The sequence below is a fragment of the Lepidochelys kempii genome, chromosome 1 (assembly GCF_965140285.1).
Source record: "Lepidochelys kempii isolate rLepKem1 chromosome 1, rLepKem1.hap1, whole genome shotgun sequence".
Classification (NCBI taxonomy): Eukaryota; Metazoa; Chordata; order Testudines; family Cheloniidae; genus Lepidochelys; species Lepidochelys kempii.
In genome coordinates, this window is record NC_136380.1 from 645895 (window position 1) to 785210 (window position 139316).

General features: G+C 60.0%; 3 protein-coding genes across 3 annotated transcripts; 2 read left to right on the forward strand and 1 right to left on the reverse strand.

Moving 5' to 3' along the window:
• The first annotated feature begins 25988 nt into the window (after nucleotides 1-25988).
• On the forward strand, nucleotides 25989-40300 carry HPX (hemopexin). The gene is made up of 9 exons (XM_078851832.1): nucleotides 25989-26235; nucleotides 31984-32064; nucleotides 32923-33065; nucleotides 33554-33707; nucleotides 33974-34186; nucleotides 35514-35630; nucleotides 36090-36220; nucleotides 37006-37150; nucleotides 40074-40300. Exons 1-9 carry the CDS (start codon nucleotides 25989-25991, stop codon nucleotides 40298-40300), a joined length of 1458 nt encoding a protein of 485 aa, XP_078707958.1.
• A 19959-nt stretch (nucleotides 40301-60259) lies between these two features.
• APBB1 (amyloid beta precursor protein binding family B member 1) lies at nucleotides 60260-97063 on the forward strand. The gene is given in 17 exon segments (XM_078851833.1): nucleotides 60260-60328; nucleotides 62244-62328; nucleotides 68458-69008; nucleotides 78004-78209; nucleotides 78734-78790; nucleotides 81848-81933; nucleotides 82069-82123; nucleotides 82820-82957; nucleotides 83605-83732; nucleotides 91666-91780; nucleotides 93694-93778; nucleotides 94317-94400; nucleotides 94650-94711; nucleotides 94713-94769; nucleotides 96066-96092; nucleotides 96094-96243; nucleotides 96836-97063. Coding segments are annotated over 15 exon segments (2016 nt in total). The 5' UTR covers nucleotides 60260-60328; nucleotides 62244-62328; nucleotides 68458-68470.
• Nucleotides 97064-101257: 4194 nt separating this feature from the next.
• Nucleotides 101258-110254, reverse strand: SMPD1 (sphingomyelin phosphodiesterase 1). The gene is given in 7 exon segments (XM_078851852.1): nucleotides 101258-101622; nucleotides 101625-101711; nucleotides 101791-101936; nucleotides 102849-102925; nucleotides 104468-104639; nucleotides 107827-108596; nucleotides 109966-110254. Coding segments are annotated over 7 exon segments (1764 nt in total). The 5' UTR covers nucleotides 110182-110254; the 3' UTR covers nucleotides 101258-101326.
• Between the last annotated feature and the right edge of the window lie 29062 nt (nucleotides 110255-139316).

A 139316-nucleotide genomic window follows, 5' to 3' on the forward strand; every position in this document is an offset into this window, starting at 1 on the left:
TGGCTAGTGCCCGTCCCCTGGCCTGGAGGGAACCAGTGACGGGTGCTGGCTGCCCCGCTACAGGCTGGACTCTTGGTTCTCGCCCTGGCCTGTCGTACTCCATCCCTGCACCTGGCCCTCCGCCAGCCCTGCCCTGCCCCACCCCTGGCCCTGCCTAATCCTCCCCCCCCCGGCCACACGCAGAGCCATGCCCCCGCCCCCCTGTTCTGCGGTGGAGCCACGAGACAGATGTGGGGTAGAGAGCGGTGGGCATGGCAAGAAGTGACTGGCAGGGCCTCAGGGTGGGGTGCTGCTCAGCCCCTTGCTGCTTGTGCAAGCCTCACGGGGCTTTCCTGCCTTGGGGATCCCTGGGGTCCCCCCGTGTGCAGCCCCCCTAACTGGGGCTGTAGCCTGGCACCACCTACAAGCCGTGTGGGCAGCAGAGGGCACCTGGGAGACAAGCAAACCGCAGGGGCTGAGCTCCCATGCTTGGCCCTTGCTCGGACCCACCAGCTGCTCGGGCCCTGTCCCGGGGCTGGGGCTGGCTCCAGCTCCTGGCAGGGCAGATAACGGTGAGGCTCTGGGGGCCTCGCTCACCGGGTCACAGTGCTGCTTAGCTTTGGGGGGCAAACTGCCCCTTTCACGCCCCCGGGCGCCCATGACAAGGGTACGGGCTGTGTGATGCGGCTGCTGGGCCTACGGGTGGCTGGGGAGAAGGGGCGCCTCTTGCTGGGGCGGGGCAGGGGGTGGGCTCTCAGAGCCGGGCACCAGCCCCGAGGCCTGGGTGGGGGCCAGCGTTAGGGCCACAGCAGCATGATGCCAGGTTCCTGTCTCCCTCATGGGCTGTGCCCCAGGCAGGGGAGCCCCCGCCCCCAGCAAGCCCCCGCCCCAGCCCTCCGCTGCCCCGAAGGGGCTGAGGTGAGCCGGGCGCAGCAGGGGCCCAGCGGATGGGGTGCCCGGTGACAAAGGGCACAGTGTCCACGCAGCACCTGCCCTCCTGGGGGTTGGGTGTAAATCAGCAAGGTCCGCCCCCCCCCCCCCACGCGGCCTTGGTGTGAGCACTGGGGAGGGAACGCCTTAGTGCCCGTGCCCCCCCCCCTCCCCGGGCATCAGTGCTGGGAGCTCGGCCCGGCTCCCCCAGCAAAGCCTCAGGCCTCCCCTCGTCCGCTGGCTGCCTGGGGCGACGTGGAGGCCGCGGCTGAGCCTGGCACTTAGCCAGAGGGTCCCGAGGGAGGCCGGGGCAGGGCTCGCTCCTACGTGCTCGGTGACGCTGTGGCCAAGCGGTGCGGCTCCTCCCCCCGCAGCCGGGGAACGGGGTCACAGCATTTCTAGCGCACGACTGCCCGCGTCTCCCCACCCCCTGAGATGGCACCGTGCCCGCCCCAGCGCTGTGGGACGGTCCCGTGGCCGGTGCTGCTCCCAGGGCTGGGAGGTGCTGCCTGGGGGAGCCCTGGCCTCGGCAGGGGGAGCCAGGCGCAGGAGAGCGCAGTGCTTGGGCCCGAGCGGAGCTAGAGCGAGCAGTGGAGACCGAGCGCTTGGTGCCCTGCACGGGCGTTGGACGTGCGGGTCTCTCACCCAAGCAGCACCTCGGATGCCAGGAGAACCAGGCCAGTTCCTGTGGCCCTGCTGTGCCCTGGTGCCCGGGGGCCGGTGCCTGCCTGAGACTGACTCGGGGACCCCTCTCGCCCGCCTTCTGGGCTCTGGCCACCCTGTCGCCTGTTCCTCTGGGGTGACGCCCTCCTACGACCCCACGTGTGACCACATGTGACCCCCCTGCTGGTTGCACCCCAGGTTCCCCCAGCAATGTGCACGGCCCTTGTGTGTGGGATGTGGGGCCACCCGGGACCCCGGAGCCGCCCGCTGGCTTCAGTTAGCCGTCGCCATGTGTCTGCAAATCTCTGACATCTGCGCCGGGCACGACAGGCAGCCTGGGCTCAGTCTGCTCTGAACCCAGGTGTCAGCAGGATCCCCCCCACCCCCCGCGCCATGGCTGCCGTGCAAACCCCAGCCAGGCTGCACTCTGGGCATGTGGTCTGTGTGCAGCCCGATAGATGTGTTAGCGCGACCCCCCCTTGTCTGTAGCAGCCCCGGCCCAGGATGGTTCAGGGACACGCAGTCGAGACGGATGGGAGCATTTTCCCAGCCAGTGCAGCCAAGTCTGTGCCTACTCGGCTCCCAGGGGTGGGAAATCCATCCTGGGCCACCAGGTGGGCTCTGGCTCGTGGCTTGGCCTTGGCCCGTACAGCTGTGATGGCAGCCAGGAAGGGTTAATGGAGGGCTCGGTAACCTCTCGAGCACGGGTCAGAGCCCCCTGAGAACACCCACCCACCGCAGTGAACTGAGCAGATGCTGAGCTGGCAGCTCGGGCGGGAGGAGACAGGCAAGCACGGCTCTCCGACCAATGTCTGCAGCTGGGCAAAGGCAGGAAGCAGCCCAGGGAATCGGCACAGAACAAACAGGCCCTTGCTGCTGATCCCCAAGGCCTGGGCTGGCACCTGGGGCAGAGGTGGGCCTGGAGGGCCAGGGCCTGCTGCACCTGGACTGGGGCTGACCCACGACATGGGGACATGGAGGATTGTTTGGCCTCTCATGGGAGCCTGGAAAGGCGATGCCTGGAACTGTCCGGGGCTCGTCCAGCCAGCAATGGACCTTCGGCAGTGCACAGCCCTGGCAGCTGGCTCCATACTGCTGTGAAACATTGCTGGCGCTGCCCATGGGTGCTTCCTCCCTAGGTGGCCTTCGTGCAGCCCTTGTTACGTGTTCGTCTGCAACGCCGCAGGGTGCAGGTGGTTGCTGGAAGGCACCCAGCTGGGAGGAAGGCACCTCTCCCATGTGGAGGGAACCCCGGCCATGCCTGGACCTCCGGGTGTGGCGTAGCCGGCGCGGCATTGGCATGGCTGTGGCGTATGGGGGCAGAGTGGCGTATTCTGCAAAACGGTCTCCCCCATCTGCCCAGGATTGATATCAGAGTGACAGACTACTTCAGGCCATCCCGTTTGCCCTTTTAAATATTGGCACAACATTAGCTGTCTTCCATTCTTCTGGAACATCCCCAGACTTACTGAAAACCAACATTAACAGTCCAGTGAGCTCCTCAGCCAGCTCTTTTAAAACTCTTGGACACAAGTTACCTGGATCTTCTGATTTATAAATGTCTAATTTTAGTAGCTGCTGTTTAACATCCTCCAGTGATACTGGTAGAATGGAACAAGTGCCAGCCTCACTGTTTGATAGGATGACAGGATGTTTTTTCCCCAAAATACAGGATACAAATATTTATTGACCACTTTTTCCTTTTCTGCATTATTATTGATCAAATGTATCAGTTCTGTCTCATAATACACCAATACCACTGGTAGGATTCCTTTTCTTAATATTCTTTTTAAAACTTCATGTCCTTAAATTTGCTGACCACAAGTTTCTACTTTTGTCCCTTATCGATTTTCTACAATTCCTGATTCCTGGGTTACAGTTTTGCTATCAACTCTCCCTTTCCTCCATTTGTTAGATGCGGCGTTTGTAGCTGACTTCTCCTCTAAGCCAGGTTAGTTTTAACCACTACGGCCTTCTTTCTCCGGGGTGGGATGGTGGCTTTTGGAGCAGCTAAGGAAGTGCTGTTACAGTCCCCAGTTACTTGTCACAGATTTCTGTTTAATTCTTTCTCCCATTTAATGATCTGGATGATGGGATGAATTGCACCCTCAGCAAGCTTGTGGATGACACTACACTTTCGGGGGTGGGGGTGGGGAGATACGAGTTCTTTTGGCCCAATCCGCCAATTTATCTAGGTCACTCTGGACCCTATCTCTGCCCTCAACAACGACAAGTGCACTTAGGAAGGAAGAATCCCAGGGACTGCTATAGGCTGGGGACCGACTGGCTAAGAGGCAGTTCTGCAGAACAGGACCTGGGGTTTACAGTGGATGAGAAGCTGGATATGTGTCACCACTGCGCCCTTGTTGCCAAGAAGGCTAACGGCATATTGGGCTGCATTAGTAGGGGCATTGCCAGCAGATCGAGGGACGTGATCGTTCCCCTCTATTTGGCACTGGTGAAGCCACACCTGGAGTATTGCGTCCAGTTTTGGGCCCCACACTACGGAAAGGATGTGGACAAATTGGAGAGAGTCCAGCGGAGGGCAATGAAAATGATCAGGGGGCTGGGGCACATGACTTATGAGGAGAGGCTGAGGGAACTGGGATTGTTTAGCCTGCAGAAGAGAAGAATGAGGGGGGATTTGTTAGCTGCTTTCAACTACCTGAAGGGGGGGGGCGTTCCAAAGAGGATGGAACTCAGCTGTTCTCAGTGGTAGCAGAAGACAGAACGAGGAGTCATGGTCTCAAGTTGCAGTGGGGGAGGTCTAGGTTGGATATTAGGAAACACTATTTCACCAGGAGGGTGATCTTAAACACAAAACAGCTTACAAGAAGTGGAAGACTGGACAAAGGATCGGGGAGGAGTATAAAAATATTGCTCGGGCATGTAGGAGTGAAATCAGGAAGGCCAAATCACACCTGGAGTTGCAGCTAGCAAGGGATGTTAAGAGTAACAAGAAGGGTTTCTTCAGGTAAGTTAGCAATGAGAAGAAGGTCAGGGAAAGTGTGGGACACTCACTGAATGAGGGAGGCAACCTAGTGACAGAGGATGTGGGAAAAGCTAATGTACTCAATGCTTTTTTTGCCTCTGTCTTCACGAACAAGGTCAGCTCCCAGACTGCTGCACTGGGCAGCACAGCATGGGGAGGAGGTGACCAGCCCTCTGTGGAGAAAGAAGTGGTTCGGGACTATTTAGAAAAGCTGGACGAGCACGAGTCCATGGGGCCGGATGCGTTGCATCCGAGAGTGCGAAAGGAGTTGGCGGCTGTGATTGCAGAGCCATTGGCCATTATCTTTGAAAACTCATGGCAATCTGGGGAAGTCCCGGGCGACTGGAAAAAGGCTAATGTAGTGCCCATCTTTAAAAAAGGGAAGAAGGAGGATCCTAGGAACTACAGGCCAGTCAGCCTCACCTCAGTCCCTGGAAAAATCATGGAGCAGGTCCTCAAGGAATCAATTCTGAAGCACTTAGATTAGTCAGGCATGATTTGCCCTTGGTGAACCCATGCTGACTCTTCCTGATCACTTTCCTCTCCTCTAATTGCCTTCTATGACAAAATAACTGGCTCTGTGGATGAGGGGAAAGCGGTGGACATGTTGTTCCTTGACTTTAACAAAGCTTTTGACACAGTCTCCCACAGTATTCTTGCCAGCAAGTTAAAGAAGTATGGGCTGGATGAATGGACTATAAGGTGGATAGAAAGTTGGCTAGATTGTCGGGCTCAACGGGTAGTGATCAATGGCTCCATGTCTAGTTGGCAGCCAGTATCAAGTGGAGTGCCCCAAGGGTCGGTCCTGGGGCTGGTTTTGTTCAATATCTTCATAAATGATCTGGAGGATGGTGTGGATTGCACCCTCAGCAAGTTTGCAGATGACACTAAACTGGGAGGAGAGGTAGATACACTGGAGGGTAGGGATAGGATACAGAGGGACCTAGACAAATTAGAGGATTGGACCAAAAGAAATCTGATGAGGTTCAACAAGGACAAGTGCAGAGTCCTGCACTTAGGACGAAAGAATCCCATGCACCTCTACAGACTAGGGACCGAATGGCTCGGCAGCAGTTCTGCAGAAAAGGACCTAGGGGTGACAGTGGACGAGAAGCTGGATATGAGTCAGCAGTGTGCCCTTGTTGCCAAGAAGGCCAATGGCATTTTGGGATGTATAAGTAGGGGCATAGCCAGCAGATTGAGGGACGTGATCGTTCCCCTCTATTCGACACTGGTGAGGCCTCATCTGGAGTACTGTGTCCAGTTTTGGGCCCCACACTACAAGAAGGATGTGTAAAAATTGGAAAGAGTCCAGCAGAGGGCAACAAAAATGATTAGGGGACTGGAACACATGACTTATGAGGAGAGGCTGAGGGAACTGGGATTGTTTAGCCTGCAGAAGAGAAGAATGAGGGGGGATTTGATAGCTGCTTTCAACTACCTGAAAGGGGGTTCCAAAGAGGATGGATCTAGACTGTTCTCAGTGGTAGCAGATGACAGAACGAGGAGTAATGGTCTCAAGTTGCAGTGGGGGAGGTTTAGGTTGGACTTTTTCACTAGGAGGGTGGTGAAACACTGGAACGGGTTCCCTAGGGAGGTGGTGGAATCTCCTTCCTTAGAAGTTTTTAAGGTCAGGCTTGATAAAGCCCTGGCTGGGATGATGTAGTTGGGGATTGGTCCTGCTTTGAGCAGGGGGTGGGACTAGATGACCTCCTGAGGTCCCTTCCAACCCTGATAGTCTGTGATTCTATGAATGCACGTGGCTCCCACCTGGCCATGGCTCCAGCTCATTCCTGATGCACACTTGGTTAGCGGCGCCGCTTAGCCCGCGATTCAGAGAGCTCAAGGTTGGAAAGCAGCATTAGGATCACTTGGCCTGGGCCCCTGTGTCATGCAGGCTGGAGAATGGCTGCCTGGAACCAGTCACTGTATTGTCCGGGCGTTGCACTTTTGTGCAGGCTGGTGCGTACAGCCCCCAGTTTGTGTAACGGCCTCGTTCTACTGTTGACCGCGGTCTGACTGTCCGGCCGTGCTCGCCTGAGTGGCACTGGCAGGTCCCGCAGCTCCGTGGCCGTCAGTCACAAGCTCAGCGGCTGCAGCACGACTGCCCCCTGCTGGCCTTGTGGCCGTGGGCTCCGGGGCTCCCTCTGGCCACCAAGGTTTGGGTTCGCTCAGGGCTGGGCTCTGCTGCTGTGCCCGCCTGACACACGCGTCACTCACTTCAGCCAGTGGGGAACGCCAAAGCCCCCGCCAGGCCTCGTGTTCCCGCCTCCAGCAGCGTTTCGTGACGGAGCTAAGGAATCCGGCTGCCAGCAAACGCGCCACTCGCGTTGGGTCCCGGGCCCGCCAGGTGTGCTCGTCCTGGGTGCCTTCGCGTGGCGCTGACTTGTGGACTCTGTCGCCCCCATGCCCCAGCAAGCTGCAGCCGTACAGGGTGTCACGGAGCGTGGGGGAGTCGGGGCCTGCACCCCACTTCCTGCAGTTCCCCAGGACTCTCCGCCCACCACAGAGGGTTTATTAGCCAACAGGAACATGGTCTAAAGCAGAGCTTGTAGGTGCAGAGACCAGGACCCCTCAGTCAGGTCTGTCTTGATGGGTGGGGAGCCTAGAGCCCCAGCTGGGCCTCCCTTTATTGGCCCAGCAAGCCCCAAACTGAAACCCCTTCACGCTGCCTCACCCTGCCCCCCCCCCAGCTGCTCCTTCAGCCTTTGTCCAGTTTCCTGGTCAAAGGTGTCACCTGGCCCCAGCCCAGCCCCCCCCTCCTCCCTCCCAGGCTCAGGTTACAGGATCAGGTATCGTCCCCCAAGAGGCGTCACCCCCACCATCCAGCACCGATGCAGCCAGTCCCAGTCAAACTCCCACGGGACATCCCCAGGTCAATGCGCCCCACTCCCTGCTCCGTCACACCGTGAAAATTACCTGGGGGGCTGGGAGTGAAGACGCTGGATGGTGCCTGGATTCCCTGGGGCAAATGGGAGGACTAGACCTTACTCCGGCCTGTGGAGAGCGTTGATTTGACCCCAGGTCGTGCCCCCACTCACAGGGGCCTTGGGGGATGGGAGTAGGAAAAGCAAAGAGCCCAGGGGGGTCCTGACCCCCCCCATCCCCGTTGAGCCCTGCACCAGCCAGCTCCGGTGTGCTTCGCCGGTGAGCGTCCGGGGGTCCTGAGGGGAGGCTGCCAGCCGCGGGCGATCAGCGGGACGCATGGGGAACTTACCCAGGTAACTTTCGACCATTTCCCACCTTGTCCTTAAGGGGACAGCTCCACCCACAACGTTCAAACAGCCCGAGTAGCTGCTAAATACAACAGGGTCCAAGAAAAACTCACCAGCGCCCAGCCACCTCCTCACCTGTTGTGACGGTTCTCGGGGTGCCCAGGGGTCGCCCCGTTATCCCCTGCCTCCCGCAGGAAGGAGTGTGTCTTGTGGTAGCTGGCTGCCAGCTCCCTGACACCACCTGCCCTGCAGCCTTCAGTCTGAGCCCTGCTTAGCGAGACCTTAACCACTCGTTACCCTAACATTTTACAAACCACTTCCAACCAAGGGTAACAACGTTCTCGAACCTCTCCTACCCCACCCCTGAATTCATTTACGCCCAGCAACATCAATTATGTAACAGACAGAAACAATCCAAGCACCAGGCAGAGACCAGACAGACAAACCATAGGGAAGTGGGGAGCAGAATGACAAAACAATAAAGAAATGAGGATTTCACAACCCCAACTCTTGAGAAGTGATTTCTTTCCAGACAGACACTATCAAACCAAGTTTTCTTTAACCAGCTTAAGATCCGTTTCTGTACCTGGTGCTAGCGGGGGCCATTAGGACGGGGTCTCCTTCTTCGCCGCCGGATAGTCCATTGTTTCAATGTCATTTAGAGGGATTGTGGGGATGTGAGTTTCTGCGTCTCAGCTCATGGCTGCTGCTCTCTTAACCTGGCTGCAGACGTTCTCCCCGCCGCAGCCCTGAGCACCTGTGCGGCCGTGCAGTTGAGAGGGAACGTAGGGGGCCGCTCTGGGGGCTGGACCTGGCTCCTCTGGGCTGGGTGGCGAGGGGGGCACCTCTCCCAGCCCTGCTTCCTCCTGCCCTGCTCCCGGAGAGGTTCCCCACCGCACCCAGGTTCACCCTGCTCCCCGCGGACCCAGAGCTGGGAGAGGTGCCATCACTCGCTGGGCAGAGCCTGAGGGGCCTGCAGGAGACACACCTGGCGCTCGGGCTGTGCCCGGCTGCCCTCCCTGGGGGATGGTGCCTCTCCTCCAGGGGGTCTGTCAAGCCCCCGCCGTGACTTCACCCTCCCGGGGCCTGCGAGGAGCAGGCCTCTGTCCCTGCTGACGGCGCGGCTGGTGCACAGAGATGTGAGCTGCACAGCTCTGCGGGCGTGGGCGCTGGGCAAGGGCCGGTTCCTGGCACCCGGAGGGGAGGGAGTCTCGTGCAGCTCGTTGCTTTTTGGTTGTGTTCCGGCAGCAGCGGGACCCCCCTCGAGACAGGGCCCGTCCTCCCCAAGGAGCAGAGGGACGTAGCTGGTGGGGGGCAGCAGTGGGGTCTGGCAGCGGGAAGGGGACCCTTCTGGGGGCTAGTCCTGCAGGCAGGAGGTCGGGCAGGGGCTGCTGAGGCTCCTGCTCTGTGGTGCAGAAGGAGCAGGGAAGGGTCCTGAGTGGAGGGTCTGTCTGAAGCCCCTTGGGCCCGGAGGGATGTTACTGACCCACCGTGTGTCTCCCGGAGCAAACAGAAACCAAGGCCAAGCCCTGAGGGGGAGAACGGAGCAGCTAAATGCTCAAGCTTTCTGGAAGTTTGGAGACGATGGAGGGAATTCATTCTGCCCATGAGAAGGTGCTGCGCAGAGGGGTGCCGGTTTCCAATATTCGCTGGTTCTGCTGCACTCAGCAATGTGATGCGTCCCCCCGGGGTACCACCTGGAACTGGGGTACCACTGAGCCCCCCGGCCCACCAGCCTGGACTCCCGCTTACACCGTGCTGCTGTGACAAGCTGCAAAGCCCCCCAGCTGCACTTTCACCAGCATTCACACAGGTAGGACACACCCAGCTGCTGTCACCTGCGGACGGTCAGACGTCACCGGGGTGGTGCTCTGCTCTGTCCAGTGATGATAACAGTCGGCTGCGTGTGTGTTCTCCCTGCGTGCTGCCCCGGCTCTGCAGATCGCTGACACAGCAGACCCCGAGAGGACCCCCAATGACCACAGACTCCAGTAAGGTACGAAGGCAACCGGCCAGGTTTATTGCCAAACGAAGCACAGAAATAGTTTCCGGCAGACTCTACTGGACACACTACGAATATGTGCCCCCCGGCAATGGACACAGCTCAGTCAGTGGCGGTACTCTCCACTGCTCCCTAGGCCAGACAAAGTCAACCCCTCAGAGGTGCGTTCTTGTACACAGGTACAAACAGGTTACACATCACTCCTGACGCATGGAGGTCCAGCCCCTCTGTGTTGGGGTGCTGCCTCTCTCCTGGTACAGGTTGGTTCCAAGAAACAAGTCTATCCATCGTATTGTCCTTCTGACCCTGTCTTTAGGATGGGTCAGCCTGTTCCTCGTTATCTCTGTGGGAAGTGTTCGTAGCGGACCGTTCTGGTGCCATCCTTGTCCATGTTTATCCTATTAGTGCTTGGTCCCCTTTAGGTATGTATATATATGCAACTAGCAGCCTTCTTCTTGGCAGCTTCTGTGAGCCGGGCCTGCCTCTGGCTCCCAGCTGAACTTTGCTTTATGGTAGCAAAGTCTTAACCATTCCTTTACTTTGGGCCTCAGGCCCCATCCCGGGCCTCAGATACCAAGGGTTTATGGTTCAGGGCCTCATCTTACCAGAGGTAGCAGGTACAATCCAGCGAGATACGACTGGCCAGCACGTTTAGAATGACACTTTGTACAAAACCTAGCCTCACTCCATGACAGTGGGGACTATGGGGATGCCAGGTGTCACAGGCGGGTTTAATGGTTTCAGTCCACTCAGGCAGCAGAAATGATGGGGAGTTCGCAGCTGACCCGAGGCTGAACAGCCAAGTTTAGGGAGTTAACTGAGTCCCTGATCAGAGACCAAAGCACGGTGGGAATCGGAATGAAAAGCTCAGATTATTGCGTGACTACAAGGCCATTAGGATTTGCCAAACCCCAGAAGTTGCCCAGCCCAGAGTGACGTTTGTGCAGGGTGGCCCGTGCTCTGACACTGGACATGACAGGCTCCAACAGAGGCCTGAGGCAGAAAGCCACACAGCTCTCAAAGCCTCTAGCCAGAGCCGCGCATGGAGCTGCACACACTGTGACAACCAGCACAAGCCAGCCAATGCCCAGTCTATGGGAACAGATGCAAAGTGGTGGGACCCATTTCAGTTCCTGCAGGAGCTGGCAAACACCGAGTGCACCGCCCGGATTCAGAGGGTGACGACAGCACCAGTGGATTCTTCCCCGGAGCAACGGACACAGCTGCGGCACCAGGCACACGGGCTGCCCGCCGGGAAGCTAATGGGACATTTGTTAATTTGCCAAGGGGTTGCCAGGACCCCAGTTAGAGACGCTGAAAGAAAAGGCCCCCACACCTGCCCCAGCAGCCGAGAGAGGAGAGCGGAGTTTCCTTCGAACAGGGACCCACGGGGGGAAATTGGAGCCTGACTGAGCTGCCCAGGCAGGGCAGGGCATGCAAAGGTGTCCTGTGGAGAGGAGATGCAAAGCGTCATAAAGAGTCTGAGAAACTGAGGATGTTTTTCAGTGAAACAGCCTGCCCTCCCCCGCTGTGGTACTAGGCCAGGAGGAGCAAACCTGCGGCCACGGCTACGCTACAAGCGTTTGCTGATGCACTCGGCCCCCGCGGCGCGTGGGGCTCCTGAGCTGGTGCGTCCCCGGGTCCTCGCCACGTCGGCGCAGCACCTGCTCACCAGGCTGCCTGTGCCATGGGCAGGGCCGTGCACCGGGGCTGGCTGCCCCCGCGTGCCACCACCACCGTCCAGCGCAGGGGCTGCTGGGACGTTCTGGCAATGCAGGGTGGAGCAGAGACGCCGGGTGAGTGGGAGCCAGGGCTCAACTTCCCAGCATGCAGCGTCTGCATCCCATAATGCGATCTGTAGCCTGTGATCTTCATGCCTGTCTGAAGAATCCCGGGTGCCGTGGTGCCCGGTGCGCTCCCTGGCCCTGCCTGCTAGGGACTGTGTTCTGCACTCGTGCGATTGTCACACGGGGTGTGTCACTGAGCCTGGGAGCTGCGTCACACCGAGCGGTAACACGTGGGGTCTCTCTGCAGCATATGCTGGGAGCTCAGAACCGTGATCGTTTTCCAACTTTCAGAATTGTATTCAGTATTAAACCAGTGCAACCCCCCGGAGCAATTTAAAACAAATACATGAAGCGTTCAGGTTCTTCTCCATGAACATATTAACGAGGGAAAGAACAGCCACCTGGACATACAGCAACCGCGGCTGTCACCAGGCGGTGGGCGTCCCCCCGGGGGGAGGAGGAGGGGAAGGGGAAGGGAGGTGGCCCCTGGTGCCATGTGGAATGGTGAGGGGGCCCGGCAGGTGCTGCAGTGCAGTTCTCCACGGGCTGCGGAGGGAGGCCAGCCCAGGAGGTCCACCAGAGTCTGCAGCCGCCGTGCTTGCTGCTGGAGAAGCCCCCACACGTCCTGGAGCCTCCCCTCTGCTTTTCCTGCTGGGACTCCTCGGCCTTTTTCTTCTCCGCGTTTCCCTTCCCCAGGCTGCCTGCAGCGTTTGCTCTCCGGGCCCTGTGCTCCCGGTCCCATGCAGCGCTGGCTGCAGGATCTCACTGGACACGTCATGACCTCCTTGCCCGGCTCAGGTGTTCTGCGGGGCGGGGCCGTCAGCACATCATTCTAACGCAGGGGGTCTCAAACTTCGTTGCCCCGTGACCCCCCTCTGATAGCAAAGTTACTACATGGCCCCGGGGGAGGGGGGGCCCTGAGTCCCGCTGCCCCAGGCGGGCGTGGAGCTCAGGCTTCAGCTTCAGCCCTGGGTCCCAGCAAGTCTAACGTTGGCCCTGATGGGGTCGCGACCCACTTTGGGATCCCGACCCACAGTTTGAAAACCTCTGTTTTAATGGGAAATGAGTCGTTAAGGACTCTGTACTCTGACAGGTTTCCACACCCCTTTTTGGTTTATGTCCTGCCCTCCACGCGCCTATTTTTCAGACTTTATACATAAAAATACAGGAAATAAACACGGCACGAAGTGCGAGAGGCTTGAAGAGCAGCTAAGAAAAGCAAATGCCTCTTAGCCTGCTACAGAAAGAGGCAAAACAAAGGGCCTGTCACTGAGTAGGTGGCAGGGAGAGGAGAAAACCACGTCTCGGCAACTGCCAACAATTTTGGGCTCAGCCAGCCTGGGGCAAACCAGGCCTCTTGGCTGAGCCCCTCAGAAGCTATTCTATGGCGACATCATAGAATGCATTGTCTTGAACCAATCAGAATGTGCCACATGACCATGGAGGTGTGGCCATCGAGCCTTGGTCCATTTAAAAAATACAGCGCCTCACACAAAGGAATGGAAAGAGAGATGCTGCCTGTAATGCAAAGTCTTGGTAGAAATACAGCAGCCTTCCAGGAAATAAAGCGTTAGCTGGTTTTTGAAAGTGTTGCCTGTCTGCTTCTTAAAAGCGTATCACTCGTAAAGCACAAAGAAAGCTTTAGACAAAACACACCCAGGCAGAGTTCAGAGAAATACTGGCTTATGTTACAAGCAAACACTTCATCCCGGAGGGAAGACGGGACTTTTCCCCCACACTCTTCTACGTCCCTAAGGTGTTTTCAAAATCTCAACAATGTAAAGTTTTAACAAACTGTTAAAACACCAGGCAACAGGAACATGCTGTGACATTATGAGTGTCATATAACATCTCATTGAAAGGTGACAGGGCCAGAAAGAGTTAATTAACTCCCAGACTGACCTGACCCAGGGCCAAGCGACGTAAATAAAGAGAGCTTTGACATGCAGCCCACATTGTTAGAGATATGGTCTTGCAATGTCAGCAAACAAGTCTTGTCTATGGCTATAGCTTTGAGTCAAAGATCAAAAATGGAATATTAACATTTAGGAAGACATTTGAGTGGAATAGTGTTATTGTCTACATGTCTCTTTGAAGGTTGTGGTAACCTGTATGTGAACTGTTCAATGGATAAATTATCCTGGGCTAATTGCCAGGATGTTTGGGAGAAGGAAAGTTAAGCCTATTGTCTTCTCAGGCCAAAAGGCTACAGGAAATGTATAAAAACCCTGGGACACGATCCTTCTTCATCTCATATCTGCTTTGGGTTTCAAGAGGGGGAACCCTGAGCCATAAGAATTGAGATCCCGTGTCACTGACTGGAGTCACCCTGAACATGGACATTGGACTATGACCTCTGGACTATTTCTAAAAGAGCTTTTGGCCACTACAAACTCATCTCCGCTCTGTATCTTAAGACCTCAAGAATTGAATTCAAGTCTGTCTGTATAATTGATCTTTTCTTTTTAAATAAATTTTAGCTTAGATAACAAGAATTGACTATAAGTGTGTATTTTGGGTAAGATCTAAGTTCTAATTGGACCTGGGTGTGTGGCTGATCCTTTGGGGTCAGGAGAACCTTTTCTTTTACATGATGAAATAAGATTTTCAGAATTTATTATCCTATGTTTGACAGGCGTGTCTGGATGGAGGCCAGAGGCTGGGCACTTTAAGGGAACTGCATTATTTGGACATCTGAGTAACCAGGGAGGTGATACAGAAGCTGTTTTGGGCTGGCTGGGTAAATCTCAGTAGTGGAATATCCACCAGCGTTTGGGGTTTGTCTGCCCTGGTCTGTTTGCAGATCACCCTGATTGAGTGACCTCAGCTAGCTCCCACGGGCTCCGTCATACATGCAGGTAGATTTCCTTAGTTACAGACTGTACGCAAAGTTAACAGCCATCCTTATTCACTTTTAGTTTTGTACCAGAAATTGAATTACCTCTTTTTACATAAAGCCTTTAGCCTTGGTCTTTAAAAATGGTAAAAAGCCCCTCATTAGCTGTGACAAAGTGGGACTGTTCTTACTATTCTCTCTGAATACTGTGTGTGTGCTTCAGTTTTCCCTATGCATTTCTTAAGTATCTAGGTGGTGGTGTTGGGGACACTGGGGCATGGCCACTAGGTAACTCAAGGGGATGGAAGACCACGAGTGTCGATGAAGCCCCCTCGCACTAGGCCCAGGTGTCCTTGGCCCCCCCTCCTGCCTGGAGGCACTCGCAGCAGCTCTGCGTACTAGGCCCAAGTGTCCTTGGCCCCCCCGCCTGGAGGCACACACAGCAGTTATGCTGAGAATCTGCAACAGTATGTTGCAGAGTCAGACTGCCTGAAACTAAGCAAGGCCAAACAGGGGAGATATGGAAGAACAATGCTGAATAAAGCAGCTTTATGTATAGTTTAACAAATGATACAGAGAATCAGGGAACTAGCTGGGAACTGGATTGGCTGGCTATATGGATACTTGGGGCAGCTTGCTATTGGATAAGTATGCTGGGAAAAAGGATGTATAAAAGCCTGTGTAACTTCCTGCTCTGTTGTGCAGGATTTGAGATTTTATTCTCCCTGTACCTTTTTGCAGCTGCAAATAAACTTTTCTGCTTCTCCACCTCGTTGTGATTATTGGGTGTAGCACACCGGGTAACGAACCAACTCAAGCTGTTGTTCAGCCTCTCGGCACCCAGTGCCGGCAACAGTGGGATAAGGGGGTGTGGTTGTTACAGAGCCCTAGAGGGCCAGTGGGATGGTGTCTGCACAGAGAATGGCTGACACACTATCTCCTGGCCACTGATGGCCTGGGCCCTTCCCCCCTGCAAGGTGCCAATTGAAGAGATTGGAGAGCAAAGGGATCAGGTGGCCTCCTGGCCCAGGAAAGAGACAAAGGCCAGAGGAGCGGCTGGAGAGTTTCAGTTTGGAGCTGGCTGGGGAAAGAGAGGGAGGCTCAGACCCATAGTTTGGCCTCCCTGGCCCCACGATGGACCTGACGGAGGGGTTCTGTTTCCTGTACCTACCAGCTCTGGTTTGGACTATGTTCCTGTCATCTAATAAACCCTCTGTTTTACTGGCTGGCAGAGAGTCCCGTCTGACTGCGGAGTTTGGGGGCAGGAGCCTCTGGCTTCCCCAGGACCCCGCCTGGGCGGACTCGCTGTGGGAAGTGCACGGAGGGGCAGAGGAGGCTGAATGCTCCAAGGTCATAGACTATCAGGGTTGGAAGGGACCTCAGGAGGTCATCTAGTCCAACTCCCTGCTCAAAGCAGGACCGATCCCCAACTAAATCATACCAGTCAGATCCAGGAGGGTCCAAGTTGTGGAAGCTTCTTGCCCTGGGGACAGTCTGCTCAGGGAGAGGAGGCTTCCACAGAGTCCTGCCTGGCTTTGTATGGAGCAGTTCCAGAGCATGGCCAGTGATTTGGTGACATTAACATTATGGCTAACCTTTATAGCAACTTCCCTTAGTCCAGTCACTTCAAGTAATGTGCTTTGGAATCCTTGATTGTGCTGTTCCCAGTTTTCAAACAGCAGCCCCACCCCGCCCCGTATATGCACGATAGTCTTAGCAATAGTTTAGGGGTAACGTTTCAAAAGTCCATTGGTCTCCCTCCCTAAGTGAGGAGGAACTTCTGCAGAGGGCATCGGAGTATGGAGACTATTGCATCCTTGGGTTTGGGTTCTTTTGGTATCTTAGTTCCGGACTCAGTTCTCTTGCAGAATTCAAACACAAACCAAAACACGTTATGGGATAAAAGGGACTCAGGGTTAAAAAGTGGTCGATGGTTTCCCCTATGATTTTAGTGAGTAAAATTGAAAAAATTGTATCCTAAAAAGCCGTGGACTGCCTTCCCCAGCGATCTGCTTTGGGTGAATAGGCAACGCTCCTGTCACGCTGGTCTTGTGTCAAGTGGCCCATTCTCTGCCTTTGCAGGCTACATCTATGAGTAACAAAGGAAACAATGGGACCCAGCGGGCACCGACTGAGCCAAGCAGTGCCCCAGAGCTCCGGGAGTTATTGAGCTCACTGTCTTCACCAAGTACGGCACGCAGCAATACGTCAAAGCCAACCGCGTCGATGGTCGGCCTCCCTGGCGTTCCGGGACACCTGCCCCAGCTTCTTGGCTTTCCTGTGGCTCTGCTTCTGGGCCCTGACGCGCCCCTTCTCCTGCTCCGCCCGAGCAACCAGATCGCAGCTGTTGACGTACAGCTGGATCGGAACGGTGCTTCTCCCCACCGGCCCTGGAGATCCAGCATCTCCCGTGAGCACCAGGCAGGAGTGCGTCTGGAGCGCGTAGCCAGCAGGACACTGCACACACCAGTGGAGAGCTGCTCTCAGGAAAGGGAATTTCCGAAATCCACGCCAGGGGGGTCTGGTCTCTGTGACCCCTGGGCAGTGGAGTTCACAATGGTGGCCAGAGCGGTCAGAGTGGGGGCATTGTGGGGCAGCTGCTGGAGGACTGCTATGGTTGACATGAGTAATGCGGCGTTGACACTCACGCCGTGCCGATCTCAATACATGCCCCCCAACCTGGAGCGAATACTCACCAGCAACCACACGCCACACAACAGAACCACTAACCCAGGAACCTATCCTTGCAACAAAGCCCGTTGCCAACTGTGTCCACATATCTATTCAGGGGACACCATCATAGGGCCTAATCACATCAGCCACACTATCAGAGGCTCGTTCACCTGCACATCCACCAATGTGATCTACGCCATCATGGGCCAGCAATGCCCCTCTGCCATGTACATTGGTCAAACTGGACAGTCTCTACGTAAAAGAATAAATGGACACAAATCAGATGTTAAGAATTATAACATTCATAAACCAGTCGGAGAACGCTTCAATCTCTCTGGTCACGCAATCACAGACATGAAAGTTGCGATATTACAACAGAAAAACTTCAAAAACAGACTCCAACGAGAGACTGCTGAATTGGAATTCATTTGCAAACTGGATACAATTAACTTAGGCTTGAATAAAGACTGGGAGTGGATGGGTCATTACACAGAGTAAAACTATTTCCCCATGTTTATCTCCCCCTGACCACCCCAGACGTTCTTGTCAACTGCTGGAAATGGCCCACCTTGATTAACACTACAAAAGGTCCCCCTGCCTGCTCTCCTGCTGGTAATAGCTCACCGTACCTGATCCCTCTGGTTACAGTGTGTAGGTAACACCCATTGTTTCCTGTTCTCTGTGTATATAAATCTCCCCACTGTATTTTCCACTGCATGCATCTGATGAACTGAGCTGTAGCTCACGAAAGCTCATGCTCTAATAAATTGGTTAGTCTCTAAGGTGCCACAAGTCCTCCTTTTCTTTTTACGGATACAGACTAACACGGCTGCTACTCTGAATACATGGACCATGGCACAACGCCCTCGGAAGGGGGTGTTCCTGCCTGGCTGGAATGGGGCGCTTCTCCCTAGGGAGACGTGTCCACACCTGTGTGGTGTGGAGCAGGCCGGAGCTGTCACAGGTGCCCTCAGCAGGGTGTTATCAGAGGAGTCAGACCCCTGGCTTCCCTCTCACGGTGCTCAGATAGAGAAGTTTCAGAGTAACAGCCGTGTTCGTCTGTATTTGCAAAAAGAAAAGGAGGACTTGTGGCACCTTAGAGACTAACCAATTTATTTGAGCATGAGCTTTCGTGAGCTACAGCTCACTTCATCGGATGCATACCGTGGAAACTGCAGCAGACTTTATATACACACAGAGATCATGAAACAATACCTCCTCCCACCCCACTGTCCTGCTGGTAATAGCTTATCAGGTAGAGAAGGAGACTTTGGACATAATCCAAGGGTATAAAAAGTTTCATGTCTTTATTTCTGCGTGTCTGATGTTGCGTGCAATTGACCGTGAACCGCTCCTGGACATTGCCACAGGGCCAGCAAACACCCAGTGAAGATGTGGGACTCATCTGCAATAGCTTTATGGCACAACAGTGGCTGACCGGCCAGGGATTGCTGCCCCAGGGCTGCAGAAGGGCTCAGGGGCTGCTCATGGGGCAGAGCAGGAGAGCTGAGGCATTTGCGTCCTGTAGCCGTCTGGGACGATAGGACGGGGCGTCTGGACTGGCTAGGACCAGCCCATATCAGTGCAGGACCCGAAGGACAATGAGGACTCCAAGGACTGAACCACTCAACGCCCCCAGCCGGGAAGCTCTGGCCAGCGGAGCATGGGGTCTCCCCAGGGAGGACGACCAAGACAGGCACAAGATTCCCTGCAGAGTGTAAAGGTCTCTGACCGGAGTCGCAGGAGGCTGGAGCTAAGAGGAGGTGGTGAGGCCGCATGGCCGGCCCTGGAGGGAGAACAGGAATCCTTGGGGGTCTGGGTCATCGGGGGGTTCCTCCCCAGGCCTGTCCCAAAGCTGCAGGCACAGCCCTGTCCTGGGAATCCGAGAAGCCGCCCAAAAGGGAGATTATTTTTTTGTTACAAATGTGTGATGACGAAATCCCGTGTGAACGTGAGGAGCCGGGGTGCAGACGTGCCCCTGGAGCATTGGCCACACGTGCAGCGGAGCAGAGTCCAAACGCCAGACGCCGTGCGAGCCAATCTGATACCCCAGCCGGCCTGGTCTCAGCGATGGTGACTGGCCCCGCCACACTGCGCTCACCAGTCCCCGCCCTGGTGACACAGGGACGGGGGAGCTCTCAGACCTCAGCTGGATCCTGGTGAAGGTGTCTGATGTTTTGGGGGCCCCCAGTGCAGTGAGGGGTCCTGTCACTGCTGGTCAGCAACCTGGAGGGCTTCACTCTGCACAGCCTGAACTCAGAGCCCTGATCCCCTGGCTCTCCCCAGCCCTGTCAGTCCCTGCAGGGTGACCCTGAGTCTCCCCAAATCCCCCTCCCCAAGCTCCTAGCTGCCAGACACTTGGCCCGTTCCCCTCTGGCTCGTCCCCCTGAAGGTTGGTTTTACGTCCCCACCCCCTCCTTGCACCCCAGAGACCAGCCTGGGGAGTCAAACACAGAGACGTGACACAGCCAGACAGTCCCTTGGTGGCGAGACGCTCCCAGCAGGACCCTGCAGGCAGGGAGCCCCCCATAGCACCCACCACCGGCCTTGGCCGCCGGGTCAATCCCCTCCCTGTTTCCTCTCCGCCCACGGGATGCGGGACATTCTGGGCAGGATTTCTCAGGGCCGCACCTGTCATGCGTCTCTTCCTGGTCGGCCAATGCCGGGTGCTTGGAGGCCACCGGCAGGGAGAGCCGAGGCTGGGGGGAGCCGGGAGAGCCCTCGCCGCCCTGCCCCCTGTCACTGTGCTGCAGCCCAACGTCTGAGCTCCACTTTGTAGCCCTGGAAATTCATCACCCAGGCTGCAGGCTCAGAACCCAACAAGCCGAGTCATGCCTGGCCCTGCCCTGAGTGCAGGGACGGGACCAGCCAATGCCCCCTGGGCCCCTCCCGGCCTGCGGGTCCAGGACCCTGTGCCATGTACTTATACGAACTGACACTGGGTGCAGCCACTCCATCCAGCCGCTCCGTCGCTGGGATTCAGAGCCCCCGTTCTCCCCTGGGGGGCTCGAGACCCTGCTCGGAACGAAGGACCGGGGGAGGAGCCCAGCGGGGGACGGAAAAAATTGCAAACCAGCCTCCTGAGAATGCTCTGCCCTTGTCTCTGGGTCACCTTGTCTGCAAACACAAATGAACCAGCCTCTGCTGCAGCCCGGCCTCCTGGCTCCAGCCCAGCCTCCCTGAGGCCTCGGCTCCAGCCCGGCCTCCCTGGTCCAGCCCGGCCTCCGCTCCAGCCCAGCCTCCCGGCTCCAGCCTGGCCTCCCTGATCCAGCCCAACCTCTGCTCCAACCCGGCCTCTGCTCCAGCCTGGCCTCTCCGGTGCAAAGGGCGGCCTTGGCCTGTCTCTGCAGGGGCAGCTCGAGCACCACATGGCAAAACTGGAGACTTAAATCTCCCTCCACAAACCCTCCCTGTTCCCTCCTTTCTCGGTCCCCGTGGCCACAAGCCCAGCCTGCCTGTACCTCAGCCCTGGGCTCCAGCTCCTTCCCGCTTGGCTCTGGCGAAGGCTTGTGGATACATCCTGCATCACCTCTCCAGCCCGAGGCAGAGCCACCCACAGAGCTCAGACTCTCCTCCAGGTCTCTTGTGTCTCCATCCCTGCCCCCCCGCTCTCCGGCCTCGCCTCTGGCACGCTGAAGGTTCCCTCAAAAAGACTTTTCCGAAGCAGGGGGTGTAGCACCGATCGTGCGGCTCTGGGACACCTGATCCAGTGTCATCCTGGCTGCCCAGATCCACTCAGTCTGCTGCTGCGAAGATCATCCTCCAAGCCCCTGGCACTGACCAGAGAATCACAGGACCGGAAGGGCCCTCGAGAGGTCAGCTCGTCCAGTGCCACGGACCCCCGGTCGCGCCCACGCTCGGCCCCGTGTGGTCCCTGGGGGGAGCCCCCTTCAGTGCGACAGCCCTTCTCGAGGGGCCACTCTCTCTCAGGGGTCCAGCCCCCCGGCCTCCTGGAACTGCACCTCTCTGAGGGCTGGTCTACACTCGGGGGGAAGGGTGTGTGTGTTTCGATCTAAGATATGCAACTCCAGCAGGAGAGTGGGGTGGGGGGAGGTATTTTTTCATGCTTTGTGTGTATAAAAGATCTTCTACACTTTCCACAGCACAGCATCCGATGAAGTGAGCTGTAGCTCACGAAAGCTCATGCTCAAATAAATTGGTTAGTCTCTAAGGTGCCACAAGTCCTCCTGTTCTTTTTACGAAACCAGTGTTGCTGAAGTTGACGTACTTCAATCTACTCACCGCAGTGTCTTCGCTGCGCGGAGTCGACGGCTGACGGTCCCCCATTGCCTCTCGCTCCGGTGGAGTCCCGGCGTCAACGGGGGAGCGCTCAGGGGTCAATTTATCGCCTCTAGATGCGATAAATCGACCCCCGCTGCCCGTTGCTCCTGTGGGTAGTGTAGACAAGTCCTGAGCCTCAGCACGCCTGTCTGTGCCATGGGCCCCATCAAGGAGTCCCCTCGCTCTGGACCCCCAGGGCCCTCCCCCCCCCGCTGCCCCCAATCTCTAGACTGGAGCGACTCTGGGCCAGCGTAACACAGGAGGGTTTAGTGAGCGTCTGAACCCAGCACAGGAAAGTGCCCGGCCTCAGGCCTGGCCTCCCCCAGCCCAGCCCATTTAGGGCTGTCCCGCATCCAGGGCGGCTCTGCCCGCTCCCTCCCCCCTGCCGAGCCCCCCTATCACCGCCCCCAAGCCCCGCCTCTGCCCTTTGTCTCGGTCGCTGGGGCCCCTCTCCTCCGCCCTTTGTTCCCCCCCGGCGGGACCCGCTGGTCCGGTCACCGGGGTCCTCCCACTGCCCAGACCCGGCTATCGGCCAAGCTGGGGTGGGCCTCTTAGTCACCAGGTGTTGGGGTTCCCCGTCTCCAGGCCATTGTCCGGGGTCCCGGTTGCTAGGCGAGGTCACACCTTGTCCTCTGCAACAACCCCCCTCTCCCACCACCTTGTTAAACGTGCAGGACACAGGGAAACTGAGGCGCACACATGCTCTTCATGTAAATCACCACAAACATCCCCAACTTTGTCACATCCAGTCCCCCGCACTCGTGGCAGGACTAAGTATTATCTAGACCATCCTTGACAGACGTTTGTCCAACCAGCTCTTAAAAATCCCCAATGATGGAGATTCCACCACCTCCCTGGGCAATTTATTCCAGGGCTTAACCACCCTGGCAATTAGGAAGCTTTAGCTAATGTCCAACCTAAACCGCCCTTGCTGCAACGTAAGCCCATTGCCTCTCAGTCTTCTCTTTTCCAGACTAAACAAATCCCATTTTTTCAATCTTCCCTCACAGGTCATGTTTTCTAGACCTTCCATCATTTTTGTTACTCTTCTCTGGACTTTCTCCAATTTGTCCACATCCTTCCTGAAATGTGTCACCCAGAACTGGACACAATACTCCAGTTGAGGCCTAATCAGCGCGGAGTAGAGTGGAAGAATTACTTCCTGTGTCTTGATTACAGCACTCCTGCTAATCCAGCCCAGAATTATGTTTGCTTTTTTTGCAACAGCATTACACTGTTGACTCGTATAGATCCCTTTCTGCAGTTCTCCTTTCTAGGCAGTCATTGCCCATTTTGTATGTGTGCAACCGATTGTCCCTTCCTAAGTGGGGTACTTTGCATTTGTCCTTATTGAATTTCATCCTATTTACTTCAGACCATTTCTCTAGTTTGTCCAGATCATTTTAAATTTTAATCCTGTTCTCCAAAGCACTTGCAACCCTCCCAGCTTGGTATTGTCCACAAACTTTGTAAGTGTACTCTGTATGCCATTATCTAAATCAGTGAAGATATTGAAGAGAACCAGGCCCAGAACTGATCCCTGTGGGACCCCACTCGTTATTCCCTTTCAGCATGACTGTGAAGCACTGATAACTACTCTCTGGGAACCGTTTTCCAACCAGTTTTGTACCCACCTTATAGTAGCTCCATCTAGGTTGCATTTCCCTAGTTTGTTTGTGAGAGTATCAAAAGCCTTACTGGAGTCAGGATATACCACGTCTACCGCTTCCCCTCTATCCACAAGGCTCGTTACCCTGGTGAAGAAAGCTACCGGGTTGGTTTGACACGATTTGTTTTTGACAAATCCATGCTGACTGTTACTTATCACCTTATTATTTTCTAGATGTTTGCAAAATGATTGCTTAATTATTTGCTCCATTATCTTTCTGGGTACAGACGTTAAGCTGACTGGGCTGTCATTCCCTGGGTTGTCCTTATTTTACTTTTTAGAGATGGGCACTAGATTTGCCCTTTCCCAGTCTTCTGAAATCTCTCCCGTCTTCCATGACTTCTCAGAGATAATCGCTAATGGCTGAGATCTCTCCTCAGTCAGCTCCTTGAGTGTTCTTGGATGCATTTCACCAGGCCCCAGTGACTTGAAGACATCTATCTTGTCTAAGTAACTTTTAACTTGTTCTATTCCTATTTTAGCCTCTTCTGACCCTACCTGGTATTCACTGGCATTCACTACATTAGATGTCCAATCACCACCAACCGTCTTGGTGAAAACCAAAACGAAGAAGTCATTTAGCACCTCTGCCATTTCCACAATCCCTGTTATTGTTTCCCCCGCTCACTGAGTAATGAGCCAACCCTGTCCTTGGTCTTCCTCTTTCTTCTAATGTACTTGTAGAAAGTTTTCTTGTTACCCTTTATGTCTCTGGCTAGTTTAATGGAATGGGGCGGGCCCCGTGCCCAGAGGGGGAGAGAGGGGCAGGACCCCATGCCCAGAGCAGGGGAGGGAGGCAGGGTCCCGTGCCCAGGAAAAGGGAGCAGGGCCCTGTACCCAGCATGACAGGAGGGAGGCAGGGCCCCATGGCCAGGGAAGGGGGGGGCCCTAACCCAGGCCCAGGTAAGGGTGGGTATGGCCCAGGCCCAGGGTGGGGGAGGGTGGCAGGGCGCTGACCCCCGGGTGCTGTGCTCACTGACCTGCACTTTGGTCGCTGCCCTGAGCTGAGCAAACAGAGCTGGGGCCAGGGTTACCCCCCTGCGGGGCGTCCCCAGGGAGCTGCTGGGAAACAGGCAGGACAGTGCCAGGAATGTACCCCCTGGCCTAGCCGTCTGCCCCATGCAGCACCCCCGTCCCATCCCTCTGCCCCATGCAGCCCCCCCGGCCCAGTCCCCTCTGCCCCATGCAGCGCCCCCCCTCGCTCTGTCCCTCTGCCCCTTGCAGCCCCCCCGGCTTGGTCCCTCTGCCCCATGAAGCCCTGCCGGCCCGGTTGCCTTTGCCCCATGCGCGCACACACACCCCCTGGCCTGGTCCCCTCTTCCCCATGCAGCACCCCCCCTTGCCCTGTCCCTCTGCCCCATGGAGCCCCCCCCCCCCCCGGCTCGGTCCCTCTGTCCCATGCAACCCACCCCAGCCCGGCCATCTGCCCCATGCAGCCCCCACACCTGTCCCTCTGCCCCATGTAGCCCCCTCGGCCCGGTCCCCTCTGCCCCATGCAGCCCCCATGCAGCGCCCCCCCTCGCCCTGTCCCTCTGCCCCATGCATCTCCCCCTCCCCGCCCCCAGCTCTCCCCAGGCCCCTAGCCAGCACTCAGGGGATTTACCCAGTGGGGACCCAGGGGCAGCCCTGGGTGGGGGGCAGCGGTGGTGTGGACCTGTGCTCAGCCCTGCACCCCATCCCAGCAAGGCCCCGGGGGCCAAGTCCTGGGGCAGACAGTGAACAACCCCCACCCTGCTCGGCTCCAGGGGGGCAGAGTCTCCCCATTCCACCTGGCTGCCTCTGCTGGGTTCTGGGGGTCTCCGGGGCTCTCGGCTCCGGGCTGTGGGGCTGGTCCCCGGGGCAGCAGGGAGCCTGGCGTGTGCAGGGTTAATTGGAGCTGCTCCGGGCTGGGGGGGTGGGGGCTGTGCCATGGGCTCTGGGCCCTGCCTCCCACTCTATATAGGGGCAGGCGACAGCCCAGAGCCCTGAGCCAGATCAGCATGCGGGGTGCCGTGGCCACCCTGTCCCTGGCCTGGGCGCTGGCCCTGGGGCTCGCCCACTCCCTGTGAGTGGCACAGCTGGGGCGTGGGGCATGGGCACAGCTCCTGCCACGTGTGCAGAGGGGGCCGAGGGCGTGTGCGGCCAGAGGGCCCGTGCGAGGGGGGATGGTGTGAGGGGGGCCCATGTACGAGGGGCAGGGCCTGGCTGTGTGTGCAGGTGGGGATGGCACTGGCAGAAGCGTTTGTGTGAGGAAGGGCAGGCGGGGGTGCTGGTGTGAGAGGGACGGGCACTGGTGCGAGAGGGACGGGTGCTGGTGCGAGAGGGACAGATGTGGGAGGGGGACGGGCGCTGGTGCGAGAGGGACGGGTGCTGGTGTGAGAGGGACAGATGTGGGAGGGGGACGGGCACTGGTGCGAGAGGGACGGGTGCTGGTGCGAGAGGGACAGATGTGGGAGGGGGACGGGTGCTGGTGCGAGAGGGACGGGTGCTGGTGCGAGAGGGACAGATGTGGGAGGGGGACGGGCGCTGGTGCGAGAGGGACGGGTGCTGGTGCGAGAGGGACAGATGTGGGAGGGGGACGGGCGCTGGTGCGAGAGGGACGGGTGCTGGTGCGAGAGGGACAGATGTGGGAGGGGGACGGGCGCTGGTGCGAGAGGGACGGGTGCTGGTGCGAGAGGGACAGATGTGGGAGGGGGACGGGCACTGGTGCGAGAGGGACGGGCGCTGGTGCTAGAGGGACGGGTGCTGGTGTGAGAGGGATGGGTGCTGGTGCGAGAGGGATGGGTGCTGGTGAGAAAGGGATGGGTGCTGGTGCGAGAGGGACAGATGTGGGAGGGGGACAGGCGCTGGTGCGAGAGGGACGGGTGCTGGTGCGAGAGGGACAGATGTGGGAGGGGGACGGGTGCTGGTGCGAGAGGGATGGGCCCTGGTGCGAGAGGGACGGGCCCTGGTGCGAGAGGGACGGGTGCTGGTGCGAGAGGGATGGGTGCTGGTGCAAGAGGGACGGGTGCTGGTGTGAGAGGGACAGATGTGGGAGGGGGACGGGCCCTGGTGCGAGAGGGACGGGCCCTGGTGCGAGAGGGACGGGTGCTGGTGCGAGAGGGACAGATGTGGGAGGGGGACGGGCCCTGGTGCGAGAGGGACGGGCGCTGGTGCACGTCAGGAGGGCGCGGGCGTTCGTGCACGCAGCTGCCGAGACCCCGGGTGTGGCTCCTGCAGGCCGGGAGAGGTGGGTGTGTTTCAGGACCTGTCCCGAGCACACCTGCCCAGACCCGGTGCCCAGCGCCCAGGTGCCCCGTCCCCCAGGAGCTCACAGCAGGGCCCAGGCCCCAAGACTAAAGCTACCCCTTGTTGGAGGTCTGGGGTCCCTCTGCCCCCCACACTGCCCCAGCAAGGAGAGGATCCAGCTGGGGAGGAGACCTCAGGGTACCGGGACCCACACTGCCTTCTCTCCACAACAGCCCTGGCAAACCGGGGGAGGCCGGACTGCGGTTCCACCATGGGGCTGGGACCCACCTCAACGACACAGGTGAGACGCAGCCGGGGGGCAGCCTGCGGCCGGGGGGTCGGGATGCAGCGGGGTGTGTGTGTCAGGGATCCCCCAGCCCAGATCCCTCGCCTGCTTTCCGGACAGTCCCTGGCAGGCCCCCTGCAGGCGTCAGCCCCCTCCGGGTCACACTCCCCGTGGTCAGCCCCTCGGCTCCCCCCCTCCTGGGACCGACCCTCGGAGCCCCCAGCTCCCACCTCACGCTGGGAGCTCCCTGGGTGGGACCCCCGTGGGAGACTTGTACCCCAAGGGAGCCAGGCACTCCCCTGCCTCACTCTGCAGTGACTCAGCCAGCGGGTAACAGCAGGGGGGTGCCTGGGGGTCTGGACCCAGCGCAGAGAGTTAGAGCCTGGGCCAGCCGGGTCGGATCAGAGCCCAGAGCCCACCGGCCCCTCTGTAATCCCTGTCCAGGAACATGTGTCCAGCCGCCCCCGCATCACTACCCCCAGTCCCTCCTCCGAGCTTTGTTCCAGTTCCTGGGCAAACCTGGTCACCTGGCCCTTGTCCTCCAGCTGGTCCGCAAGGGGGCGCAAGGGGGGGGGTTGTCAGTTGCTAGGAACCCGAGGCCTGGGCTGGTGTCTGGGCTCAGGTGCCCCTCTGTCACGGAGTCCCCGGGCGATGCTCTGGAACGGCTCCCCATGAAGCCAGGCAGGACTCTGGGGCAGTCTCCTTTCTGGGAGCAGCCTGTCTGCAGGGGACACACAGCTCACCCGGCTTCCACCTTCCTGGGTCTGACCTCGGAGCATTCAGCCTCCTCTGCCCTCCGTGCGCTTCCCACAGCGAGTCCCCCCAGGTGGGGTCCTGGGGAAGCCAGAGGGTCCTGTACCCCAACTCCGCAGTCAGACGTGACTCTCAGCCAGCCAGGAAAACAGAGGGTTTATTAGACGACAGGAACATGGTCTAACACAGAGCTTGTAGGTGCAGAGAACGGGACCCCTCAGCTGGGTCCATTTTGGGGGGCAGTGAGCCAGACAACCACGTCTGCACTTCACTCCACGTCCCAGCCAGCCCCAAACTGACTCTCTCCAGCCCCTCCTCCTCTGGGCTTTGTTCCTTTCTCGGGCCAAGAGGTCACTGGATTCCTTTGTTCTCCAACCCTTTAGCTCTCACCTTGCAGGGGGGAAGGGCCCAGGCCATCAGTTGCCAGGAAACAGGGTGTCGGCCATTCTCTGTGTCCAGACCCCTGCACACACCTGCCCTCTAGGGCTCTGCAATGATCATACACCCTTATCGCACCACCTAGATACTTAAGAACTTCATAGGGGAAACTGAGGCACCCCCACAGTATTCAGAGGAAACATTAAGAACAGTCCCACTTCGTCACATCTCTCCCCCCTCTGAGATCGAACTGAGCGGGGTCACATTAGCCGGTGACCTGGGGAAGTTTGAAGCCACCAACGTTCCCATGGATGCCCCAGCATCTCTCCCATTCCTTGGTAGGAGTTACACCAGGCCCTTCCAGTTTCACGCCCTCCCTTAGGTTGGGGGTTGTCGATAGCACTCGCAGGCCGCATGTGGGAAGGTTTATGCAGCCCCTGCCCTTTGGCCACCCCAAAACCCCAGGGCGTCAAACTGGGATTGGGTCTTCTCCCCAACAAGCTGGCCAAACACAGCCACTTGGTTATAGGACTGTTTAACTTTCTTAACAGCTTTCACTTCATCTGAGACCTTCTCAAAGCTCTCCACACTGGGTCTTTCAACAGGACAGTCAGTGGATCCATTCACAACAGAAAATTTCTGGCTGTTAAGAACTGAAACTTTCTTGATTAAATCACTTTCACACCCTTCAGTGGCAGTAAACTGCTTGCAAAGACTCCATGAGGATTCCTTTCCCGAGGGCTTTTCTATGCAACAATTCACCCCTCCCAGAAATTCTGCTCTTACCCTCTTTACCTAGGGCTTGCTCCAGAGGAACACTTTCCTGAGCAACAACAGACTCTTTCTGGGTCTCCCTTACATCCAGAATCACCTCTGGCCCATCAGGCGGATTCCTACACAATCCCCTTTCAGGCAAACTGACAGACTTCCTAGATAAAAGGTTAGAAGCAGTCTCCTTCCCTTTGCCACACACAAGTTCAGGAAGCTTTTCCTTCTTGCTACAGGTTTCCACACCCTCAGTAGGTAACACAATCACACACCTTCCCGCTCTCCTTGTGCCCTGGCTAGGATCTCACCCTGATTAGACAGAGTTGCTACATCCTTTCCAACAACACACTAGCAACAGGCAAAATATAAGCACCAGAATTGTCTAACTGCGACCCTAGTTACAGGGCCATTCTCCCGAGCAGACACAAACTTAGGACCCTTCCCTTCCTGGGCTTTAGCTGAATCCAGAACCAATTCTGAGACAACTGCACGACCCTCAACCGTCACAGGCTGAAAGGCCCCTTCTGTCTGCTCCACAGACAAAGAAGAGCCAGACACACCTTCTCCTTTCCCAGACACCCAGCTTGGGATCTCATTCCCCTGGTCCCAGCACACAGGGCTGGTCACAGACAACTGCTTGGAGACCAGGGTAGCTCCCTCCATAGGCAAGTCAATACCCCTGACAGACACAGGCACGTTTCCTTCACTGTCCCAATTCTCCACCCAGCTAACAGGTAAGGTCCAGGGACACTCATCTGCCACTTTCCTCACCTTCCCACCCTGCTGACTAGACAAAGCCATCAGCTCACAAGGCTGCCTAGGCTCATCCAAACTTCCCTTACCAAGCACCTTACCACTCCCCACAGATCCCCTGTCCTGCCTGTGTCTCCCCGCACTCAGCTGGGGTCTCCGCTCCCACTGTGCTCAGCGCTGCCCTTGCTGTCCCAGTGGGGTAGGCAGCGAGCTCCCTGCTTTCCTCACAGCATCAGAGCCAGCGTGAGCCCCCCTCCAGTGTGCAAGGGGGCGGGGAGCATCTCTCTGTCCCACCCAGCCCCAGGGGGCTGGTTACAGGCAGGCAGGTAGCCTGAGCCAAGCAGCTCCTCCCTGCTGCCAGCCAGGTCATCTGCATTTTCACTGACCATTTCCCTCTCCGCCGATTGGTTCCCTGGATTCAAATTCAAACCCTCGGCAGTTACAGGAGTAGGGCCTGGATCCTGTCCCAAAGAGACACAGTCACCCCACAACAGGGTCTCGCAGCCGATATCCCGGAGAACCCCAATGACCAGCCAGCCCCACCCCTCCTGGGTCTGCACAGGGATCTGGGCCATAGGCAGGGCGAGGGGCTTCGTCCCTGGGACCCTTACCCAGCTCACCCAGCCCCTCAGCATCTGAGGCTGCACCACCCAGGGTCTGACACCAGTTCTCTCTGTGCCAGGATCTCGCCACCCCAGGAATGTCTCCCCATTGACCATCACCTTTCGCTCCCACTGGGGGTCCAAGGGCCTGGCCCCAGGAAACTCCACCCAGACATATAGGTTGGGGTCAGGAGTGGGAGCCTGTCCACCTCCCCACCCATCTGGCTGACGGAGTCTGTGGCCTTGGGACCCAGCAAGGGAGCTAGACACCGGGGCTTTTCCGCAGGGTCCCCCTGGTTCAAATCGCCAGCCTGCTCAAAGGCAGTGAGGTGGCATCCACATCCCCCACCCCTTAACCAGGGGCAGCAATTTAGTCTCGAGGTTCCCTGCGGAACTGGCCCCCCGGGGTCTATCCCCACTCACCCCGGGGAGGTCCCCTAGGCCTCTCCGCTCCCCCACCGCCAGTTCATGCTGCTGCAGCTTCTGCAGCTCTTTCTCGGGCTCTTGCTGTCTCTCACCGTCCTCTTGCTCTCTCGGACTCAGCTCCAATCCCGTCCGTCTCGATCCCCCGATGGGGAACCCGATCGTGAAGACCCCCGTCTGGTCGGGGACAGGAGTCTTGGCGATGCCTGGCTACCACTTCCGCTGCTCCCAGATCCTGCTATAGCCCCATTGAGGGTCAGGAATCTGTTCCTTACAGCGGTCATCCTCCTCCAGCTGCACGATTAACTCTGCTTTGGTGAACTTCCCAATGCGCAACCCTCTCTTTCTGCACAGGGTTACGATGTCCTTCTTAAGGAGACGGTGACAGGCCATCACTCCGCTCTTCCCAAGTTGTTGTGGACTCACAGGCCTGTGCGCTCTCAGCTCCCCACGGTCTCCAGGGAGAACCCCTAGTGTGCCAGCCCTTCTCGAGGTCACCCCCTCTTTGCCAGGGTCGAGCTGCAGACTCCTCTGCCCCTGGGACCGCTCGCTGCAATCCCCCAGGGGACCCTGTTACTGCAAAAGTCCTTCTCTCTGGTCACACACTCCCAGGGGTTAACCGCCCCCTGAAACCGTCTCTCTTTGAATCTTCAGCAGGCCTGGTCCCCGTCAATCCCCCTTCGTTTTACTGCTCCCCCGTCACTTACTGCAGGAAGCGCCGTCCATGGGGTGCAGTACATCCCACCGCTGCCACCAGTTGTCACGGAGTCCCTGGGCGATGCTCTGGAGCTGCTCCCCATGAAGCCAGTCAGGACTCTGGGGCAGTCGCCTTCCTGCGAGCAGCCTGTCTGCAGGACACACAGCTCACCCGGCTCCACCTTCCTGGGTCTGACCTCGGAGCATTCAGCCTCCTCTGCCCCTCTGTGCGCTTCCCCCAGCAAGTCTGCTCAGGCGGGGTCCTGGGGAAGCCAGAGGGTCCTGCTCCCCAACTTCGCAGTCAGACGTGACTCTCAGCCAGCCAGTAAAACAGAAGGTTTTTTAGACGACAGGAACATGGTCTAAAACAGAGCTTGCAGGTGCAGAGAACAGGACCCCTCAGCTGGGTCCATTTTGGGGGGCAGTGAGCCAGACAACCACATCTGCCCTTCACTCCATGTCCCAGCCAGCCCCAAACTGAAACTCTCTCCAGCCCCTCCTCCTCTGGACTTTGTCCCTTTCCCGGGCCAGGAGGGCACCGGATTCCTTTGTTCTCCAACCCTTTAGTTCTCACCTTGCAGGGGGGAAGGGCCCAGGCCATCAGTTGCCAGGAAACAGGGTGTGGACCATTCTCCGTGTCCAGACCCCTGCACACCCCTGCCCTCTAGGGCTCTGCAATGATCATACACCCTTATCGCATCACCTAGATACTTAAGAACTTCATAGGGGAAACTGAGGCACCCCCACACTATTCAGAGGAAACATTAAGAACAGTCCTACTTCGTCACACCATCCCACCTGGATCTCTGGGTCTCTACAAAAGCCACCTTTTCCTCCCAAACCCCAGGTAACCGTGCAGCACACAGGGAAACTGAGGCACACACTGTTGTTGTACAAAACACTCGGAAAATTCCCACATTCTCATGGTGGAGAGGGAGGGTTGGTTCCTGGGGATGTGGCAGCAGGGGCGGGGTGGAGGCAGGTCTGGTCAGTGAATGTGGTGGGAGGAGGTCGGGTAGTTCCTGGGGGACAGGATGGGGGGCTTCCCCCCAGCTCCCTTTGCTGGACTGCACTGTACTCTCCTCCCCAGAGGTGGCAAGCCGGTGTGCGGACGAGGGGGGCTTTGACGCCGTCACACTGGACGAGCACGGCGTGATGCTCTTCTTCAGAGGTACGGGGGCCTCTGGCTCGCTGGGGCAGGGGAAGGAAAGGGGCGTCCATCACAGGCTGTCCCGGGCGCCCAGGCTGGGGGCGCTGGCCCTGCTCTGAGTGACACCAGGCAGGACTCTGGGCAGCGTCTGCCCTCAGGGCACCTGTCCCAGGGCAAGGACCCTGCTCTGCTTTGGGGCCTCCTGAGTCTGGCCTCGGAGCGTTCAGCCCCCTGGTCACCCCATGAGCTCCCTGCAGCGAGTCCCCCTGGGGGGGACCCCTGGGGAGCCTCACCCCCAAAGGGCCCTGCCCCCCACGCCGCAGCCAGCCGTGACTCCCAGCCCGCGTGTGGCACAGACGGGTTATTATCGTCGGGAACCCAGCGTAGAACAGAGCTTGGTAGCACCGGGATCGGGGACCCTCAGCAAAGTCCATCTGGTGGGGGGCAGAGCCCTGGGCCCTCGCCCCTGAGTCCCCAACCAGGAGAATGACTCGCTTCCAGCTGCCCAGCCCCCATCACGCCCATTGCCGTCCTCCGTCCTTTGTCCCTTTCCCCAGTCCAGCAGGTCACCCCAGGTGCACCAACACCCCCGGCTGCTCCTTGCGGAGGAGGGGGCCTGGTCAGCAGTTGCCAGGCTGCCGAGTGTTCGCTGTTCTCCGCAGCCCATCAGCAGCCACACCTGCCCTCTGGGGGTCTCTGCAATGATAACACACCCTGTCCCACCACCTCAGTACTTGAGTAACATATGGGGAAACTGAGGCACACACTGTGTTCAGAGAAGACATTAAGAACGTTCTCACTTCGTCACCCTCCCCACTTCCCATCGTGCTCCGGGGCCCAGCCCTGCCCTGCTCAGGCTCCCTTGGCCTCGCCCGGCAGGTGACCACGTCTGGAAGGGCTTCCACGGCCCGGCCCAGCTCATCAACGCCACCTGGCCTGAGATCCAGGGCCCCGTGGACGCTGCGCTGCGCATCCACCACAAGGAGGCCCCCGGTGTGCACGACAGCGTCTACCTCTTCCAGGTGCTGGGGGGTGCCGGGCAGGGCTCAGTGTGGGGTGGGGGCTCAGTGGGGGGGCTGGGCTGCAGGGGGTGGGGTGGGGGCTCATAGAATCATAGAATATCAGGGTTGGAAGCGACCTCAGGAGGTCATCTAGTCCAACCCCCTGCTCAAAGCAGGACCAATCCCCAATTTTTGCCCCAGATCCCTAAATAGCCCCCTCAAGGATTGAACTCACAACCCTGGGTTTAGGAGGCCAATGCTCAAACCACTGAGCTATCCCTCCCCCTCAGTGGGGGGCTGTGTTGCAGGGGGCCTCGGGGGGCAGGGGGGGGTCTGGGCTGCAGGGACCGGGTGGGGGCTCAGTGGGGCTGAGGTGCAAGTGGGCTGGGGGCAGAGTAGCTGTCGGGAAAGGCCGGTACCCGGGATCCTGGGGTCCTACCGGCTCAGGTGCCAGGCCGGGCCCGTCTCCGTAAAGCCCCATGGTCCAGCTGAGGTGTGTGTGCCCACAGGGCATGCGGGTCTGGGCGTATGCGGGGGGCCGGCTGCGGCCCGGCTACCCCCGGCTCATCGGGGACGAGTTCAAGGGGGTGCCTGGGGACCTGGACAGCGCCGTGGAGTGTCACCCCGAGGATTGCACGGCCGAGAGCCTTCTCTTCTTCAAGGGTACGGGGCCAGGCTGGGGGAGGGCAGGTGGGGCAGGCTCAGGGAAGGTGTTGTGTAGGGGTCTTGGTTAGAGGGGAGCTGTGCAAGCCATGTGGGTGGCTGGGGGGCTGGGCAGGCGCTGACCCGGGCCGTGGGGGGGTCCGGGAGGAGGGCGGGAGCTGACCCGGGCCGTGGGGGGGTCCGGGGCTGGGCGGGCGCTGACCCAGGCCGTGGGGGGGTCCGGGGCTGGGCGGGCGCTGACCCGGGCCGTGTCTCTCTCCCTGCAGGGGGTGAGGTCTTCTTCTATGACCTGGGCCTGGGGGTGCTGAAGCGTCGCTCGTGGCCCTCGGTCAGCAGCTGCTCGGCGGCCGTGCGCTGGCTGGAGCGTTACTACTGCTTCCAGCGTGTCCTCTTCCTGCGCTTCCAGCCGGCCACGGGCCAGGTGCCCCCCGGCTACCCCCACGACGCCCGCGACTACTTCATGGCCTGCCCCGGGAGGGGTGAGATCGCGGTACCCCGGCTGCCCCCGCGATGCCCCCCCACCGCTCCCCTGATTCCCCCCGCTGCCCCCCCCCGCGATGCCCCTGCCACAGCTCCCCTGATTCCCCCCGCTGCCCCCCCCACCGCTCACCTGATTCCCACCGCTGCCCCCCTCGCTGCCCCCCGCGATGCCCCCTGCCACCGCTCCCCTGATTCCCCCCGCTGCCCCACCACGATAGCCCCTGCCACAGCTCCCCTGATTCCCCCCGGCTGCTCCTCCCATGATACCCCCGGCTACAGCCCCCCTGCGATATCCCATCATGATCCTCCCAGCAGCCCCCCCCCCGTGATACCCCCAATGGCCCCCGCCCGTGATATTGTGGCTGCCCCTCAATATCCCTGGCCTCACCAGGATCACAACCCCCAACTCCCCTGGCCACTCTGTGACTCTGACCCCCTGTCCCCCTATAATACTCCCATCCCCCAACAGCCCCTGCAATACCCCCTGGCCAACCTATGACCCTGTCACCGAGTGATGGGGAGTCAGAGCCCCGCACCCCCCACTTCCTGCGATTCCCCGGGACTCTCAGCCAGCCAGTAACACAGAAGGTTTATTAGACGCCAGGAACATGGTCCAAACCAGAGCTTGTGGGTACAGAGACCAGGACCCCTCAGTCAGGACTGTCTTGGGGGACAGGGAGCCCAGAGCCCCAACTGGGCCTCGTTTCCCCAGCCAGCTCCAAACTGAAACTCCCCCGCCCCTTCTCTGGCCTTTTTCTCTCTCCCAGGCCAGGAGGCCACCTGATCCCTTTGTTCTCCAGCCCCTTCTCTGGCCTTTCTCTCTCTCCCGGGCCAGGAGGCCACCTGATCTCTTTGTTCTCCAGCCCCTTCAGTGGGCAACTTTGCAGAGGAGGGGCCCAGGCCATCAGGAGACAGGGTGTCGGCCATTCTCTGTGCAGAGGGCATCACACCTGCCCTCTCGGGCTCTGCAACAATCACACACCCTGATCCCACCACCTAGAGAATTAAGAACTGCCTAGGGGAAACTGAGGCACACACACAGTATTCCGAGAAAACATTAAGAACATTCCCACTTCATCATAGACCCCAACCTCCTTGGACCCCCACCAGCTGCCCCATGACCCCAGTGTGTCCCGGGCTCCCCTGACACAGCCTGGCCCTGTGAGCCCGCCACCAAAACACCCCAGACCCACTGGCCATCCTGTGACCTTGATATCCCCTGTTCCCCCCAGCCAACTTGGGACCCCCAACAGCCCCCGACCCACCTGTGACATCTCACCCCCCTGCCGTGTACCTGACCCTTCTCTCCCCTGCCGACGGGTGCAGGTCACGGGCACGAGGCCCGCAGAAACGCCACCGCCATGGCCATCCGGGACCGCTGCAGCGGCCTCGCCTTCCAGGCCTTCACCACGGACGATGCCAACCGCACCTACGCCTTCCGGGGTGAGTGGGGAGCAGCTGCGCCGGGAGGCAGAGGGGTCCCCAACCTGCTGCCTTGGCCCCCCTCCGGGGTCCCCACAGCCCGGCCCCAACCCTGAGGACGGCTCCAGCCTGCTCGGGCCTCGAGGGGCCACTGTGCCTGTGGAGGGAGAACTTGTCTGGTGCCCTGCAGCCCCCTGGCTGGAGCTCCTGGAGCCCCATCGCTCCCCATCGACCCCTCTTGTCCGGACAGTCCCCAGAGCCCCACCGCTCCCCATTGACCCCCCCTTGTCTGGACACTCCCCAGAGACCTGGAGCCGCACCGCTCCCCATAGGCCCCCCTTGTCTGGCGGGCAAACCCCTTCCCCTCGGCTGCTGGTTCCAGGTGTGACCGGGACGTCCCGGCCATGGTCCGGAGAGCACGCCCAGCAGCCCCCCTCCCCAGAGCAGTGATGCCGAGCGGAGTGTTCTCGCCCGGCCTAGGGGGGCAGTACTTCCGCCTGGACTCCAAGCGGGACGGCTGGCACTCGTGGCCTCTCAACCACACGTGGCAGGAGCTGGCCGGGCCGGTGGACAGCGCCTTCAGCTGGGACAAGAAGCTCTACCTGATCCAGGTACGGGGGGAGGGGGGCGTCTTCTGGCCAAGCCCAGCTGTGTGGACAACTCACAACAGGGCGTCCAGCTCAGGGCCTGCTTGGCTGGGGTGTCTGTGTCCCCCCAGGGCAGGGCGGGGGGGCTGGGGTGTCTGTGTCCCCCCAGGGCAGGGTGGAGGTTGGGGTGTCTGTGTCCCCCCAGGGCAGGGTGGGGGCTGGGGTGTCTGACCCCCCACCAGGGCAGGGCAGGGGCTGGGGTGTCTGTGCCCCCCCAAGGGCAGGGTGGGGGCTGGCTGTCTGTGTCCCCCCAGAACAGGGCGAGGGCTGGGGTGTCTGTGTCCCCCCAGGGCAGGGTGGAGGTTGGGGTGTCTGTGTCCCCCCCAGGGCAGGGTGGGGGCTGGCTGTCTGTGTCCCCCCCAGGACAGGGTGGGGGCTGGATGTCTGTGTCCTCTCCGGGGCAGGTTGGGGGCTGGGGTGTCTGACCCCCCACCAGGGCAGGGCGGGGGCTGGGTGTCTGTGTCCCCCTCAGGGCAGGGCGGGGGCTGGGTGTCTGTGTCCCCCCCCAGGGCAGGGCGAGGCCTGGGGTGTCTGTGTCCCCCAGGGCAGGGTGGAGGTTGGGGTGTCTGTGTCCCCCCCAGGGCAGGGTGGGGGCTGGGTGTCTGTGTCCCCCAGGGCAGGGTGGAGGTTGGGGTGTCTGTGTCCCCCCCAGGGCAGGGTGGGGGCTGGGTGTCTGACCCCCCAGGGCAGGGCGGGGGCTGGGTGTCTGTCCCCCACCCCCACCCCACCGGTCTGCGTGTGCCTTGCAGGGCTCCAAGGTCTACATCTACCGGGTGGGCCAGGGCTACACGCTGGTGCAGGGCTACCCCCGGGGCTTGGAGGAGGAGCTGGGCATCACAGGGGCAGACGCCACCTTCACCTGCCCCCACTCCGCTGAGCTCTTCGTCATCAAAGGTGTGGGCCGGGCACGGCCTGGCGAGAAGGGCAGTGAGGTCTAGTGGTCGGAGCAGGAGGGGTGGGGGAGAGGGTCAGAACAAGTGGGGTGGGGGTGCACAGTGCTGGGCTGGGGGTCTCCGTTCACATCATCAGGGGAGGGGCGTGTGGGGCTGGGCTGGGGGCTCTGTTCACATGGCCGGTGAGAGGCGCGGGTGGGGCTGGGACAGGAGAGGGGCACACGGGGCTGGGCTGGGGGAGGGGTGCCTGGAGCTGGGCCAGGGGGCTCTGTTCACGTGGCCGGGGGAGGGGTGCACTGGCTGGGCCGGGGGAGGGGCGTGCGGGGCAGGGCCGGGGGCTCTGTTCACGTGGCCGGGGGAGGGGTGCACTGGCTGGGCCGGGGGAGGGGCGTGCGGGCAGGGCCGGGGGCTCTGTTCACGTGGCCGGGGGAGGGGTGCACTGGCTGGGCCGGGGGAGGGGCGTGCGGGCTGGGCCGGGGGCTCTGTTCACGTGGCCGGGGGAGGGGTGCACTGGCTGGGCCGGGGGAGGGGCGTGCGGGCTGGGCCGGGGGCTCTGTTCACGTGGCCGGGGGAGGGGTGCACTGGCTGGGCCGGGGGAGGGGCGTGCGGGCTGGGCCGGGGGCTCTGTTCACGTGGCCGGGGGAGGGGTGCACTGGCTGGGCCGGGGGAGGGGCGTGCGGGCTGGCCCGGGGGCTCTGTTCACGTGGCCGGGGGAGGGGTGCACTGGCTGGGCCGGGGGAGGGGCGTGCGGGCAGGGCCAGGGGCTCTGTTCACGTGGCCGGGGGAGGGGTGCACTGGCTGGGCCGGGGGAGGGGCGTGCGGGCAGGGCCGGGGGCTCTGTTCACGTGGCCGGGGGAGGGGTCCACTGGCTGGGCCGGGGGAGGGGCGTGCGGGCAGGGCCGGGGGCTCTGTTCACGTGGCCGGGGGAGGGGTCCACTGGCTGGGCCGGGGGAGGGGCGTGCGGGGCTGGGCTGGGGGCTCTGTTCACGTGGCCGGGGGAGGGGTGCACTGGCTGGGCCGGGGGAGGGGCGTGCGGGCTGGGCCGGGGGGCTCTGTTCACGTGGCCGGGGGAGGGGTGCACTGGCTGGGCCGGGGGAGGGGCGTGCGGGGCTGGGCTGGGGGCTCTGTTCACGTGGCCGGGGGAGGGGTACACTGGCTGGGCCGGGGGAGGGGCGTGCGGGCAGGGCCGGGGGCTCTGTTCACGTGGCCGGGGGAGGGGTGCACTGGCTGGGCCGGGGGAGGGGCGTGCGGGGCTGGGCTGGGGGCTCTGTTCACATGGCCGGGGGAGGGGTGCACTGGCTGGGCCGGGGGAGGGGCGTGCGGGCTGGGCCGGGGGGCTCTGTTCACGTGGCCGGGGGAGGGGTGCACTGGCTGGGCCGGGGGAGGGGCGTGCGGGGCTGGGCCGGGGGCTCTGTTCACGTGGCCGGGGGAGGGGTGCACTGGCTGGGCCGGGAGAGGGGCGTGCGGGCTGGGCCGGGGGCTCTGTTCACGTGGCCGGGGGAGGGGTGCACTGGCTGGGCCGGGGGAGGGGCGTGCGGGCTGGGCCGGGGGCTCTGTTCACGTGGCCGGGGGAGGGGTGCACTGGCTGGGCCGGGGGAGGGGCGTGCGGGGCTGGGCTGGGGGCTCTGTTCACGTGGCTGGGGGAGGGGTGCACTGGCTGGGCCGGGGGCTCTGTTCACGTGGCCGGGGGAGGGGTGCACTGGCTGGGCCGGGGGAGGGGCGTGCGGGCAGGGCCGGGGGCTCTGTTCACGTGGCCGGGGGAGGGGTGCACTGGCTGGGCCGGGGGAGGGGCGTGCGGGGCTGGGCCGGGGGCTCTGTTCACGTGGCCGGGGGAGGGGTGCACTGGCTGGGCCGGGGGAGGGGCGTGCGGGCTGGCCCGGGGGCTCTGTTCACGTGGCCGGGGGAGGGGTGCACTGGCTGGGCCGGGGGCTCTGTTCACGTGGCCGGGGGAGGGGTGCACTGGCTGGGCCGGGGGAGGGGCGTGCGGGCTGGGCCGCGGGCTCTGTTCACGTGGCCGGGGGAGGGGTGCACTGGCTGGGCCGGGGGAGGGGCGTGCGGGCTGGGCCGGGGGCTCTGTTCACGTGGCCGGGGGAGGGGTGCACTGTCTGGGCCGGGGGAGGGGCGTGCGGGGCTGGGCCGGGGGCTCTGTTCACGTGGCCGGGGGAGGGGTGCACTGGCTGGGCCGGGGGAGGGGCGTGCGGGCTGGGCCGGGGGCTCTGTTCACGTGGCCGGGGGAGGGGTGCACTGGCTGGGCCGGGGGCTCTGTTCACGTGGCCGGGGGAGGGGTGCACTGGCTGGGCCGGGGGAGGGGCGTGCGGGCTGGGCCGGGGGCTCTGTTCACGTGGCCGGGGGAGGGGTGCACTGGCTGGGCCGGGGGAGGGGCGTGTGGGGCTGGGCCGGGGGCTCTGTTCACGTGGCCGGGGGAGGGGTGCACTGGCTGGGCCGGGGGCTCTGTTCACGTGGCCGGGGGAGGGGTGCACTGGCTGGGCCGGGGGAGGGGCGTGCGGGCTGGGCCGGGGGCTCTGTTCACGTGGCCGGGGGAGGGGTGCACTGGCTGGGCCGGGGGAGGGGTGTGCGGGCTGGGCCGGGGGCTCTGTTCACGTGGCCGGGGGAGGGGTGCACTGGCTGGGCCGGGGGCTCTGTTCACGTGGCCGGGGGAGGGGTGCACTGGCTGGGCCGGGGGAGGGGCGTGCGGGCTGGGCCGGGGGCTCTGTTCACGTGGCCGGGGGAGGGGTGCACTGGCTGGGCCGGGGGAGGGGCGTGCGGGGCTGGGCCGGGGGCTCTGTTCACGTGGCTGGGGGAGGTGTGCACTGGCTGGGCCGGGGGCTCTGTTCACGTGGCCGGGGGAGGGGTGCACTGGCTGGGCCGGGGGAGGGGCGTGCGGGCTGGGCCGGGGGCTCTGACGGCTCCTCTCTGCCCTGCAGGAAACTCCCTGAGGCGGGTGGATCTGAACCTGAGCCCGCGGAGCGAGAGGCTGGAGGGGCCCATCCCCCACGCCCAGGTGGACAGCGCCATGTGCAATGCGGACGGGGTGCACCTCTTCCACGGTGCTACCTTCCACCGCTACGCCAGCGTGGCCGAGCTCACGGCCAGCCCCAAGCCCTCCCCCCCCCAGAACGTGACGGCCGTCCTCTTTGGGTGCCCCCACTGATGGGGCACCGCTGCCTGACCCCTGGGGGCGAGTGGGACCTTCCAGCCGCCCCCCGGTTCCTTTACTGTGCCCCTCCCGTCTCCCTCCACCCACCCCACGCACAGGGGGTGTCCTGGGCCAGTGAGGCCCCGGGGCTCAGAGTTCCCCTCCCACCCGGGGAAGATGGCACCTGGCTTGCTCTGCCATCTGGGCACTTGCTCTGGCTGGCTCCCTCACCAGCCACTTGTTCCACTGGTTACCTGCCAGTCGCCTCTCTGCTGTGACCTCTGCCGGCCTGTCTCTTCATGATTTTTAGCGCTGAGCAGACTGGGCAGAAACATGCCCCACCACAACCGGCCTCAGCTCCCTTTGAACCTTTACAATAACAAACAGGCTCCTAATAAAGCTTATTTAGCTGCGTCTTTGAACCGCGGGGAGAAACAGGTTAAACCAGACCATGGACTGGGCGCACCTCGTAGCTGGAACCCTTGTCCCCATCCCTCTTACTGTCACCGGGCTCTGGCTTTCGAGTCCCTGGCTTAACGAGGTCCTTCCAGCTGAGGGTGACCCCCTCATTTGGGACAGGTTAAGCACAGTTCTGCCCCCCTTTACTCATACAATAAATCAACGACATTGATAACAGCATTTCATACTCCTGCATTCGGTACTAAAGTGATCTGTGACCCGACACCAGCTAAAGCAACGCTGCTCTGTAGGTTGAGTAGGTGTGTTCACGGAAGTACGGTTGGCTCCTGAAGCTTCTCCCCTGCCCAGCCAGCTGTCAGGGGAGAGTTCATTCAGACCCTTCTTACGTGTGTGTGCGTGTTTTCATGTGCGTCCATTTGTGTATGTGTGTATATGCATGTGTGCAAGTTTACATGTTCGTGTGCATTTGCACATGCGTGCATGTTTGTGTGCGTTTGCATGTGCGTGTATTTGCATAGGCGTGTATGTGCGTGTTTGCATGTGTGCGAGTTTGCATGTGTGACGCAGCAGGGACTGAGTGGGGCGGATTGACCTGGGGGTGTCGCAGGGGGGTTTTACTGGGACTGTCTGCAATGGGGATGGGATAGAAGGGGGGTGTCACTGGAGGGACAATATCTGAGCCTGTCACCTGAGCTGGGGGGGGGGGGTTGGGTCCAGGTGACACCTTTTGCTTGGGAAGCTGGACAAAGGCTGGAGGAGGAGCTGGGGGGAGGCTGGAGTGGGCTGGGGAAGAGGAGGGAGCCCCCAGAGCTGGGGTCTAATCTCCCTGCCCCCTAGAAGGGCCTGACTAAGGGGTCCTGTTTTTGCCTGCAAGCTCTGGTCTGGACTGTGTTCCTGTTGTCTTTAATAAACCTTCTGTTCTCCTGGCTGGCTGAGAGTCACGGTGAATCGCAGGAAGTGGGGGTGCAGGGCCCGGACTCCCCCAATCTCTGTGACAGCATGTGCGTGAGTTTGTGTGTGCAGTTGCGTGTGCATGCATGTATCTGCATGTGTGCGAGTTTGTGTGTTTGTATGTGCATTTACATGTGTGCGAGTTTGCATGTTTCTGTGTGTGTGTTTGCATGTGCGAGGTTGTGTGTGTGTATTTGCATGTGCATGCATTTGCGTACGCGTATATGTGCGTGTTTGCATGTGTGCGTGTTTGTGTTTGTGTGTGCAGTTGCGTGTGCATGCATGTATGTGGGTGCGTTTGCATGTGTGTGTTTGTGTGTGCAGTTGCGTGTGCATGCGTGTATGTGGGTGCGTTTGCATGTGTGCAAGTTTGCATGTCTGGGTGTGTGTAGTGACGGGGATGTCACAGGAATGGTTGAAACCCACCCAAATCCACAGAGACTCTGGCTCCCCAACGAGCCCCCCGCAACCAGGGAGCCCTGTCAGGGTGGGAAGGGCTTAGGAGCGAGGGGAAGGGGGCAGGCGGGTGCCCGGGAGCTGCCCACAGGAGGGGCTCGGCAGCTCTCCCCGGCGCTGCGGCAGACGGGTTGCTGCTTGGAGCCTGGCAGCCGCAGGCCCCGGGGGCAGTGAGGCGGAGCAGGGGGTTTGCCCTCACTAGGTGGGGGAGCCCAACGCGGGACACTGCTGCCAGGCATGGCATGGAGAGGCCCCCCCAGCCCAGCTCCCAGGTGCCTTGATTCACTGTTAGGGGGCTTATTCCTTCACCCACTTACTTCCCTGGTCCTTCTCGCATGAACAGAGAGCAACAATACCCAAAGTCCGAAGGTGCAAACAATTCAATATTTATTGGGGTGAACTTCCAGCAAGCTTAAATACAAGTTCCTTTTTTCCTTATTTTCGAATCCCAACTTACTTCCTGTTTGCCCCTAATTTATATAGTAATATTCTTAGCTATACCTTAACCAATCATTCTACTAAAATTTAACTAACCAATCCTAACATGGATTAGCTAACCAATTATATCCCACCACCTTAATTAGTTTACACCCAGCAAAATTAATTATACAGCAGACAGAAGCAATCACAGAACCAGACAGAGACCATGCCAATAAACAATAGCAAAGTGGGAACTATAATGACAAAACAATACAGAAGTGAGGATTTCACAGTTTCCACGATATGCATCTGAAGAAGTGAGCTGTAGCTCACGAAAGCTTATGCTCTAATAAATTGGTTAGTCTCTAAGGTGCCACAAGTCCTCCTTTTCTTTTCACAACTACATCTGTAAAGACATAAGAGTTTCCCAGCTGTGTCTATTGATAAGTGAGTTCTTACCAGACAGAAAACTATCAACCTCAATTTCCTTTTACAGCTTCTAGGCACTTCCCTTTCTCTGGAGGTGATAGGCACTATAAGGACAGGATTAAATTCCTAACAGCCCAATAGCACCTTATTTCAATGTGACTAGTTTGGGATGTGAGGAGGTGACCATTCACTTCCCAGCTTATGGCTGCCTCTGTCGCTTAGCCAAAGGCCTTAGCCTAAGCACAGGGCCTCAGACTGTCACAGTAAGAGAAGGCCCTTACTCCAGCAGACAGTGATTTTGATTCTTTCTTTTATACCTCTAACTAGCCAAGTGATAGGAATACACCTAAATTCTTAGAGTACAGGCCTTTACAGACAGGCCTGAATATCTATATCCTAACACTCCACCCCTTTTTTTCTTTTTCTTTTGGGATCCTCCTGCCCAGGTATCCCTGGAAAAGCATAGGACATATGGCGACACATTTCCTGATAGGGCCAGGCATCGAGGTGGAAGGTGTCGATGCTCCATCTGTCCCACTGCCCCTTGTGTAGTATAGTGCCCTGCACCTTCTCTCGTACGGGCATACCACACCTATTCCAATTAGTGTTCCAGACTTCCCAGCGTAGTGGGCCCGAGAAGGTTGGGTCCAGGTTGTCTAGTACACTTGGGGGGCTTACTACATTACTTATAAGTTATAATTAGTGGCTGTTCTCTAGGGGGTTGTGCCCCCCGTGATCGTTTCCATATGCAATGTAACACACATATAGTTAACAATACACCAGCTGCTATGATAATCCACAGCAACACCGAGAGTCCTGACCACTGCAGTATGGTCCGACATCCTGGCCACCACCAAAAACACTGCTTCTCCTCCTTTGATAAGGTTAAAATTTTGCCAGCGCCATCCTGTAGTGTGTATTGTAAGTGTGTCCAACTGTTGTCGCTTGCAGCAAGTTGCTCTTGTAATCTTTGTGTACTTTTGTCCATATTGTGTGTCCATTGAATATCCACAGTGAAATTTGGTATTGTCCAAACCAATTCAACTACTTGGTACGGTATCGGGTAGTAGGTGCTGGTTCGATTGTTTACAACGATTGAGTCCACTGATCCATTGGTGCACCATAGTCCAGGTGGCAGAGTATAGAAGTTCATAATTTTGTTATACACTGGAAGGATTTTGCCTCCTAGTGTTATATTGCAGGATTGCATACATTCCCAACAGAATACACCGTACCCCATATACATTACCCCTAAATGCCCCCCCTTTGCAATAGGCCATTGATCCTGCTCCTCCATAGTCATGGGAGAGGGGCACATCCATATTCCTCCTCTGGATATACAACTGCTTAATGTGATGACAGTCCAATTTACCCCATTTCATGCCCCCCACCTATTCCCTAGTGGCTCCCAACGTGCTCCCCCTTCCCTACTTACTCCCATAGGGTACAAGGGAACCACCTTATTTGCATTTCCTTCCCATGGTATCATAGTAACAATTACACAAGAACTGTCCCCACAGGTCGGGGATGTTATTTTCCAGGTAGATGGGTATGTTTTTGCAATTGTGGATAAATATGGGCTAGCTTCCCGATTCAATACTGAAGGCCATTGTTCTGACCAAGCATCTCTCATAATATCCATTAACATTATTAACTGAGCATTTTGAATACCTACGCACACTTCTCCCCATGTTAGTCTTCTGAAGCCATCTTCTACCCATGTCACCAGGTCCCCTGCCCAATGAGTTAACTGCAAGTTTACCTCTACTGCTGTCCTCCACCCTGTGGCAACTGCTGATAGTTGCTGTGCCATTAATTCATTAATTTGTTGTTGAAATTTCACATTTTGGCTTACTAATTGTTTGGTTACCCACTCGTCCCCCAGATTCCATGTACCCAGCATAGTGTTCCCCGCTGCCCACAACCCCCTTTTCCGACGACGATTCCAGGTGTGTCCCCTCACCCATGCATTGAATTGTTGTTTCAATCCTTTTATGTACATACTACAATTAGGATGGATTTGGTCCACCCACCATTCCTTGGGGCGTACCACCCATGTAATAGAGTGAAAGAACACGTTAAAAAGTGCTGGCTGCACCTGCTCCCACAATGGCTCCCAGACATTTGCTCGTCGGGGAATATTCTCGGCTCCAGGCTGTGGCCACTTTAAATTTGGATTCTTCCAACTTGGCATCCATATCACCTGTAGGGTTACATTCTGTAAAATGGTTAACTCATCGTACACCCAGCGTCCCAAAGGGGATTTTACACCTCATGTAATATGTACATAACAATCACACCTTTGGGGATTATCTTCCATGGAAGTACCATTGTGGTTACATATGGTAACATCACACCCTCAATGTGGGGCCCTATTTTCCCAAGAGGGTTCATTTGCTCCAGGAGACCAGAGGGTTATATTCTTTGGACCCTCTGTAACAAACCACATAGCTGGGTAACTGTGTTTTTCACTATCGTTAATCATGGCAGCACCCAGGGAGTACCATGCAATATTTCCTGATAAATTTGATATTCTCCACCTGGTTGGGATTCCCCCATCTAATCCATAAACCATATACCGACACTGCCAAATTCCTGTTGGAGTATTAGTGGTACATCTTTCTATGGGGAGATTCTCATAGTCTTCATTAGCTTTATTACCACAGGTTGCATGTGTAGCCGTCCATGTGTTTCCTCCTTTTGACACTTCACATCGTGGGATCTGAATAGAATTTGTAAATGTGACAATTGTGATTAGCACTAGTAAGTGTTTCATCCAGGGCCAGGGAATTTTCATTCTTTTCTCCTTTTTGAATTAACCTGTAATACACACATAACACAATTTACACGTCCCCTTTCCCAATCCCCTGTTTGTACCTTTTTATTTGCGTGCAGTGAACCCACTCCCGTCCTCCATTCTCTGTACCCAGTAATAGCATACTGGGCCCTAATTGGTCAAGGACAAGATAAGGGCCCTTCCATTTAGGAGCTGGGAATGGATGGTGTTGACCTGGAATCTTGTACATCACTAGATCTCCCACCGTGGGTAGATTACGCTCCCCAGGCAGGTCATACCACGCTCTGACTCTTGCTGCTCCTTGCTCGTCTCCCCAGGCCACCGCCTGCTGTACCTGTTTTACATGGTCAATTAAAGTTAAAATCCATTCTTGTGTTAGGCCGTGTGTAGTGACTTCCCCAGGTACTGGGGTAAGTAGATTTTCCCACCGTTCCATAGGCCTTCCCATGAGAGCTTCATATGGAGAAAATCCTGTGCCCTTTGATTCTCGGGCCCTTATTCTCATTAAGACAAAGGGCAGTAACTGTGACCAGTTTTTTCCTCCGACTTCCACTCCCTTTCTTAGCTTGCTCTTAATGGTGCGGTTCATGCATTCCCCCTGCCCCGCAGCCTGGGGGTGATGAGCAATGCGGAACAACTGTGTGATTCCAGGGAGGGCTGATAGCTCCCCTAACAGATCTGACCGAAAAGCAGCTCCTTGGTCTGAGTCAATCACCTTTGGGACCCCCCAGCGAGTGAATCCCTCATTTACCAGTATTGCAGCAGTTACCCGGGCTGTTTGATACTTTGTGGGGAAAGCTTCCACCCACCGGCTGAAAGCATCCACCACCACCAACATGAATCGGTTTTTCCTGTGATCTGGTGGTAGGGGTCCTGTGTAATCAATCTGTATCCTTTCCCATGGTCCCCTTGGGGCTTGTCTCATTAATTCTCCCCTTAGCACCCTGTGAGGTGGGCTGTGCCTGGCACAGTCCAAACAACGTTCCAGATGTGATTTTAAATCAGCTGCCATTCCTGGCCACCAGCACAACCTTTTTAAAGTTCCCAGTGCCTCCTCAAACCCGGGGTGCCCCCCTGCCAAGCTCCCATGCACCCAGCTTAAGAAAGCCGTCCGACTTCCCTGAGGGCACAACATGACGGGTCCCTCAGTTGTTAAGACGCACCAAATCCCTTCCATTAGTTCCACCTTTGGCACATGCCTGTCCCCAAGTTTCATGATGCCTTCCAGTCCTGGGTCAGATTCCTGTAACTCTCGAATTCGCCCTCCCCGATCTGTATCCACCCCGCTTCTTGTTAACACTGCTACAGGCACACTCTCTTCTGGCTCCCAGGGCCATGGGGGTGCCTCTGTTGCAGCCCGCTTGGCCTCTACATCGGCCAGATTATTCCCTTTGCTTAGGGGTCCTGTTTTCTTGTGTGCCTTTACCTTCACCACATTGATCAGTGTAAAACAGTGACTCAGCTCCTCCACTCGCTTCCACCAGGTAGCATGCTTGATTGTGGAGCCGTCTGTCGCCCTGACATGGTTATCTGCCCACCATCTCAGCATTAATGTGGCCCCACGAAATACATCATCTGAATCTACCACCACCCAACATTCTGCCTCAAATTTGGGATCCACTTCATTTAAAGCTGTTAGCAAGGCTGCCAGTTCTGCCTCCTGAGCTGACTTTGCTTCTAGTGAGAAACCAACGGTGCTGACTGTCTCATTGCCTCTGATTCCCACAACAGCTAAGCCTGCAGTTTTCCGTCCCCCTTGATAGCTACAACTTCCATCCAAAAACCATACCAGTGTCCCCTCCTTTACCTGATTGGGATTAGCTGCCCGAAACACCTGATGTTGGGTTTTACCTGGGCTGGCTTCACATTGGTGTGGGGTGCCAGCCAGATGTAATCCAGCTACCCAGACTATGGGTTCCTTTAACACCTCTGCTTTAATGTTTTCTGCTTGTAGAGCCAGCAACCATTTAGCAATACGCTGCCCACTCACTTGTCCCTGTAAAATAGTGTGCATGTTTAACAGCCGCAGGGGGTCATGATGAGATCGGACTATGACTTTCTGCATTCCCGTAAGGTATTTAAATTTCCCTACCCCCCAGTAGGAGCACAACAGCACCTTTTCACACCATCCATACTTCAATTCCACAGCACTCAAAAGTCGAGAGGCAAAGGCCACAGGTCGGTCCTTTGCTCCATACTCCTGTGTTAATGCACAACCAATGGTAGTGTCCGATACCAAAGGGTACAGATAAAAGAATTTCTCCCCATCTGGGGAGGCCAGCACTGGAGCACTGGCCAGGTTTTCCTTTAGCACTCTCACTGCCTCAGGACACTCTTCTGACCATTCCCAAGTTGAGGCTCGGGTTAGGTCAAATAGAGGCTGGGCTATTTCTGCATAATTGGCCACAAAATCCCTGCAAAATCCAGTTAGACCCAGAAAACTTTGCAAGCTTTTAACATCCGTAGGCAGTGGCAGGGACTGGATCAGTTGCACCCGTCCCTTATCGATTTCCCTTCCCATCTGAGACACTTCCACTCCTAAGTAGGTCACTCTTGTCTGTCCCATCTGAGCCTTTTTCTCATTGACCTTCAATCCTGCTCTTGCCAAAGCTTGCAGGACCTGCTCGGTTAGTTCCCTGTCTTCTTCCTCTGTCCCTGACATTAGCAACAGGTCGTCTACATATTGTATGCACCTTGCTGAATCCACCCCCTCCAGAGCCTGTCTCATGTATCTGTGAAAAATTGCAGGGGAGTCCCTATATCCCTGGGGTAGGACTGTCCAGCAGAATTGTCTGCCCTCCCATGTGAATGCAGTTTTATACTGACACGAGGTAGCTAGTGGCAGAGACCAAAATCCATTAGCTATGTCCAAAACAGTGAAAATTCGGAATTGGGGTCCAATACGGGCCAACATTTCAGGGTACGCTGCCACCACTGAGGCTGGCGAATTGGCCAGAGTATTTAGCGCCCTGTAATCCACAGTGAGGCGCCAGGTACCGTTTGGCTTCCTCACGGGCCACACAGCAGCATTACAAGGGGATGCAACTGCCCGAATCAGTCCCCTCTGTTCCAACTCCTCAATAGTTGCCCCCACCTCTGCCAATGCCTCCCGAGGAATAGGGTACTGTTTCTGTGGGGGAGGGTCCCCTCCCTCCATCAGTACCTCCATGCTGCCCCTCCCACAATCCAGGTTATCCTTAGCCCACACAGGGATGTGTTCCCACCCAGCCGGGGGGGTGGGAGGGCATGTGCCGCTTTAATGGTCATAGTGGCTATCCCCATGGGAATGGTATAGCCCTGACCGTCCTGTGTTTGCCCCAGTAAACACACCCAATTGGCTAAATCCAGGACGAGTCCCAGTTTGTGTAAATCTCCTGCCCCCAACAGATTAAGCATATCATTACAACCCCACATAATCTCCCCTTCCCCCCAGATTCCTTTGATTTGTCCCCTCCTCAGGGTTAACTGTGTCTCCCCTCCTGTTGCCCCTACAATTGTCACCATCCCTTCTGAGGGTCTCCCCTGCCCCCGTGTGGTTAAACTGATGGCTGCTCCAGTGTCTATCAAAAAATCCCTCATGGGACTCCCTTCGATTGCCCCCTGGAGCGTGGGGCGACCAGATGCATCCCGTCCTAAACTGAGAACATGGACAGGACGCCTCCCAGGGCACCCCTAAGTTGCAGTACCCACCTCTGTCCCTCCCACTGGTTCATGGGGGGACCGGGGGTCCTGGCACCGAACACATTCCTGTCTCCATGCAAAATTGTGTGTCTGGCATTTCAGGCAGTCCCAGTCCCTTGGCCTCCGGGGCCACTTTCCCCCTGATCTGGTAAGATCGTGGGTAGTCAGTTTAGCCTGCAGTCTCTGGATCTCTTGCTTTATAGCTGCCCGCTCATCCCTGACTACCCTCCCAAAGCCATGAACTCTCCCTCTACCTCCTCCTCTCCAGGCTGACCCACCCCTTTCCACCTTGTATTGATCCCCCGCAGTAATAGCATGGACTGGCTCTTCCCCCTGATGCATCTGCCTCCACACATCTGCCTGTTCCAGAAACTGAGGTAGCTGATTGGGAGCAAGTTCAGGGTGCTGCAACCTTAAATGCCCCACGAACTGCGGATTGCTCAGCTCTAACCATTTCTCCAGCAATTCCACACCCCTGCCCTGCTCCACACCCCCACCAGGTCCCGGTGCCCCTGTCTGGGGCATCACCCATGGACCGTCCAGGGGATCCACCCAGCACCGTGCCCAGGCCTGTATGCGATTAAGTGTATCCCGCCCTGTTTCCCCAGGGACTCGCTTCATCTTATTCATCCCCGCAGTACGAGAGTACACCCCAAACAAGGGTTTTGCCACCTGTCCGGGAATTAGAAATGGATGTGCCACTCCTGCCACATCGATTCCCAAGGTACCTCGTCCCAAAAGACTACGCCATAAGATCACCTGGTCCTCCCGAGTTAGACCCTCCATCTCCCTGCCCACTTCCACTAGCCACAGCACAAACTGATCCCAATCATCCCGGGGTACCTTTCCCAAGCGGCCCAGTACTGCCTCCCGGTCCTTCAGGGACAAGGGGCGGATTTCTGCCTGTTCTACTACTTGTGGGGCATGGTCCCCCCACCCCGCAACTGGGGCCACTATTCCTGCCTCCTGCAGTTCCTCCCGGGTAGCCTCTCTCGCAGGGGCTGTAACTGTGGATCGCCGGCTTACAACGTCCCCTGGCAGTGGTGGGTACAGTGTTTTTTCAGGGTAGGGTGGTGGAGGTGTCTCCTTCAATGCCATTAGTGGGGCGGATGGTTTGGGGCCCCAAGTCCATTGCCCCCATGTTCACAATGATACAATTCCTCCTCTAAGTCTCCTACTCTCCCCAGCAGTTCGTCCCTCTCTCTCCGGATTGCCTCACAAGACTCCTCTGTCCGTGCAGCATCCCGTGCCTTCAAATCCGCTACCTCTACTGCTAACACAGATTTTTCTGTTAAAATCCGTTGCTGATCCACAATCTCCTCCAAATCCTTAATGTGTTGGAGGAGATCAGCTTCCCTTTTTACCCAGTATGCCATCCCAGCACACAAACCTTGTAATACCATTCCCTTTTTCCTACACTCCTTTCCCTTGGGGTCTCCCAAAACCTCTCCCATCTCCTTCTCAATCTCATCCCAGGTGAACCCCTGCACCTGGTATGGGCCCTGATTCTTCCTTATCCATTTGTTCAAAAAATCCGTTACCCCAGCTTGCCAGAACCCGCAACTACCATCACGAGAGTTCGCCATACCCCCTCCAAGCAGCTGCGCGGACTGTTGGGGAGGGGGACTTACAGGCTGCCACTCACCTATCCAATGCGATGTATCCGAGTCCCGGCACCAAGATGTTAGGGGGCTTATTCCTTCACCCACTTACTTCCCTGGTCCTTCTCGCATGAACAAAGAGCAACAATACCCGAAGTCCGAAGGTGCAAACAATTCGATGTTTATTGGGGTGAACTTCCAGCAAGCTTAAATACAAGTTCCTTTTTTCCTTATTTTCGAATCCCAACTTACTTCCTGTTTGCCCCTAATTTATATAGTAATATTCTTAGCTATACCTTAACCAATCATTCTACTAAAATTTAACTAACCAATCCTAACATGGATTAGCTAACCAATTATATCCCACCACCTTAATTAGTTTACACCCAGCAAAATTAATTATACAGCAGACAGAAGCAATCACAGAACCAGACAGAGACCATGCCAATAAACAATAGCAAAGTGGGAACTATAATGACAAAACAATACAGAAGTGAGGATTTCACAACTACATCTGTAAAGACATAAGAGTTTCCCAGCTGTGTCTATTGATAAGTGAGTTCTTACCAGACAGAAAACTATCAACCTCAATTTCCTTTTACAGCTTCTAGGCACTTCCCTTTCTCTGGAGGTGATAGGCACTATAAGGACAGGATTAAATTCCTAACAGCCCAATAGCACCTTATTTCAATGTGACTAGTTTGGAATGTGAGGAGGTGACCGTTCGCTTCCCAGCTTATGGCTGCCTCTGTCGCTTAGCCAAAGGCCTTAGCCTAAGAACAGGGCCTCAGACTGTCACAGTAAGAGAAGGCAGACTTCAACTCCCTCAGGGAACGGATGGCCAGGATCCCCTGGGGGACTAACTTGAAGGGGAAAGGAGTCCAGGAGAGCTGGCTGTATTTCAAGGAATCCCTGTTGAGGTTACAGGGACAAACCATCCCGATGAGTCGAAAGAATAGTAAATATGGCAGGCGACCAACTTGGCTTAATGGTGAAATCCTAGCGGATCTTAAACATAAAAAAGAAGCTTACAAGAAGTGGAAGGTTGGACATATGACCAGGGAAGAGTATAAAAATATTGCTCGGGCATGTAGGAATGTTATCAGGAGGGCCAAATCGCACCTGGAGCTGCAGCTAGCCAGAGATGTCAAGAGTAACAAGAAGGGTTTCTTCAGGTATGTTGGCAACAAGAAGAAAGCCAAGGAATGTGTGGGCCCCTTACTGAATGAGGGAGGCAACCTAGTGACAGAGGATGTGGAAAAAGCTAATGTACTCAATGCTTTTTTTGCCTCTGTTTTCACTAACAAGGTCAGCTCCCAGACTGCTGCGCTGGGCATCACAAAATGCGGAAGAGATGGCCAGCCCTCTGTGGAGATAGAGGCGGTTAGGGACTATTTAGAAAAGCTGGACGTGCACAAGTCCATGGGGCCGGACGAGTTGCATCCGAGAGTGCTGAAGGAATTGGCGGCTGTGATTGCAGAGCCACTGGCCATTATCTTTGAAAACTCGTGGCGGACCGGGGAAGTCCCGGATGACTGGAAAAAGGCTAATGTAGTGCCAATCTTTAAAAAAGGGAAGAAGGAAGATCCTGGGAACTACAGGCCAGTCAGCCTCACCTCAGTCCCTGGAAAAATCATGGAGCAGGTCCTCAAAGAATCAATCCTGAAGCACTTGCATGAGAGGAAAGTGATCAGGAACAGCCAGCATGGATTCACCAAGGGAAGGTCATGCCTGACTAATCTAATCGCCTTTTATGATGAGATTACTGGTTCTGTGGATGAAGGGAAAGCAGTGGATGTATTGTTTCTTGACTTTAGCAAAGCTTTTGACACGGTCTCCCATAGTATTCTTGTCAGCAAGTTAAGGAAGTATGGGCTGGATGAATGCACTATAAGGTGGGTAGAAAGCTGGCTAAATTGTCGGGCTCAACGGGTAGTGATCAATGGCTCCATGTCTAGTTGGCAGCCGGTATCAAGTGGAGTGCCCCAAGGGTCGGTCCTGGGGCCGGTTTTATTCAATATCTTCATAAATGATCTGGAGGATGGTGTGGATTGCACTCTCAGCAAATTTGCGGATGATACTAAACTGGGAGGAGTGGTAGATACGCTGGAGGGGAGGGATAGGATACAGAAGGACCTAGACCAATTGGAAGATTGGGCCAAAAGGAATCTGATGAGGTTCAATAAGGATAAGTGCAGGGTCCTGCACTTAGGACGGAAGAACCCAATGCACAGCTACAGACTAGGGACCGAATGGCTAGGCAGCAGTTCTGCAGAAAAGGACCTAGGGGTGACAGTGGACGAGAAGCTGGATATGAGTCAGCAGTGTGCCCTTGTTGCCAAGAAGGCCAATGGCATTTTGGGATGTATAAGTAGGGGCATAGCGAGCAGATCGAGGGACGTGATCGTTCCCCTCTATTCGACATTGGTGAGGCCTCATCTGGAGTACTGTGTCCAGTTTTGGGCCCCACACTTCAAGAAGGATGTGGATAAATTGGAGAGAGTCCAGCGAAGGGCAACAAAAATGATTAGGGGAATGGAACACATGAGTTATGAGGAGAGGCTGAGGGAGCTGGGATTGTTTAGTCTGCAGAAGAGAAGAATGAGGGGGGATTTGATAGCTGCTTTCAACTACCTGAAAGGGGGTTCCAAAGAGGATGGCTCTAGACTGTTCTCAGTGGTAGCAGATGACAGAACGAGGAGTAATGGTCTCAAGTTGCAGTGGGGGAGGTTTAGATTGGATATTAGGAAAAACTTTTTCACTAAGAGGGTGGTGAAACACTGGAATGCGTTCCCTAGGGAGGTGGTAGAATCTCCTTCCTTAGAGGTTTTTAAGGTCAGGCTTGACAAAGCCCTGGCTGGGATGATTTAACTGGGAATTGGTCCTGCTTTGAGCAGGGGGTTGGACTAGATGACCTTCTGGGGTCCCTTCCAACCCTGATATTCTATGATTCTATGATTCTAAGGCCCTTACACCGGCAGACAGTGATTTTGATTCTTTCTTTTATACCTCTAACTAGCCAAGTGATAGGAATACACCTAAATTCTTAGAGTATAGGCCTTTACAGACAGGCCTGAATATCTATATCCTAACATTCACCAAGCACCTCCCCTGGGGACCCCCCGGGCAGGAGGGGCCCAGAACAGGAGCCAAGGGCTGGGAGCTGAGACCAGGTGGGTCCCGACCAGCAACAAGGCCCTTGAGGGCGCCCGCTGGGGGAGGTGCTGGGGGGTTCTCATGGGAGCGCCAGGTGTGTGTGTGGGGGGGCTCTGGCTCCTGACTGGGTGTGGAGGGGTGGATGCAGGAGCTGGGGGGGCACAGAGGGCTGGGCGGGGGGTCTGTGGCTCCCTACTGGGTGTGGGGGGAGCAGATGCAGGAGCTAGGGGGGCCTAGGTGGCTGTGGGGGGGCTGTGGCTCCCTATTGGGTGTTGGGGGGCAGATGCAGGAGCTGTGGGGGGCACAGGTGGCTGGGGGGGACTGTGTCTCCTGACTGGGTGTGGGGGGGGATGCAGGAGCTGGGGGGGGCACGGAGGGCTGGGCAGGGAGAGCTGTGGCTCCCGACTGGGTGTGTGGGGGTGGCAGATGCAGAAGCTGGGGGGGTTGTGGCTCCCTACTGGGTATGGGGGGGGGTGGATGCAGGAGCTGGGAGGGCACAGAGGGCTGGGCAAGGGGGGCTGTGGCCCCTGACTGGCTGTGGGGGGGGATGCAGGAGCCGGGGGGTGCAGGTGGCTGGGGCAGAAGCTCTGTGTTGGGGGGGCTGTTGGCCCCGCACTGACACGGGGGGGGTTGATTGGCTCTCCCCCAGCACCAAAAGGAAGGGGGAGCGTAGATGGGAAACCAGGTCCCTGAGACTGACAGGCCCCAGGGGCAATGGGGAGAGGCCCATGCCCCCGGTCAGCCTGACTGACAGGGCGACAGGCCAATGAGAGAGTGACGAGTCCAGGGGTCCCATCCTCGGTGGGATCTGGGGCTGCCCGGGCCAGAGCGGGGCGCACGAAGGGGGAACAGAGCCGCAGCCACAGCCAGAGGGGGCAGCCCAGGGAGAGCAGCAGTGGGACGGCGTGGGGCTGGAATTGGGGGCGTGAGCTGGGGGCTGGGGCTGGAATTGGGGGCGCGAGCTGGGGGCTGGGGGCTGGAATTGGGGGCGCGAGCTGGGGGCTGAGGCTGGAGCAGACCGGAGCCGAGTGCGTGAGCAGCCAGCTGGGCAGAGTTGAGAGGCCCCCCGGCCAAGAGACCTTGCAGCCCAGACTGGGAGGGGGATCGTAACCCCCATGGGGGGGAGAAGGCAATGCTGGGGGGCAGGGCCCTGCCACCTAGAGCCTGATGGCGTGTGGCCACCGCCAGAGCAAGTGTCTGACCTGCGGCATCCCTGCAGCGCAGCCAGCTGGGCAGGGCCTGGGCCGTGTGAGGGACAGACCGTGAACTGCCCTGACATCCAGCCACGGCTGTCTGGGGTTCCCCCGGGCCACAGAGCAGGGTGACGGCTTTTCCTTCCACCTTTCCCAGTTTCTCCTCATTTTTAATGACTTGCTGTGGAATAAATCGTGTTTTCTTTGAACGGTCTGTGATGATGAGTGGGTCAGGGAAGCGCCTGGCGTGGACAGAGCACCCCGGAGTGGGGACACCCGAGCCCTGTCCTAAGTACAACAGCCAGATTGGGGGTCAAGCCCCAGGAATCCTGGGCCCACCCTGGTCGGGGCTACGAGGACTCTGCCACCCAGGAGAGTGGAAGGAGACCCCTCGAGTCAGGCAGGCCTCTGGGTAAGGGAGCGGGAGCGAGGACTCAGATCCTTTCACTAGCCCATTTCACTGGGGTGGTGTTCCCCACAACAGGACCGTTCGCCCCCCTTACAACTCTCTCCGCGGCCCTGTGGCTCACCCTGAACATATAAACGGCCCTAATGGGTCAGACCAAAGGTCCCTCTAGCCCAGTGAAGAGGGAATCCTCAAGTGACCCATCCCCTGTCGCCCATTGCCAGGGTCTGGCAAACAGAGGCTAGGGACACCATCCCTGCCCACCCCGGCTAATAGCCACTGATGGACCCACCCTCCATGCACGTAGCTAGTTCTTCTTTGAACCTTGTTACACTTTTGCCCTTCCCAGCAGCCCCTGGCAGTGAGTTGCCCAGGCTGGCAGTGTGGCAGGTGAAGTCCTTCCTCCTGTGTGTTTATCCTGAAGGGAGAGCGGGACCCCTTGCGGCTCCGGCGCACCTATGGGGCCCCCCCAAGGGCCTGTCTGAAAGTTGGGGGTAGTGCCGACCCTGTGGCTCTGTGCCGGGGTTCTGGAAAGGTGTCGGGCTAAAGCAGAAGCCTAGGCAGCGTGAGGGTGCGGCTCGGAGCCGTGCCCACGTGGGGACGTGCCCGGGGGAGATCTGCGCGGGCGGATGATGCACGGCCAACTGATGCAGCATTTTGTAGCCCGAAGCTTTATTGGCTTAGCCCAGCTGGGCGGGCAGGGCCCCCAGAACAGCCCCCCCGCTGGCCGCGCCGGCTCAGCCGAAGATGCAGACGGTGCCGGAGGCCAGGCGGTGCCGGTATTCGTGCAGCAGGCAGGCGGCCGGCGGGAAGTTGCTCCTCATCTCCAGCTTGCCAGGCACCACGTGGACGGTGACGCCGGGCCCCAGCCCCTCACCCAGCTTCTGCAGCATGCGCTGGGCTAGGTAGCCACGGGCCTGGGCTGGCTCGGCCTCCAGGCTGGCATAGACCTCGGGCGGCGGGTTGGGCAATTTCCACTCCAGCTCCCCGATCAGCTGGTGGGTGCGGCCCTTGTCCAGCGAGGAGGGGCTCTCGCTGTAGCAGGCTACCACCTGGAGCCCGCAGGCCGCCTGGCCCGTGATGTAGTTGCCCTGGGCTAGCACCCGGTCCCCGTCCGGGCCGGGCTGCGGCTCCCCGCCCCACGCCCCCACCGCCCAGCGCAGCCAGTCGAAGTTCTTCTCCAGCTTCTTGAGGACCCTGGCGGCCACCTCGGCGGGGCCAGGCCGCGGGGCCGGGGCCAGGCCGCGGGGCCAGGGCCAGGCCGCCGGCCAGGTCCTCCTGCGCCCGCCCCGGAAGTAGGCGGCGCACTGAGCCACGGCCTCCTTCATGCGGTGGTGCAGGACCCCCACGCGGCCGGCCCAGCGGGCCAGCAGCAGGGCCCCGTCCCGCCCCGTCAGCCCGGCCTGGGTCAGCAGACACAGCAGCCCCGCGCCCGCCACCAGGCTGAGCTGCTGGCAGAACTGAGCCATCTGCCAGCGGCGGGGCCGGTGGGCCTGGACAGCCTGCCCCAGCAGCGCCGGCCCCCCCAGCCGCCCGTACCCGGCAGCCACGCTGTCCTCGTAGCGCCCCGTCCAGCAGCCCCGGGCCCTGCCCGCTGCCGGTCCAGCAGCTCCCGCTGCGCGAACGCCAGCTCCTCGGGCATGGCCGTGCCCTGCCGCTGTGCCACCACGCCCGCATCAGCGAGCACAGAGACTGCAGGGAGTCGGGGGCTCCAGGAGCTGCCCGAAGAGCGCCATGCCGCGGCCTGGGGGGCCACACTCAGCCCTGGGAGCCCCTCTTCCCTCTCGCCCCGGGGCTGCGGCAGTGGGGTGGGAGGAGCAGGGCCCCCACGGGTCAGGGGGCAGGATGGGATCTCGCAGAGTCTGGGGCCTGTGGCTGGGTGTGAGCAACGGGGGGGGCCCAGGCTGCCCCACTTGTGACCACCACGACCTCGCGCCTACCCCCGTTCACGTCCACCAGGGACAGCGCGTCCCTCTGCCGGCTGCGGGGGCTGGGTGTGTGCACGGTGGGGGGCTGGGCGCAAGCTGGGGGGGGCTGGGTGCACGGTGGGGGGCTGGGCGCAAGCTGGGGGGGGCTGGGTGCACGGTGGGGGGCTGGGCGCAAGCTGGGGGGGCTGGGTGCACGGTGGGAGCTGGGCACGCGTGCGGGGCTGTGAGTGAGCACAGTGGGGATGGGCGCCCGGGGGGCTGGGTGTGGGGGAGTCTCATTCAGTGTCTGTGCAGTGCCTGGCCCCCTATCTCACTTGGGGATGTGCCAGCCCAAGCCAGGACTCTGAGCCCTGCTCTCTGCGAGCCCCCCTGCGGCAGAGCGACTGCACCTCCCGCTTTGGCCGGGACAGCCTCTGGCAGAAGTGGGTATCTCTCCTGCTTGCTGCCGACCCAGAGCGAACGGGACAAACTCCCTTTTGTCAGAAAAGTGGGTGCCAGGGGCCCTGGGGGGGGGGTGCAGGGAGCCGGGCTGGCTCCGGGGGGGCAGGCCCAGGAAGCCGGGCAGGAGCCACCTGCTGAAGGTGACCCCACCAGACGCACGTCCCAGCCCAGGTGGGTCGCAGCCGGCTCCAAGGGCAGGGCGCTGGGACCGGGGTGCAAACAGCCCCAGGGAGTGGCCCAGCTGGGACAGGAGGGGCTGCAGAGGGCCTCTCACTGGGCTCCCCTTCTCCCCTGTTCTGCCAAGGTCCCCAGGCCCACCCTGGGCAGAACAGGCCCTGCCGGGACCAGAGAGACCTGCACCCGCAGGACCCCCAGCCAACACCCCCTGCCAGGAGGGGTCTCTGCCTCTGGGGATGCATGGGGGGACCTCAGGCTGGAGCAGCCTGGTCCCACCTCCCTGCAGCCCCGGGAGCAAGGGGCTGGGCTGGCCAGAGCCAGGGTCCCCAGGCAGCGAGTCCGTGGCCCCTACCTGATCCAGGGGCCCAGGGGTGATGCTGCCTTCAGCTCGGGCTCGAGGACTGAGCAGCGGGCACCTTCCCCGCTGATATCCCGGCCTTATCTGCTCGCCGAGCACACGTGGCGGGCGGGGGCCGGGCTGCCAAGGGCAGAGCTCGGTGCCATGGCTCCTGGCCCAGCGTCTCGGCCCCCCCAGTCCTGGCTCCTTCAGGGGTTCGCTCCCTTCTGTAACCATTGTGATCCCCGCTGAGCTCCACATCCATCTACCCCGGGATTTACTGACCCCCAGTGACGCCAGCATCAGCCCCCTCGGGGGAGCCAGAGCAGACCCCTGGGGATCCACCGACTCCCAGTGAGGGGAACCCCCCACCTCCCCGGGGATCCACCGACTCCCAGTGAGGGGAACCCCCCCACCTCCCCGGGGATCCACCAACTCCCAGTGAGGGGAACCCCCCCACCTCCCCGGGGATCCACCGACTCCCAGTGAGGGGAACCCCCCACCTCCCCGGGGATCCACCGACTCCCAGTGAGGGGAACCCCCCACCTCCCCGGGGATCCACCGACTCCCAGTGAGGGGAACCCCCCACCTCCCCGGGGATCCACTGACCCCCCACGCGGGGAACCCCCCCTCCTTTGCGGATCCACTGACCCCCCCGCGAGGGGAACCCACCACTCCCCCTCGGATCCACCAACCCCCAGTGAGGGGAACCCCCCACTTCACTGGGGATCCACTGACCCCCTGTCACAGACTCCCAGGTCATGCCCACTCTTGGCCCCGTGCAGTCCCTGGGGGGAGCCCCCTTCAGTGCGACAGCCCTTCTTGGGGGGCCACTCTCTCAGGGGTCCAGCCCCTCCACCTCCTGGAACTGCACCTCTCTGAGCCTTAGCCCACCTGTCTCTGCCATGGGCCCCCTCAGGGAGCCCCCTCGCTCTGCCCCCCGGAGCCCCCACCCCAGAGGGAATAATGCCCCCCCATTTTCTAGCCCTGAGCGACTCCGGGCCAGCGCCAGCGTACCACAGGAGGGTCCGTGAGTGTCTGAACCCGGCACAGGAAACTGCCCGGCCTCAGGCCTGGCCTCCCCCAGCCCAGCCCAGCCAGGGGGGCTCTGCCCGCCCCCTCCCCCCGCCGAGCCCCCCATCACCGCCCCCAAGCCCCGCCTCTGCCCTCTGTCTCGGTCGCTGGGCCCCTCCTCCGCCCTGTGTCCCCACAAGCCCCCCTCCCCTCCCCTCCTTAAACCAGCAACACCCAGGGAAACTGAGTCCCACCCCTCGGCCTGCAAATCCCTGACAACCAAGCGCCCCCCACTTCGCCCCCCCGCGGGGGGACCCCCGTCCTGCCCCTGGCGAATGACCCCCAGCCAGACACGCGCGTTGGGAGCGTGGGGGGCCCGCGCCGCCCCCCCGGCCCCTCCGGCCCCCCCCAGCTCGCCCGGCCCCCCCCAGCGGGGTCACCCCGCTGCTGGCTCGGGGGGCCCGGGCCGGGGGGGCCGGGCTGGGGCCGGGGGGGCCCGGACCTGCCTGCACCGGCCCCGGCAGCCCCCCAGCGCCCACCTGCCCCCCAGCTGCCCCCGGGCGGGGCAAGTCTCTCGGAAGCGGAAGCGGCGGCTCCTCCCCCAGCGCCGAGCCGAGCCGAGCCGAGCCGCGGCAGGTACCGGCCGGGCCGGGGGGGGCGCGGGCCGGGAGGGGGGGGCACCGGGGGGAGCAGGGGGCTCTGGTTCGGGGGGGCCGGGGGGCTGCGGGTCCGGGGGCCGGGGGGGGCGCGGGCCGGGAGGGGGGGGCACCGGGGGGAGCAAGGGGCTCTGGTTCGGGGGGGCCGGGGGGAGCAAGGGGCTCTGGTTCGGGGGGGGCACCGGGGGGGCTGGGGGGAGCAGGGGGATCTGGATCGGGAGTGCGGGGGGGCTGCGATTCGGGGGGGCGGGGGGCTGCGGGTCGGGAGTGGGGGGCACCGGGGGGGCTGGGGGGAGCAGGGGGATCTGGTTCGGGGGGGCGGGGGGCTGTGGGTCGGGAGTGAAGGGCACCGGGGGGGCTGGGGGGAGCAGGGGGCTCTGGTTCGGGAGTGAGGGGGGCCGGGGGGCTGTGGGTCGGGAGTGGGGGGCACCGGGGGGAGCAGGGGGTTGCAGGTCGGGAGTGAGGGGCACCGGGGGGGCTGGGGGGAGCAGGGGGCTCTGGTTCGGGAGTGAGGGGGGCCGGGGGGCTGTGGGTCGGGAGTGGGGGGCACCGGGGGGAGCAGGGGGCTCTGGTTCGGGGGGGCCGGGGGGGCGCGGGTCGGGAGTGGGGGCCACCGGGGGGGCTGGGGGGAGCAGGGGGATCTGGTTCGGGAGTGCGGGGGGGCGGGGGGGCTGCGATTCGGGGGGGCGGGGGGCTGCGGGTCGGGAGTGGGGGGCACCGGGGGGAGCAGGGGGGGAGCAGGGGGATCTGGTTCGGGGGGGCGGGGGGCTGTGGGTCGGGAGTGAGGGGGGCCGGGGGGCTGTGGGTCGGGAGTGAAGGGCACCGGGGGGAGCAGGGGGTTGCAGGTCGGGAGTGAGGGGCACCAGGGGGGCTGGGGGGAGCAGGGGGATCTGGTTCGGGAGTGCGGGGGGGCTGCGATTCGGGGGGGCGGGGGGCTGCGGGTCGGGAGTGGGGGGCACCGGGGGGGCTGGGGGGAGCAGGGGGATCTGGATCGGGAGTGCGGGGGGGCTGCGATTCGGGGGGGCGGGGGGCTGTGGGTCGGGAGTGGGGGGCACCGGGGGGGCTGGGGGGAGCAGGGGGCTCTGGTTCGGGAGTGAGGGGGGCCGGGGGGCTGTGGGTCGGGAGTGGGGGGCACTGGGGGGAGCAGGGGGTTGCAGGTCGGGAGTGAGGGGCGCTGGGGGGAGCAGGGGGCTCTGGTTCGGGAGTGAGGGGGGCCGGGGGGCTGTGGGTCAGGAGTGAGGGGTGCAGGGGCCTGCGGGTCGGGAGTGAGGGGCACCAGCGGGGCCAGGGGAGCCCAGGGTGTGGAGTTACGTGTCTGTGGGGCTGTGGGTCAGGCCCTGCCAGGCGTGGGGCACACGTGCGGGTGAGCAGCGCTGGGTGCAGCTTAGCTCTGCGGCTAGTCACCCCCCGTTGGGGCTGGGCTGCGTGGTGGCTGGACTCCTTGGCCATTGACATTCAGATGTGATCCAAACGTGGGAGGTTGGGAGGGCGCCTGAGCCCAGCCCATGTGCTGCCGAGCGCCCAGAAACCCCCCCAAAGCAGGGGCAGGCCCAGGAGCCCCGAATCCTGAGCCCTCGGGGGATCACAGTCTGGGCTGCGCTCCTGAGCCTGGCACACGAAGGTCTGACCCGAGCCAGTTTCCCTGGAGTGGGGTGAATTAGCTGCTGGGGCATTTCCCAGGGTCAGCCTGGATTGTCCCCCCCAACTGGCTTTGAGTCCCACTGGGACGTTTGCCTAGAACGGCTCTAGTCTGATGGGGGGAATTTGGGGCGTCCTGTGGCCTGTGCTCGGCAGGCGTCAGATCAGCTGATCCCGTCCATCTCGCCTGCCCTTGGGATCTGGTCTGACCCCGCTGCCCTCCCGAGTGACCCCCTCTCCTGTTCCTCTGTCTCCAGGTACTGGGAGTTGGTCCCCCGCAGCACCCCCGCATGGACACGGATGTCCCGGTCCTCAGGGGCACCCTTGGCCTGCAGCTAGAGGGTAAGGGCGCCATCCAGGGGCGCTGTTGGGCCTGTAGAATGGTGCCCAGTGAGCTAGGGGGGCGGATGGGATCCCGGGCTGGACAGGCCGTGAGTCTGATCCAGGAAAGATGGACTATGAATGGACTGAGGTCGGGTTGGCGGGAGGTCTTGAGTGGGGTTCCACGGGGATCGGTTCTGGGGCTGGTCTGTATTAATGAGCTGGATGAGAGAGTGTACTGATCAAATATGCAGATGACACAAACCGGGGGGGGGCGGGGGGGCACCGACACTTTGGAGGATAAAACTAAAATTTTATAGAAAGCCAAGAAAGACAAATGTATGGTGCTCCGCCTAGGGAAGAGAAACCGAACGCACCAATGCAGCCTGGGGGAGAGCTGGCCTGGCAGCAGCGTGGCTGAGGAGCTGGGAGCAGGGGTGGGTCGCAGCCTCCGCACGAGTCAGCCATGTGATGCTGTTAAAAGCAAATGCCTTGTCCGGTTGCAGTAACAGAGGCAGTGCGTGCGAGTCACGGGAGGGCAGAGCACCCACTCTGCTGCTGGCCAGGCCTCGGCTGGAGCACGGTGTCCAGTTTGGTCACCAGTGCCTAGGAAGGATGGAGAGAAACCAGAAAGGATCCAGAGGCGAGTTCAAAGAGGATCCAAGGGGTGGAATACAAGCCATACGAGCAAAGGCTGAAGGAACTGGGTATGTTTAGTCTGGAAGAGAGGAGATTGAGGGGGGACGTGACCACGGTCTTCAGATCCTTGAAAGGACGCCATAGAAACATGGAGAAAAATTGTTCTCTCTGGCCACAGAGGGCAGGACAGGAGGCGATGGGATCAAACTCCAGCAGAGCAGGTTTAGATGAAGTCTCAGGAAGAACTTTCTTGCTGTAAGACCAGGAGGACAATGGACCAGACGCCTCGGGAGGTCAGGGAAGCTCCCTCAGTGGAGGCTTTCCAGAAGAGGCTGGGTCTGTCTGGGATCGGTCAGAACCAACCAATCCTGCATCATCTCAGCAGGGCCAGACTAGCTGACCCCTGCGGTCCCTTCTAGCCCTGTGGGGCGGTGGTTCTAGGACAGGATGCCCGGGTAGATGGGCCTGTTGCCCAAGCTGCTACAGCACTTCCAGGGTCCCTGGCCACCTCTGGCAGGCTTGGATCGCAGAGGTGCCATTGTGCACAGGGCCTCCGGTGTGAGCAGAGGCCGAGGGTGCCCGTCCTGGAGATGCCCGGGGTGCCCGCACTGGGGTGCCTGGCCAGGGTGTGGTTGCATTCAGCAGCTTCCCTCATCCCCCATGGCTGAGCGTCACCCGGCCCTGGGCTCTCGCAGTTCGGTCGTGTGCCCCTACCCTGGCTGAGGGAGCCTGGCGGGGCCTGAGGCCAGGAGCTGGGCTGTCAGGGCATGTGGTTCTGGATATACCGTGTATATATCCCAGTATATTGCAGCCAATGCAGCGTGTCTGATTACCTGCCTTGTAGGCGTATGTGTGCATTCGGTGAAAGGAGCTCCTGGCCCTCAGAGACCGCGTACGGGCTTTGGAGACCAGGCTGGCTGAGCTGGGAGAGAGAGAGAGATACATAGATGAGACTCTTTGGGATGCAGTAGAACGGTCCCACCCCCGGTCTGACAGCCTCTGTGCTGTTGAGGAGCATGAAAGTCTCAGGGAAGGAGAACATCCAACTGGAGCAGAGGGAAATGATCCCATAGTTGGGACCTTCCTTCCAGATGATGTTATGTATCCTTCTTGTACTGGGGGATTCGATCATTAGAAACATAAATAGCTGGGTTTGTGATGACTGGGAGAGCCGCATGGTGACTTGCCTGCCTGGTGCGAAGGTTGCAGATCTCTCGAGACATCTTGATAGACTTATGAGTAGAGCTGGGGAGAAGCCAGTGGTCATGGTACATGGAGGTACCAATGACATAGGGAAGGGTAGGAGAGAGGTCCTGGAGGCCAGATTTAGGCTGCTAGGTAAGAGATTGAAGTCCAGGATCTCCATGGTAGCATTCAGGACCAGGTAGACAGGCAGAATTGCAGGGTCTTAATGCCTGGGTGAGACCATGGTGTAGGGAGGAGGGGTTTAGATTTATTAGGAACTGGGGAACCTTTGGGGAAAGGAGGAGCCTATACAGGAAGGATGGGCTCCACCTAAACCAAAACAGAACCAGATTGCTGGCACTTAACATTAAAAAGGTCGTAGAGCAGTTTTTAAACTAAGGGCTGGGGAAAGCCGACAGGTGTGGAGGAACATGTGGTTTGAACAGCGACATCCCTTAGGGGAGGCTCTATTAATGGAGATTTTCTGTGTCCTAGTAAGGAGGAGAGGATGGAAGATGATAAAATATGTGTAGGATCTGATGAGAAACAGTCAAATGAAAAAGAGTCCCTTTCAATTACATTGTGTAATGGCAGACAGCTAAAAAGTGACAAGTTTTTAAAGTGCTTATATACAATGCTAGAAGTCTAAATAATAAGATGGGTGAACTAGAGTGCCTTGTATTAAATGAGGATATGGATATAATCGGCATCACAGAAACTTGGTGGAATGAGGATAATCAATGGGACACAGTAATACCAAGGTACAAAACATATCGGAAGGACAGAGCAGGTCGTGCTGGTGGGAGAGGGGCACTGTATGTGAAAGAAAGCGTAGAATCTAATGAAATAAAAATCTTAAATGAACCCAACTGTGCCATAGAGTCTCGATGGATCGTAATTCCAGGCTCTAATAATAAGACGAGAGCAGGAGGGATCTGTTACCAACCAGGATGGTGATAGTGACTGTGAAATGCTCAGCGAGATTAGAGAGGCTAAAAAATAAAAAACTCAATAATAATAATAATAATAAATAACAATGGGGGATTTCAGCTACCCCCATATTGACTGGGTCCATGTCACCTCGGGACGGGATGCAGAGAGGAAGTTTCTTGACGCCTTAAATGACGGCTTCTTGGAGCAGCTGGTCCTGTAACCCACCAGAGGAGGGGCAATTCTTGATTTAGTCCTAAGTGGAGCACAGGATCTGGTCCAAGAGGTGAATACGGCTGGACCGCTTGGTAATAGTGACCACAATATAATTAAATTTAACATCCCGGGGTGGGGAAAACACCCCAGTGGCCCAACCCTGTAGCATTTAATTTCAGAAAGGGGAACTACACAAAAATGAGGAGGTTAGTTAAACAGAAATTAAAAGGTCCAGCGCCAAAAGTAAAATCCCTGAAAGCTGCATGGAAACTTTTTAAAGACACCATAACAGAGGCTCAACTTAAGTGTATACCCCAAATTAGAAAACACAGTAAGAGAACCAAAAAAGTGTCCCCGTGGCTAACAACAAAGTAAAAGAAGCAGGGAGAGGCAAAAAGGCATCCTTGAAGAAGTGGAAGTTAAATCCTAGTGAGGAAAATAGAAAAGAGCATAAACACTGGCTAGTGAAGTGGAAGAACATAATTAGGAAGGCCAAAAAAAATTTTGAAGAACAGCTAGCCAAATTCTTTTCAGGTGACAAATCTGAGGAACTGTCCCAGATTGAGGTGTCATTAGAGGAGGTTTGGGAACAAATTGATAAACTAAACAGTAATAAATCATCAGGACCCGATGGGATTCACCCAAGAGTTCTGAAGGGACTCAAATGTGAAATTGCAGGACGACTAACTGTAGACTATAACCTATCATTTAAATCAGCTTCTGTCCCAGATGGCTGGAGGATAGCTAATGTGACGCCAATTTTTAAAAAGGGCTCCAGAGGTGATCCCGGCAATTACAGGCTGGTAAGCCTCACTTCAGTACTGGGCAAACTGGTTGAAACTATCGTAAAGAACAAAATTGTCAGACACAGAGATGAACACAATTTATTGGGAAAGAGTCAATATGGTTTTTGTAAAGGGAAATCATGCCTCACCAATCTCCTAGAATTCTTTGACCCTACGAAGCCAGGCAGGACTCTGGGGAAATCTCCTCTCTGGGAGCAGCCTGTCCCCAGGGCAAACAGCTCACACAACTTCCACCTTCCTGGGCCTGACCTCGGAGCATTCAGCATCCTCTGCCCCTCCGTGTGCTTCCCCCAGCGAGTCCGCCCAGGCGGGGTTCTGGGGAAGCCAGAGGGTCCTGCCCCCCAAGTCCGCAGTCAGACGTGACTCTCAGCCAGCCAGTAAAATACAGGTTTATTAGATGACAGGAACATGGTTTAAAACAGAGCTTGCAGGTGCAGAGAACAGGACCCCTCAGCTGGGTCCATTCTGGGGGGCAGTGAGCCAGACAACCCCGTCTGCCCTTCACTCCATGTCCCCAGCCAGCCCCAAACTGCCTTCCCCTCCAGCCCCACCTCCTCTGGGCTTTGTCCCTTTCTGGGCCAGGAGGGCACCTGATTCCTTTGTTCTCCAACCCTTTAGCTCTCACCTTGCAGGGGGGAAGGGCCCAGGCCATCAGTGGCCAGGAAACAGGGTGTTGGCCATTCTCTGTGTCCAGACCCCTGCACACACCTGCCCTCTATGGCTCTGCAATGATCATACACCCTTATCCCACCCCCTAGATACTTAAGAACTGCCTAGGGGAAACTGAGACACCCCCACACTATTTAGAGGAAACATTAAGAATAGTCCCACTAGTGAAAAAGTTTTTCCTAATATCCAACCTAAACCTCCCCCACTGCGACTTGAGACCATTACTCCTTGTTCTGTCATCTGCTACCACCGAGAACAGTCTAGAGCCATCCTCTTTGGAACCACCTCTCAGGTAGTTGAAAGCAGCTATCAACCCCCCCGTCAATTCTTCTCTTCTGCAGACTAAACAATCCCAGTTCCCTCAGCCTCTCCTCATAAGTCATGTGCTCCAGTCCCCTAATCATTTTTGTTGCCCTCCGCTGGAGACTCTCCAATTTTTCCACATCCTTCTTGTAGTGTGGGGCCCAAAACTGGACACAGTACTCCAGATGAGGCCTCACCAATGTCAAATAGAGGCGGACGATCACGTCCCTCGATCTGCTCGCTATGCCCCTACTTATACATCCCAAAATGCCATTGGCCTTCTTGACAACAAGGGCACACTGCTGACTCATATCCAGCTTCTCGTCCACTGTCACCCCTAGGTCCTTTTCCGCAGAACTGCTGCCTAGCCATTCGGTCCCTAGTCTGTAGCTGTGCATTGGGTTCTTCCGTCCTAAGTGCAGGACTCTGCACTTGTCCTTGTTGAACCTTATCAGATTTCTTTTGGCCCAGTCCTCCAATTTGTCTAGGTCCTTCTGTATCCTATCCCTCCCCTCCAGCGTATCTACCACTCCTCCCAGTTTAGTGTCACCTGCAAACTTGCTGAGGGTGCAATCCACACCATCCTCCAGATCGTTAATGAGGATATTGAACAAAACCGGCCCCAGGACCGACCCTTGGGGCACTCCACTTGATACCGGCTGCCAACTAGACATGGAGCCATCACTACCCGTTTCAGGTTTCAGGTTGGAAAAGAGACAGCTAAGGGGAGATATGATTGAGGTCTATGAAATCATGGCTGGTGCAGAGAAAGTGAATAAGGAAGTGTTGTTTACTCCTCATACAACAAGAACTAGGTGTCAAGTATCAGGGGGTAGCCGTGTTTGTCTGTATCCACAAAAAGAACAAGGAGTCTGGTGACACATTAAAGACTAACAGATTTATTTGGGCATAAGCTTTCATAGGTAAAAAACCACTATTGGTCACCAAATGAAATTAACAGGCAGCAGGTTTAAAACAAACAAAAGGAAGTATTTCTTCACGTAACACACAGTCAACCTGTGGAACTCCTTGCCAGAGGATCGTGTGACCATAACAGGGTTCAAGAAAAGAATTAGATACATTCATGGAGGATAGGTCCATCAATGGCTATCAGCCAGGATTGGCAGGGATGGTGTCTCTAGCCTCTGTTTGCCAGAGCTGGGAGTGGGCGACAGGGGATGGGTCACTTGATGATCCCCTGTTCTGTTCACTCCCTCTGGGGCACCTGGCAGTGGCCACTGTCGGGAGACAGGACACTTGGCTAGATGGACCTTTGCTCTGACCCAGTAGGACTATTCTTGTGTTGTTATGGATGTGCCCCTGGCTGGCTGCACCCAGGGCCAGGCCCAGCCGTGTGCTCTGTGCCGGGCCGGCCTTCACGCCAGCATCTCTCCCTTCCCAGGGTGCCTGGGGCCATGTCGCGGCCGCTGAGCCAGAGGAGCGACCTGGCCAATGACAACAGCTGCCCGGGGCTGAGCTTGGCGCTGCGGGTGCCCCACAGCGAGCTGCTGAATGGCATGCTGCCGTGCCAGGCCTCGCCCCCGGGGCACAGGCCCTGCGCCTGCCCCGCCCTCCACAGCGCCCTGGGTCCGGGCCCCACGCCTGCGGAGGAGCCCGCCAACGCCAAGTGGGTGAAGGATGGGCAGAACCAGCTGCTCCAGGCGGCCGAGCAGGACCAGAACCGCAATGAGCTTGGCCCCCTGGCCACGGAGCTGCTCAGTGACCTGCCCCTGGGGGGCCCGGAGGAGGAGGAGGAGGACGCCGACTCCACCCCGGTACAGAGCGACCCCATCACGGCTGAGTCGGAGCAGAGCTCGGAGCGTGTGCCCCGCGAGCCCGGCAAGAACGCCAGCCTGCTCTTCGGCCCGCGGGCCAGTGCCACCAGCGACGAGGACTCCAGCTGGGCCACGCTGAGCCAGGGCAGCCCGGCCTGCAGCTCCCCCGACGACACAGGTAGGGGCAGGCTGGGGCCCACGGGCTCGCTCACCTCCTCTGCCGGCCCGGCACTGGGGGGCAGAACCGCCAGACGCTGCGGGGACGGGGGGAAGCTCTGCAGGGGCGGATGGATGGAGGGGGCGGAGCTCTGCAGGGGCGGATGGATGGAGGGGGCGGAGCTCTGCGCGGGCGGATGGATGGAGGGGGCGGAGCTCTGCGTGGGCGGATGGATGGAGGGGGTGGAGCTCTGCGCGGGCGGATGGATGGGGGCGGAGCTCTGCTCGGGCGGATGGATGGAGGGGCGGAGCTCTGCGCGGGCGGTTGGATGGGGTGGAGCTCTGCGCGGGCGGTTGGATGGGGCGGAGCTCTGCGCGGGCGGTTGGATGGAGGGGGCGGAGCTCTGCGCGGGCGGTTGGATGGAGGGGGCGGAGCTCTGCGCGGGCGGTTGGATGGAGGGGGCGGAGCTCTGCGCGGGCGGTTGGATGGAGGGGGCGGAGCTCTGCGCGGGCGGATGGATGGAGGGGGCGGAGCTCTGCGCGGGCGGTTGGATGGAGGGGGCGGAGCTCTGCGCGGGCGGATGGATGGAGGGGGAGGAGCTCTGCACGGGCGGTTGGATGGAGGGGGCGGAGCTCTGCGCGGGCGGTTGGATGGAGGGGGCGGAGCTCTGCGCGGGCGGTTGGATGGAGGGGGCGGAGCTCTGCGCGGGCGGTTGGATGGAGGGGGCGGAGCTCTGCGCGGGCGGTTGGATGGAGGGGGCGGAGCTCTGCGCGGGCGGTTGGATGGAGGGGGAGGAGCTCTGCGCGGGCGGTTGGATGGATGGGGCGGAGCTCTGCGTGGGCGGCTGGATGGCGGGGGCGGAGCTCTGCGCGGGCGGCTGGATGGAGGGGGCGGAGCTCTGCGTGGGCGGATGGATGGAGGGGGTGGAGCTCTGCGCGGGCGGATGGATGGGGGCGGAGCTCTGCTCAGGCGGATGGATGGAGGGGCGGAGCTCTGCGCGGGCGGTTGGATGGGGCGGAGCTCTGCGCGGGCGGTTGGATGGGGCGGAGCTCTGCGCGGGCGGTTGGATGGAGGGGGCGGAGCTCTGCGCGGGCGGTTGGATGGAGGGGGCGGAGCTCTGCGCGGGCGGTTGGATGGAGGGGGCGGAGCTCTGCGCGGGCGGTTGGATGGAGGGGGCGGAGCTCTGCGCGGGCGGTTGGATGGAGGGGGCGGAGCTCTGCGCGGGCGGTTGGATGGAGGGGGAGGAGCTCTGCGCGGGCGGATGGATGGAGGGGGAGGAGCTCTGCGCGGGCGGATGGATGGAGGGGGCGGAGCTCTGCGCGGGCGGATGGATGGAGGGGGCGGAGCTCTGCGCGGGCGGATGGATGGAGGGGGCGGAGCTCTGCGCGGGCGGTTGGATGGAGGGGGCGGAGCTCTGCGCGGGCGGTTGGATGGAGGGGGCGGAGCTCTGCGCGGGCGGTTGGATGGAGGGGGCGGAGCTCTGCGCGGGCGGTTGGATGGAGGGGGCGGAGCTCTGCGCGGGCGGTTGGATGGAGGGGGCGGAGCTCTGCGCGGGCGGTTGGATGGAGGGGGCGGAGCTCTGCGCGGGCGGCTGGATGGCGGGGGCGGAGCTCTGCGCGGGCGGCTGGATGGCGGGGGCGGAGCTCTGCGCGGGCGGCTGGATGGCGGGGGCGGAGCTCTGCGCGGGCGGCTGGATGGAGGGGGCGGAGCTCTGCGCGGGCGGCTGGATGGAGGGGGCCGAGCTCTGCGTGGGCAGATGGATGGGGGGTGGAGCTCTGCGCGGTTGGATGGAGGGGGCGGAGCTCTGCGTGGGCGGCTGTATGGAGGGGGCGGAGCTCTGCAGGGGCGGCTGTATGGAGGGCGCGGAGCTCTGCGCGGGCGGCTGTATGGAGGGCGCGGAGCTCTGCAGGGGCGGCTGGATGGAGGGGCGGAGCTCTGCAGGGGCGGCTGGATGGAGGGGGCGGAGCTCTGCAGGGGCGGCTGGATGGGGGGCGGAGCTCTGTGCGGTTGGATGGAGGGGCGGAGCCCTGCGCGGGCGGATGGATGGGGGGCGGAGCTCTGTGCGGTTGGATGGAGGGGGCGGAGCTCTGCGTGGGCGGATGGATGGAGGGGGCTGAGCTCTGCGCGGGCGGTTGGATGGAGGGGCGGAGCTCTGCGCGGGCAGATGGATGGGGGGCGGAGCTCTGCGCGGTTGGATGGAGGGGGCGGAGCTCTGCGTGGGCGGATGGATGGAGGGGGCCGAGCTCTGCGCGGGCAGATGGATGGGGGGCGGAGCTCTGCGCGGGCGGATGGATGGGGGGCGGAGCTCTGCGCGGTTGGATGGAGGGGGCGGAGCTCTGCGTGGGCGGATGGATGGAGGGGGCCGAGCTCTGCGCGGGCGGATGGATGGGGGGCGGAGCTCTGTGCGGTTGGATGGAGGGGGCGGAGCTCTGCGTGGGCGGATGGATGGAGGGGGCCGAGCTCTGCGCGGGCGGCTGGATGGAGGGGCGGAGCTCTGCAGGGGCGGCTGGATGGAGGGGGCCGAGCTCTGCGCGGGCGGATGGATGGGGGGCGGAGCTCTGTGCGGTTGGATGGAGGGGGCGGAGCTCTGCGTGGGCGGATGGATGGAGGGGGCCGAGCTCTGCGCGGGCGGATGGATGGGGGGCGGAGCTCTGTGCGGTTGGATGGAGGGGGCGGAGCTCTGCGTGGGCGGATGGATGGAGGGGGCCGAGCTCTGCGCGGGCAGATGGATGGGGGGCGGAGCTCTGCGCGGGCGGATGGATGGGGGGCGGAGCTCTGCGCGGTTGGATGGAGGGGGCGGAGCTCTGCGTGGGCGGATGGATGGAGGGGGCCGAGCTCTGCGCGGGCGGCTGGATGGAGGGGCGGAGCTCTGCAGGGGCGGCTGGATGGAGGGGGCGGAGCTCTGCAGGGGCGGCTGGATGGAGGGCGCGGAGCTCTGCGCGGGCGGATGGACAGATCAATGGGGGTGTCCCTGCCAGGCCCATGGGGGGGACCCCTGTACTGGGCTGGGCCCCGGGCGCCCATAACTCACAGGGGAGGCCCGTGGCCTCCGAGGCTGGGCCGTTGGCACCTGCGACCCGTCTCTGTCAGGGGCTCCCTGCTGCGAATCCAGCCTGGCCAGGCCCCGGCGAGGGGCTGGTGCGTCCCCGTCAGGGCGCGATGCTCCCCGGGACCCTGGCAGGTCCCCCTTGACCAGTCACCTGGCTACTGGCTGCCAGGGCACCGTGACAGCGAGGGGGGCTCTCTCTGGGGTTCGGCCCCCTGGGAACCTCCAGCACGCCTGACTCTGCCGGGGGCCCCACAGGGAGCCCCAGGCTGGGGGTGCCGGCCCTGCCCTGAGTGACGCCAGGCAGGACTCTGGGGCAGCGTCTCCCCTCAGGGCATCTGCCCCAGGGCAACGACCCCTTCCCCCCACATCCTGCTGCCCCCCCATATGGACCACCTCCCACTGCCCAGTCAGTGGCGGGGGGGTGCTGTGACCTGGCCAGCCGCATGGAGCGGGGGGCACAGGGCCGCAGCACCCACCGTAGGAGCTGGGGCCCCGGCAGTCTCTGGCCAGCTTCACCAGAGGAGTTGCCTCGCTGAGTAGGTGGGAGGGGGAGCTGTGTCAGGACTCCTGGGTCCCTTCCAGATCAGACAGGAGCCATGGACCTTACCGCACTCCCCCACAGGACTGGTGCCCCCCAGAGGGGACAGGCCTCATGTCCCATTCCTTGCCCCACAGCCAGCCAGTCCCCACCCTGGGCCTGGATGAGGGATGGGGGCCCCTAGAGGGACACTGGCAGAGCTGGGGGAGCCCAGGGCTGTGGGTTGGGAGTGAGGGGCAGCGGCAGGGCGGGGGGCGGGGGGGGGCAGATGCTATGTGGGGCACAGGAGTAGTTACATGAGAACGGCCGGATTGGGTCAGCCTGACGGTCCGTCCAGCCCTGGTCCCGTCCCCGTCCCCCTGTGCTGCAGCAGGGACTGAGGGGGGCGGATTGACTTGGGGGTGTCACAGGGGAGTTTTGCTGGGACTGTCTCCACTGGGGATGGGATAGCGGGGGGGGGGGCGTCACTGGAGGGACGATACCTGAGCCTGTCACCTGAGCCGGGAGGGGGGTGCAGGGTCGTGACTCCCCCTCACTCTGTGACACCCCAGTTCCCAGCTTCTGGCAAACAGAGGCTAGGGACACCCCTGGGCCGGCCTGTCCCCCCCCAGAGCACGGAGCCCCCCCGGGCCGGCCTGTCCCCCCGAGAGCACGGAGGCCCCCTGGGCTGGCCTGTCCCCCCCAGAGCACGGAGCCCCCCCGGACTGGCCTGTCCCACCACAGCACAGAGTCCCTGGGCCGGCCTGTCCCCCCCAGAGCATGGAGCCGCCCCGGGCTGGCCTGTCCCCCCAGAGCATGGAGCTGCCCCAGGCTGGCCTGTCCCCCCGAGAGCACGGAGGCCCCCTGGGCTGGCCTGTCCCCCCCAGAGCACGGAGCCCCCCCGGCCGGCCTGTCCCCCCAGAGCACGGAGCCCCCAGGCTGGCCTGTCCCCCCCAGAGCACGGAGCCCCCAGGCTGGCCTGTCCCCCCCAGAGCATGGAGCCGCCCCGGGCCGGCCTGTCCCCCCAGAGCATGGAGCTGCCCCAGGCTGGCCTGTCCCCCCGAGAGCACGGAGGCCCCCTGGGCTGGCCTGTCCCCCCCAGAGCACGGAGCCCCCCCCGGCCGGCCTGTCCCCCCAGAGCACGGAGCCCCCAGGCTGGCCTGTCCCCCCCAGAGCACGGAGGCCCCCTGGGCTGGCCTGTCCCCCCAGAGCACGGAGCCCCCAGGCCGGCCTGTCCCCCCCAGAGCACGGAGCCCCCAGGCCGGCCTGTCCCCCCCAGAGCACGGAGGCCCCCCGGCCGGCCTGTCACCCCAGAGCACGGAGCCCCCAGGCTGGCCTGTCCCCCCCCAGAGCACGGAGCCCCCAGGCTGGCCTGTCCCCCCCAGAGCATGGAGCCCCCCCGGCCGGCCTGTCCCCCCAGAGCACGGAGCCCCCAGGCTGGCCTGTCCCCCCCAGAGCACGGAGCCCCCGGGCCGGCCTGTCCCCACCAGAGCACGGAGGCCCCCTGGGCTGGCCTGTCCCCCCAGAGCACGGAGCCCCCCCGGTCGGCCTGTCCCCCCCAGAGCACGGAGCCCCCAGGCCGGCCTGTCCCCCCCAGAGCACGGAGCCCCCAGGCTGGCCTGTCCCCCCCAGAGCACGGAGCCCCCCTGGACTGGCCTGTCCCACCACAGCACAGAGTCCCCGGGCCGGCCTGTCCCCCCCAGAGCAGGGAGCCCCCAGTGCAAACCAGCCGATGCTCCTTTGCCCCGAAGGCGACCCAGACCCCCACACTGAGCTCCGTTCGAGGGGGGCGAGGGCGGTGTGTGGATGCCAGCTGCAGCGAGCTCCATGCAGCTCGCAGGGCCCCCGCCCCGGGGGAGGCAGCCGGAGGCACCGGGGAGGGCACGGTGCTGCGCAGAGCCAGGCAGGAGGCTGTTTACGCTGCTCCCGGCCAGCTGTGCCCACGGGGGCGGGTGGCACCGGCTGTCAGCACCACGTACAGCTCGGATCCCTGCCAGGCCGTCGCTCGCTGGCTGCTCGCCCAGGAAGGGAGCCGGGAGCGGGGCACAGCCAGGCTCTGGGAGCGACCACGGACGCTGCCCGCCTGCCCCCAGCACCAGAGGAGCCCCGGGCAGGGTGAGCTCTCAGGGGCTGCGTCTCGGGGCCTGGGCTTGTTTGCAGGCTGCTTTGGGGCCAAGGCCCAGGGCTCAGACCCGGGCCATGGGCTGGGTGCAGGGCCGGGCTCTGCCGGGGCGTCCGGTGTGATCCTCAGGCCCTCTGCCCCCCACATCTGTCTGGGTGTGCAGGGACTGTCCACAGAGACTGTACAGTGCCCGGGGCGTCGGCTGGGGGGCTCTGTGGGGTGCCTGGCATGTCCTGGCCCTGAGCTCAGTGTGTGGGGGGGTCTGTGTCTGGGGGGAGGGTCTGTGTCTATGGCGCCTTAAGGACAAAGGAGCGTCGGCTGGTTTGCGCTGGGGGCTCCGTGCTCTGGGGGTGTCATGGAGCGTGGGGGAGTTGGGCGCTGCACCCCCCACTTCCTGCGATTCCCCGGGACTCTCAGCCAGCCACTAACACAGAAGGTTTATGAGACGACAGGAACATGGTCCAAACCAGAGCTTGTAGGTACAGAGAACAGGACCCCTCAGCCGGGTCCGTCTTGGGGGGCGGGGAGCCCAGAGCCCCAACTGAGTCTCCCTCCGTTTCCCCAGCCAGCTCCAAACTGAAACTCTCCAGCCCCTCCTCTGGCCTTTCTCTCTCTCCCTGGCCAAGAGGCCACCTGATCCCTTTGTTCTCCAGCCCCTTCAGTCAGCACCAGGCCATCGGTGGCCTGGCCAGGAGACAGGGTGTCGGCCATTCTCTGTGCAGACACCATCCCACTGGCCCTCTAGGGCTCTGCAACAATCACACCCCCTTATCGCACCAGCTAGAGACTTAAGAAATGCCGAGGGGAAACCGAGACACCCACACAGTATTCAGAGAAAACATTGAGAACATTCCCACTTCGTCACAGGGGGGACCGGCTGGCTCGGGGGCTCTGTGCTCTGGGGGGACAGGCCGGCCAAGAAAGGTCTGGAAGCTGAATCCAGGGACGTGCCTGGTCAGTGGAACTGTCCGTCACAGCTCCACCAGCCCTTGCCCAGCTCCACCGGTCCAGTGCCCTTGCCCGGCTCCAGGACAGGCCCTGGCAGGCCCCCTGCAGGCGTCAGCCCCCTCCGGGTCACACTCGCTGGGGTCAGCCCCTCGGCTCCCCCCTTCCCGGGACCAACCCTCGGAGCCCCCAGCCCCCACCTCACGCCGGGAGCTCCCTCGGTGAGTCCCCCTGGGTGGGACCCCCGTGGGAGACTTGTACCCCAAGGGAGCCAGGCACCCCCCTGCCTGACTCTGCAGTGACTCAGCCAGCGGGTAACAGCAGGGGGGTGCCTGGGGGTCTGGACCCAGCGCAGAGAGTTAGAGCCTGGGCCAGCCGGGTCGGATCAGAGCCCCCTGGCCTCTCTGTAATCCCCATCCAGGAGCTTCTCCTCCTTCTGGCAGCCCCCCACTTCCCAACCCCTCTCCCCGGCCCCTCCTCCGCCCTTTGCTCTCCGGCTGGTCACAGGGGCTGGCTCCCTGCCGAGTGGGGCCCATCCCTGGGCGTTAGTCGCTAGGTGCCAAATGTCTGGGCAGTTGGAGGGGCCGTTGTCTTGTGGGGCTCCCCATGGCCGTGGGCCCCAGGCAGCCAGGCATTGTCACAGCCGATCTCTGGGTCTCTGCCAACCACGTTTCCCCACCTAGTGAGGATGTTATGGAAAGTCCCCCTGTGTCGCTGGCCCTGGTGCCCCTCAAGCCGGGCTGGAGGCCTTCCGGGAAGAGGATTCAGCCCAACCCGGGTCTCTGGGCTCAGTGCAGGGGGACAACGCGGGCGTTTGTTGGCAATATTTGTATGAAGCCTTGGTGTGCCTCAGTTTCCCTGGCGTGCGTCGTTTCCCGGGCGGGAGGGAAGGGACTGAGTTTGCTCTTGGGGAGGCGAAGGAACGCAGGTGCGGGTCACCTGCTTGTCTGGGGGGACTGAGGAGTCATTAAAGTGCTTGAAACTCACCCAAATTGACAAGTGCCCATCCCATGGGGGGATGCAGAGGACAAAGGCTGGTGGAGGGGCTGCAGCTCTGGGTGGGGGAGGGGGCCCTGCAGCCCCGGCTGGGTTTGGGGGAGGGGGCCCTGCAGCTGCTGGCGGGGTGGGGGGGCTGCAGCCCCGGCTGGGTTTGTCGGTCTGTCCCTGTGGGTGGGGCAGCCCATGGCAGGAGCTGCTCATCAGTGCTGGGCCGTGCGGGGGGAGGGGCAGGCGGCTGCGTCCCCCTTGCTCATGGGGAGGCTGAGCTGGGACGCATTCGGCCCAGTGATCACTATCACTGTGGGCTCGGCTGGGTCTGGCCGGTGCCCGGCTCGGCTGGGTCTGGGCTTGTCTGGGTCTGGTGCCTGGCTCGGCTGGGTCTGGGCTAGTCTGGGTCTGGTGCCTGGCTCGGCTGGGTCTGGTGCCTGGCTCGGCTGCGTCTGGGCTCGCCTGGGTCTGGCTGGTGCCCGGCTCGTCTGGGTATGGTGCCCGGCTCGTCTGGGTCTGGGCTCGTCTGGGTCTGGTGCCTGGCTTGGCTGGGTCTGGCCGGTGCCCGGCTTGGCTGGGTCTGTGCTTGGCTGGGTCTGGCTGGTGCCCGGCTTGGCTGGGTCTGGTGCCCGGCTCGGCTGGGTCTGGGCTCGGCTGGGTCTGGTGCCCGGCTTGGCTGGGTCTGGCTGGTGCCCGGCTTGGCTGGGTCTGTGCTTGGCTGGGTCTGGCTGGTGCCCGGCTTGGCTGGGTCTGGTGCCCGGCTCGGCTGGGTCTGGGCTCGGCTGGGTCTGGTGCCCGGCTTGGCTGGGTCTGGCTGGTGCCCGGCTTGGCTGGGTCTGTGCTTGGCTGGGTCTGGCTGGTGCCCGGCTCGGCTGGGTGTGGCTGGGGGGGACGACAAGGGGACTGTGTCGTAGGCAGAGGCTCGGAGACGTCTGACTTGGTGCCGTCCGGACGAGGCTCTGCCGGGCACCGCCCATCGTTGCAATGGGGGCCCCGGGTTCCAGGGCTGTTCCTGGGGTCCCGCAGGGGCTGTTCCCAGCCCGGTGCTCGCCACGCGCTTCCGTCACTGCTGGGAAATGGGGGGGTAACGGGGGGCTGGCTGTGCCCCGAGCGAGCCGGCGCTGGGGCCGTGCGAGTCGATCCAGCCGAGCCCAGGTCACGCCGGGGAGCCCTGGGGCTGGCCCTGGGAAGCAGCCACCCTGGAAAGGGCTGGAGGGCTGGGGGGGCTGAGGTGAGGGTTGGGCCTGGGGGGACGAGTGGGCAGAGTGAGGGGCAGGGCGGTGGGATGGCGGCTGGGCTGGGGCCTGGGCCGATGTTGGGGCCTCGTCCTGCCCCAGCTCTGGCCCATGCCAACTCCCCGGGACGCCTGGCCCCACTTACCCCCCACCCTCCACAGACGCCTCCTGGGCCCGCAACGCCTTCGAGACGGACTCAGACCTGCCGGCCGGATGGGTGAGGGTGCAGGACGCCTCAGGCACCTACTACTGGCACATCCCCACGGGCACCACGCAGTGGGAGCCGCCCACACACCTGGGGCAGGGCGAGGGGGGCCGCGGCCCCGACCGTGACTCCCAGGGGAACACGCCCACTGAAGAGCAGCAGGTGAGAGCCCCGTGGCTGCCCCCCACCCTGGGGAGGTGCTGCCAGTATCCCAGGGGCCACCCCTCCTTCAGGGGAGACACTGCCGGCGCCCCAGGGACCCCCCACCCTGGGGAGATGCTGCTGGTGCCCCAAGGACCCCCCACCCTGGGGAGACACTGCCAGTGCCCCGGGGACCCCCCACCCTGGGGTGCAGAGGGCGATGCCTCAGATTCCCTGGGGATCCTCGACCCCTCAGGGGACACATTTCAGAGTAGCAGCCGTGTTAGTCTGTATCCGTAAAAAGAAGAGGAGGACTTGTGGCATCTTGGAGACTAACCAATTTATTTGAGCATAAGCTTTCGTGAGCTACAGCTCACTTCATCAGGGGACAAAGAGATGCTGCTCTGGTGTCCCCCTATCTCTGGGCAGCCCTGGGAATTCGCCCCACGAGGCAGAGGGTGGTACCCATCGGGGGCAGACAGACACCCCCTAACCCCGGGGCAGGCCACTGACCCACACTGGCTGGTTTCTGTCCCGCTGTTCAGCTCACCTGGACGGGCTTTGTGGAGGCCGAGCGCTTGGCGGATGCCGAGGGCTGGAAGGTGAGTGCGGCACTGCGGGGTGGGGCCAGTGTTGGGGGCGCCCAGGCTGGGCAGGGCAGGCTGGGCAGCAATCGGGGTGCTCACCATCCAGCCAGTGGCTGGAGAATGGCAGCAAAGCACGGGCCAGGTCGCTGTGTGCACCACGTCCCGTTGTGGGGGCAGGGACCAGGCCTGTGTCCTGGGGGCAGGGGCGTTCTGTAATATTTGTATTAATCCCGTGTGTGCCTCAGTTTCCCTCTGTTCTTTGCATGGCCACCCAGTGAGCGGTGTGGGGGGGTCGCCCCCTGTCTGGGCAAAAGGACGGGGGGGAAACGAACTCAGATCAGCAGAGGATCAGAAAGACGAAGCCCTGAACAATCCCCTCTAAGAGGGTGGGACGTGGGGCCAGGGAGCGAGGGGACAGGGGAACAGAGCTTGGGCTGGCGTCCCACAGCTGGGCTGGCTCCTCTCACTGGCTTCCTCTGATGTCTCATGGATTAGCCCCCTCCCCTGCCTCTGGCCCGTGGCTTAGCCCCACCCCCAGCCAGCCACGGCCTGGAAGCCAGTAGCCAGGTGACTGGTCAAGGGGACCTGCCGGGGTCCCAGGGAGCATCGCGCCCTGACGGGGACGCACCAGCCCCTTGCCAGGGCCTGACCGGGCCGGATTTGCGGCAGGGAGCCCGGACAGAGACGGGTCGCTGGTGCCAACAGCCCAGCTGTCACGGGGTCTCCTCTCGGGGAGCAGCCTGTCTGCAGGACAAACAGCTCACATGGCTTCCCCCTTCCTGGGTCTGACCTTGGAGTATTCAGCCTCCTTTGCCCCTCCGTGCGCTTCCCACAGCGAGTCCCCCCAGGCGGGGTCCTGGGGAAGCCAGAGGGTCCTGCCCCCCAACTCTGCAGTCAGACGTGACTCTCAGCCAGCCAGGAAAACAGAGGGTTTATTAGACAACAGGAACACGGTCTAACACAGAGCTTGTAGGTGCAGAGAACAGGACCCCTCAGCTGAGTCCATCTTGGGGGGCAGTGAGCCAGACAACCCCGTCTGCCCTTCACTCCATGTCCCCAGCCAGCCCCAAACTGAAAACCCCCTCCAGCCCCTCCTCCTCTGGGCTTTGTCCCTTTCCTGGGCCAGGAGGGCACCGATTCCTTTGTTCTCCAACCCTTTAGCTCTCACCTTGCAGGGGGGAAGGGCCCAGGCCATCAGTTGCCAGGAGGCAGAGTGTCAGCCATTTATGTACCCTGGCCCTTTGCTCTGCAACAATCACACCCCCTTATTCCACCCCCTAGAGACTTAAGAAATGCTGAGGGGAAACTGAGGCATCCCCACAGTATTCAGAGGAGACATTAAGAACAGTCCCACTTCACACCAGCCTCGGAGGCCACGGGCCTCCCCTATGAGCTGCGGGGGCCTGGGGCCCGGCCCAGTACAGGGGTCACCCCCAAGGCCTGGGACAGGCCAGGCACAGAGCAGACCTGGATTCTGAGGGGCAGGGAGGCCTGAGCTGTGAGCCTGAGGGTGGCAGACAGTGGGGGCGAGGGGACCGGGCAGTGGGGCGATGGGAGGGGACTAGTGTCACAGAGTGTGGGGGAGTTGGGCCCCGCACCCCCCACTCCCTGCGATTCACCGGGACTCTCAGCCAGCCAGTAACACAGAAGGTTTATTAGGCGACAGGAACCTGGTCCAAACCAGAGCTTGTAGGTGCAGAGACCAGGACCCCTCAGTCAGGTCCGTCTTGGGGGTGGGGAGCCTAGACCCCGACCTCGGGTCTCCCTCCGTTTTCCCAGCCAGCTCCAATCTGAAACCTCCTCCAGCCTTCGCACCCAGCCCCCTCCCACCCCCCGGCTCCTCCTCCAGCCTTTGTCCAGGTGCCTGGGCAGGTGTCACCTGGCCCCAACCCCTTCCTGGGCTCAGGGCCCCTGCTCAGGTATCGTCCCTTGACATCACCCCCTGATACCCCCCACCATCCAGCACCAGCGCAGCCAGTCCCAGTCTAACTCCCCCCAACATCCCCAGGTCAATGCGCCCCACTCCACCACATAGACACTGGTGCAATACAAAGGGAAACTGAGGCACACAGCATTCATGCAAAACAGTAAGACTCACATAGGCTCACATACAACATAACAAGGGAAAATCCCTGGGCAGGGCAGGGCCATGAGGGGTCCCAGAGTGGGTTGCCAGGGGTCCCAGGGCAGGGCTGCCAGGGGTCCCAGGGATAGGCGGGGCTGCGAGGGGTCCCTGGGCAGGGCAGGGCTGCGAGGGGTCCCAGGGCAGGGTCGCCAGGGGTCCCAGGGCAGGGCTGCGAGGGGTCCCAGGGCAGGGTCGCCAGGGGTCCCAGGGCAGGGCAGGGCCGTGAGGGGTCCCACGGCAGGGTCGCCAGGGGTCCCAGGGCAGGGCTGCGAGGGGTCCCAGGGGCAGGGCGGGGCCATGAGGGGTCCCAGGGCAGGGCCGCCAGGGGTCCCTGGGCAGGGCAGGGCCGCCAGGGGTCCCACGGCAGGGTCGCCAGGGGTCCCAGGGCAGGGCAGGGCCGCCAGGGGTCCCAGGGCAGGGCAGGGCCGCCAGGGGTCCCTGGGCAGGGCAGAGCTGCAAGGGGTCCCTGAGCAGGGTCGCCAGGGGTCCCAGGGCAGGGCAGGGCAGGGTCGCCAGGGGTCCCAGGGCAGGGTCGCCAGGGGTCCCAGGGCAGGGCAGGGCAGGGCAGGGCTGCGAGGGGTCCCAGGGCAGGGCAGGGCCGCGAGGGGTCCCAGGGCAGGGCTGCGAGGGGTCCCAGGGCAGGGTCGCCAGGGGTCCCAGGGCAGGGCAGGGCAGGGCCGCGAGGGGTCCCAGGGCAGGGCTGCGAGGGGTCCCAGGGCAGGGCAGGGCTGTGAGGGGTCCCAGGGCAGGGTCGCCAGGGGTCCCTGGGCAGGGCAGGGCCGCGAGGGGTCCCAGGGCAGGGTCGCCAGGGGTCCCTGGGCAGGGCAGGGCCGCGAGGGGTCCCAGGGCAGGGTCGCCAGGGGTCCCTGGGCAGGGCAGGGCCGCGAGGGGTCCCAGGGCAGGTTCTGTCCATCCTGACACGCTGTGACGCTCTGTTCCTTGCCCAGGACGTCCCGTCGGAGGAGGGGACCCCGGAGCCCGGGCAGCAGGGCTTGGAGCAGCCCACCCTGCACCTGGCACTGCTGAGCCTCACGTGAGTAGGGCAGGGCTGCAGGATCCACGGGCTGGGGGTGATGGAGATCAGCCCAGGGGCCCGTCCCGTGGGGTGCGGGGGGCCAGGCGCCAGGCAGTGCCCAGGGCTTCACCAGCCTCTCTTGCTCTTCCTCAGTGCACCGAAAGCCGAGGAACAGACGCTGCATCTGGGCTCGCCCCTGGGCTCCAAGGTACGGCTGCCGGGTTACGGTCGTCATGGCGCCGGGGCAGCAGGGGCTGCCGGGTTACGGTCGTCATGGCGCCGGGGCAGCAGGGGCTGCCGGGTTACGGTCGTCACGGCGCCGGGGCAGCAGGGGCTGCCGGGTTACGGTCGTCGTGGCGCCGGGGCAGCAGGGGCTGCTGGGTTACGGTCATCATGGCGCTGGGGCAGCAGGGGCTGCCGGGTTACGGTCGTCGTGGCGCCGGGGCAGCAGGGGCTGCCGGGTTACGGTTGTCATGGCGCTGGGAGGAGCTGCCGGCTAAGTACAGCAAGTGAATCCATTTAGCCTGGTATGATTCACCCCTGGGTCAGACCCTGGGCCCAGCCAGCCCATGTCTCCCGTCTGCCCCCCTCAGTCAGACCCTGGGCCCTCCAGTGGCTGGCGGCGGTGGCTCTGCCAGGAGGGGGAGAGTCGGTGGGGGGGGTGGCCGGGGGGCTGTGCCGGGGACAGGGGGGGCTGGCGGTGGTGGCTCTGCCAGGAGGGGGAGAGTCGGTGGGGGGGTGGCCGGGGGGCTGTGCCGGGGACAGGGGGGGCTGGCGGTGGTGACTCTGCCAGGAGGTGAGGCTGGCGGGGTGGCTATTCGGGGGGGACTGGCTGGGGAGGCTGTGCCTTGAGGGGGCTGTTTGGGGGGCTGGCAGCGGCCCCATGGTGTGCCCCCTTCCCCAGAGCTTCCCGGTGCGGTCGCTGGGCTGGGTGGAGATGAGCGAGGAGGAGATGGCGCCAGGCAAGAGCAGCGCGGCTGTGAACTCCTGCATCCGCCAGCTGGCCCCCCGCGGGCCCCCCCCGCTGGGGGGCTGGGACCAGGTGAGCGGGGGAGGAGGGGGGCGGGGCCAGTCCCTGGGGGCGCGGGCTGGGCTGGGCAGTGAGCTGCAGGGAATGGGGTCCCCATAGGGCTAATCCCCAGCCAGGCATCCCCCCCACTGCTGCCCTGCCCCAGGTCTGACCTCTGACCCTATGCTGATCCCGCGCTCTGAGCCCCTCCCCCGCCCTGCCCCCGCTCACCCCGCGCTCTGAGCCCCTCCCCCGCCCTGCCCCCGCTCACCCCGCGCTCTGAGCCCCTCCCCCGCCCTGCCCCCGCTCACCCCGCGCTCTGAGCCCCTCCCCCGCCCTGCCCCCCGCTCACCCCCGCGCTCTGAGCCCCTCCCCCCGCCCTGCCCCCGCTCTGAGCCCCTCCCCCGCCCTGCCCCCGCTCACCCCGCGCTCTGAGCCCCTCCCCCGCCCTGCCCCCGCTCACCCCGCGCTCTGAGCCCCTCCCCCGCCCCGCCCCCGCTCACCCCGCGCTCTGAGCCCCTCCCCCGCCCCGCCCCCGCTCACCCCGCGCTCTGAGCCCCTCCCCCGCCCCGCCCCCGCTCACCCCGCGCTCTGAGCCCCTCCCCCGCCCCCGCCCCCGCTCACCCCGCGCTCTGAGCCCCTCCCCCGCCCTGCCCCCGCTCACCCCGCTCTCCCCCTAGGGCCGGGCCATGCTGATGTTCCTGGACCACGAGACGCTGCAGCTGGTGGATCCGGTGGCGCGGACGCTGCTGCACGCCCAGCCCGTGGCCACCATCCGCGTGTGGGGCGTCGGCCGGGACGATGGCAGGTAGGTGGCCCTGGGCAACCGGCCGTGCCCCTGCAGGGCGCAGCTTGGGGGCCCCCTCGCCCGGCCACCCTAACGCTCCGGGGCACGGACCGGCCCCGTGTGTCCCCCCGTGTTCCATGGCCCCCGTCTGACCCTGGTGTGTCCTCCCGTGTCCCCCCCATCTGGCCCCCATGTGCCCCCCATGTGCCATGACCTCCATCTGTCCCCGATGTGCTATGGCCCCAGTGTGCCCCCCCGTCTGGCCCCCATGTGCCATGGCCCCCAACTGCCCCCTTTGCCCCCCTGTGTGCCATCTGCCCCCCATGTGCCCCTCCGTCTGCACCACATCTGCCTCCAGTGTGCCATGGCCACTGTCTGCCCTCATCGGCCCACCATGTGCCGTGGACTCCGTGTGCTCTCCCCGTCTGGCCTCCTGTAACGAGGCTGGTTCTGGCGGGGCCCAGCTGAGGTTGCCCATTCAGGACAAATTGCTCAAAGCAGGGCAGTTACAGCCCCAAGCTGGGGTTTCTGTGCACACCAAGGCAAACCCAACCAGACAGACAGAGAAGACTTTGGTCTCACCCCACTGGCTAACCACAAGTCACACAAGCCATTCCCTTAGACACCCCAGTTTGCCAGTATCCCCACCAGTGTCACTCATTATGGGGACAGATGGTTATGAAAACCAATACCCCAGTAAAAGGAAAAAGGTTCTCTCGATCCCAAAGGACCAAGCCCCAGACCCAGGTCAATATACAAATCAGATCTTACCCACAAATCACGCTGTTGCCAATCCTTTCAAATCTAAAATCTAAAGGTTTATTCATACAAGGAAAAGATAGAGATGAGAGCTAGAACTGGTGAAATGGAATCAATGACAGACAGTAACGGCCAAGTTCTTGGTTCAGGCTTGCAGCAATGATGGAATAAGCTGCAGGTTCAAATCAAGTCTCTGGAGAACATCCCCAGCTGGGATGGGTCATCAGACCTTGGTTCAAAGCTTCGGTTTGTAGCAAAGTCCCTCCAGAGGCAAGAATCAGGACTGAAGACCAGATGGAGATGAGACATCACCCTTTTATAGGTTTCAGAGGAACAGCCGTGTTAGTCTGTATTCGCAAAAAGAAAAGGAGTACTTGTGGCACCTTAGAGACTAACCAATTTATTTGAGCATGAGCTTTCGTGAGCTACAGCTCACTTCATCAGATGTTTACCGTGGAAACTGCAGCAGACTTTATATACACACAGAAATCATGAAACAATACCTCCTCCCACCCCACTGTCCTGCTGGTAATAGCTTATCTAAAGTGATCAACAGGTGGGCCATTTCCAGCACAAATCCAGGTTTTCTCACCCTCCACCCCCCCACACAAATTCACTCTCCTGCTGGTGCTAGCCCATCCAAAGTGACAACTCTTTACATAATCAAGTCGGGCTATTTCCTGCATAGATCAAGGTTTTCTCACATCCCCCCCACCCCCATACACACACAAACTCACTCTCCTGCTGGTAATAGCTCATCTAAACTGACCATTCTCCAGGTTTAAATCCAAGTTAAACCAGAACATCTGGGGGGGGGGGGTGGAGGGTGAGAAAACCTGGATTTGTGCTGGAAATGGCCCACCTGTTGATCACTTTAGATAAGCTATTACCAGCAGGACAGTGGGGTGGGAGGAGGTATTGTTTCATGATTTCTGTGTGTATATAAAGTCTGCTGCAGTTTCCACGGTAAACATCTGATGAAGTGAGCTGTAGCTCACGAAAGCTCATGCTCAAATAAATTGGTTAGTCTCTAAGGTGCCACAAGTCCACCCTTTTATAGTCTCTTCCAGGTGTACGAACCCCTCTTTGTTCTTACTGTGGGAAGTTACAGCAAAATGGAGTTTGGAGTCACATGGGCAAGTCCCTGCAATTGTATCGCTGATGGTCCTTAATGGCCCATCCAGCAGGCTGGGCAGAGCTGACACCAACGTGTCTGGGGTGTCACCCAGAAGCACAGCACAAGTTTGAAATACAGACAGTACAGAGCCAATACCTATATCTTTAAGTACAGAAATGATACACACATATAGACAGCATCAGCCTAACCAGCAAACCATCACCTTGTCTTAGACGCCTTCTTTGACTCCCTGTATACAAGATTTGGTGCCACTACGGGACCTTGGTTGCAACAATGATCTACGTGGTCCCAGATTATGTCAACAACGTCACACTCCCGTCAGCCCTCTTTCCAGAGCGCCCAGGCTGGGGGCGCTGGCCCCGATCCGAGTGACACCAGGCAGGACTATGGGCAGCGTCTGCCCTCAGGGCACCTGTCCCAGGGCAAGGACCCTGCTCCGCTTCGGGGCCTCCTGGGTCTGGCCTCGGAGCGTTCAGCCCCCTGGTCACCCCATGAGCTCCCCGCAGCGAGTCCCCCTGGGCGGGACCCCTGGGGACCCTCACCCCCAAAGGGCCCTGCCCCCCACGCCGCAGCCAGCCGTGACTCCCAGCCCGCGTGTGGCACAGACGGGTTATTATCGTTGGGAACCCAGCGTAGAACAGAGCTTGGTAGCACCGGGATCGGGGACCCTCAGCAAAGTCCATCTGGTGGGGGGCAGAGCCCTGGGCCCTCGCCCCTGAGTCCCCAACCAGGAGAATGACTCGCTTCCAGCTGCCCGGCCCCCATCACGCCCATTGCCGTCCTCCGTCCTTTGTCCCTTTCCCCGGTCCAGCAGGTCACCCCAGCTGCACCAACACCCCCGGCTGCTCCTTGCAGAGGAGGGGGCCTGGCCAGCAGCTGCCAGGTGTGATGGAGCAAGGAGTGGGGAGCATTGACCTGCGGATGTTACTGGGACTGGCTGCATTGGTGCTGGATGGTAGAGGGGTATCAGGGGGTGACGTCACTTGCGGGACGATACCTGAGCCTGTAACTCAGGAGGGGGCTGGGGCCAGGTGACACCTTCGGCAGGGGAAACTGGACAAAGGCTGGAGGAGGAGCCGCGGGGAGGCTGTTTGAGACGGCTGGAAGGGGTTTCAGTTTGGAGGTGGCTGGGGAAACGGAGGGAGACCCAGAGCCGGGGTCTAGGCTACCTGTTCCCTGAGATGGACCTGACTGAGGGGTCCTGTTCCCTATACCTACAAGCTCTGTTTTAGACCATGTTCCTGCCATCTAATAAACCTTCTGTGTTACTGGCTGGCTAAGAGTCCTGGTGAATCGCAGGAAGTGGGGGGTGCGGGGCCCTGACTCTCCCACACTCCGTGACACCAGGCTACCAATTGTCGGCCGTTCTCTGCAGCCCACCAGAGACCTGCCCTCTGGGGGTCTCTGCAATGATAACACACCGTTGTCCCACCACCTCGGTACTTGAGTAACACATGGGGAAACTGAGGCACACACAGTGTTCAGGCAAAACATTAAGAACATTCACACTTTGTCACCCCCCCACCACATGCCATCTGCCCCCCTTGTGCCCCCCTGTACCTCAGTCCCGTTTCCCACTGCCACTGGGCCCCCCTGCTCTCCAAGGGGCCTCCAGCAGTCTGGGGAGGAGGCACTGTCCCTTGGGGTTTGGGATGTGGGGGGGAAATTGCTTGGAATCTGAAAAGGCCTTCAGAGGAACAGCCGCTGCTTGGGGGGGCGCTGGGCTCTGCACCCCTGTCTCGGAGTCCCCAGGCGATGCTCTGGAACTGCTCCCTACGAAGCCAGGCAGGACTCTGGGGAAGTCTCCTCTCTCTGAGCAGACTGTCTGCAGGACATACAGCTTCCCCCTTCCTGGGTCTGACCTCGGAGCATTCAGCCTCCTCTGCCCCTCCGTGTGCTTCCCACAGCGAGTCCGCTCAGGCGGGGTCCTGGGGAAGCCAGAGGGTCCTGCCCCCCAACTCTGCAGTCAGACGTGACTCTCAGCCAACCGGAAAAACAGAGGGTTTATTAGGCGACAGGAACCACAGCGTAGGGCAGAACTTGTTAGCACAGAAATCAGTGACTTTCAGCCAAGTCCATCTTGGGGCAAATGGAGCCCAGAGCCGGGGCTCTGGTTCCCTCCCCCACCACCACTGCGCCCCAAGCCAGCGGAGACCGACTCGCTTCCAGCTGCCTGGCTCCTGACCTGCCCGTTGCTCCTCCTCTGGCCTTTCTCTCGCTTCTTGGGCCAGAGTCATCTGGTCGCATCCCACTCCGGTGTCTCAGGTTATGAAGGGGCGGCCACAGCACCCCTGCAGGCAGCTGGAGCAGCCCCGGCAAAAGTCACACATGCTTATTCCCACCCACCCAGGCACTGGTGCAATACACAGGGAAACTGAGGCACAACCAGCATTCATGCAAAACAGTCAGACTCACTGTGATGGTGCTGCCCATGGAGCCAGCTGAGGACACTCCACCAGCGTGAACTGCAAACAGACCGGGGCAGACAAAGCCCACACGCGGGTGGATATTCCACTGCTGAGATTTACCCAGCCAGCCCAAACCAGCCTGTGTGTGTGTGGTACTTCGAGTTCTGGACAGGATCTTTTCGGGGGGGGACAAGGTAATCCATGTATCAATCCGCACTGTGTCATCGGCATAGGGTGGATATTACACTCCCGCACACACACACACACACGCCGTCTCCTCGTTACCACCTCGTTGCTCCCCTGAACATCTCTGGCCAGGTGAGTTCGACGGGGGAGGGGTGGAGCCGGGCTCTGCCGATCCGGATCGATGCTCCCATGTTGACAAGACGAGACCCGGGGTCTGCACGACACCTCACACATATAGCCGCTTCCCTCTCCTGCAAATCGAGCCCAGCGTCAAAATCTGTGTCTGTGGGTCCCCGGCGGCACTTCCTTCTGGGTGCTGTCCCACTGCCCCACGTTTACGTCCAGAGAGGGTGTTTTCAAAAGAAGGTGCCGCGTCTAACCCCCAAGGCCGTCAACACGTCTGCTCTTCTGCCGTGAGCCCACTGGGCCGGTTTTGCTGTTCTTGGCCCTGGCTCCCATCCCCTCTCCGAGGGTTGCGGCTGTCTGGAGGTGCCGGCCTTCCACCACCCCCGTTCACACCTCGTTCATCCAACGGGGCAATGGACTAAAACGGGGGCTGGGGAGCTTGTTCTGGTCCTCGGGAAAAGACATTTTTCTTCTACCTTAACTGTCCTTAGGGGCTATGACATTATACCAAGCTCAATACAAGGTTTCTGTATCAGGATTTGATACAAAGTTCCCATATCAAAGGACTTGACACAAAGTTGCATGAAAACAGAGGACGCGCATGGACAGACCCAAGACAAGGTTGTACGAAGAGGCCTGACACGAAGTCGTGTGGAAGTTCTGCGAAGATGCTTAATGCGGAGATTTATCTACATGCAGTACCTCCCTGGTTACTCAGACGTCCAAACAACGCAGTTCCCTCAACGTGCCCGGCCTCCATCCAGACACACCTGTCAGGTATGATGATGATTACTGAAAATCTGATCGCATCATAGAAAAGAAAAGATTCTCCTGACCCCAAAGGATCAAGCCCCAGACCCAGGTCCAATTAGAACTCAGATCTTACCCAAAATACACGCTTCTAGCCAATTCTTGTTAACTAAACGAAAATTTATTTAAAAAGAAAAGATCAATATAAAGACAGACTTGAATTCAATTCTTGAGGTCCAGATACAGAGTGGAGATGAGTTTGTCATGGCCAAAAGCCCTTTTAGAAATAGTCCAGAGGTCATAGTCCAACGTCCATGTTCAGGGTGACTCCAGTCAGTGACTGGGGATCTCCATCCTTATGGCTCAGGGTTCCCCCTCTTGAAACCCAAAGCAGATCTGGGATGAAGAAGGATCGTGTCCCAGGGTTTTTATACATTTCCTGCAGCCTTTTGGCTTGAGAAGACAATAGGGTTAACTTTCCTTCTCCCAAACATCCTGGCAATTAGCCCAGGGTAATTTATCCATTGAACAGTTCAGATACACGTTACCACGACCTTCAAAGAGACATGTAGACAATAACACTATTCCACTCAAGTATCTTCTGAAATATTAATACTCCTTTTTTGATCTTTGAATCAAAGCTATAGCCATAGACAAGGCTTAGAATCATAGAATATCAGGGTTGGAAGGGACCTCAGGAGGACATCTAGTCCAATCCCCTGCTCAAAGCAGGGCCAATCCCCAACTAAATCATCCCAGCCAGGGCTTTGTCAAGCCTCGACCTCCCCCACTTGTTTGCTGACATCACAAGACCTGTGCAAACCTCTGCCCTTCTCTAACAATGCCGGCTGCATAACAATGCTGGCTGCTCTGTTCATTTACATCTCTTCCCAACCAGTCTTTACAGTTCGGCCCTGGGTCAGGTCAGTCTGTGAGTTAATTAACTCTTTCTGGCCCTATGTCACCTTTCATAATGTCACACTCACATACACCATAGCAAGGGAAAATCCCCAATTTGTCACACTCGGTCACTCCAAGCCTTGACTCTGGGAGCCAGCCTGACCCTGCTCTGCTGTGAGAACCCCCACTCCTGGGCAGGTCACGCACAGCCTTTGCATGTAAGCTGCTCCTTGGATTATGCAACCGAATGACACTAGCCAATAGCTCCGGTCCCAGACACAACCCTAGGATCCTCAGTCTTGCAACATCCCATTATGCCAACTGGACACTGCAATCTTATATGAGTTTGTCAGTTTAACAAATTAATTGATATGCACCAGGCTTGTTATGCTAAGGGGAGGCTCTGACACGCCTCAGGCCAGACGCACTGCTTCAGGTAGAACAAACAAACATTAACTACAAAGATAGGTTTTAAGTGATTATAAGTCAAAGCAAAACAAGTCAGACTTGATCAAATGAAATAAAAGCAGAACTCATCCTAAGCTGATCTTAACACTTTCAGTGCCCTTGCAAGCTTAGATGCTTCTCACCACAGGCTGGCTGGTTGCCCTTCAGCCAGGCTCTCCCCTTTCATCAGCGCTTCAGTGGCTTGCGGGTGGTGGCGTCTGTAGATGGAGGTGGAAGAGAGAGGAAGAGCCTGGCAAACGTCTCTTCCTTTTATCATGTCCTTTCCTCCCTCTTGGCTTTGCCCCCCCCCTTCAGGGTCAGGTGAGCATTACCTCATCGCAGTCCCAAACTGACCAAGGGAAGGGGGGGTGACTCACTTGAGAGACCAACAGATCCTGTGTTGCTGCCTAGGCCAGTGTCCTTTGTTCCTGTGAGGCTGGGCCGGGTTTGTCCTGATGAGGTGTGAACGGCTTGTCTGCTCTTGGAGAGTTTTGCCTGGGCTTGCTTTAAGCCAGGAGGACACATTTCCAGCCTCTTAACTATAGACATGAAATTACACATATAGCATCACGATAACAACAATGCTCAGGGCATCATGGGACTTCCGAAGACCCCGAGCACGACAAACTTTGCACTGGATACCACACAATCATTTTATAAAGACGAACATGGGGGTGCTGGGTGTTCCTCCGAGGTACAGAGCATCACACTCACATACAACATAACAAGGGAAAATCCCCAGTATGTCAACCCCACTGCTGGGGGGCACTGGGCTCTGCACCCACTGCCGGGGGGCACTGGGCTCTGCACCCACTGCCGGGGGGGCACTGGGCTCTGCACCCCGCTACTGGGGGTCTCTGGGCTCTGCACCCACTGCTGGGGGGCTCTGGGCTCTGCACCCGGCTGCCAGCCCCATGGGGGCCCCCCTTGGTGAGGGGAAACTGGCTCCAGACTCATTGCACATCTCAGCTGACACCTGTCTCGTCTGGCCCCTGGATGGACGGGATCTGGCCTCAGGTCGATCTGGGTCCAGTCCGGCCCGCCAGGCCGGCGCGGAGCCCAGGGCTGGGGGGGGCCGTGGATCCCTTCTGCCCGGCCGGGTTGGTGGGAAGATGCTGCAGGGCTCAGTTTGGCAGGCAGGGTCAGAGGTGACCTCCAGAACTCAGCCTTGACCCCTCTGCTCAGTGCTCAGGGTGAGGGCTCAGCAGGGGGCTCTGACCCTCCGGGTCTCCCCCCACAGGGACTTTGCCTACGTGGCCCGGGACCCACTGACACAGATGCTAAAATGCCACGTGTTCCGGTGCGAGACGCCAGCCAAGCGCATTGCCACCAGCCTGCAGGGGGTCTGCTCCCAGGTGAGACCCCCCGACCTCCCCGGGCCCCCCTTAGCCCCCCCGAACCTCCCCCCATGGCCACCAGCCTGCAGGGGGTCTGCTCCCAGGTGAGACCCCCCGACCTCCCCGGGCCCCCCTTAGCCCCCTGAACCTCCCCCCATGGCCACCAGCCTGCAGGGGGTCTGCTCCTAGGTGAGACCCCCCGACCTCCCCGGGCCCCCCTTAGCCTCCCCGAACCTCCCCCCATGGCCACCAGCCTGCAGGGGGTCTGCTCCTAGGTGAGACCCCCCGACCTCCCCGGGCCCCCCTTAGCCTCCCCGAACCTCCCCCCATGGCCACCAGCCTGCAGGGGGTCTGCTCCTAGGTGAGACCCCCCGACCTCCCCGGGCCCCCCTTAGCCCCCCCGAACCTCCCCCCATGGCCACCCAGCTTGCATGGGGTCTGCTCCCAGGTGAGATCCCCCAACCCCCCCGGTCCCCCCTTAGCCCCCCCGAACCTCCCCCCATGGCCACCAGCCTGCAGGGGGTCTGCTCCCAGGTGAGACCCCCCCGACCTCCCCGGTCCCCCCTTAGCCCCCCCGAACCTCCCCCCATGGCCACCAGCCTGCAGGGGGTCTGCTCCCAGGTGAGATCCCCCGACCTCCCCGGGCCCCCCTTAGCCCCCCCGAACCTCCCCCCATGGCCACCAGCCTGCAGGGGGTCTGCTCCTAGGTGAGACCCCCCGACCTCCCCGGGCCCCCCTTAGCCCCCCCGAACCTCCCCCCATGGCCACCCAGCCTGCATGGGGTCTGCTCCCAGGTGAGATCCCCCAACCCCCCGGTCCCCCCTTAGCACCCCCGAACCTCCCCCCCTGGCCACCAGCCTGCAGGGGGTCTGCTCCCAGGTGAGATCCCCCCGACCTCCCCAGGCCCCCCTTAGCCCCCCCGAACCTCCCCCCATGGCCACCAGCCTGCATGGGGTCTGCTCCCAGGTGAGATCCCCCAACTCCCCCGGGTCCCCCTTAGCCCCCCCAAACCTCCCCCCATGGCCACCAGCCTGCAGGGGGTCTGCTCCCAGATGAGACCCCCTGACCTCCCCGGGCCCCCCTTAGCCCCCCCGAACCTCCCCCCATGGCCACCAGCCTGCATGGGTTCTGCTCCCAGGTGAGATCCCCCAACCCCCCGGTCCCCCCTTAGCACCCCCGAACCTCCCCCCCTGGCCACCAGCCTGCAGGGGGTCTGCTCCCAGGTGAGACCTTTGACCTCCCCAGACCCCCTGAGCCCCCCCAAACCTCCCCCCTGATGCCACCAGCCTGCATGGGGTCTGCTCCCAGGTGAGAACACCCGAACTCTCCGGGCCCCCTGATCCCCCCTGAACCGCCCCCCATGGCCACCAGTCTGCAGGGGGTCTGCTCCCAGGTGAGACCCCCCCGACCTCCCCAACCCCCCTGATCGCTCCCAACCTCCCCCCGAACCTCCCCCCGTCACCACCAGCCTGCAGGGCATCTGCTCCCAGATGAGACCCCTTCTCTCATGCAGGCCCCGGTTTGGCCCTTGCTGCCAGCCAGGTGGGTCAGCCCCGAGGGCCCTGGGCAGAGGTTTCCTGGGGTCTCTGCCAGCCCCTGGGCTGGGCTGTGGACCCGGGGCAGAGGCTCGCCCGGCGCCAGTCCCCACCGGTCAGACAGCATGTGGTGTGTCTGGGTGTGTTGCCCCTGGGCCCCATCACACCAGGCTTGCGGGAATGGCTCCCAGCTCCAGCTGGCCCCGGGGCGCCCCACACGTGTGGGGCTGGCTGGGCTGGGTGGGTGGGGGGGCAGAGATTCACCCCAGCGTGTGTGTCGGTGTCCGGGGGGGCTGGATGCAGTGCCTGGCGGGGGGCCTGGTGCCTGGGGAGGGGTAGCGGTGCCTAGGGGGGGGGTCGCCTGCAGCCAGACCCGCTGTGACCCCCCTCCCCTAGATGATGGCGCAGCGGCAGAGCACCCGGGCTCTGGTGAACAGCCTCGCACTGGAGCACGCCAAGATGGTGGAGATTCCCTTCCAAGGTAGCGGGGGGGGGACTGGGGGCCTCATGGCAGGGTGGGGACACGAGTGCTGGGGGGTGGCATGGCTGGGGCCAGGCGGGATCAGTGGCGGGGTGGGGGCCTGGGGCCGGGGTTTGGGCGTGGGGCATACGGTGGGGTCATAGAGTGGGGGTGGGGGCAGGGTCATGGGGGGGTTAAAGGGAGAGGGTGGGGGCATAGGGGAGCTGGAGGGGTGGGGTACAGGGGGGCTGGGCAGTGGGGGGTAGGGTGGGGCCAGGCTTGGCTGGGGGGACAGAGTACTGGGGGGCTGGGCAGGATGGGACCAGGCTGGGCTGGGCAGAGGGGGGCAGCATGGTGCCAGGTTGTGCTGGGGGGTACAGAGGGGGCTGGGCTGGGAGGGCAGGGTGGGGCCAGGCTGGGCTGGGGGTATGGGGGGCTTAGCAGTGGGGGGCAGGGTGGGGCCAGGCTGGGCTGGGGGGCAGGGTCCTGGGGGGGACTGTGCGGCTTTGCCAGCCCAGACTCCGTGCGCCCCCGTCTGACCCCCGTCTCTCTCTGGCAGTGGAGTTCCCGGCCCCCAAGACTGAGCTGGTGCAGAAGTTCCAGGTCTCCTACCTGGGCAGCGCGCCCGTCGCCAGGCCTGTGGGTACGGCCTGCGTGGGGGGCTTGGGGGGCCCACGGTGCACGCTGCCCCCTTGGGCTGAGCCCAGCGGGCTCCTGTCCACAAGGGGTTAATGGCTGGGGCTCCAGCCTCTGCCTGTCGGTGGCCTGGGGGGCTGGGGGGAGCGGGGCCGGGGGCCACCCCATGGCAGGGCCCCCTGGGCGGGCTCCCCCAGCGGCTCCATGGGGCCTCGGGGCAAGGGCCTGACGGTCGCTGTGATTGGCCCGTTCCCAGGCATGGACGTGATCAACGCGGCCCCTGGGACTCGGCCCTGGCGGCCCCCCAGCCGGGACCACCTGGACCCCCAGCCACGTCCACGTGGCCCCCGCCACGCTCAGCATCACCCACGCGCAGGTGAGACCCCCCCCTCCCCTGCCCCGCGCTCGGCATCACCTCTCGCTTGGTCTCCAACACCCCCGGCTGCTCCTTGCGGAGGGAGGGGGGCCTGGCCAGCAGTTGCCAGGCTGCCGAGTGTCGGCCGTTCTCTGCAGCCCGTCAGCAGCCAGACCTGCCCTCTGGGGGTCTCTGCAATGATAACACACCCTGTCCCACCACCTCGGTACTTGAGTAAGACATGGGGAAACTGAGGCACACCCAGTGTTCCCACCAGGGCCCATCTGCCCTTGCCCCCCCACCGCGGGGGTAGGCACCATGGCACCTGCACCCCTTGCAAATGCCAGACCCGTTGGCTCCCTCAGGCCTGAGGTCTGGCTCAGCCACTCCTGCCCTCCCCAATCTGGGGTCAGGGGCCCCTGTCACCCCCACATCCTGCGATTCCCCAGGTCGCTCCGCCAGCCGGGAACACAGAGGGTTCATTAGGCGACAGGAACATGGTCTAACACAGAGCTTGTAGGTGCAGAGACCAGGACCCCCCAGCTGGGTCCATCTTGGGGGGCAGGGAGCCCAGAGCCCCATCTGGGCCTCCCTCCATTTCCCCAGCAAGCTCCAAACTGAACCCCCCCAACAGCCGTCTCACCCAGCCCCCCCCGGGCCCCAGGTCACCTGCGCAGGTATCGTCCCGCCAGTGACGTCACCCCCGCTACCCCCCCACAATCCAGCTCCAACGCAGCCAGTCCCAGGAACATCCCCAGGTCAGTGCGCCCCACTCCCTGCTCCGCCCCCCCACTGCGTGGGGCAGGGTCTTTCTCCCATGCCCAGGCCTGCCCCATGCACCCTCGGACCCCTGCTCTCCCCCTCCCGGGAGCCGTGCCGTGGGGGGTCCGGCCCCTGCTCTTCCCCCCCCCCCGGAGCCGTGCCGTGGGGGTCCGGCCCCTGCTCTCCCCCCCTCCCCCGGAGCCGTGCCGTGGGGGTCCAGCCCCTGACCCCTGCTCTCCCGCCCCCCGGCGCCAGGAGCCGTGCCGTGGGGGTCCGGCCCCTGACCCCTGCTCTCCCGCCCCCCGGCGCCAGGAGCCGTGCCGTGGGGGTCCGGCCCCTGCTCTCCCCCCCCCCCCCCCCCCCCGGAGCCGTGCCGTGGGGGTCCGGCCCCTGCTCTCCCCCCCCCCCCCCCCGGGAGCCGTGCCGTGGGGGTCCGGCCCCTGCTCTCCCCCCTCCCCCGGAGCCGTGCCGTGGGGGTCCGGCCCCTGCTCTCCCCCCCCCCCCCCGGAGCCGTGCCGTGGGGGTCCGGCCCCTGACCCCTGCTCTCCCCCCCAGACGGAGGCGGTGCTGTGCGAGTGCCGGGGTGCGGTTTCTCTCCTTCATGGGCGTGGGCCGGGACGTTCGCTCCTTCGCCTTCATCACGGCCAGCGCCCCGGGCGCCTTCCACTGCCACATGCTCTGGTGCCGGCCCAACGCCGCCGGGCTCAGCGAGGCCCTGCAGGCCGCCTGCATGGTGAGCCCCACCCCGCCCCCCGGGGCCCTGCCCCCCAACCCTGCCGCCCCCGGGGCCCTGCTCCGTGTCCTGCTCCCCGGGGCCCTGCCCAAGGGGCCCTGCTCCCTGCCCTGCCCCCCAACCCTGCCCCCCGGGGCCCTGCCCTCCAGAGCCCTGCTCTGTGTCCTGCCCCCCAACCCTGCCCAAGGGGCCCTGCTCCCTGCCCCCAACCCTGCCCCCCAACAGCCTGCTCTCCAGAGCCCTGCCCCCCAACCCTGCCCCAGGGGCTCTGCCCTCCAGAGCCCTGCTGCCCAGACACATGGGGCCTGCCCCCCAGAGCCCTGCCCCCCCATCCCCATCCCTGCCCTCCAGAGCCCTGCTCCCTGCCTCCCATTCCTTGCCCCCCAGCCCTGCTCCCCAGCCCACAGGGCCCTGCCCCCCCCCAACCAAAAGGGTGCTGTACCTGAGCCCTGCCCCCCGGGACCGTGCACTCAGGGCCTGCCCCTCCCTGCCTGGGACCCAGAGCCTACAGGGGGCAGGCGCCTCTCCCTCTGGGTGGGTGGGGTGTTTCTGGGTTTCTCTCCCCAGCTGGTAACCCCCCATCTCCCCCCAGCTGCGCTATCAGAAGTGCCTAGATGCCCGGCCCCAGGCCCCCAGCTCCTGCCTGCCCGCGCCGCCCGCTGACTCCGTGGCCCGGCGCGTGGGGTCCAGCGTCCGCAGGGGCGTCCGGAGCTTGCTGGGGAGCCTGAAGCCCTCCGCCTTGGGCGCAGACCGCCGTGAGCCCGAGGCGACCCCGCCGGGGGCAGTGCCCACGGGCAGCCTGCCAGGGCTACAGGCATAACGCAGGGAACAGGCCACAGCTGGGCCCACGGCAGCAGCCCCACGGCACCTGGGCTGCCCACCCTCCCCGCATCTGCAGGCCCCGCCCCCTCCCGCCCCGGCTCTGTTCTGGGCCCTGAGACGGGGATCCTGGCTCAGCCCCCCCCACCCGGCCTATGGGGCCCCGCCCCCCTGCATGTGACCCGCTGGTTAGTGCTGGGGGGGCCCTGGGAGCTGCGTCTAGGCTGTCACGAGGTTGGTGTTGTACTAACTCGTTAATAAACCCGGCCGGCCCAACCGGCCCGGCTCGCTCTGTGCACCAACGGGGTGCGTGTGTGAACTCGCCAGCCTCGCCCATGGGGGGGCGGAGGGGGGCAGTTCGCCAACGGAGCGCCGGAATCGGGGCAGAGGGTAGCAGGGCCCGGGGAGGGCAGGGCCGACCTGTTCTGAATCTGGCACCCGCAGCTCAGTCGTGTGGGCAGCCGCCCTGGCACAAACCTGGCCCCGCTGCCCCCTGCGCTGGCCTGTGGGTACCTTGTGCCCCGGGGCCTGCCCCACCCCCATCACTGGCTGGCAGGGGGAGGGGAGTCTGGGGCTGGCATGATTGGGGCCAGGCCCCCGATCCTGCAGGGGATCCCAGGCCGCTATGACCCTGTCATGGAGTCCCCGGGCGATGCTCTGGAGCTGCTCCCTGCGAAGCCAGGCACGACTCTGGGGGAGTCTCCTCTCTCTGAGCAGCCTGTCTGCAGGACACACAGCTCCCCCGGCTCCACCTTCCTGGGTCTGACCTCGGAGCATTCAGCCTCCTCTGCCCCTCCGTGCGCTTCCCACAGCGAGTCTGCTCAGGCGGGGTCCTGGGGAAGCCAGAGGGTCCTGCCCCCCAACTCCGCCAGTCAGACGTGACTCTCAGCCAGCCAGGAAAACAGAGGGTTTATTAGACAACAGGAACATGGTCCTAAACCAGAGCTTACAGATGCAGGAGAACAGGACCCCTCAGCTGGGTCCATTTTGGGGGGGGGCAGTGAGCTGGACAACCACGTCTGCCCTTCACTCCCTGTCCCCAGCCAGCCCTCCTCCTCTGGACTTTGTCCTTTCCCGGGCCAGGAGGTCACCGGATTCCTTTGTTCTCCAACCCTTTAGCTCTCACCTTGCAGGGGGGAAGGGCCCAGGCCATCAGTGGCCAGGAAACAGGGTGTTGGCCATTCTCTGTGTCCAGACCCCTGCACACCCCTGCCCTCTAGGGCTCTGCAATGATCATACACCCTTATCCCACCCCCTAGATACTTAAGAACTGCATAGGGGAACTGAGGCACTCCCACACTATTCAGAGGAAACATTAAGAACAGTCCCGCTTCATCACATCTCTCCCCCCTTCGAGATCAAACTGAGCGGGGTCACATTAGCCAGTGACCTGGGGAAGTTCAAAGCCACCAACGTTCCCATGGATGCCCCAGCATCTCTCCCATTCCTTGGTAGGAGTTACACCAGGCACTTCCAGTTTCAACGCCCTCCCTTCGGTTGGGGGGGTGTTCGATAGCACTCGCAGGCCGCATGTGGGAAGGTTTATGCAGCCCCTGCCCTTTGGCCACCCCCAAAAGCCCAGGGAGTCAAACTGGGAATTGGGGTCTGCTCCCCCAACAAGCCGGCCAAACACAGCCACTTGGTTATAGGACTGTTTAACTTTCTTAACAGCTGTCACTCGATCTGAGACCTTCTCAAAGCTCTCCACACTGGGTCTTTCAACAAAGTGAAAGTGGCTTCATTCACAACAGAAAATTTCTGGCCGTTAGGAACTGAAACTTTCTTGATTAAATCACTTTTACACCCTTCAGTTGCAGTAAACTGCTTGCAAAGACTCCATGAGGATTCCTTTCCCGAGGGCTTTTCTATGCAACAATTCACCCCTCCCAGAAATTCTGCTCTTACCCTCTTTAAGGAGGGCTTGCTCTAGAGGAACACTTTCCTGAGTAACAACAGACTCTTTCTGGGTCTCCCTTACATCCAGAATCACTCTGGCCCATCCGGCGGATTCCTACACAATCCCCTTTCAGGCAAACTTACAGACTTCCTAGATAAAAAGGTCAGAAGCATTCTCCTTCCCTTTGCCACACAAAAGTTCAGGAATCTTTTCCTTCTTGCTACAGGTTTCCACACCCTCAGTAGGTAACAATCACATCACCTTCATGCTCTCCTTGTGCCTGGCTAGGATCTCACCCTGATTAGACAGAGTTGCGACACCCTTTCCCAACAACACACTAGCAACAGGCAAAATACACGCACCAGAATTGTCTGGGCTCTTGGATTTTGCATAGACACTAACTGGCTGCGACCTAGTTACAGGGCCATTCTCCCGAGCAGACCCAAACTTAGGACCCTTCCCTTCCTGGGCTTTAGCTGGATCCAGAACCAGCTCTGGGACAACTGCACGACCCTCAACCATCACAGGCTGAAAGGCCCCTTCTGTCTGCTCCACAGACAAAGAAGAGCCAGACACACCTTCTCCTTTCCCAGACACCCAGCTTGGGATCTCATTCCCCTGGTCCCAGCACACAGGGCTGTTCACAGACAACTGCTTGGAGACCGGGGTAGCTCCCTCCATAGGCAAGTCAATACCCCTGACAGACACAGGCACGTTTCCTTCCCTGTCCCAATTCTCCACCCAGGTAACAGGTAAGGTCCAGGGACTCTCATCTTCCACTCTCCTCGCCTTCCCACCCTGCTGACTAGACAAAGCCATCAGCTCACAAGGCTGCCTAGGCTCATCCAAACTTCCCTTACCAAGCACCTTACCACTCCCCACAGATCCCCTGTCCTGCCTGTGTCTCCCCGCACTCAGCTGGGGTCTCCGCTCCCACTGTGCTCAGCGCTGCCCTTGCTGTCCCAGTGGGGGTAGGCAGCAAGTTCACTGCTTTCCTCACTGCATCAGAGCCAGCGTGAGTCCCCTCTCCAGTGTGCAAGGGGGCAGGGAGCATCTCTCTGTCCCACCCAGCCCCAGGGGTCTGCTTACAGGCAGGCAGGCAGCCTAAGTCTAGCAGCTCCTCCCTGCTGCCAGCCAGGTCATCTGCATTTTCACTGACCATTTCCCTCTCCGCTGATTGGTTCCCTGGATTCAAATTCAAACCTTCAGCCTTTACAGGAGCAAGGCCTGGATCCTGTCCCAAAGAGACACAGTCACCCCACAGCAGGGTCTCGCAGCTGATATCCTGGAGAACCCCAATGACCAGCCAGCCCCACCCCTCCTGGGTCTGCACAGGGATCTGGGCCATAGGCAGGGCGAGGGGCTTCGTCCCTGGGACCCTCACCCAGCTCACCCAGCCCCTCAGCATCTGAGGCTGCACCACCCAGGGTCTGACACCAGTTCTCTCTGTCCCAGGATCTCGCCACCCCAGGAATGTCTCCCCATTGACCATCCCCTTCCGCTCCCACTGGGGGTCCAAGGGCCTGGCCCCAGGATACTCCACCCAGACATATAGGTTGGGGTCAGGAGTGGGAGCCTGTCCACCTCCCCACCCATCTGGCTGACGGAGTCTATGGCCTTGGGACCCAGCAAGGGAGCTAGACACCGGGGCTTTTCCGCAGGGTCCCCCTGGTTCAAATCGCCAGCCTGCTCAAAGGCAGTGAGGTGGGCATCCACACCCCCCCCCTCCTTAACCAGGGGCAGCAATTTAGTCTCGAGGTTCCCTGCGGAACTGGCCCCCCGGGGTCTATCCCCACTCACCCCGGGGAGGTCCCCTAGGCCTCTCCGCTCCCCCACCGCCAGTTCATGCTGCTGCTGCTGCTTCTGCAGCTCTTTCTCGGGCTCTCGCTGTCTCCCACGGTCCTCTTGCTCCCTCGGACTCAGCTCCAATCCCGTCCGTCTCGATCCCCCGATGGGGAACCCGATCGTGAAGACCCCCGTCTGGTCTGGCACCCCCACACTATTCAGAGGAACCATTAAGAACAGTCCCGCTTCGTCACAGACCCGCCCTGGGGCCGGGCCACACGGCCAAGAACTCCAGGAAGTTTAGGCAGCCATAGCCCTGGCTCAGCCCCCCCGGCCCCATGCCCGGCTCAGCCGCCCCCCAGGCCTGACTCAGCCGCCCTGCCCCACCCCAGGCCTGTCTGAGCTCCTGGTCACCAGCAGTCATCAGCAGCACATCTGTGTTTCTCTTCGCTTTTATTGAGGGGCTGGAGTCCCCCCCACCAAGTGCCAGCTCAGCCCCCCCGGCCCCATGCCCGGCTCAGCCCCCAGCCAGCTCAGCCCGGCTCCCACCCCCCCGGCCGGCCCAGCCCCCCGCCCCCCAGTTCAGCAGAGCCGGCGTTGCCGCCAGAGGGCCTGGACGCGGTGGAAGGGCAGGCGGGGGCTCAGGGCGTGGCAGAGGCCGGGGTCGGCGGAGCGGCCGGTGCGCAGGGCGCAGAGCAGGGCTGCCTTGCAGGCCTCGCGGCAGGGCTCCCGGGGCGGGTGGCCCTTGTGGAAGAGGAACCAGAAGCGCTGGAAGAGCGGCTCGTCGGCCTGGAAGCGCCGCAGGAGCCCGTCCCAGTCGGCCGGGAAGAGGCTGGGCAGCCCGTAGGCCTGGCGGGCCCGGTACAGCTGCTGCCAGCGCGCGTCAGGTTCAGGATGAAGGTCTCGTGATCCAGGACCATGTGGGAGCTGCCGGGGTAGTCGCCATCCAGCTGGTAGACGCGGTAGCCTGGGGAGAGCGGAGAGTCACCCCCTGCGGGCCGGCGGGGCCCCGGGCGGGGAGGCCGCGGCTCGGGGGCTGGACTCACCGGGGTTGAGGTTGATGTAGGTGGTGACGCTGGGGGCCACGAAGGCCACGGAGACGGGGCGCGAGAGCGTCTCCTCGTCGTAGAACATCTCAAACTCGTCCACGTGCGTGTGCCCGAAGAACTGAGCCGCGATGGTGCCCTCGAACCTGCCGTGGGCGGAGACGGAAGTCGGGGGGCCAGGCTGCTCACCGTGGGGCCCTGCAGCTGGGCCAGAGGCTGCCCGTGGGGGGCTGAGCCCAGCCCTGCTGCGCTCTGGCGGGGGGCCAGCGGCTCCAGGAGCTCTGGAAGGGGCGGGGCGGGTGCCCTCCATTGCCAGCCGGCTGCTCGGCCATTCCCAAGGGCCCCCCTGCAGTGCCCAAGCCCAGCACCCGCTGCGGAGGCCTCGGCTGGCACTGGAGCTGCGGGTGCCTGGCGCCGAGAGGCCCTGTGCTGCTGGGCCCACCCTGCCCTGAGAGCCACATCCCTGTGGGGGCGGCCAGGCCCCCGGGCGGGGGGAGGGGCTGGGGCACCCCCACACCTCCAGGCCCCAGGGAGCAGAGCGAAGGCCCCAGCAGGAGGGTTACGAGCAGGCAGAGATGGAGCCTTAAGGGCCAGGGCCCCCCAAGGACACCCCAGCTTGGTCCATGCCAGGTGGAGAGCCTGGGGCTGGTCCAGTGGCTCCATGACCGGTCAGCCAGGGGGGCTCTGGGAGGGGCTGGTCAGGAGGTTCCCAGCCCTAGGGGCAGAGCAAGAACCTGGGCGTCCGCGTCAGGGCTCCTGGGGGCAGGGCGAGAACCCAGGCGTCCGGGTGGGGCGGGGCTCCTGGGGGCAGGGCAAGAACCCAGGCGTCCGGGTGGGGCGGGGCTCCTGGGGGCGGGGCGGGAACCCAGGTGTCCGGGCGGGGTGGGGCTCCTGGGGGCAGGGCGGGAACCCAGGCATCTGGGTGGGGCTCCTGGGGGCGGGGCGGGAACCCAGGCGTCCGGGCGGGGCGGGGCTCCTGGGGGCGGGGCGGGAACCCAGGCATCTGGGTGGGGCTCCTGGGGGCGGGGCGGGAACCCAGGCGTCCGGGCGGGGCTCACCTGTTGATGATGCGGTAATAGTTCCAGCTCCAGCTCCTCATGCAGTGGGCGGGGGGGATGTGCCCGATGACGTGCACCTGGGGGGCAGGGGGTGTGAGTGGGACCCGCACAGACGGCCCCCAACAGTGACCATCCCCCACCCGGGGAACAGTGACACCAGGGGGCAGGCTGGGGGAGGGGAGCCCGGGGGTCACTGGGGAGGGGTTCCCACTGCGGGGGGGCAGGCTGGGGGAGGGGAGCCCGGGGGTCACTGGGGGAGGGGTTCCCATTGCGGGGGGGGGGCAGGCTGGGGGAGGGGAGCCCGGGGGTCACTGGGGGAGGGGTTCCCATTGCGGGGGGGGGCAGGCTGGGGGAGGGGAGCCCGGGGGTCACTGGGGGAGGGGTTCCCATTGCGGGGGGGGGCAGGCTGGGGGAGGGGAGCCCGGGGGTCACTGGGGAGGGGTTCCCATTGCAGGGGGGGGCAGGCTGGGGGAGGGGTTCCCATTGCGGGGGGCCCAGGCTGGGGGAGGGGAGCCCGGGGGTCACTGGGGGAGGGGTTCCCACTGCGGGGGGGCCCAGGCTGGGGGAGGGGAGCCCGGGGGTCACTGGGGGAGGGGTTCCCATTGCGGGGGGGGGCAGGCTGGGGGAGGGGAGCCCGGGGGTCACTGGGGGAGGGGTTCCCATTGCGGGGGGGGGCAGGCTGGGGGAGGGGAGCCCGGGGGTCACTGGGGGAGGGGTTCCCACTGCGGGGGGGGGCAGGCTGGGGGAGGGGAGCCCGGGGTCACTGGGGGAGGGGTTCCCATTGCGGGGGGGGGGCAAGCTGGGGGAGGGGAGCCCGGGGGTCACTGGGGGAGGGGTTCCCATTGCGGGGGGGGGGGCAAGCTGGGGGAGGGGAGCCCGGGGGTCACTGGGGGAGGGGTTCCCATTGCGGGGGGGGGGGCAAGCTGGGGGAGGGGAGCCCGGGGGTCACTGGGGGAGGGGTTCCCATTGCGGGGGGGGGGGCAAGCTGGGGGAGGGGAGCCCGGGGGTCACTGGGGGAGGGGTTCCCATTGCGGGGGGGGGCAAGCTGGGGGAGGGGAGCCCGGGGGTCACTGGGGGAGGGGTTCCCATTGCGGGGGGGGGGCAAGCTGGGGGAGGGGAGCCCGGGGGTCACTGGGGGAGGGGTTCCCATTGCGGGGGGGGGCAAGCTGGGGGAGGGGAGCCCGGGGGTCACTGGGGGAGGGGTTCCCATTGCGGGGGGGGGGCAGGCTGGGGGAGGGGAGCCCGGGGGTCACTGGGGGAGGGGTTCCCATTGCGGGGGGGGGGGCAAGCTGGGGGAGGGGAGCCCGGGGGTCACTGGGGGAGGGGTTCCCATTGCGGGGGGGGGCAAGCTGGGGGAGGGGAGCCCGGGGGTCACTGGGGGAGGGGTTCCCATTGCGGGGGGGGGGCAAGCTGGGGGAGGGGAGCCCGGGGGTCACTGGGGGAGGGGTTCCCATTGTGGGGGGGGGGCAGGCTGGGGGAGGGGAGCCCGGGGGTCACTGGGGGAGGGGTTCCCATTGCAGGGGGTTGAAGCTGCAACCCTGGAGTCAGCCAGCAAGGTCGGGGGAGGGGCAGTGGCCCCCAATCACCGTGCCCCGTTCCGACCCCCCCAGACCCCTCACCTTCTCCTGCCGCCCCTCGGCCGCCTGCAGGACCCCCACCAGCCACTGCAGCTGCCCGGCCGGGTCGGTGGCGTTGATCAGGAGCCAGAAATTGGCCTCGGAGCAGAAATTCATGTTGAGGGAGACGAGCCGCAGGCCGGGCCGGAGCTGCAGGGTGTAGAATCCGCCGAGTCTGCGGGGGGGGGGGGGGGGGGGGGTGAGATCCCGGCTGGGGGGCCCTGCCCCCCCGGGCGCCAGCTGCCCCCACCTCCCCCAGTCCTCGGGGCCCTGCCCCCCCGAGCGCCAGCTGCCCCCCACCTCCCCCAGTCCTCGGGGCCCTGCCCCCCCGGGCGCCAGCTGCCCCCACCTCCCCCAGTCCTCGGGGCCCTGGCCCCCCCGGGCGCCAGCTGCCCCCACCTCCCCCAGTCCTCGGGGCCCTGCCCCCCCGAGCGCCAGCTGCCCCCACCTCCCCCAGTCCTCGGGGCCCTGCCCCCCTGAGCGCCAGCTGCCCCCACCTCCCCCAGTCCTCGGGGCCCTGCCCCCCTGAGCGCCAGCTGCCCTCACCTCCCCCAGTCCTCGGGGCCCTGGCCCCCCCGGGCGCCAGCTGCCCCCACCTCCCCCAGTCCTCGGGGCCCTGGCCCCCCCGGGCGCCAGCTGCCCCCACCTCCCCCAGTCCTCGGGGCCCTGGCCCCCCCGGGCGCCAGCTGCCCCCACCTCCCCCAGTCCTCGGGGCCCTGGCCCCCCCGGGCGCCAGCTGCCCCCACCTCCCCCAGTCCTCGGGGCCCTGGCCCCCCCGGGCGCCAGCTGCCCCCACCTCCCCCAGTCCCACCTCCCCAGTCCTCGGGGCCCTGGCCCCCCCGGGCGCCAGCTGCCCCCACCTCCCCCAGTCCTCGGGGCCCTGCCCCCCCCGGGCGCCAGCTGCCCCCACCTCCCCCAGTCCTCGGGGCCCTGCCCCCCTGAGCGCCAGCTGCCCCCACCTCCCCCAGTCCTCGGGGCCCTGGCCCCCCCGGGCACCAGCTGCCCCCACCTCCCCCAGCCTCGGGGCCCTGGCCCCCCCGGGCACCAGCTGCCCCCACCTCCCCCAGTCCTCGGGGCCCTGGCCCCCCCGGGCACCAGCTGCCCCCACCTCCCCCAGTCCTCGGGGCCCTGGCCCCCCCGGGCACCAGCTGCCCCCACCTCCCCCAGTCCTCGGGGCCCTGGCCCCCCCGGGCACCAGCTGCCCCCACCTCCCCCAGTCCTCGGGGCCCTGGCCCCCCCGGGCGCCAGCTGCCCCCACCTCCCCCAGTCCTCGGGGCCCTGGCCCCCCCGGGCGCCAGCTGCCCCCACCTCCCCCAGTCCTCGGGGCCCTGGCCCCCCCGGGCGCCAGCTGCCCCCACCTCCCCCAGTCCTCGGGGCCCTGGCCCCCCCGGGCGCCAGCTGCCCCCACCTCCCCCAGTCCTCGGGGCCCTGGCCCCCCCGGGCGCCAGCTGCCCCCACCTCCCCCAGTCCTCGGGGCCCTGGCCCCCTGAGCGCCAGCTGCCCCCACCTCCCCCAGTCCTCGGGGCCCTGGCCCCCCCGGGCGCCAGCTGCCCCCATCTCCCCCAGTCCTCGGGGTTCTGCCCCCCTGAGCGCCAGCCCCGCCCCCCCATCGGGGCCCTGCCCCCCCTGGGCACCAGCTGCCCCCACCTCCCCCGTCCTCAGGACCCTGCCTCCCCCGGGCACCAGCTGCCCCCACCTCCCCCGTCCTCAGGACCCTGGCCCCCTGGGCACCAGCTGCCCCCACCTCCCCCAGTCCTCGGGGCCCTGGCCCCCCGGGCACCAGCTGCCCCCACCTCCCCCGTCCTCGGGGCCCTGGCCCCCCCGGGCACCAGCTGCCCCCACCTCCCCCGTCCTCGGGGCCCTGGCCCCCCGGGCACCAGCTGCCCCCACCTCCCCCGTCCTCGGGGCCCTGGCCCCCCGGGCACCAGCTGCCCCCACCTCCCCCAGTCCTCGGGGCCCTGCCCCCCTGAGCGCCAGCTGCCCCCACCTCCCCCAGTCCTCGGTGCCCTGGCCCCCTGGGCACCAGCTGCCCCCACCTCCCCCGTCCTCGGGGCCCTGGCCCCCTCGGGCACCAGCTGCCCCCATCTCCCCCAGTCCTCGGGGCCCTGCCCCCCTGAGCGCCAGCCCAGCCCCCCCATCGGGGCCCTGCCCCCCCTGGGCACCAGCTGCCCCCACCTCCCCCGTCCTCAGGACCCTGCCTCCCCCGGGCACCAGCTGCCCCCACCTCCCCCATCCTCAGGACCCTGGCCCCCCCGGGCACCAGCTGCCCCCACCTCCCCCAGTCCTCGGGGCCCTGGCCCCCTGGGCACCAGCTGCCCCCACCTCCCCCAGTCCTCGGGGCCCTGGCCCCCCCGGGCACCAGCTGCCCCCATCTCCCCCAGTCCTCGGGGCCCTGCCCCCCTGAGCGCCAGCCCCGCCCCCCCATCGGGGCCCTGCCCCCCCTGGGCACCAGCTGCTCCCACCTCCCCCGTCCTCAGGACCCTGCCTCCCCCGGGCACCAGCTGCCCCCACCTCCCCCGTCCTCAGGACACTGGCCCCCCCGGGCACCAGCTGCCCCCACCTCCCCCAGTCCTCGGGGCCCTGGCCCCCTGGGCACCAGCTGCCCCCACCTCCCCCGTCCTCGGGGCCCTGGCCCCCCGGGCACCAGCTGCCCCCACCTCCCCCAGTCCTCGGGGCCCTGGCCCCCCGGGCACCAGCTGCCCCCACCTCCCCCAGTCCTCGGGGCCCTGGCCCCCCGGGCACCAGCTGCCCCCACCTCCCCCAGTCCTCGGGGCCCTGGCCCCCCGGGCACCAGCTGCCCCCACCTCCCCCAGTCCTCGGGGCCCGGGCCCCCCGGGCACCAGCTGCCCCCACCTCCCCCAGTCCTCGGGGCCCTGCCCTCCTGAGCGCCAGCTGCCCCCACCTCCCCCAGTCCTCGGGGCCCTGGCCCCCTGGGCACCAGCTGCCCCCACCTCCCCCGTCCTCGGGACCCTGCCCCCCCCGGGCACCAGCTGCCCCCACCTCCCCCGTCCTCAGGACCCTGCCCCCCCCGGGCACCAGCTGCCCCCACCTCCCCTGTCCTCAGGACCCTGCCCCCCCCGGGCACCAGCTGCCCCCACCTCCCCCGTCCTCAGGACCCTGCCCCCCCCGGGCACCAGCTGCCCCCACCTCCCCCAGTCCTCGGGGCCCTGCCCCCCCGAGCGCCAGCCCCCTCCCATCGGGGCCCTGCCCCCCCTGAGCCCCAGCCCCCCCCAGTCCTCGGGGCCCTGCCCCCGAGCCCCAGCTCCCCCCACCTCCCGCAGCCCTCAAGGCCCTGCCCCCCGGCCCCCTTTCCTCACCAGCCAGTTCCCCTATCTCTCCATGCCCCCCAGCCCCTGCCCCACCTGAGGGTCTCCAGCGCCTCGGGGGGCAGCCAGTCCTCCCAGGCCTCGGCCATGGCGCCGTAGAGCCAGGCGGAGGACTGGTTGCCGTGGACATAGGGCGGGGGGAAGCCGTTGACCGGCGCAGCCTCGTGGTTGCCCACGGCGGGGTAGACGGGCAGGGGCGCCAGGTACTTGCGCAGCAGGGCGCTGAGGGTGCGCAGCGCCAGGAGCTGGTCGGTGCGGCTCTGCTGCCAGACGTTGTGGGCGGGCAGGTCGCCTGTCCAGTAGGCCAGCTGCCAGGGGGGGCCGCGCGCCAGGTGCTGCAGCAGGTTCTCGATGGTGTGCAGCGGCAGGTCACACTTGCTGTACTCGCCCCAGTAGCCGGCGCCCGCCTGGGGGGGCCCCTGCACCCGGCCCCCCCGGCAGCACAGCGGGTCCTTGCAGGCCGGGTCGCTGCCCGGCGCGTAGGCCCGGTCCCAGTGCAGGTCGGTGAGGAAGAGCAGGCGGGCGGTGGGGGCGCCGGGCGGGGGGGGCGCGGGCGGCTCCACCGGCGGCTTGGGCGTGCCGGGCAGCGTCACATTCCAGTCGGAGAGGATGTCCCAGTGCCCACAGCCGGCGCCCACCAGCAGCCCGCAGATCTCGGCCGGCCGCAGCACCGAGCGCACCCAGGCCGACACCACGTCCTTCTCAAAGAGCCGGATGGCGTCCTGGCAGACCTCCCGCCGCGCCAGCCGCAGCTCTGTGCAGACGCTCGCCGCCAGGCGCCCGAGGCGGGCCTCGCTCGACTGCATCTGCAAGACGCCACGGGGTCAGGGCACGCGCCCAGCCTCCGGTGTCCCTCACAAGGCTCCCTCTGCACTTGGGCTCTGCCCGCAGCCCAGGGCCTGGGCGCCGTGATCCAGCCCCCACGCCCACGGGACGCCCGCCGCAGCCCCACACGCTGACCCCGGGGCAGGGGGGGGACTCCGCTTGTCTCAAGGCTTCTCAGCCCAGGGCAGGGGCTGGTTCCCCGCGGGGACGGCTGGTTCCCCGCCAGACTCGCCTGCAGCCCTGGCATCTCTGCCCAAGGGCCCCCAGGCCTTGTGGGGGGCGCAGGAGCGGGTCAAGGCCCCGGGAAGGGGGGGAAAGCGGGGCAGGCTCTGCCCTCGACAAGGACCACAGGGCCAGTCAGTCCCCCATCGGCTCGGCGCGGCCCCCGGGGGTCAGCCACCGGCAGCTGAGCCAAGGGTCCTGCCTCACACAGCCAGGCAGAGCTGGCCGTGCACGATGCCGCAGGTACCGCACTGGGGCTGGACCAGCGGGGGGCAGGGGGCCTGTCGAGGGGCTCCGGGAGGGGGTCACTGCAGCACTGCCGGGGGGCCATATGCTCAGGGCACAAGGGGCTCTGGGCAACTGTCCTGGCAGCTCAGGCCCAGAATTTCTCTGCTGCTGGGGCAGGACTCAGGACACCTGGCCTGAGGGCGCATCGCTGGGATAGGACCCTGCTGTGGGGCTCAGAGCGAGGGGCACCAGGTGGGCAGACACCCGTAACTCTGCCCCGCTCTCCCACCAGCCTGCCGGCCTCTGCACAAGGGGAGACACAGCTGTGCCACGGGTGACAGCAAACACGTCCCGCTCCGACAACGGGGGGGGGGGGCTGGGTTCAGATCCTGGCTTCTGCCACAGACCCACAGGGTGCCCAGCCCTGTCCCATCCAGCAGCCTCAGTTTCCCTCTGTAACACAGGGGAAGCGAGGACAGACTCCGGGGGCTGGGAGGAGAAACTGTTCCCAGCAGGCACTGGGGGGGTTGGGGGGCGGCGGCGGAGGTCAGCGAGGCAGGCAGCGGGTCCTGATCCCGGAGCCCCCATGGAGCAGGCTGCCCAGCCCCACGGATGATTGTATCTCGTACCAAAGCTGGGACGGGCACCTCACACCGCTGCCAGACGCTAACACCAGAGCCGGGAGGGAACCCAGGCATCCTGGCTGCCAGCCCCCCCGCCGCTCTACCCCATCAGACCTCGCTCCCCACCCAGAGCCGGGAGGGAACCCAGGCATCCGGTGGGGGAGGGGGAGGCGGAATGACGCTCTCCGGAACCGGCGGTTCCCTTCGGAGCGGAGCAGAGGCAGGGCCCGGCCCGGGGGTCCGGCCCGAGGCGGCGGTGAGGGGCGGCGGGCGTTACCTGCACGCCCAGGTCGATGGCGGAGAAGAGGACGCGGCAGGCCGCGCAGCTCAGGTTCCTCCAGCCGAACTGCGCCCCCGCGGCCGCCAGCTGCTCCCGCAGCGGGGCCGGGCCCCAGGCGCCGGGCCGGGCCGAGCCGAGCCGGGCCAGCGGCACCAGCCAGGCCAGAGGCACCAGCCAGGCCAGAGCCAGCAGCAGCCCGGCGGCCCCGGCCATGGCGAGTCCGGCAGCAGCGCCGGAGCCCGCAGCGCCCGCCCAGGAAGCGCCCCGCCGGGCCCCGCCCGGGAACTCCCCCCCCCCAGCTCCCGCCCCCTAGGAGCTCCCCGCCCGGGCCCGCCCCCTAGGAGCTCCCCGCCCGGGCCCTGCCCCCTAGGAGCTCCCCGCCGGGCCCCGCCCGGGAACTCCCCCCCCAGCTCCCGCCCCCCAGGAGCTCCCCGCCCGGGCCCTGCCCCCCCCCCCCCAGGAGCTCCCCGCCCGGGCCCTGCCCCCCCCCAGCTCCCGCCCCCCAGGAGCTCCCCGCCGGGCCCCGCCCGGGAACTCCCCCCCCAGCTCCCGCCCCCCAGGAGCTCCCCGCCCGGGCCTTGCCCCCCCCAGCTCCCGCCCCCTAGGAGCTCCCCGCCCGGGCCCTGCCCCCCCCCAGCTCCCGCCCCCCAGGAGCTCCCCGCCCGGGCCCTGCCCCCCCCCAGCTCCCGCCCCCTAGGAGCTCCCCGCCCGGGCCCTGCCCCCCCCCAGCTCCCGCCCCCTAGGAGCTCCCCGCCGGGCCCCGCCCGGGAACTCCCCCCCCCAGCTCCCGCCCCCTAGGAGCTCCCCGCCGGGCCCCGCCCGGGAACTCCCCCCCCAGCTCCCGCCCCCCAGGAGCTCCCCGCCGGGGCCCTGCCCCCCCCCCAGCTCCCGCCCCCTAGGAGCTCCCCGCCCGGGCCCTGCCCCCCCCAGCTCCCGCCCCCCAGGAGCTCCCCGCCGGGCCCCGCCCGGGAACTCCCCCCCAGGCCCCCCGCCGCTCCCCGCCCCCCAGGAGCTCCCCCCTGCACGTGGCCTCGGACCCGAACTGCTCCCCGCTGGCCCGGCCCCGACGCCCCGGCTCCCACCACCCCACCTGGCTGCAGCCCCCGGGGGGGGGGCGCGGGACTCCGGCCTCCCCCTCAGCTGTGGGAGGGCTGGAGGGTGAGGGGGGTGGGAACCAGAACTCCTGGGTTCTCTCCCCGGCTCTGGGGTGGGGGGGGCGGTGGGATCGAGCCGGGACTCCGGGGTTCTCCCCAGGAAGGGGAACTCGGGGGGGTGGGGGGTGGGCGCCAGGACTCCTGGGTTCTCACCAGGTGGGGGGGGGAAGCGAGAACTCATGGTGGGGGCTGGGCGCTGGGACTCCTGGGTTCTCTCCGGGGGGGAATCTCTCCAACAAGACCCTGTTTGCAACTGTTTATCATGACTTTAAAACTTGGTGCCCCTCCCTGTTCGAGAGAACCCGTCGCAGGGCATTGTGGGGAGTGTAGTGTCGGGGGGGCACCGCGGGGCATTGTGGGGCTGTGGAGGTCACTGGGGGGCACCGCGGGGCATTGTGGGGCTGTGGGGGTCCCTGGGGGGCACCGTGGGGCTGTGGGGGTCCCTGGGGGGCACCGTGGGGCATTGTGAGGCTGTAGGGGTCACTGGGGCAGCACCGAGGGGCATTGTGGGGGCTGGGGGGGCACCGTGGTGCATTATGGGGGCTGGGGGGTCACTGGGGGGGCACCGAGGGGCATTGTGGGGCTGTGGGGTCACTGCGGGGGGGGGCACCAAGGGGCATTGTGGGGCTGTGGGGTCATGGGGGGGCACCGAGGGGCATTGTGGGGGCTGGGGGGTCACTGGGGGGCACCGTGGGGTATTGTGGGGGCTGAGGTGTGACTGGGGGGGGCCAGCGCAGGGCATTGTGGGGCTGTGGGGTCACTGGGGGGGCACCGTGGTGCATTGTGGGGTCACTGGGGGTCACTGCGGGGCATTGTGGGGGCTGGGGGGGCACCACAGGGCATTGTGGGGCAGTGGGGTCACTGGGGGCGCACTAAGGGGCATTGTGGGGGCTGTGGAGTCACTGGGGGGGCACCGCGGGGCATTGTGGAGCTGTGGAGTCACTGGGGGGGGCACCGCGGGGCATTGTGGGGCTGTGGGGTCACTGGTGGGGGCACCATGGGGCATTGTGGGGGATGTGGGGTCACTGGGGGGCACCGTGGGGCATTGTGGGGTCACTGGGGGGGCACCGAGGGGATTGTGGGGGCTTTAGTGTCTCGTTGAATCCCTGACTGGGATGTGCTTCTGCCAGGTGCTCTGTTACCTGCAGCAGTTTGGGCTCCCACTTCTCGTGGGCTCTCTGGGCCTGAGGGACCCAACTCCCCTCCCTGGTGGGCCCCAGGGTCACAGCCTGTGAGGAAGGGGGACTGTTCTTAATGTTTTCTCCAAATACTGGGTGTGTGCCTCAGTTTCCCCTGTGCATTTCTTAAGTCTCTAGGTGGGGGGATCAGGGGATGTGATTGTTGCAGAGCCCTAGAGGGCCAGTGGGATGGTGTCTGCACAGAGAATGGCCGACACCCTGTCTCCTGGCCACTGAGGGCCTGGCCCTTCCCCTGCAAAGGTGCAAGTTGAAGGTTGTAACGAGGCTGGTTCTGGCGGGACCCAGCTGAGAGTGCCAATTCAGGACAAATTGCTTCAAGCAGGGCAGTTACAGCCCCAGGCTGGGGTTTCTGTGCACACCAAGGCAAACCAAACCAGCCAGACAGAGAAGACTTTGGTTTTACCCCGCTGGTTAACTACAAGTCACACAAGCCATTCCCTTAGACACTCCAGTTTCCCAGTATCCGCACCAAGGTCTCTTGTTATGGGGACAGATGGTTATGAAAACCAGTACCCCAGTAAAAAGGAAAAGGTTCTCTCAGTCCTAAAGGACCAAGCCCCAGACCCAGGTCAATATACAAATCAGATCTTACCCCCAAATCACGCTGTTGCCAATCCTTTTGAATCTAAAATCTAAAGGTTTATTCATAAAAAATATTCTGGACTTCAGAAAAGCAGACTTTGATTCCCTCAGAGAACTGATGGGCAGGATCCCCTGGGAGAATAACATGAGGGGGAAAGGAGTCCAGGAGAGCTGGCTGTATTTTAAAGAATCCTTATTGAGGTTACAGGGACAAACCATCCCAATGTGTCGAAAGAATAGTAAATATGGCAGGCGACCGGCTTGGCTTAACAGTGAAATTCTTGCTGATCTTAAATACAAAAAAGAGGCTTACAAGAAGTAGAAGATTGGACAAATGACCAGGGATGAGTATAAAAATATTGCTTGGGCATGCAAGAGTGAAATCAGGAAGGCCAAATCACACCTGGAGCTGCAGCTAGAGATGTTAAGAGTAACAAGAAGGGTTTCTTCAGGTATGTTAGCAACAAGAAGAAAGTCAAGGAAAGTGTGGGCCCCTTACTGAATGAGGGAGGCAACCTAGTGACAGAGGATGTGGAAAAAGCTAATGTACTCAATGCTTTTTTTGCCTCTGTCTTCACGAACAAGGTCAGCTCCCAGACTGCTGCACTGGGCAGCAGAGCATGGAGAGGAGGTGACCAGCCCTCTGTGGAGAAAGAAGTGGTTCGGGACTATTTAGAAAAGCTGGAAGTGCACAAGTCCATGGGGCCGGACGAGTTGCATCCGAGAGTGCTGAAGGAGTTGGCGGATGTGACTGCAGAGCCATTGGCCATTATCTCTGAAAACTCGTGGCGAATGGGGGAAGTCCCAGATGACTGGAAAAAGGCTAATGTAGTGCCCATCTTTAAAAAAGGGAAGAAGGAGGATCCTGGGAACTAGAGGCCAGTCAGCCTCACCTCGGTCCCTGGAAAATTCATGGAGCAGGTCCTCAAGGAATCAATTCTGAAGCACTTAGAGGAGAGGAAAGTGATGAGGAACAGTCAGCATGGATTCACCAAGGGCAAGTGTCAAGGTTCCTTCCCCACTCTGAACTCTAGGGTACAGATGTTGGGACCTGCATGAAAACCTCCTAAGCTTACTTTTACCAGCTTAGGTTAAAACTTCCCCAAGGTACAAACTATTTTACTCTTTGCCCTTGGACTTTCGCTGCCACCACCAAACGTCTAACCAGTATATTACTAGGAAAGGGTCTGTTGGGAAACGTCTTTCCCCAAAAATCCTCCCTTACCTTTACACCCCCTTTCCGGGGAAGGTTTGATAAATATCCTCACCAATTTGCATAGGCGACCACAGACCCAAACCCTTGGATCTTAAGAACGATGAAAAAGCATTCAGGTTCATAAAAGAAGAATTTTAATAGAAGAAAAAGTAAAAGAATCACCCCTGTAAAATCAGGATGGTAAATACCTTACAGGGTAATTAGATTCAAAACACAGAGAATCCCTCTAGGCAAAACCTTAAGTTACAAAAAGACACAAAAACAGGAATATCCATTCCATTCAGCACAGCTTATTTTCTCAGCCATTTAAAGAAATCAGAATCTAACGCATACCTAGCTAGATTACTTACTAAGTTCTAAGACTCCATTCCTGTTCTGTCCCAGGCAAAAGCATCACACAGACAGACACAGACCCTTTGTTTCTCTCCCCCTCCAGCTTTGAAAGTATCTTGTCTCCTCATTGGTCATTTTAGGTCAGGTGCCAGCGAGGTTACCTTTAGCTTCTTAACCCTTTACAGATGAGAAGGGTTTTTCCTCTGCCCAGGAGGGATTTCAAAGGGGTTTACCCTTCCCTTTATATTTATGACACGCCCCCCAAATCTCAGCTAGGGTGAAACGCTGGCTGGGATTTCTTCCTGGAGCTCAAGGAAAAAACAGAGTTAATAAGACACATCCACCTCTAAATATACTACCAAGTACATAAAGACTAACAATATTTTCCACATCTCAAGGACATTTTTAACCAGTTGATTCTGGGAAACTTGCACGGGAGAGTGCATCAGCCACTTTGTCAGAAGCTCCTGAGATGTGTTGGATGTCGAAATCAAAATCTTGGAGAGCTTGCGGGTGGAAACGCCGTCCCCAAACATATGGGCGTAGCTTTTCCAGAGCGTAGACAATGGCGTAACATTCTTTTTCACTGACTGACCAGTGGCTTTCCCTCTCAGACAGCTTCTTGCTGAGAAACACGACAGGGTGCAATTCTTGATCCGGTCCTTCCTGCATTAAAACTGCTCCCACACCACGCTCGGACGCATCTGTGGTTACTAGGAACGGTTTGTCAAAGTCTGGGGCCCTGAGTACAGGGTCAGACATGAGTGTCGCTTTAAGCTGGTTAAAGGCCTTCTGACACTCTTCAGTCCACTGAACGGCATTTGGCTGTTTCTTTTTGGGTCTGTCAGTGGGGCGGCAGTTTGGCTGTATTGCGGTACAAATCGTCTGTAATAACCGGCCAAGCCTAAGGAGGATTGAACCTGTTTCTTTGACTTTGGGACAGGCCACTTTTGGATAGCATCCACTTTGGCCTGTAGGGGGCTGATAGTTCCTTGACCCACCTGGTGTCCAAGGTAAGTCACTCTGTTTAGGCCTTTTTGACACTTCTTAGCCTTAACAGTTAGTCCTGCCTCCCTTATGCGCTCAAGGACTTTTTGTAGATGTTCCAGGTGGTCTGCCCAGGAATCCGAAAATATGGCCACATCATCAAGGTAGGTGACTGCATATTCTCCTAATCCCGCTAGGAGACCATCTACAAGTCTTTGGAAGGTGGCGGGTGCATTTCGCAGCCCGAAAGGGAGTACATTAAATTCATACAGCCCGAGATGTGTGGTGAAGGCTGACCTTTCCTTGGCGGATTCATCTAGCGGTACCTGCCAGTACCCCTTGGTTAAGTCCAAGGTAGAGATGAACTGGGCCCGTCCCAGTTTCTCTAATAGTTCATCTGTGCGTGGCACTGGATAGTTGTCTGGGCGAGTTACAGCATTTGGCTTACGGTAGTCCACGCAGAAACGTATCTCCCCATCTGGTTTGGGAACTAGAACCACTGGAGAGGCCCATGCACTGCCAGAGGGGTGGATTACACCCAGCTGTAACATATCCTGGATCTCCCGTTCTCTAGCAGTTTTAGCTTAAGGAGACACCCGGTAAGGTTGAACCCTAATTGGGTGAGCATTACCTGTGTCAATGGAGTGGTATGCCCGTTCAGTCAGTCCTGGGGTGGCTGAGAACGTCGGCGCGTAGCTAGTGCACAGCTCCTGGATCTGCTGTCGCTGCATACGCCCAAGGGTCATGGAGAGGTTCACCTCTTCCACACCACCACCACATTTCCCTTCGTAGTAGACACCTTCAGGCCACTCAGCGTCGTCTCCTCCATGGGATGTAAACTGACAAACCTTTAACTCTCTGGAATAAAAGGGCTTTAGAGGATTAATAGGGTACACCTTAGGCTTTCGATTGGAGGTGGGGGATGCTATGAGATAATTAACAGCTCCCAGGCGCTCCTGGACCGTGAATGGCCCTTCCCACGATGCTTCCATTTTATGGGCCTGGAGCGCCTTTAAGACCATGACCTGGTCCCCTACTTTAAAGGAACGCTCTCTGGCATAAAGAAAAGGAGGACTTGTGGCACCTTAGAGACTAACCAATTTATCTGAGCATGAGCTTTCGTGAGCTACAACTCACTACTGTGGAAAAACATCCGATGAAGTGAGTGTAGCTCACGAAAGCTCATGCTCAAATAAATTGGTTAGTCTCTAAGGTGCCACAAGTACTCCTTTTCTTTTTGCGAATACAGACTAACACGGCTGTTACTCTGAAAGCTCTCTGGCATGTTTATCATACCAGGCTTTTTGCTCTTTTTGAGCATCCTGTAAGTTTTCTTTAGCAAGGGCTAGAGAGGTTCGGAGGGTGTTTTGTAGGTTGTTACAAAGTCCAGAATGTTAGTTCCTGGAGAAGGTGTAAATCCCTCCCATTGCTGCTTCCCCAACTGTAATGGCCCCTTAACCTCATGGCCAGATACAAGTTCAAATGGGGAAAACCCTAAACTGGGATGTGGTACAGCTCTGTAGGCAAAGAGCAACTGCTGCAACACTAGGTCCCAATCATTGGAGTGCTCATTTACGAATTTACGTATCATGGCCCCCAAAGTTCCATTAAACTTCTCCACCATGCCATTTGTTTGATGGTGGTAAGGAGTGGCAACCAAGTGATTTACCCCATGAGCTTTCCAGAGGTTTTCCATAGTTCCTGCCAGGAAATTAGTTCCTGCATCTGTGAGGATGTCGGAGGGCCAACCTACCCTAGCAAAAATGTCTGCTAGTGCCTGGCACACACTTCTAGCCCTGGTGTTGCTTAGAGCTACTGCTTCCGGCCATCGGGTGGCAAAATCCATGAAAGTCAGTATGTACTGCTTCCCTCTGGGTGTCTTTTTCGGGAAAGGACCCAGAATATCCACAGCTACTCGCTGAAATGGAACTTCAATGATGGGGAGTGGCTGGAGAGGGGCTTTGACCTGCTCTTGGGTTTTTCCCAGTCTTTGGCACACTTCACAAGACCGGACATAGGTAGAAACATCCTTGCCCATTCCCTCCCAGTGGAATGACCCCCCCAAACGGTCTTTGGTCCTGTTCACCCCAGCATGGCCACTAGGATGATCGTGGGCTAAGCTCAAGAGCTTGACCTGGTACTTAGTTGGAACTACCAACTGTCTCTGAGGATGCCAGTCTTCCTGGTGTCCACCAGAAAGAGTTTCCTTGTATAAAAGTCCCCTTTCTGCAACAAACCTGGATCGATTAGAAGAGCTGAGAGGCGGTGGGTTGCTCCGTGCTGCCATCCAAGCTCTCTGGAGGCTTTCATCTGCTTCCTGTTCGATCTGGAACTGTTCCCTTGATGCTGGAGACATCAGTTCCTCATTGGATTGTGGACCTAGGCTTGGTCCCTCTGTAAGTGATGTAGGGGATGGGGCTGTTTGGGAAAAAGGGTTTCCCTCCCGTCTAGGGTTGGGAGGGTAGCCTTCCCTGGACTTCTGTATTAGCCAAACAAACACAGAGTCAGGACTCTTAGATAAAATGAGGCACTTTAATGCTAGCAAGTACGACAGCTGAAGGGCTCACCAATTCCTACACAGAGGAAAATGGCGAAGCCCAGAACAAAGAACAAGGTAGAGCTTTTATAGCTTGGTTCAACATACTTCGTGATATCTCTTCCAGTTCAAACCGGTCAACCCCTGTTGGTCTGAGTCCTGAGGAGTGAACATGGAGGCCCATCTGTATAAGGAATTCTTTCCCCAAACGGGGAGTACAGGTTACACATAGTTCAAATTCTTTCTACCCATAAACGTAGGGAAAGGACAGCTAAGCATAGAAAAAAGACAGAAGCCTAGCTTTACATGATTATAGGGTTGTTTTCTGGTTCTTTTCTTTATCAGTTCCCCCCTTTGAGCCTAAACATAATTATCTTACATGGCTCATTATTCATTGTTTAACATGTTCATATGCTTTTCATCTTGGTTAACGCCACCCTTTCTTACATATAATATTTTCCCTGGGCTCATGGCTTTTGTACATACCCGGTGGAAGAGGGCACAACAACTGGACACACAGCAGAACAGCAGACCCACAATCATAAGGAATCCCACTCCATACACAAACAAGGTTTTTAGCCATCCAAAGTTAGGCAACCAGCTGGTAAGCCAGCCCCATAAGTCAAAGCCCACACTGTGAGAAATATAGGCCTGCTTATGGAAGAAGGCTGACACGTTTGCAATTATATTTGTATCCGTGACTATGCGTCCGCTTTGATTCACATAAAGGCAGCATGAGGCATTGAGAAATGTGCACACCCCTCCCTGTGCACTTAAAAGTTGATCCAGGGCCAACCTATTCTGCATACTGTAGCGAGCTAGTGAGTTTATTTCTTCTTGCAGAGCTTGGAGTGCATCTCAAGTGGCGTTCGCAAATATTTCCATTTCGGCTGACATATTTTTTAGAGCATATTCAAGTTGGCCCACCCCCACCCACGGAAAAAGAATATGGAAGGCTTGCATACCTGCACTGCCTTCCTCGACAATAGGATTATAACTGGTATCTCGACGGGTTCTTCGAGTTGTGTCTTTGATGTTCATTAAATTTCTACGATGCATCCCTCCTGGCCAGGCAAAGGCCACCGTGCATCTTCCTAACCAATTTGGGGGCAAGGTTTTTCCTGCCCAGGTGCCACATACCCACCATAAATGGTGATCTCCTAATACTGTGCTATAGCTGTCTTTCTTGCCCCCTGAATTCTGAGAAACGTCCTGCAATAGTCCTATCAGGGACGAAGCATCATCATGATTGGTTCCTATGCCTCCCTGATTCCGCACTGTAAGGTTGGCGAACCGGGTCATATTTTCTCGGAGGATGTACCCCACATAGCCACCAGCTTGGTTATAGTTGGTTACCTCAGCACCATTGGGATATTGCAAGAGGGTAGTACTTGCATTCATTCCCAAAATTGAATTTTCTCACATTGGGCTTTTGGGTATTTTCCCAGAGTGGTTTTACCTTGAGAGAGCAGTGACCTTTTCTCTACACACAAGGGGGCCTTAACAAGCAAGTCTGGGCGATGGTTTGGGATCCAGGTCCTAAAATCCATGGGTCCCCTGCCCCTTTTTCCCTTTTGGCCGTACCACACCAAACCATTTTGCCAAGAATCAAGGAGTACTGGAACCGGCAAAATGGGGAACCCTTGCAATGAATGGGAGGAGAAGTGGGAACACACCCAACAATCACTAACATTCCAGGAGTTGGTTAGATTTTGGGCTAATTGTAAAAACGTATTTTTATCCCAACCCCCCAGGGCAAGGTTCCAGGTTAATGCCCATAACCATATATACATTGTAAACACTAACAACTACAAACAAAACACAAGGTAAAACAAATTGTGACAGTATAACCAATGCCCCAGAATTCTGTAACTGCTTCTGATCCCGCTGACCGACCGGTACACAGCTCATGTAGGAGCGGCGGTCGCGATGGCAGTCGTCGGAGACGTTGGAGCAGGAACCCTTTTACAGTGGCTGCAGTGCACCCATCTGTTGATGCCCTCAATCTTTACCGCAGTTGGAGTAGTCAGAAGGACTTGGGCCGGGGCCGACCACCGTGGTTCCAGGCAATGCTTCCTTCGATGGATTTTAACACAGACAAAGTTACCTGGAAAAAGAGAGCGTGCACAAATATCAAGTGATAAAGTTTGGGCATCCCTTACTTTGGCCCATGCATCACTCAACGCATCTTGCAACATGCGACAGTAACCTGCCAACTTATCTTGTCCTGCCATTAATGAAGTTTTCGCTGGAACAAACCCGTTTGTACTGGTTAGGGGGATTGGCAAGGGTCGGCCAAATAGAACTTCGAACGGTGTCAACGAGTTTCCTCTGGGGTGTATTACGCAGGTTGGTTAACACTATGGGTAACGCTTCAGGCCACTGTAATCCAGTCTGCTCACATAGCTTTGCTAATTGGGTTTTATCAGCCCATTCACCCTTTCCACTTTTCCTGAACTTTGTGGATGATAGGGGGTATGCAAGGCCTGTTTTATGCCTAGGGCCTTCGGTAAGTGTGGAATAATTTGGGAAGTGAAATGGGATCTTTGGTCACTTTCCAAACGAGTCATTACTCCAAAGCGGGGAACTTTGCTACGGATACTGCATCTGCTTTTCAAGTGGGGAACGCCTCAACCCATCCTGAAAAAAGGTCAACCAGGACAAGCAAGTGTTTTAGTCCTGTCAATGGTGGTAAGTCCATGAAGTCCATCTGGACCACAGCAAATGGGTACTCAGGCAGTTTGCTATGTCCCATAACTTGTGGTTTGATTGCTCCTTGATGATTATATCGTTGACACAACCCACACTGTGCTGTGATGGCCTTCGCAGCTGCATGGACCCCCGGAGCAAAAAACAATTTCTCCATCTGAGCCACCACTCCCCCCTTTCCCAGGTGCGAGGCTGAATGGAGTGCCTGGGAAACCTGAGGGAGGAGTTGTCTTGGAAGAACTGGACGACCATCCGGGCTGACATAGAGGTTGTCCTCATTCCAGTGGCATCCAATGGACTTCCAACGGTTAACTTCGGCCAGGGGTGTTGTCTGCTGGGCAGAGAGTAGAACAGCTGGCGTCACTGGTTGCAGTAGCGGGGGGCCAAAAAGGGGAAAGGGGCTGGAACCCCGTGGAGGGCAGCAGACGGGCCGCTGAATCGGCTGCAGCATTTCCCTTGGAACCCTCATCTGGCACGCGGGAGTGGCCCTTACAGTGCGTAACTGAAACAGCCGCAGGAAGTTGAATAGCCTCTAACAAGGCAGAGATCAGGGCGGCATGGGAGATCTGGGAACCACAGGAAGTCAGGAACCCACGATGTTTCCAAAGTTGTCCAGTAGAGTGGCCCTCTGAAAAGGCATATTTAGAATCGGTGTAGACGGCCACAGGCCTGGTTTCAGCTAATTGGCGGGCTCGCACAAGGGCCACGAGTAGGTAAGACATGCACTTCAGCGTGGTCGTCAGGGTAACAGTTGCATAGCAACTCGTACGGCTCCAAACTCGTCCCAACGGGCGGATCCATCACAAATCAGTTGGAGGTCAGGATTCTGCAATGGAACGTCTGGGAGATCAGGACGGGGCATGGAGATCAAATCCACCAAGTGCAGGCAATTATGAGGTTCCCCGTCCTCAGGCAGAGGCAAGAGGGTTGCAGGATTCAGGACTTCGCAGCGGCGTAAGGTGACAGTCTGATTGGCGAGCAAGGCCAACTCGTCCTTGGCCAACCTGGCTGCTGTGAGGTGCTGCGTGGATCCACGATTGAGAAGTGCTGCAACGGCATGAGGCACCAGAGCTAGAAGAGAGTGACCCAAGGTAAGCCCCGAAGATTTTTCAACCAACACGGCGGCAGCCGCAACAGCGCGGGGACCAGGTGGAAGACCCTGAGCGGCTGGGTCAAGAAGGACCAAAAAATAAGCCACCAGTCGCTGTCCAGGTCCAAAGGGCTGAGTTAGCACTCCAGATGCCGTGCCATCTCGTTCATGGCAGAATAAGGTGAAAGGCTTCGCGTAATCCTGTCTGCCCAGAGCTGGTGCAGAAGTTAATGCTTGTTTGAGGGCTGTGAGGGCATTGTCGTGTAGAGCCGTCCATGGCAGGGGCTCGGGAACGGAATCCAGCAGCAAACCAGTGAGGGGGTGCCCTAACTCCGCATAAGCCGGAATCCAGGCTCTACAATAGCCACTTGCCCCAGTAACTGGCGGAGTTGTTTTTTTGTGGTAGGCCTAGACATGCCCAGAATGCTTCAATCCTGTCTTGAGTGAGCGCAGTAGAGGCATAAGAAATATGGTGCCCTAAATATTCCACCTCGGGTTGGGCAAACTGTAGGTTGGAAAGTGCCACCTTGTGACCTTTTTTGGCCAATGCAAAGAGAAGGATTCGAATGTCTTGTGCACAGGCATCCTTGGCTGTAGAGCATAATAGCAGATCATCAACGTATTGTATCAAAGTAGAACCCATAGTCAATGAAATAGAGTCCAGATCTCGTTTTAAATACTGGCTGAAGATGGTAGGGCTGAGGGAGGCGGGTCCACACATATTGACGTCCGTCAAAGGTAAAGGCAAATAGGAACTACGAGTCTGGGTGCACAGGGATGCTGAAAAATGCTGAAGACAGATCAATCACGGAGAAATAAGTAGCTCCTGGGGGAATAGCAGTCAAAACAGTTGCAGGATTGGGAACAACCGGAGCTCTCAGAATCACAATAGCATTGATCAAGCAGAGGTCATGCATGAAGCGGTAAACCGGCTTGCCATCAGGGCCAGGCTTGGGTTTCCTAAGAGCAAGGATCAGTGTATTACAGGAGCTGGTAGTTTCTTTCATGATCCCTTGGGTTAAAAGCTGTTGTAGGACTGGCCGAATGCCCTCTATGGCCTCTTTGGGCAATGGATATTGCATCTTTCGGGGCAGAGGGACACCTGTGTGGTAAGTGATACAAGCTGGTTCCGCTGGCTTTAGAAGTCCAGTTTCAGTGGAAGTTGTGGCCCACAATGCTTCCGGAATTCCAGATAACTCAACAGGGGCAGTGGGGGCAGTTGTGGTAGCTAACAATGCCATTACCGTACCTTCAGGGACAGAAATAGGGACCGAGAGGTTTAGCCCATCCAGGCTGCAAAAGACAGTTGCTCGTAGTTTACATAGCAAGTGTCTGCCTAGTAGATTTGCAGGAGAGGAGGTCGCAATTAAAAGGCCATGGGCCTCCGATAACGGGCCAAGCTGGACTGTTTGCTCCGCAGTTAGAGGAAGGGTGCACACGGTGCCACCAACGCCTTTAGCCTTTACAGTTGCAGCAGCAGTAGGATGGCTGGGGTCCTGTAGAGTACTTCTCTCTGCTCCGGTGTCAACCAACGCTGAATACGTTTTTCCTCCCACCACAACGGGAAGTTCCGGATGGTTTGCATCCAGCTGCACTGTCCAAGAAGTGGAGGGGGTTTCTGGCGGGGGGAGCGAGGCATAGTGGGCGGCTAGCTTTCAATCAGTACCTCCTTCTTCTTGCCCCCTTTCCTGAACCCTTTGGTAGGCTTGCATAAGAGGGTCAGCTGACTGAGCGGGGGTAATTCGGACACTGGGCAGCCCAGTGTCCCTTTTGCCGGCACCGCCGGCACTCATCTGGCCCTGCCCTCCTGGGCCGTGGCTGGAAGTTCTGACCTTGTGGTTCCCATCCCTGGGTAGAGCTGCCTCCCCTTCCGCCTCGTCCCCGAGAGCCTCCCCTCCTACAGCTGGCGTCTCGTCCCCGAGAGCCTCCCCTCCTACAGCTGGCGTCTCGTCCCCGAGAGCCTCCCCTCCTACAGCTGGCGTCTCGTCCCCGAGAGCCTCCCCTCCTACAGCTGGCGTCTCGTCCCCGAGAGCCTCCCCTCCTACAGCTGGCGTCTCGTCCCCGAGAGCCTCCCCTCCTACAGCTGGCGTCTCGTCCCCGAGAGCCTCCCCTCCTACAGCTGGCGTCTCGTCCCCGAGAGCCTCCCCTCCTACAGCTGGCGTCTCGTCCCCGAGAGCCTCCCCTCCTACAGCTGGCGTCTCGTCCCCGAGAGCCTCCCCTCCTACAGCTGGCGTCTCGTCCCCGAGAGCCTCCCCTCCTACAGCTGGCGTCTCGTCCCCGAGAGCCTCCCCTCCTACAGCTGGCGTCTCGTCCCCGAAAGCCGTCTTGGAGCCCTTGCAACTGCAGATTAAGAAGCTTTTCGGACCTCCTAGTGTCTAATTCCTTTCTATTTCTCCAAGCATGGGCTGCTAAACCCACCACCTCCTCCAGCGTTTTGTTTTCATAAGCTGGTTGACTACACACATACTTCCTGCACTTAGGACGGAAGAACCCAATGCACAGCTACAGACTAGGGACCGAATGTCTCGGCAGCAGTTCTGCAGAAAAGGACCTAGGGGTGACAGTGGACGAGAAGCTGGATATGAGTCAACAGTGTGCCCTTGTTGCCAAGAAGGCCAATGGCATTTTGGGATGTATAAGTAGGGACATTGCCAGCAGATCGAGGGACGTGATCGTTCCCCTCTATTCGACATTGGTGAGGCCTCATCTGGAGTACTGTGTCCAGTTTTGGGCCCCACACTTCAAGAAGGATGTGGATAAATTGGAGAGAGTCCAGCGAAGGGCAACAAAAATGATTAGGGGTCTGGAACACATGACTTATGAGGAGAGGCTGAGGGAACTGGGATTGTTTAGCCTGCAGAAGAGAAGAATGAGGGGTGATTTGATAGCTGCTTTCAACTACCTGAGAGGTGGTTCCAGAGAGGATGGATCTAGACTGTTCTCAGTGGTAGCAGATGACAGAATGAGGAGTAATGGTCTCAAGTTGCAGTGGGGGAGGTTTAGGTTGGATATTAGGAAAAGCTTTTTCACTAGGAGGGTGGTGAAACACTGGAATGCGTTCCCTAGGGAGGTGGTAGAATCTCCTTCCTTAGAGGTTTTTAAGGTCAGGCTTGACAAAGCCCTGGCTGGGATGATTTAACTGGGAATTGGTCCTGCTTTGAGCAGGGGGTTGGACTAGATGACCTCCTGAGGTCCCTTCCAACCCTGATATTCTATGATTCTATGATTCCGAGCAAATGGCAATAAGTTTTCTACATACTGGCCGAACACTTGTGTTTTTGCTACAGGGGAGGTTGGATCTAAGCCACCATGGTTTTTCAAAACCTTACACAGGCGGTGGAAAAATTCCCCTGGGTGTTCATCGTGCTTCTGAACACATGCATCCACCTTTCCCCAATCATAAACAGGCTTAGACATCCCCTCTAATGCTTCTAAAAATCGCTTTCTCATATTATCCCACACACAAACATTTTCCGGAACATCCCAATCCATTTCAGGTTTCTCTTGCGGATAAGCCTCCTTGCCTTGTACCATCTCTCTGGCTTTCTTATACACCGTTGCCTTCTCACCCTCACTTAGCACTTGATTCAAAACTATCTCCACATCATCATAGTTACAATTATACATTGTGAAAATACCCTTCAACTTTTTAATAAATTCTTCCAGACACTTTCAAAATGGGGGAAAAGTAGGTGACCAATTCATTAGATCCGTGCTGGTAAAAGGGACATACACCATTTGCTTTCCCCCCCTACCACTTGGTAGTTGTCGCATAGGCATTTGGACTGCACTAGCCATCACAGCACCAATAACTTTTGCCTGAGGTGTGTCTTGAGAGCAGGTTTTAGCGGGCGTCGCATCACTGGGATGTCGCGGATCAAGACGTGTCACCTCCCTTGTAGGGATGCCAGCCTGCTAAGCATCCCCCTGCTCTGTGTCGGGTGTGGGTGCATCAGGAGCTAGCAGGAGAGCGGGGCCGCTCCTCTCCGTGTAGCGCGCCCGGTCGCTCTCCAGGGACGTGGGTGTGTCGGGGCCGGGCTGCGGTTCCCCACCCCATATCCAGGTACATTCGTCCAATGGTATAGGATCCCCTGCTTCCTTCAATGGGAGTTGGGGATAAATAGACTTTGGTGTTTTTGGCTTCCGGTCAGCATCACCGGATCCTGGATTGTAGGGTGGAGGCCGCACGGCTTTAAGTTTTTCTACCTCAATTCGTAAACTAGTAGTTACACTGGTGCTTTTGCGCCGTTCGGCCTCTCTTATCCATACATCTGAATACTTAAGTTGCCGCGGTTTCAAATCATACAATACTTTCTGTAATTGAACAACTGTATGTAACTCAAGTGTTCCTTCCCCCGGCCAGTGATTTCCTGGCTCCGGGTTGTCTTGCGTCATTCCCACCCAGGGACCTTGACACAAAAATATAAACTTATACACAGCTTTGTTGCTATCCTATTGTAAGGCCTTGATATCCCTATCATAATGTTTTAACACATAGCCCAGGGGCGTAGAAGGATTGACAGTTCTACTGGACCCCCCTCCCATCTTTTCCCAAAGACAGAACCCCTGACTGTTGTCTAGACAATCACAAAAGAAAAATTCAGAACTCACCAAGTTCCCACCGGCCGGTGTTCACCAATAGGTTTGGACCCTAGTGCCTTTAGGGATGCCTTATTTTGCCGAAACGGCGGGTGGAGGCGAGACGGGAAGTCTTCAGGGTTAAAGCAACCCAGGTACCAGCAAGAAGGATTCAGAGTCCCGACCGTCCACTGGTCCGGAGAAGCGGCAATCCCGGACGAGCCCCCAAAAAATGTTAGGGAAAAAGGGTTTCCCTCCCGTCTAGGGTTGGGAGGGTAGCCTTCCCTGGACTTCTGTATTAGCCAAACAAACACAGAGTCAGGACTCTTAGATAAAATGAGGCACTTTAATGCTAGCAAGTACGACAGCTGAAGGGCTCACCAATTCCTACACAGAGGAAAATGGCGAAGCCCAGAACAAAGAACAAGGTAGAGCTTTTATAGCTTGGTTCAACATACTTTGTGATATCTCTTCCAGTTCAAACCGGTCAACCCCTGTTGGTCTGAGTCCTGAGGAATGAACATGGAGGCCCATCCGTATAAGGAATTCTTTCCCCAAACGGGGAGTACAGGTTACACATAGTTCAAATTCTTTCTACCCATAAACGTAGGGAAAGGACAGCTAAGCATAGAAAAAAGACAGAAGCCTAGCTTTACATGATTATAGGGTTGTTTTCTGGTTCTTTTCTTTATCAGGGCTGTTTCCGTTGACTGTGAACCGCTCTCGCTGGTGCACTATGTTGGGTTTCAAGCTCCGGCTGAGCCTCTTGTGTAGGGTTATGGGCTGCTGTTGGTTCAGGTTCAGTGGGGCCCTCTGGTGTTGGGGTTGCAAGTACTGGGTTCAGTGCTGGCAATGGGTCTGGTGTTGGTTGTTCAGCCGGTTCCGGTTCTGGGACTGCCTCTGTCTGGGTCTCTGGGACTGGACCCACTACTGCTGTTGCAGACATTGGCCTGGTGTCCGGGTCCATCACCTCTGACCGGGTCCTGGTAGAAGTTTCCGGAACAGAGCTCGGTGTGACAGCTTGTTTAGCCTGGCTGCGGGTGACCGTTTCCACCCTCTTGGCCCGCTTCACCTGATTGGCCAAGTCTTCCCCCAACAGCATGGGGATGGGATAATCATCATAGACTGCAAAAGTCCACGTTCCTGACCAACCCTTGTACTGGACAGGCAACTTGGCTGTAGGCAAATTGAAAGAGTTGGACTTGAAGGGTTGAATCGTCACTTGGATCTCTGGGTTGATTAAATTGGGGTCCACTAAGGAAGCATGGATATCTGACACTTGTGCTCCAGTGTCCCTCCATGCGGTGACCTTCTTCCCGCCCACACTCACAGTTTCCCTCCGCTCCAAGGGTATCTGGGAGGTATCTGGGCCTGAGGACCTCTGGGGTGATTCCGGTGCAATGAACTGTAATCTGTTGGGGTTCTTGGGGCGGTTGGCCTTTACATGCCCCGGCTCATTACATTTAAAACATCGTCTAGCTGACGGGTCACTGGGGCGAGGGGGTTTGCTGGAGAACGGGGTGGCGGGACGATAAGGTGGCTGGAGTGTTGGGCTGCCTTGGGCTGCCCCCGGTAGTAGGGTGTGATCTGAGGTTGTCCCTTCTGGTATCCGCTCCCACTGCGACCAGTTTTTTTCTTCTCTGCCACCTCCACCCATTTGGCTCCAATCTCCCCCGCCTCGATTACAGTTTTGGGCTTTCCATCTAAGATGTATCTTTCTATTTCCTCAGGAACACCCTCTAAGAACTGCTCCATTTGCATTAGGAAGGGCAAATCTTCCAGAGATTTAACACTTGCTCCCGATATCCAGGCATCCCAATGTTTCACAATGTGGTTGGCATGTCAGGCAAATGACACGTCTGGTTTCCACCTTAGGGCTCTGAACCGCCGACGGGAACTCTCGGGTGTTAGCCCCATTCTGACTCTCACCTTGGTTTTAAACAGTTCATTCTCGTTCATGTGGTCCTTAGGCATTTCAGCTGCCACCTCAGCTAAGGGTCCACTGAGCTGCGGCCTCAGCTCTACCATGTATTGGTCGGTAGAGATGCTGTACCCAAGGCAGGCCCTTTCGAAGTTTTCTAAGAAGGCCTCGGTATCATCGCCTGCCTTGTAGGTGGGGAACTTTCTGGGATGGGAAGTGGTACCTGGAGAAGGATTGCTAGGGTTTGTTGGTATATTCTGCTGAGCCTTTGCCTTGTCCATCTCCAGTGCATGCTTCCTCTCTTTTTCCTTCTCTTCCTCCATGTGCTTCCTCTCTTTTTCTTTCTCCTCCATTTCTTTTTCCCTTGCCTCCATTTCTTTCCGTATGAGTTCTATCTGTCTTTCATATTCCTTTTGTTTTTCCTCAGCCTCAAATCTGGCTAATTCCAGCTTTTGTTGAACCGTGGAGTCTGTCATCCTAAGCTCTCTGTTTTTAACTAACTTTACACCCGAGAGTTAGAAAGAAAACCAAAACAAAAAAGCTTGGCTTGTATAATTTTGCTGTGCTGTCCGGATACTATGTTCTCTGATAATGATTGTCAGCCTACAGAGAAATCCTAAAAAAAACCCCTAACACTTTTGTCACCAGGCAAATAGACAGAAATCCCCTCTAGTTGCTCTTTGGAGAAGAAAAAAAAACAAAAAACTTCCGGTCTGTGAAGACTTGTGAATTTCCCTGCAGGAGGTTAACTACCCTGCCTTTAGGTAGAGAAAACTCCAGCTCACAAAAGACAATTCCCTTTTGTCTCTGCTGTGGCCCCCAAGCAGAGACAAAAAAAACTCTAATTGCTTTCAGCTTAAAACCTGCTTTCCAGCAGCCCAAAGGAGGAAAAAAAATTTCCCTTTTAAAATCTGTGTTTCTGGTTCAAAAAATCTCAAATTGATCTCAAAATGATTTCAAGTTAATCCCACCGCTCTGCCACCATGTCAAGGTTCCTTCCCCACTCTGAACTCTAGGGTACAGATGTGGGGACCTGCATGAAACCCTCCTAAGCTTACTTTTACCAGCTTAGGTTAAAACTTCCCCAAGGTACAAACTATTTTACCCTTTGCCCTTGGACTTTCACTGCCACCACCAAACGTCTAACCGGGTTAATTTTTGAGAAAGCGTTGTTTGGAAACGTCTTTCCCCCCAAAATCCTCACCAAAACCTTGCACCCCCTTCCTGGGGAAGGTTTGATAAAAATCCTCACCAATTTGCATAGGTGGCCACAGACCCAAACCCTTGGATCTTAAGAACAATGAAAAAGCAATCAGGTTCTTAAAAGAAGAATTTTAATAGAAGAAAAAGTAAAAGAATCACCCCTGTAAAATCAGGATGGTAAATACCTTACAGGGTAATTAGATTCAAAACATAGAGAACCCCTCTAGGCAAAACCTTAATTTACAAAAAAGATACACAGACAGAAATAGTTATTCTATTCAGCACAATTCTTTTCTCAGCCATTTAAAGAAATCATAATCTAACACATACCTAGCTAGATTACTTACTAAAAGTTCTAAGACTCCATTCCTGGTCTATCCCCGACAAAGGCAGCATAAAGACAGACAGAGACCCTTTGTTTCTCTCCTTCCTCCCAGCTTTTGAAAGTATCTTGTCTCCTCATTGGTCATTTTGGTCAGGTGCCAGCGAGGTTACCTTTAGCTTCTTAATCCTTTACAGGTGAGAGGAGCTTTCCCCTGGCCAGGAGGGATTTCAAATGGGTTTACCCTTCCCTTTATATTTATGACAGGGACAAAGTCCAGAGGAGGAGGGGCTGGAGGGGGAGGCAGTTTTGGGCTGGCTGGGGACATGGAGTGAAGTGCAGACGGGGTTGTCTGGCTCACTGCCCCACAAAATGGACCCGGCTGAGGGGTCCTGTTCTCTGTACCTGCAAGCTCTGGTTTAGACCATGTTCCTGTCGTCTAATAAACCTTCTGTTTTACTGGCTGGCTGAGAGTCACTTCTGACTGCGAAGTTGGGGGGCAGGACCCTCTGGCTTCCCCAGGACCCCGCCTGGGTGGACTCGCTGTGGGAAGCGCACGGAGGGGCAGAGGAGGCTGAATGCTCCGAGGTAAGACCCAGGAAGGTGGAAGCTGGGGAAGCTTCTTTCCCTGCAGACAGGCTGGTCCCAGAGAGGAGGCTCCCCCAGAGTCCTGCCTGGCTTCGTATGGAGCAGTTCCAGAGCATTGCCCAGGGACTCCGTGACACGCCCCTTCCCGGTGGGGCCCGGGCCAACACCCCTCTGTGACATTAGAAGTGTCATATAACATCTCATTGAAAGGTGACTGGGCCAGAAAGAGTTAATTAACTCCCAGACTGACCTGACCCAGGGCCGAACTGTAAAGACTCAGGAAGATCTGTAAATGAAGAGAGCTTTGAAATGCAGCTGGCATTGTTAGAGAGAGAAGGGGAGATGTTTGCTCAGGTCTTGTGATGTCAGCAAACGAGTTTTGTCTATGGCTGTAGCTTGGATTCAAAGATAAAAAAAAAGGAATATTAACATTTAGAAAGACACTTGAGTGAAATAGTGTTATTGCCTATATAGAATCACAGAAGATCAGGGTTGGAAGGGACCTCAGGAGGTCATCTAGTCCAACCCCCTGCTCAAAGCAGGACCAATCCCCAACTAAATCATCCCAGCCAGGGCTTTGTCAAGCCTGACCTTAAAAACCTCTAAGGAAGGAGATTTCACCACCTCCCCAAGGTAACCCATTCCAGTGCTTCACCACCCTCCTCGTGAAAAAGTTTTTCCTAATATCCAACCTAAACCTCCCCCACTGCAACTTGAGACCATTACTCCTCGTTCTGTCATCTGCTACCATTGAGAACAGTTTAGAGCCATCCTCTTTGGAACCCCCTTTCAGGTGTTGAAAGCAGCTATCAAATCCCCCCTCATTCTTCTCTTCTGCAGACTAAACATCCCCAGTTCCCTCAGCCTCTCCTCATAAGTCATGTGTTCCAGTCCCCGAATCATTTTTGTTGCCCTCTGCTGGACTCTCTCCAATTTGTCCCCATCCTCTCTGTAGTGGGGGATCCAAAACTGGATACAGTATTCCAGATGTGGCCTCACCAGTGTCGAATAGAGGGGAACGATCACATCCCTCGATCTGCTGGCAATGCCCCTACTTATACATCCCAAAATGCCATTGGCCTTCTTGGCAACAAGGGCACACTGCTGACTCATATCCAGCTTCTCATCCACTGTAACCCCTAGGTCCTTTTCTGCAGAACTGCTGCCTAGCCATTCGGTCCCTACTCTGTAGCGGTGCATTGGATTCTTCCATCCTAAGTGCAGGACTCTGCACTTGTCCTTGTTGAACCTCATCAGATTTCTTTTTGCCCAATCTTCCAATTTGTCTAGGTCTCTCTGTATCCTATCCCTACCTTCCAGCGTATGTACCTGTCCTCCCAGCTTAGTGTCATCCACGAACTTGCTGAAGGTGCAATCCACACCATCCTCCAGATCATTAATAAAGATGAACAAAACCGGCCCCAGGACCAACCCTGGGGCACTCCACTTGATACCAGCTGCCAACTAGACATGGAGCCATTGATCACAAGCCATTGAGCCCGACAATCTAGCCAACTTTCTACCCACCTTATAGTGCATTCATCCAGCCCATACTTCCTTAACTTGCTGGGGAGACCGTATCAAAAGCTTTGCTAAAGTCAAGATATATCACATCCACTGCTTTCCCCATATCCACAGAGCCAGTTATCTCATCTTCAGAATGGATTCCTTGAGGACCTGCTCCATGATTTTGCCAGGGACTGAAGTGAGGCTGACTGGCCTATGGTTCCCCAGGTTCTCTTCTTTCTCCACAGAGGGCTGGTCACCTCCTCCCCATGCTCTGCTGCCCAGTGCAGTAGTCTGGGAGCTGACCTTGTTCGTGAAGACAGAGGCAAAAAAAGCATTGAGTACATTAGCTTTTTCCACATCCTCTCTCACTACGTTGCCTCCCTCATTCAGTAAGGGTCCCACACTTTCCCTGACCTTCTTCTTGTTGCTAACTTACCTGAAGAAACCCTTCTTGTTACTCTTCACATCTCTTGCTAGCTGCAACTCCAGGTGTAATTTGGCCTTCCTGATTTCACTCCTGCATGCCCGAGCAATATTTTTATACTACTCCCTGGTCATTTGTCCAATCTTCCACTTCTTGTAAGCTTCCTTTTTGTGTTTAAGCTCACTGAAGATTTCACTGTTAAGCCAAGCTGGTCGCCTGCCATATTTGCTATTCTTTCTACACATCAGGATGGTCTGTCCCTGTAACCTCAATAAGGTTAAAATACAGCCAGCTCCCCTGGACTCCTTTCCCCCTCATGTTATTCTCCCAGGGGATCCTGCCCATCAGTTTCCTGAGGGAGTCACAGTCTTCTTTTCTGAAGTCCGGGGTCCATATTCTGCTGCTCTCCTTTCTTCAGGATCCTGAACTCGACCATCTCATGGTCACTACTGCCCAGGTTGCCACCCACTTCTACTTCCCCTACCAATTCTTCCCGGTTTGTGAACAGCAGGTCAAGAGGAGCATGGCCCCTAGTTGGTTCCTCCAGCACTTGCACCAGGAAATTGTCCCCTACCCTTTCCAAAAACTTTGTGGATTGTCTGTGCATCGCTGTGTTGCTCTCCCAGCAGATATCAGGGTGATTGAAGACTCCCATGAGAACCAGGGCGTGCGATCTAGTAACTTCTGTGAGTTGCCGGAAGAAAGCCTCGTCCACCTCATCCCCCTGGTCCGATGGTCTATAGCAGACTCCCACCACGACATCACCCTTGTTGCTCACACTTCTAAACTTAATCCAGAGACTCTCAACAGGCATTTCTCCAGTTTCCTACCGGAGCTCTGAGCAGTCATACTGCTCCCTTACATACAGTGCAACTCTCCCACCTTTTCTGCCCTGCCTGTCCTTTCTGAGCAGTTTATACCCATCCATGACAGTGCTCCAGTCATGTGAGTTAACCCACCAAGTCTCTGTTATTCCAATCACATCCTAATTCCTTGACTGTGCCTGGGCTTCCAGTTCTCCCTGCTTGTTTCCCAGGCTTCTTGCGTTCGTGTACAGGCACCTAAGAAAACTAGCCGATTGCCCTGCTTTCTCAATATGAATCAGGAGGCTCCCCTTCTTGTCTTCCCTTCTTTCCTCCTGTGTTTCCTCCCAGTATCCCACTCCCCGACTTACCTCTGAGCTTAGGTCACCATCCTCCGGCGAACCTAATTGAAAGCCCTCCTCACTAGGTTAGCCAGCCTGCTTGCGAAGATGTTCTTCCCTCTCTTCGTAAGATGGAGCCCGTCTCTGCCCAGCACCCCTCCTTCATGGAACACCATCCCATGGTCAAAGAATCCAAAGCCTTCTCTCCCACCCCACCTGTGCAATCATGCCTTCACCTCCACGATTTGACGGTCCCTATCTGGACCCTTTCCCTTCCATGGGGAGGATGGACAAGAACCCGACTTGCACCTCAAACTCCTTTATCCTTCTTCCCAGAGCCATGTAGTCTGCAGTGATCCACTCAAGGTCATTCTTGGCAGTATCATTGGTGCCCACGTGGAGAAGCAGGAATGGGTAGCGATCCGAGGGCTTGATGAGTCTCGGCAGTCTCTCCATCACATCGCGAATCCTAGCTCCTGGCAAGCAGCAGACTTCTCGGGTTTCCCTGTCTGGTCGGCAGATGGATGACTCTGTCCTCCTTAGGAGGGAGTCCCCGACCACCACCACCCGCCTCCTCCTCTTGGGAGTGGTGGCCGTGGAACCCCCATCCCTAGGGCAGTGCATCCCAGACCTTCCGGCTGATGGGGTCTCCTTCTGCTCCCTTCCCGCCGAGGGCTCTTCCAAATCCCTCTCCACTGTAGTGCCTGTGCGGAGAGCCTTTCACACCTCTGTCTGCGCGGGGGGACGTGGGCTCTCCTCCTCCTTCTTCTGGAGGTCACCTGCTGCCGCACTCTTCCCCGTTCTGCACCGCCCGCTCTGAACCTTCCGAACGTTGTGCTTCCAGCACCAAACACTGACTTCTATCCAGAAAACCTTCATGTTCTCTGGTGCAGGGTTGATACTTGGGTCTCTAGTCCTTTAACCTTCTCCTCCAATATGCAGACCAGCGTGCACTTCGTACAGCCGAAGTCGCCTCTGTCCTCTCGGAGAAAGACAAACATTCTGAGCAGGTCACAGCAGCTGATCATGTAGTCTGGCCATTATCTTTGAAAACTCGTGGCGAACCGGGGAAGTCCCGGACAACTGGAAAAAGGCTAATGTAGTGCCAATCTTTAAAAAAGGGAAGAAGGAAGATCCTGGGAACTACAGGCCAGTCAGCCTCACCTCAATCCCTGGAAAAATCATGGAGCAGGTCCTCAAAGAATCAATCCTGAAGCACTTGCATGAGAGGAAAGTGATCAGGAACAGCCAGCATGGATTCACCAAGGGAAGGTCATGCCTGACTAATCTAATCGCCTTTTATGATGAGATTACTGGTTCTGTGGATGAAGGGAAAGCAGTGGATGTATTGTTTCTAGACTTTAGCAAAGCTTTTGACACGGTCTCCCACGGTATTCTTGTCAGCAAGTTAAGGAAGTATGGGCTGGATGAATGCACTATAAGGTGGGTAGAAAGCTGGCTAGATTGTCGGGCTCAACGGGTAGTGATCAATGGCTCCATGTCTAGTTGGCAGCCGGTATCAAGTGGAGTGCCCCAAGGGTCGGTCCTGGGGCCGGTTTTATTCAATATCTTCATAAATGATCTGGAGGATGGTGTGGATTGCACTCTCAGCAAATTTGCGGATGATACTAAACTGGGAGGAGTGGTAGATACGCTGGAGGGGAGGGATAGGATACAGAAGGACCTAGACCAATTGGAAGATTGGGCCAAAAGGAATCTGATGAGGTTCAATAAGGATAAGTGCAGGGTCCTGCACTTAGGACGGAAGAACCCAATGCACCGCTACAGACTAGGGACCGAATGGCTAGGCAGCAGTTCTGCGGAAAAGGACCTAGGGGTGACAGTGGACGAGAAGCTGGATATGAGTCAGCAGTGTGCCCTTGTTGCCAAGAAGGCCAATGGCATTTTGGGATGTATAAGTAGGGGCATAGCGAGCAGATCGAGGGACGTGATCGTTCCCCTCTATTCGACATTGGTGAGGCCTCATCTGGAGTACTGTGTCCAGTTTTGGGCCCCACACTTCAAGAAGGATGTGGATAAATTGGAGAGAGTCCAGCGAAGGGCAACAAAAATGATTAGGGGACTGGAACACATGAGTTATGAGGAGAGGCTGAGGGAGCTGGGATTGTTTAGCCTGCAGAAGAGAAGAATGAGGGGGGATTTGATAGCTGCTTTCAACTACCTGAAAGGGGGTTCCAGAGAGGATGGCTCTAGACTGTTCTCAGTGGTAGCAGATGACAGAACGAGGAGTAATGGTCTCAAGTTGCAGTGGGGGAGGTTTAGATTGGATATTAGGAAAAACTTTTTCACTAAGAGGGTGGTGAAACACTGGAATGCGTTACCTAGGGAGGTGGTAGAATCTCCTTCCTTAGAGGTTTTTAAGGTCAGGCTTGACAAAGCCCTGGCTGGGATGATTTAACTGGGAATTGGTCCTGCTTTGAGCAGGGGGTTGGACTAGATGACCTTCTGGGGTCCCTTCCAACCCTGATATTCTATGATTCTATGATCGCTCACTAGCCATGTCTTCCTTCTAAGAGGTGCTTCAGATGTTGTATGTACTGCTCACCGGAGCCTGAAAGGCAGAAACACTCTGGGCAAACTCCCTCTGTTTGCCTGTCCTCGGTTCGCTGCTCACTCACTTCCCAACTGGCTGCCTTTTTATAAGGCTGCTGGCTCCAAGCAGGTGGCCCGGCTCAGAGGCTTCCCTCCAATCAACCACTCAAGGCCCACCTGGAACAAAGCACTTCCAATTCACGCTTTTCAATCAAACACCCGCACGGTCAGGAGAGAAAAACCTGAGTGTCTCTGGATTAAGTTTAGAAGTGTGAGCAACAAGAGTGATGTCGTGGTGGGAGTCTGCTATAGACCACCGGACCAGGGGGATGAGGTAGATGAGGCTTTCTTCCGGCAGCTCACGGAAGCTACTAGATCGCATGCCCTGATTCTCATGGGTGACTTTAATTTTCCTGATATCTGCTGGGAGAGCAATACAGCGGTGCATAGACAATCCAGGAAGTTTTTGGAAAGCGTAGGGGACAATTTCCTGGCGCAAGTGCTAGAGGAGCCAACTAGGGGGGGGCGCTTTTCTTGACCTGCTGCTCACAAACCGGGTAGAATTAGTGGGGGAAGCAAAAGTGGATGGGAATCTGGGAGGCAGTGACCATGAGTTGGTTGAGTTCAGGATCCTGACGCAGGGAAGAAAGGTAAGCAGCAGGATACGGACCCTGGACTTCAGGAAAGCAGACTTCGACTCCCTCAGGGAACGGATGGCCAGGATCCCCTGGGGGACTAACTTGAAGGGGAAAGGAGTCCAGGAGAGCTGGCTGTATTTCAAGGAATCCCTGTTGAGGTTACAGGGACAAACCATCCTGATGAGTCAAAAGAATAGTAAATATGGCAGGCGACCAGCTTGGCTTAATGGTGAAATCCTAGCGGATCTTAAACATAAAAAAGAAGCTTACAAGAAGTGGAAGGTTGGACATATGACCAGGGAAGAGTATAAAAATATTGCTCGGGCATGTAGGAATGTTATCAGGAGGGCCAAATCGCACCTGGAGCTGCAGCTAGCCAGAGATGTTAAGAGTAACAAGAAGGGTTTCTTCAGGTATGTTGGCAACAAGAAGAAAGCCAAGGAAAGTGTGGGCCCCTGACTGAATGAGGGAGGAAACCTAGTGACAGAGGATGTGGAAAAAGCTAATGTACTCAATGCTTTTTTTGCCTCTGTTTTCACTAACAAGGTCAGCTCCCGGACTGCTGCGCTGGGCATCACAAAATGGGGAAGAGATGGCCAGCCCTCTGTGGAGATAGAGGTGGTTCGGGACTATTTAGAAAAGCTGGACGTGCACAAGTCCATGGCGCCGGACGAGTTGCATCCGAGAGTGCTGAAGGAATTGGCGGCTGTGATTGCAGAGCCATTGGCCATTATCTTTGAAAACTCGTGGCGAACCGGGGAAGTCCCGGATGACTGGAAAAAGGCTAATGTAGTGCCAATCTTTAAAAAAGGGAAGAAGGAGGATCCTGGGAACTACAGGCCAGTCAGCCTCACCTCAGTCCCTGGAAAAATCATGGAGCAGGTCCTCAAAGAATCAATCCTGAAGCACTTGCATGAGAGGAAAGTGATCAGGAGCAGCCAGCATGGATTCACCAAGGGAAGGTCATGCCTGACTAATCTAATCGCCTTTTATGATGAGATTACTGGTTCTGTGGATGAAGGGAAAGCAGTGGATGTATTGTTTCTTGACTTCAGCAAAGCTTTTGACACGGTCTCCCACAGTATTCTTGTCAGCAAGTTAAGGAAGTATGGGCTGGATGAATGCACTATAAGGTGGGTAGAAAGCTGGCTAGATTGTCGGGCTCAACGGGTAGTGATCAATGGCTCCATGTCTAGTTGGCAGCCGGTATCAAGTGGAGAGCCCCAAGGGTCGGTCCTGGGGCCGGTTTTATTCAATATCTTCATAAATGATCTGGAGGATGGTGTGGATTGTACTCTCAGCAAATTTGCGGATGATACTAAACTGGGAGGAGTGGTAGATACGCTGGAGGGGAGGGATAGGATACAGAGGGACCTAGACAAATTGGAGGATTGGGCCAAAAGAAATCTGATGAGGTTCAATAAGGATAAGTGCAGGGTCCTGCACTTAGGACGGAAGAACCCAATGCACAGCTACAGACTAGGGACCGAATGGCTAGGCAGCAGTTCTGCGGAAAAGGACCTAGGGGTGACAGTGGACGAGAAGCTGGATATGAGTCAGCAGTGTGCCCTTGTTGCCAAGAAGGCCAATGGCATTTTGGGATGTATAAGTAGGGGCATAGCGAGCAGATCGAGGGACGTGATCGTTCCCCTCTATTCGACATTGGTGAGGCCTCATCTGGAGTACTGTGTCCAGTTTTGGGCCCCACACTACAAGAAGGATGTGGATAAATTGGAGAGAGTCCAGCGAAGGGCAACAAAAATGATTAGGGGAATGGAACACATGACTTATGAGGAGAGGCTGAGGGAGCTGGGATTGTTTAGTCTGCAGAAGAGAAGAATGAGGGGGGATTTGATAGCTGCTTTCAACTACCTGAAAGGGGGTTCCAAAGAGGATGGCTCTAGACTGTTCTCAGTGGTAGCAGATGACAGAACGAGGAGTAATGGTCTCAAGTTGCAGTGGGGGAGGTTTAGATTGGATATTAGGAAAAACTTTTTCACTAAGAGGGTGGTGAAACACTGGAATGCGTTACCTAGGGAGGTGGTAGAATCTCCTTCCTTAGAGGTTTTTAAGGTCAGGCTTGACAAAGCCTTGACTGGGATGATTTAACTGGGAATTGGTCCTGCTTCGAGCAGGGGGTTGGACTAGATGACCTTCTGGGGTCCCTTCCAACCCTGATAATCTATTCTATGAGAGAGAGACAGGGGCCGGCTGACTGAATGACCCGACTGGCAGCTTCTGTCCGCTGGAGGGTGCATGGGTGTCATGGAGTGCGGGGGAGTCAGGCCCTGCACACCCCACTTCCTGCGATTCCCCGGGACTCTCAGCCAGCCAGTACAACAGAGGGTTTATTAGCCGACAGGAACACGGCCCAAAGCACAGCTTGTAGGTACAGAGACCAGGACCCCTCAGTCAGGTGTGTCTCGGGGGTGGGGAGCCCAGAGCCCAGTTCTTGGCCTCCCCCAGGGGGAGGGACCAACACCCCCAGCCAGGAGCTGCTGTGACACCCATGCAGACGTCTGTCGGTCACCAGGGAGCCTGGGGGCAGGGCAGAGAATGGACGGGGAAATCCCAGGCCCTGCTGGGCCAGCCAGGCTGTGGGGAACCCCTGGGCTCAGGCTCCGTCAGTCTCCTTGGCCAGCCCTGTTACCTGAAATTGGGC

Excerpts from the sequence above, each read along its gene's own strand:
- HPX (XM_078851832.1), top strand. The coding sequence starts at position 25,989 with ATGGGTGCTGGTGCAAGAGGGACGGGTGCTGGTGTGAGAGGGACAGAT. Across the intron at positions 32,065-32,922 it reads CGTGATGCTCTTCTTCAGAG|GTGACCACGTCTGGAAGGGC; the intron begins GTACGGGGGCCT and ends CTCGCCCGGCAG. Across the intron at positions 35,631-36,089 it reads CCGCACCTACGCCTTCCGGG|GGGGGCAGTACTTCCGCCTG; the intron begins GTGAGTGGGGAG and ends CGCCCGGCCTAG.